Source organism: Magallana gigas, chromosome 8 (genome assembly GCF_963853765.1).
Source record: "Magallana gigas chromosome 8, xbMagGiga1.1, whole genome shotgun sequence".
Lineage (NCBI taxonomy): Eukaryota > Metazoa > Mollusca > Bivalvia > Ostreida > Ostreidae > Magallana > Magallana gigas.
This window is the reverse complement of record NC_088860.1, coordinates 45,149,159-45,271,054: the sequence shown is the minus strand read 5'-3', so window position 1 is coordinate 45,271,054 and position 121,896 is coordinate 45,149,159. Positions and strand designations below refer to the sequence as shown.

The window sequence follows — 121,896 nt, the reverse complement described above, 5'->3', positions numbered from 1 at the left end:
TATGCAATTTAACCACAACTATTAGATTGGTTGTACATATAAATACAAATTATTTTCATACATCTGCAAATACATGTATCTACTTTGAAGACACGATATTTAGAATATCACACATAACTGATTGAACATTGTATCTAATTTATACTATACATTGTTCACATGGGTTTGTGGTTCAGAAGAGAGTACGGAATTTGCGCTTTAGCCTCGTTGTTCGTCACTCGGTAGCGGCGCGATTTTGTGCAGTTCACTGATAGATTTGATCAAATATTTTTGACCATTTTCGGACAGTTTAGTGAAAATTCTCCCGTCGTTGGTCCAGAAAGAGTGAACTTTACGCAAGCGTTTAGCAGCTGACAGTTCGTGTATGATTCCTTGTCGGTATCTGGTGAGGTCCTCGGTCACAAAGATATCGGAATTTTTTAGTTTACTCTTAGCTTTGTATACTGCGTTCTTTGTTTTCCAATTTTGGAAACGACAAATAATTTGGATGCCCCCATGGTTGTTTCTGTTTCCAATGGGATGGGAACGAAAAATATCGTTTTCGGTTATTTGGATCCCCAGTTTTTCTCTGCAAATATCTTTAATAATACTGTCCGTGCTGTTGTTGGAGTTTGGTTGGGGACAGTTGTGAAATCGTAATGAGGTTCTTCTACTATATTGTTCCAATTCATCCATTGATTCTTCGAGACCCCATATTTGTTGTTGAAGATCTTGATTTGATTTTTCAGCATTTTTAAGTTTGCCGTGTAGTGTGTCTATTTCATGATTTTGTTTATCAATTGTTTCGGACTGACTTTTAATTGTATCGTTTAGTGACTGGAATGCATTCTCTACTGCACTTTTTAATGTTGGCATTATAGCTTCAGCCAATACAGGGACGAGTTGGTTCACTAGGTTTTGGTTTTTGAATGCCCCAAATATTATGTCCGGTAGACTAAAGGTAAAGCTTTCATTGCTTAGTTTATTTTCCGCTGTAAAGAAAATGGTATTTATTTCATCTGTTTTTAACAGAACAAAATTAGAGATTTAGAATGCAATGTGGTGATAAAAATCATTATTCAAGGTCAATCGTCACCAGAAAAAAATACGAAACAGAAGCATTGCAAACACAGACCTTTACAAAAATTAGAGTTAGGATCAGGTGCCATGAACGAATGAGCATTGTCACACGACGTGTGCTTTTGTCGTAATAGGGAAAGTGAGGAAAATTTGTAGGCAATTCAGAAATTAATAATTGCCTAACAAACCGTATGAAAAATGTCAGTCAGCATTCGACCTAGTGGAAGATTGTATTTGCTGACAAGGTCGTTGTATCGACCATAATACGAAATGATGACTTCAATCGAGACTGTTTATAATCTTGTTTTATCAAGTTGAACTTGTTTGAACTTTAATTTCGTAGCTTTCATCTTTTAGAACATGTTGATATGTAAAGCTTGTTCTTGCGTATTGAATCAATTGAGAAACTAAAACTCAAAATACAGGTGATGAAGGCATGTTGCTACAGAAGTACGAAAAGTCCACTATAGTGTAGTCTGACTAAACACGCTAATATTTATTACGGGTCCCCTCAGATACCTTGCTGAGGTGTTTGGTTTTTATGATAATTGTTTAAGATATATACTAATTTTTCTTGTCGCTTCCCTAGCGTTTATTGATTCAAAACTCAATTAAATATAAATATTTGAATGTATGGGCCCTCGCCGCAATCTATGCGTCGCTCCGACACACCCCGTGGCTTCTATCAGTCACTTCAAGCGTCCCGTCGCTTATATCGGTCACTTCAAACAACCCGTCGCTTATATCGGTCACTTCAAACAACCCGTCGCTTATATCGGTCACTTCAAACAACCCGTCGCTTATATCGGTCACTTCAAACAACCCGTCGCTTATATCGGTCGCTTCAAACAACCCGTCGCTTCTATCGGTCACTTCAAAGCAACCCCACGAAGCACCCTCGTAACTGATTACTAATGTCTACCCGCTGAATCTAACAAGCAACGCTCACGAAGACAAGTTGCTTCTATACGCCAGTATTATTGTTCTGCAAATCGCTGAGCCATATTGACTTACCAACAATAAGCTTACCTGGGAGTATTCACTTCAGCGTCTACACTGCGACTGACTACATACTCACGGCATCTCGTATTTATACCCTTTGATCACGTGATCTGAGATACCCGGAACAATCAAAGAATCGGGCGTTTGGGACTTCAGAGTGTCTCTCGGAACTCATCATCCATTTTCATTTACCATTTAAGTTAATATAGAATAATAAAAATTATCACGTTTATAAGAACTTCGTTGTTAGGTTACCATTAATGTGGGGGTTTTTTTTAGAAAAAGATCTCAAAACGAAACACCCCGAATCTATTCTATCTTTTAGTTCAAGTTTACTTGGATATATTAACATAAGTATGGAAGTAACAATTGTTAATTGATAATACGTAGTCCATATATCTAAATGTCTAGATATATCACGAAATTGAGGTTAATGTTAAAAGTCACTAAGTCAGATTAACATTCAGATGGGTAATTTCAACATGTTTCATATATATTTCTATTGCTTCTATTTGTTGGGACTATAAAATGCCTTTGAATCCTTCACATTTTAAAATATTTTGCATAACAGACCCCACCTGTTCCATCAATTGATCGCTGTTGTCTGCGATAAAATACCTGTTCAAAAAAGCGGGCGCTCACGAGTGGTCTCCAACATTTCCCGTGACACGTATTTTGGCAAACGTAGCACCTGCTTTTTTTAATAGGATTCTTGTGTAACAAATACAAACGCTAATATTGAAGACAACTTTAAAAAACTAGAATAGTATTTAAGTTAAGATAATTGTAACGGTCAATGCACTTCTGAAAGAAGTTTTAACTATTATGTCTGACTAAATAAAACCTATTTAAATGCAAAACAATGGAACTCTAGACCACTTTAAACCTAAAATATACCAAACTTCAAAACAGAACACGCAAACATTTTATTTTGCGATTGAAATCTTATTAAATCCCATTGACATCTAGCTTGACATAACTGAATTTACTTAGATAGGACAGACTGGAGAAATACACTTGGTAAGTACAAGAACTCGTTTTCTTGCAAAAAGCAAAACATGTTGTAACGATATAACTTAAATGATACATCTACTGGGAAATGATCAACATACAGGCGTCTGTTCTTTCAAACTTCTGTCAACAGATTTAAATTAAAATCCAATATCTTATTTGTCAATTACTTCTATATCAAAGAAATATGATCAGATATCGTTTATATTTTTAATAATAAACCTTCGTTTTGATCATGCGACACTGCAATCAAATTCCCGAGTTCTGTGACGCAAACTCTGTCAATGGCATTAGGTTTCATGCAATATATTAGTCAATAAAACCATATTTGAATGTTAATTAAACCACCGTGTTCTTAGACAATCGACATGCAATCTGTAAACTTTTTATTCAAAGTTTATGAATGATATTTTAAATTTGCTAAGAGTGGTGTGTAAATAACTTTCTTTATTGTATTTACAACTACACTTTTTGGATCTAGAACAGGTATCTGTTGGGATGAAAAATGTTTGATTAAGAAAATTATTTTGATATTCTTTTCTATTAAGAACTAGACGAATACTTTTCAATCATGAACTTTTTTTTCAGGTTGAAAACATTTTATCAGCACCTCGAATGACAACAACCTTTCGAAGTGTATGCAAATTTCTAAAGGGGTCAAAATGTGTCTTGACACAAAATTGTGTCTTGTAATATTAGGATTTTTCTGTTCCTCTATCATTGTTCTGAACAATTGCGTAAGTAAACTTTTTACTTCTTCTATGCTTGTTTAATACACAATCTTAGTAGCGTTATTGTTGATACAAAATTAAATAAATAAATTGTTGCTTCAAATGTTTTCTGTGTCTTTAAAGTATGAAGAAGTTAATCGGTATATGTAGAAAACTTACTACAGTCGAACATAAATACTTAGCTTTTGTCTAAAACCGTTCTTACTTTCCACATGTGGAGAAATAATTATTATTATTGCGCGTCAAAGGCATAATGATTCAATAGTTGAAATAAGATATATTGAGGAAATGTGGATATATTTATGAGAGAGAGAGAGAGAGAGAGAGAGAGAGAGAGAGAGAGAGAGAGAGAGAGAGATATTTCATTTTTAATTGGTGAATGTGTAAAGCTGTGTGGTGCATTTTTTTGGCTATCAGTATTACAGTATTAAATAATTGTCTACACACACCAATTATCTGCGAAGGCTATAACCTTTTGACTATTAACACAAGAGAATTGGTATCCTTTCAATGTTAAAAATATTCGAAGTTATTAAGAATAATTTCTTTATGGGAACATATCCAAATGCATCTTGGACATGGTCAGAAAAGAGAACCGTTTGAATTTGTTGCCTCAATGATTAAGTTTCTTCAATCTGTATATTATGCATATGTATCGATTATTTACAACACTAACTTCAGAGATAATACTGAACAAAATGCATACCTGTTTAATTTTGATTTGCAAAAACATAATGATTTTATTTATATCATTATCAAAGTCATAATACAGCCATACCCACCTCAACGTTTGGGGGAGGGGTTAGTTTGAAGTGAAATAACGCGGACCCTTTTATGTCAATTTTTTAACAACAAACCCTGCATTTTATTTTCGTATTGCAATACAATTGTAAATGAACTAATTGAGCGGAAAAACTGTCGCAATGTCTATTATGATAAACATTCATAGCGTAGCCATCGTTTAAAAGCGTACAAAAATTTGATATAAATTGGAACCAACCAGTTTTAAAGTTGACACTCGACATGTATCTTGTTAATTCATTTAAAGATACCGATATTCAAAAGTAAATGGAAGCATGGCTAATGTCGAGAAAAATCTTAATACGATGTTTGTAAAATATAATATATATCTTCATTGTCTATGAGGACGATTGCAAGTTTGTTGTCCCTGGAAACAGCAATTATTAGGCAAGACGGGAATAGTTACTGTCGAGGGAGACAATAACCTCGCTATCGTTTAATAAATCAGTAAATGTGTATTATATGATTTGTCGGCAATGCTGTGTCTAAGTTATAGTAATGTAATATATTTTGAAAATACATGTACTTGTTAAAACTCCAAAGAGAACGTGACCTACTTTCATCCCCAATTTTTACCCCAATACTAAGCACCCCTCCCCCTTTCCTTATATCATGTGTCGTATACAATGTCTTTGAAAAATCTAAACCAATAAGACATTCAATTACAAGTAAGTCAAACTTTAGATCAACAAACTACTCATTAATACATATGTTATTTTGTTGAATTTTAGGTATCGAACCAATATAATTTATCAATATATGCTTTGAATGCATATTGAACCGACCTTTAATTATTACATGGTACACGTAGACATTTTTAAAGGTAGAACAAGCGATTAACATCATGTTTTTCACAGTTTACCTTTTAAAATATTTTACGTCATGCTACTTAATTAAATCTAGATAGGAAGATAGCATACACTGTTCGCCGACTGGAAACGTCTTTTCATATTACGAAACTATTTGTACTGGTCTCAAACAAGCATGCCAGGAATGCCTTTGTTAGCAAATACAACCAAACTGCTTATTCTTTTTAAAGTGCGTTGCCGCAATGTTCATCTGAAACTACGGAATATATCCAACTTGTTTATTATGCTGGTTCGACACATGTATTATGTTGAATCTTTTTTGAAGTTTTAAATATTGACATTTTGAGACTTAAAGTTCAATAAAAGAAATGCAGTCATCCCTTAATATATTTTGTAGATATGAATTTGTTATAAAAGAAAATGACGATTTTAATACAAAAACAATATAATGTTTAAATCAGTTTTATATAGATGTAAACTTATTTGTTGAAAAATAATTGCTATTGGATTTGCTAAATATTTATCTCAGATGGTTATCTAATGTATTTTACCTGTGTATATGTATTGTAAACAAAGATAAACGCTGTTCTGCATGTACTGTAATTGATTTGAGTGTTTATTCATTACATGTTTACAAGTAATGGTAAGAGTGCAACACCATCTCAAATTAGTTAATAGTTAATAGAAGATATTAATCATAGATATGACAAACGAAAAATTAACATTAACTCATAATTTTTTTTGGCAATATAGGCCTCGGTTGCTTACAAAAAAATGAGCCAAGCTTCAAGTTATACCTAGTTGGGCACCCTCTAAAAATTGCATGAATGGTGATCCAAGGGAACAGATGCTTACCCTCTTTATTACCTAGTTCAAACTGAAACACAATAACAACATCAATAAGAGGTTGCGCACACTATGTTATCCGAACAGACGCATAAAATACCCTATGTTTTGTAAAATTTGTTTTCAGTCGTAACAATCTGGTTAGTTAGGTATAGGATTGACCAATTATTGCTTTTTTGAAATAAAACATCAAAGGGAAAAATAAACACGAGACAGTAGACGGAAGGCAGTAGCGAACATGTAAAAAAAACACGAGTCAACACAGGCAAACCCAATTTAGCATGGACTTTGGAAGTGAAAACTGACGCTTGCGTTTGTCGTCACGGATTTGACATATTCTACATGACAAGTAGTTTTGAAACATAGATAACGCCAAGTATAGTGCTAGACCTATTTGATACTGAAAACGCTTGATCATCGACTCACTTATTGACCTTTTGGTTTAATAATTTAAATTGATTAGACTGGTTTTAAATATCAAAATTATACTTCATTTAAAACCAGAAGGTTTCAGTAAAAATGTACAAACTCGATGAAATTCTCATCAGTTGTGCAATATTAATAAATGCATAATTAATTTTCTTCTCTATAAAAGTTTTCATCTTTAATCACTTTGAGACACTTCTTGATTGCTCATATCTGTTTTGATGTTAATATCTAATAATGCGTTTCAATATTTTAGAGAAAGCTCGACGGATACAAGTTTCCAGTGTATACAACAACATTTTGTCCAAGAATTAAAACAGAATGGAATGAGAGGTCGTCGGCTCTCAACTGTAACAAAAGTAACGGCTACATGTGTTTACCGAACGATCGCTTCGATGAGCTTTTAGAGTTCTGTTACAGAGAACCTGTTGAAAGAATTCAGAAAGGTAAAAATGTCTTTCTCGTATTCAAAGTAAATGCAAATTTTTCATTTGTTCAGGTATCAATCGTGAACAAAACATATTATATATATACACTGCGATATTTTTTGGATTTAACTATATATATATATATATATATATATATATATATATATATATATATATATATATATATATATATATATATAATATATATATATATATATATATATATATATATATATTCCTGATGGTCAATAGGCGTCAATTACCCTTGCAACATTGCATTACAACTTGTTATCGAATTACTTGGCTATTCCTTTTGGTTATACCACTATTCTCTTTGGTTACACCACTTGGTTTAGCAACTTGATCAAACACCTTGACACTACATCACTTACATGTAACTTGTAATTGTCAAAATAACGTAACGATGTGTACCTAAATGCAGAATTTCCACCGATTCTTATAGTAGTCAAATGTTAAAGAGCACACCACGATGGTATTTTATTTCAATGCATTGCTTCTGCATACATTATACACTCTAAACAATACTGTAAACCAACTCCTATTCACGACGACTTTATTTTGCAATTTACCAGAGATGAAGTGGTTCGCAGTGTATCATAGTCGTATAAGTAGATATATTTAGTTAATCGCAGAACAAATCTGGAGTTCTTCTCCATTTATATCAGAACGAGGCTCAAGGTTATAATTAAACCGACAGGAAATAACTCATTTCATAAGCATATATTGTTACATCCTCCTTCCTTAGCTGAAAATGATAAAAAAATCATCAAAGAATTAATTTAAAAATTTGATTAAGGAGGTTGGCACCGGAAATAATAGTTATGTCAATCATCAAAAAATCACTTGGATATGAAGATGGGGTACTAAATTGTCATTTATTTTAAATCAAATGTTCCTTGCCTTTTTTTTTTTTAATATAGGACCCCTTACAGAAAATATAATTTTTCTGAAATTGACATGGCAATTGATAATCTGAGGAAATCAAACAAATATTTAAAATTGGAACTATAATCAAGTATGATTTAAATACAGTATGGAATTGAACACATGCAGTGACTATAAAAGTAAAATTTAAGGCAAAGATTAAAAAATTCTTGCTTTACCGCTGGCTTCAAAGGCCAGTACATAATGAACACAACGACAGATGTTACAAAAGTTTTGAGTAATCAAATTATAACGCAAATAAACTATAGTTATGTAATCTTTCCAATACTTTGCATAAAAATATATATACATTTAATGTCTCATTTAAAAATAATTTAATTTCATACAAATTGAAGCTTTTGATTGGATTAGCCAGTCACATGACAGTGTTTTATATTGTATAAAGAATGTTGCCCATGGGGCCACGCCCCCTTGACAACAATGAGCCGGAACTACTTTTATCATTACTTCCTGTTTACATTAGAGATCATATTATACACATTATATACAATCTTAAACCTTGAAAAATAAATATCATTAAAAAAAATTGTTTGTATTGTTCATTTAAACAATTAAGACAAGGTTTATACCAAATATATTATTGAGACAAAATTCAGATGGAACTATAGTTGTTTGGATTGTTGTCGTCTGCTTATAAACAACATGGCAGATTTTGAGATGCTGGGTGTAGGGGAGACTATAGAGATTATAAATATTGATTGGGACACACTGCACCAATTACTGGACGGTGAATTTGATGTCTCAACATCAACAAATGAAGCAGAGGAGGAGCTTGAGAGGGTTTTAAGCCCTATAAAAACATAAGAAACAATGTTGCAAGAGCCATCCTATAGCAAGAGATTTAAATCTGTCAGTGATGCAGAAATTCAGGATCTTAAAGAAAGAAGACAGTCAAAAGCCACAAAATCTAACACTAAGTGGGGATTAAATTTGTTTCAAGGTAAATTTATGATTTAAATATTTAATGAAATGCTAAAATTGAAAATATCAAGTCATCATCACTTACATTTTGTACATCCAGATTGGGACTTGAACCCAAATTCCCCACACAAAATGCATGGTTGCTTTAACATTAAGCTATCTGGATTTCTGTACATGTAAATAAGCATGATAAATAATTTGATATGTTCAAAACAAAAATTTCAAATTTATTAACAGAATGGAGTGTTGAGGCTCTTGGGCAGCCAACCAACTTTCATTCAATTTCTGCACCTGAGCTCAATAGCCATCTTGAAAAGTTCTATGCAGAGGATGCACCAAGGCCAAATGAAAAAAGATCTCAATCTATGACCAAACAACAAGCGTCTGAATATCATAACAATACATTCAAAAGCATAAGATCAGCATTAAACCGTCACATTTATGATATTGGACGACAATTTGATATCGTACGTGACCGAGAATTTAGAGAAAGTAACAATGTTTTAGATGGAAAACTAAAGAAAAACCTACAAGATGGCCTCTCACGACCAATCAAACACAAAGAAATCATTCCTAAACAGGACCTTGATGCAAATGAAAACCCAAAAGAGAAAAGAATGTATGAGGTACCTTCTGCTGGGGCAAAATGTCCAGTCGCCTCTTTGAAACTCTACCTCTCGAAGTTGGACCCTAAGGCAACATTTTTATTTAACAGATGTTCAAAGGAAGCGCTTAAATCTCCAACAACTGAGGAAATTTGGTACACAGATGTTCCGATAAAAAAATACCAATTCACTCGGTTCATGGCCGACATTTGTAAAAATGCAAAATGCAGTAAAACTTACACTGCACATAACCTACGTGCAACCTCAATCCAAGGAATGAACGACGCAGGTTTTGAGGTTCGACACATTATGCATATGAGTGGCCATAAAAATGAATCTTCTGTGAGAAGTTATAGCAGAAATTGTTCTACTTACTAAAAGGCTTCCATGAGTAAAGCTTTATCAAATTTGGTAGTTCCTCAAAACGAAACAAGCGACCCAATTTCAGCCAACCACGCCGTTAGTAAACCTCCCAATGGCAATGAATGTGAATTCTCAGTTACAGCTCCAACGACATCTGCAGAGATCCCAATTGCTTTTCAATTATCTACCTTCTCCTCGGGTTTTATAGCGAATTCTGCCTTTCACCAGTGTGTGTTTAATTTCACTTCTAAGTAGATTAATACAACTTATCTCGTTCTGTGATCGTTTACCATGTTTACATTCTAAACAAACGTGGCCGTCTTTCTCCGCTTCGAAATTTAGGTCAATCCGTTACTATAGAATGACGTATTCTTGCGCGGTTAATTTTAAATTTAATGTTGTAATGTACGAAATAAACATAAAACTTTGAATCTTTTGTTGTTGAAAATTAAATTATAAGGAATGAATTTAAAATTTATTAGTTTTATACGATAATAATTTAATTCTGGTTGTAACGCGCTTTCTGATTGGCTAAAACATTATTTTATATCGTATAAAGAATGTTGCCTACGTCATAGTAAGACTAACGTCAAAAACGTATCAATACGCCTGACGTTACGTTTGAATTTTGTACAATTTTACGTCATTTTAAAGGTCATATGACCGTTTTTATCTACAATGAAGAGTGAAAAAATTAAATTATAAGCAATGAATTCAATATTTATTAGTTTTATACGATATTAAATGGTTTGAAACAGTTTACGCTTTTTTATAAACCGCTTCGCGGTTTATAAAGCGTTAACTGCCCCAAACCATTTTATATCGTATAAAACAAATAAATATTGAATTCATTCCTTAATAAAATGGTTTGGGGCAGTTTACGCTTTTTTTATAAACCGCTTCGCGGTTTATAAAGCGTAAACTGCCCCAAACCATTTTATATCGTATAAAACTAATAAATTTTAAATTCATTCCTTAAGTAAAACAAGTAAGGGTCACATCTCAAATATTTGAGATATAGCATGAAATAAAGTAATTTTACGCCAAAATTGGAGTTCATTTTTTCTTCACTTCTATGAAATATTGGCTAAATATGCAAAAATATATTGTAAAAAATATCAAAATATTGTATAAATGTGTTTTTTAGAACGTCATTAAAAATCGTTATACACAAACTATCTAGAAGTTTGTTATGCGCTGAAAATTAGGAACCTAAATTAATAGTACTCTAGTGAGTTATGAAAATTATTTATTTCCTTCTTGAAAACCTTCCGCCACAAAACATAGTCCGTAAGTAAACTCTGTAAGCATTTTTTAAAAACAATTTTATTCAATAAAGTTTATTTGGCATTGTAAAGTATAAATATACTACTAGAATTAATATGTGATGCAAAATGTTTAGACTATAGGTGACCCAAATTGGCGACCAGAAACCTAAGGAGCGGGCCTCTTTAACTCTATTTGGTTCAATACAGTCGAAAGTATGATGTAGATAATATGATTAAGCGGTATGGCATTAAGTGACAAGAAGTATATATGAGAATTGACAGGAAATCTAACATGGAACATAACATTAAAACTAAGTAAGCATATATTGAACCAAGCTTCACCTGGTAACACAGATAAGGGGTTATTATGCCCTTATACACTATCTGTGTGACCTAATACAAATCATACATTTCACTCTATCAGGCACGTTGTTGGTTTGACTACCCGACCACTTCTGCTTACAACAACGGCTGGATCCGCTCGAATCAGCATTGGTTTGTAGAGTGTAGTATCTGATTTATCAACAAGTCGGTTAGGCTTTACAGGAGACTTCGGTGCAGGATCATGGTTAGTTATTCTTGGCTTTTCGGGTACTGATTCTGTAACTTTTGGTAAGCAATTGTTCGGATAAGGTTCCGAGATACCTTTTAGCTTTGGCGACAGAGACAGCTCTCTTGCAAAATGTTCTTTGCTTCTCCTCAAATGTCGCCTGTTTTTGTGGTATTATCACCCATCTCCCGTCCTGATGTTATAAGAGCGAATGTCTCAGGGTTCAAAATAGTTTTCTTCCAGATTTTTGTTTCCTTTAGGTCGTTCACGAACAACATTTCCTTGTAATTATGGCAATTTATTGGCCCCTTTGTTCTAAAAGTGTGTTTCTCTTTCCTTTTTATAATGGAGCCGTTCTTCGGCTTTGTCGGCGTACCGTGACTTGAGCATGTCTTTTGAGACAAGTAATAAAGTCTTAGTTCTCCCCCACTCCTTTTAGCATTTTCTTTGTTTTATATCTTTCTGTTCCCTTCTGAAATGTGGCAAAGCATTGCTCAGACACTGGTAAATGCTCTCTATAGTCAACATTTTTAACTTTCATAGGATCCTGCCATGTTCTCTGGCTGAGCTTTTAGATACGCTCTGGATAAGGTGTCAGCAAAATACATTTATGTTCACCGTTTGTATTGTACTTCCTATTCAAATGTTTGAAGTCTCAACAACATTCTTTATAGTCTTTTTCGTGCGGTGTGTACATTCTTCTTGTGTATAATCTCAAGTGTCATATGATCAGATTCCACAACAACACGTCTTCCATAAGTATAAGTTTCAAATCTTTCCATTAAAAAGGCAACTGCGAGAAACTACGTCTTGATTTGAACACAATTGAATTAAGTCTCTGTTAGTGATCTTGATACATACATCATTGGTTGTCCCTCCTGAAATAGGCAAGCTCCGAGGACCCATCCAAATGCATTACACCGCAAAGCTAACTCCTTATGTTCATCAAACAAGCTCAACACTGGAGTATTTGACAGTACAGTTTTCACATCCTTGAACACTTTACAGTGCACCTCTGCATCCCATCTGAAATGTGTGTCAGCGTTATGACTTCTTAAAACTGCCGTTATTTCTGAGAGTTGTGTCAAAATAGTTGAACACAGTTTGCCATCCCTAGAATTCGCTGCACTCCCTGTCTGTCCTTAGTTGTTGCATTGCTTGAATTGCTCTCATCTTCTGAGGATCAATACACAGTCCATTTTTGGAAATAACGAATTTCAAGTACATGAGCGAGTCTACTTTCAGTTTAATTTTTTCCTTATTCAGTTTAATGTTTCTCTCAAAACATCTCTGAAGCAAGGCTTCCAACATGCAGTCATGATCATCATGAGCTTCCTTGTCATTGTCTCTACATCCATAAACCAGTATGTCAAAATGAAAAGGTTTGATGCCATCAAGTCTTTCCAACAAATCTTAAATGCGTCTCTGGAGCAGTTTTCAGGAGCAGTTGATATCTCCAATGGCATCTCAACCGTCTGTACCTCTCCAAAGGCGTTTAAATATGGTAGGAAGATGCTTTTCTCATCCATGATTACATGTCAACAACGGAAAATATACGAGCCTTGCTTAAATCTGGAAGTATGTCCTCAATTAGTGTAGTAATAATTTCTTTTCAGAGCTTTCAGTGGTCTTTGATTTATACATAATCGAAACTGTCGATTTGATTTGGGTGCCAAAACAAGGCTCGAGATCCAATCAGTAGGTTTTTACAAATTTGATGATTTCTAACTGTTCCAGTCTATCCAGTTCTTGTCTCAGTTTATCTTTGATAGCAGATGACACTCTCGATTCCTTGCTGGCATCTTCAAAGGTTTTACACCTTCTAGTGTCATTTGGCTCACAGCTAATATGTATATGAGCAACAAAGTATGTGTTAGGTAGTCATATCGTACTTTTTCGGAGAGTGGCAGTATATCAAGCAATTTACTTACTCCTGACACCATGTATCATAATTAGGTAGGTAGATAAGTGCAGTATATCGCAGAAGTGGAGCACTGCTTACGTTATTCCAGATCGAGACTCAACAGTTACCAATAAGTCGTACAAGAAATGATTATTTCATTAACATCTATCGTTACACGCAGAAACTTATTTTCGGGACCAAATATTTTTAAAACACTTTTTGCTATAAAAACAATACGAAAATATTGCGTTTGCAGCGATATATATTAGGTATGCAAGGCCCTAGCGAACCTTACGAAAATTTCTCGCAGTCAAATAAAAGTTGGTCTACACAAACGAGAATGCTACAACTTACAGTATATACCCCTGGAATAATATCGCACTGTATTTTCGTCATGAAAATACTGTACGACAAAAATTTTCAGAAAGCCTGGCCTTTATTCAATAATCTAACCGTACATCACTATTTTAAGCTAGCCACGTATAGCCAATTATAAACTGTAAACAAGTCAATCTGACCTTTAAGAAACTACAAACACGATTATAGTAGTTTTAGTTTTATATATTAAAAAATACTTGTAAAACTATTCTAACATAGGACCTCTTATTAATTCATTATTTCAGTGATTACTTATTAAATATACATAAGCAAGGAGAGATAACTCCATTAACCGTTTCATATCTATAGATATAATATGCCGTGTCATATTTATAGATTTCTTGAAAGGTTATATAATGTTTTGATCTATTTTCAGGTTTTTGTTTATATTTAGTAAAAAAGGTTTCACTAGTTCATTCATACAGCTGCAGTCGTTTTACACAAGGATGTCATGATCACCCTTTTTTTAGCAATGAAATCTATAAGTGTAAGTACAAACTTTTTTAATCATCGAGTTTGTATAATTAATCTTCCTTACTGTATAGTTTGATATTTATAAGTGAATTTATTATCTGGTGAGACAGCAGCAATTAAATGTCGCAGGTTACCGTATTCATAACTTGTTGACAGATTTTAATGGTATATGATTGAATATATTTGTAGCCATAAACTTTAAAATCATAATTTCCACATTTACATTATGCATGTGTTTTACAGACCCAGCTTGTATTTCAATTGGAAATGGATGTTTCCTAGCTGAACCATCTTGTAAAAGGTAACTTTTTATAAAATTGGTCAAATATTTTTGAAAAATCTATAAAATAACAAAGACAGATGGCAAGGTTTTCAATTTAAATTCATTTTTTTAGACGGGGGTTGAGACATCAGATTTTAAATAAATATATATTATGGGTATTTACTTATCATTAGTTCATACCGCAATCCATATGTTATTGTAAATAATGTAAGGCATCTTTTTTACTGTTGCTTTGAAACTTTTTCGTTTAACAGTAAAACATCATTTCGTATTCAAAACGGATCACGCCATTTTGAAAACGTCTCAACCAACGAATGGAATGGCAGTACAACAACTCACTCTCAGCTGTCGTCAGAACGTCCTCAGTTAGACATTACACCAATCAACGACGATGACGACACTCTATTAGTTCCAATAGTTTTAGGAATATCCATCCCGTTATGTATTCTTTCGTTGCTGTTCGGCTACTACATAAAACGAAGTAAGATTTTTACTTTTTGACTCCAATTGTAAAAATATAGACTATCGTAAGTTAAGAAAAATACGCCCAGTTATATAGTTACAATTACCATAGCCGTTGTATTTGAATGTTTTGGGGGGAATTGTCGCTTTCTGCCCTATGATAAAATGAAGAAATATTTACACAATTGATTTAAAAATTTTCATTATTGTCTTTTTTTAGTTATTGACTTTTAATAAGGTTAGCACTTTATAGATTAAGAAATTTTCAAATATAACTCGTATATTACTTTTTTGTTTAGGGCAGCCGTGTTGTCAAAAAATACCTATTGTATTACTGTACTTTTACATTTTTAAGATGATGATTTAGCGTTGAGCGTAACGTGTTAGGATAAAATCAAAATATTTTAGCTTTGAGATTTGAATATTTTCTACATCTTTACACAGCGCTCTAGTTTTTAACAATGTTAATGTAGTTTATAGATAGCTTGACCAGCCAGCTTTTTTAGGCTAGCTTTCTAGTACCAACGCAAGAGTCTTGTATTCGATACATTTAGATGAATTCGTTTCAGATAATGCCTATGGGTTATTTCAGTTATTTATTGAGCCTTTTCATTTTTAAAATATTTTTTTGTATTTGAGGAATTTTGGATGTTATCATATTTAAATATAAAATGAAGATCAAAACGTTGAATATAAAGAATATTATAAAGGTTATTTGATCCTCAGCCTTAAAGTGTTTTTTAAAATCAAAATCATAGGATTTATCTTTTAAATTTATCAATGATTTAAGGAATGAATTCAAAATTTATTTGTTTTATACGATATAAAATGGTTTGGGGCAGTTTACACTGTATAAACCGGGAAGCGGCTTAAAAAAGCGTAAACTGTTTCAAACCATTTTATATCGTATAAAACTAATAAATATTGAATTCATTGCTTATAATTTAATTTTGTTTTACTGTTCATTGTAGATAAAACCGGTCATTTGATTTTAAAATGACGTAAAATTGTACAAAATTCAACCGTAACGTCAGGCGTATTGATCATTTTTTGACGTTAGTCCTACTATAACGTAGACAACATTCTGAATAAGATATAAAATAATTGTTTAGCCAATCAGAAAGCACGTTACAACCAGAATTAAATTATATACAATAAAAAGAAATTTTAATATTATCTATGCATTTTAAGAAGTTATTGCAAATTTTACCACAATGGATATAATGAAATAAACCTACAAATAACGATCAAATTAGAAAAAAAACTAGAGCTTAATTTGTTGCAAGCAACGAAGAGGTCTTTCGTTACAGCTTTAAGTCAAAAAAGGATTGTCAATCAATCTTAATAAAACCATCCCCTTTCTCCTTACATTTTTCAGGGCCTGGCATACATTGATAGGAGGTCATTTTAACACCACCTTACTTTCTGACCAATCAGGGCTTTAGAAAATCAATTTGATCTCTTGAAAATTAGTTTTCTATGTATTAAATAAATGTAACCCCAAGACTACAGAGTATTTAAGAGTTAGATCTCTCGTAAAACAGATAAAGGCATGTCCGTGATAAGTTGGGGATATATTTAGACAAGAAAAGTATAGACTGCGACTTTAAAACACTATTACGCACAAGAAGATTTTCCCTATGAGAAAAATTAAAGCGGGTATGCATGTATTCATGTGAAGCTTTTAACTCTCATATTACGGAATATCCAAACAATACTATATTACAATTCGATTGATAGCATTATGAAGAACAACTTTTTTGACGACATCAATATCGTAGCATGTATCGTTTTTTAGTAATACAGCAAAGACTTTCCAGGCGATTAGATTCCTTATTTAAGGAACAAGCCCATTTTTTCTGGTCTCAATTGAAAGCCCTTTCATTTATGCGCAACTTTTGTTCTATATGCATTTAAGGAGGCCGACTTTAGTTTGCATTGCGCATGTTTTTGCGCATTCTAATATAATACAGTTGATTTATACTTCTTATGAATTTTTTTCGATATCATTCATAAAATTGAACACAATAAACAAAATACAGATACAAATATTTAGATTGTTAAAGGATATTTTTATTTTTAACACGATTTTTACGTTGTGCGGTAGGGGAGCATTGCCATTGCGCTTTTATGACGTTATGATAAAATGAAGCTTTGTAGGAGTACGTTATAAGAAATATTATAAACGAAAAAGTAAAAATTGTACGCTGTTGAAATTTTATATACAGAATGATGCTATCCTCGACGACATTTTTCTCATTTTTGGAATGAATCCATTATACCAATCATCATTCGTGATGATCCAAATATATAGCAAAATTTGGTGCATTTTAATATTTTGAGATGGCCCTGGACTAAAAACCAGACGGTAGAATTTTGTGTTTTTTTACATATAAGGTAGAAAATGATATTACAAATCATATATAACAATTTGAGAAGAAAAGCTATTGTAGTATTTTTTTAAAACTGCTTTGATGTGCGGAAAATCACAGTTTCCTATATATTCCTATAGTAAATGTACCTCTTTTTTGAGATGGTCCCTGAAAAGAACCAGACGGTCAATTTTCATGAACCTTCGCAAATAAACTACAGTTGGTTTAATTTTCATATGGTTAAAAAATAAAGAGTTATGCTATTGTAGTTTTTCGCAAAAAAACCCAAATCGGTCTCCTTAAAAAATATTTCAAACTAAAAAAATAAGAAGCAAAAACATGAGTACAAATTAGCAATTTTTTAAACATAGATTTCGATAATATAATTCAAGTGAAACAATTTGAAAAATCTGAAATACAAAAATCAGAGGACAACATTCAAAGTGTCAAGTTAAAAGATTTCTAAATTTGGATCATTTGCTACGGACCATTTCGGAGCCTTTGTCCGGAAACGAATGTCACTAAAAATTTTAAGAAGGGGGAACAACTCGAACCCGGAAGTTATGATTTATTATCTTTTTGTTACTTAAAAACTACATCTAATTTACAAGACATCCTGACAATTTGAATGAAATCGGATGACAAATAAAAAAGTTTCTAAGGTTAAAAAAAAGTCTTGAAGAAGAAGATCAATAATGAAGAATTATTATCAAAATCAGTACAAGGTCTTCCGTTAGAAACGGAAGACCTTAAAACGGTTTTTCCGGTGTATTGGTGGCACGAGCTTCTCTACCTTTAAATACTAGGTCTCCGTTGAGCCACTAAGCCTATCAGTTCGTTGAGTTGCTGTGCATACTATTAACACAAGAAGACCAATTAAATTTGTTTGAATAAAGGGCAGATTTATTATACAAATAAAAAAGAAATCAGGGTAACTTACTAAAATGGAACGTTCCTAAGGATCGAATATCATTAAAACATAAATTTATATCTAAACGAATGTCGCTAATAAATGCAGCCTGGTTAATACAAATGCTTTTGAAATCTTTATGGATGCTTTTTCCTCTTCGACATTTAATTTTTAAATGCTAAATTTAAACCTCCTTTCTTATACGTATTGTTCCCAAACCACAAGTATTTGATTTCTGGTTCTCATGATACCAATTCTCAATATTCCATGTAATATTGATAGATATTTACTCCTACTGTAGTGTTCTATTAATTTATGGTGACATGTGGTTTATATATTGATATGATATCACAGCTAAAAGACGTGTTAGTAATTTTCATTAATATGCATATCATGTAAGTTAAGAAGAATACATCAATACACTTATTATTGACTGACTGACCTTGTGATTTACTTGTTAATACATTTTCATCATTCTCTTTTCGTATTTGGATAATATTACTATTTTGAAGGAAATGTCATTATTGAAATATATTGATTTATTCTATTTAACAGATTTAAAAAAGAATACAAAGTGGAAATTTTAAACCTTTCTGAAAATATAGGAACACGTCATTTTTTTCCCTTTTTATAAGATTTGAATTGTTAAAGGTCATATGAAACGATTTTTAACACTATGATTTTCTCTCTTAAATATAAAGCTTGGTATAAACAAATTTTAAAATACGTGATGTAAGATATTTTCCCCTTGCATTACTGAGAAATAACCTGAAAAAATTCTTCCCCGCTTATCGTTCTTGATTTTGTGGATTTATGACATCACACAGACCCACCGATGTAAACAATGCATCAAAACTATAAAATAAATGTAAGTTTACAGTAAATGTTAGTAATTTTTGCATATATGAACGTGTCTTTCTTTTCAAATGAGATCATTTGATTTTGTAGTAGCCTACATATGACTTAGTTTTAATTGGTCGTTAATGAATAAATGTAACATCAGCTTCTCACCAGAGAAAAATCATGATGAAGTTCCCGTACTGCGGTGAAATGCTCCAACATTAACAGCTGATTAATGAATTATCCTTATCCTTTTAAAATAGAAACATCATTTTCTTCTGCGGTATGTATAAAGATTGGGCTACATTTAAAAGGAATTAAAGCATTTTAATTGATTTGATTTGCTTTGTCACATAAAAAAGTATAAGGCAGGCCAATGAAAATGTTTGAGGCATTGTGTACAGTTTGTTTTTAAGAGCCGCTATAAAATGCCGCAAAATTATTCTTAAATTTTATTTTGAAATAATATAAATTTCTGACTTATTGATATATACATGTAGCAATATCTTTTGAAAATACTTTGTGTACACGTGTATTAACGTTTTATTAAATTTGATCGCGGAAATATGGCATTTAGAAATGTATCAATAAAATAAATCGGTTGTTTGATAAAAATAGTTTTGAACGAATGTGAAAATAAATAACAGATTTTATTAAGAACAAGCATCAATAATGATAAAAAAAAAACGAAAGACAAAATTGCGGAAGAAAGTGAGATAGAAGGGATCTGTGAGTAAACACCGCACATGTATACACGTTGTAAAATCAAAACACCACACATACAAGTCCATGTTTCAAAATCAAAACATTTGAAGAAATTTCTCTTAGACTAAAAATAATTAAAAGGTAACATATTTGTGAATTTGAAAGCGAAACAAACAATAAAATCGTGAAGCGAATGAGGCACTACGAGGCCTATAAGTTGTTTAGAAAATAAAAAAATCTTAAGGAATTGCAAATGGGAAAACACGATCAGTTATTTTTGAATTTGTCATTTGCATTAAAAAGATCGAAATAAAACATATATACATGCATATATTAAAATTTTATCATAATTGCATGTGGATCTGTGAAGAAAATCATTCATTTTCTGTGCAGTCTCGAAACTGAATATGTATACACGCTATTAAGTACATATATAAACGCACACGATTTCATTTCTTCAGTTGATAGAAAAAATACCGACGCGGTTGATTATTGTATAATTATACAAGTTTTTTTTTTATATAAAATAGTATTTTTTTCTTTTAAAATGCTGGAAAATGACATGGATATTTGTATTCACAACATAAAGCTTTATTAGGCTATTGGGTCTTTCTGACGTCATAAGCAAGAGAGGTAAGACGCGTAAGTCAATGTTCCTTTTCCCGATTAAGTGATTTTGATCGACTGTGGCGCTCACATTTTGCATAAAATATTCAAAAAACAATGTCAGTCTTATAAAATAAGCACTTATGAATTCATTCCCGTATATAACTCAATATGGTCAGGATATCGTTTCATATTACCTTTAGGCAAACAGTGATTAATGCTAAAATAATATCATTGATGATATTTTTTAAAGCAGACAAGGTAGAAGGGAGATCAAGGGTTTATAATCCATTTTCTTTCTAACATAGTCTATTCATGGCAAAGTTCATTATCATATGCGTGTTAAAAACAAATGCTAGGCAGCTACATTAAAAATTTACCGAGGAAAATCTTTTTCATATTTAGTGCCAAGGCCAATACTACTAATGGTAGAAACATTCATGGATTTTCACAATAAGTAAGATAACATACTTTTTGTCCCCCTCCGCAACGCGGTGCGGGGACATAGAAATGCCGGGCGTCCGTCCGTGTGTCCGTGGGTCCGTGTGTCCGTGGGTCTGTGTGTCCGTGGGTCTGTGGGTCCGTGCGTCCGTGTGTCCGTGCGTCCGTCCGTCACACTTTTTTGTAAGCGCTCTCATGCCTACAAATTTTGACGGATTTTCATTAAATTTATACCAAATGTTTATATCACTATTATCTTGGTCAAGTTCGAAAATCAGCATTGGTCAATACGTTTTGTTGGAGTTATGGGACTTTGACCACAATAATAACTCCGTTTTATAAATAAATTGACCTTGTAAGCGCTCTCATGCCTACAAATTTCGACGGATTTTCATTAAATTTTTACCAAATGTTTATACCACTAATACCTTGGTCAAGTTCGAAAATCAGCCTTGGTCGATAGACTCAATACTAGTATACTGCTTGACCGGCGGGGGACCCAGGAATTCTATTCTTGTTTACTAAAGGGGATTAACTTGAGTAAATAAGAGTGGCAGGTATGACACACATTATGTTACACAGTTTATTGACTAAAACATATTTATATTACAAAGAAATTAGTAGCATGATCTAAAAAGGAATTTCAGTAGATGTATAATGGTTAACAAATATCATATCAAACAATGCCACAATAACAAATAGAGCTTACCACGTGTCCTGACCATTAAAAATAGTTGTGGAATTTCACTCTTTTCGAAATTACTGATTATAGAAAAATACACTATTAAAAAAAATATGTTATAGACAATTTCATACATTTTTCTATTTAAAGAAAATTTAAATACTAATTTCTCTTTATGTTATTTTGGAATTTGAAATAGACGTTTTGAATGAAATTATGTAAAAATTTGTTAACGGTGGAAATATATGTCTGACAATACATAGCGAGTTGACGATGCATCAAGTTGTGTATTTTTGTGTTACGCATACCCTAATTGAAATAACTACTCAAGCATTCTAAGATAGTGTAGATTGTAAATTGTTAAAACTGTACCATCCGAACTAATACTTGGCCTCCAAAGGGGTTCAAAGTTCAGCATTGAATTATATAGAAAAAAATTAAAAACCTCTTTAGAAGAGATATATGCATTCATGTCTAATCGATTTTACCTTGTCAACACTGCCGATAATTCTTTGCTGTTTACATCGTAGTCATTGTCGACATCGCAAAGTTGACGATGTTGAACCGGAATCGAGCTTGAATTGTCGACATATTAGTTTTTTTAACGTTAACATCATCGGCATCGCAACGTTTAAGATGTATACGACATTAAACCGATATTGAGTTTACATTGTCTACAACGCGGATATTTCTTTTATGTTGTCTTTGCACTACAATGTGGACGATGTCGACGATGTAAACAGGAAAGAAGGCAGACGATGTAGACACAATGTATACTCGATGTTGGTCAACATTTCGATATCGACGATGTAAACAGGATATAAATGGAACGATGTAGAAACGATGTTCACTCGATGTCGATCAACATTGCAATGTAGACGATGTAATACAATTAAGAAGACACACGATGTACATGTAGACACAATTTCTATCGATACAGGATAAAAGAGGTATGTATAGACACGGTGTTGACTCGATGTCGATAAACATTGCGTTGTCGACGATGTAAACAAGGAAGAAGGTACACGATGTAAACGCAATGTCCACTCGATGTTGGTCAACATTGCGGTATCGACGATTTAAACGGTGTAAACACGATGAAGACACGATGTCGACTCAATGTCGATCAACAATGCGATGCCGACGATGTAAATAAGAAGGAAGGTACATGTACACATTGTAAACACAATGTAATTGTACACATTGCAATGTCGACACCATTGATAAAGATCGTGCATTGGACATACCTCGATAAATGCTACGCTTAGTATAAATAATCATCCTCAGGTCTTGTTATCCTCATATCTAGGTCACAAAGACCATCTTAGATTTCTTTAGAGTATTTATAGATTTCCACTTTCTTTCACTTTTGACGTGTTGATGCCTTGTATGACAATATTGGTCAGATGCTACATTTTAGATCAGAGAATATCTGTCCAAAAAAACTTCTTTTTATGAATTGTTTTAAAATGTTTCTTGGTATGTAGAAGAATTGTTTACAATATTTTAAGGAGACTTTCTTTAAAAAATAAGAAAGAAGGAATTTTACAATAACAATTGTCCAGGTGAGCGATGCGGTCCTCGTGTTTTAGAGAATAAATAGTTTTGGTCTTAAAATTAAAGAAAAAAAAGTAATTAGTTGCCAGATAACATAGAAGCAAAGTTCACTTAAACAGGGGGATAACACTGCAATTCAACCTTTAAACGTTAATAAGAGTTTCAATCACTACTTGCATGCCATGGAACTTCAGGAACGTATAATAGCGAGCGCAGCTCGCCGGCGCGCAGCGCCGGAGCGAAGCGAGCTCTACCGGCAAGGCGTGTGTGAATAGAAAATTAGGACTAGTTGCACATTCATTCAACGGAGTTTTTTGGTGTCAGTAAATCGGACCAGTAATGCATTGTTTTAATCGTCCCAGTAGTTCCCTGTAATATATGGCATTTTTTATCACTTCACACTTTCACGAGAATCAGCAAGACAATACAAAACAATAACAATGTACACGACATACAGTTACCTCTAAAGTTCACCTTAGCACACTCTCAATGAAAAATAATCGAGTGACGTCACAAAGGTTTACACATTGATCCGAAAGATTTTTTCGGCGTCAGTAAATTTTGACTCACAATTCATAGTACAAATGGTGTCCAACCTCACGCTCTCGCGAGAATCAAAGTAAAACTTTTGAGAAGCATATAACATGTGTAATTTTAAGAACATCATGCTTTTAAATAAAACAGTATACTTCGCGTACTTTTATTTCTCAGGGGAGTTTTAAAGAGTCAAACGACACTTAACTAACGTCAGCTTTGACGTCACAATAAGCACTGATAAGGGGAAATTACTCTAATTGAAGTTACTGTGAATCTGCTGAAATGACTAAAATCCTCTCAAAATCTTGCAAAGGCTAAGCTAAATAACAGCTGAAGAAAAAGGACATTTCTTCAGATACAGGAAACAGTTGTAAATTGCACTCATTTGGATGAATGCTCACATTTATTTTAATCACTATAATAACGGTAATTTCCTGGAACGTAAACGTAGCATTGCCTTTTTTAAAAAGGGGGTGGGTGGGTGGCAGCCTCATCCAAAAAATCTTTGCCAGCAAAAAGAAAAAACATCATGAAACTTCTAATCCTTCAGCTCTTTAGCAGTTCAATGGTTTCTTTATTTTCACTTCCATTTATTACATGCGGGGGGAGGGGGGGGGGACACCATGTTCTTTTTTTTAAATATGATAAGCAAATATTTCAAAGCGTAAATTAAAAAAAAAATTAAACATCATTATTTTTTTTTTTAAGTGGAGGGGGCAAATCCATGATAAGTCGTTTTCTATGTGATAATTGAAAAAAAAAATGAAATATTATTTTTTTAACAGGGGGGGGGGGGGTGAGCTCTATGATGAGTCAAGTTTTATATGTAAGTTTAGAAAAAATGTCTACTGCAAAAAAATGGGGATGAACTGACGTTACAATCACTATAAAAGAGGAGATACAGTGCAATAAATATTTATATATCAAAATCTTTATTATTCAACAACATTGTATCTGAGATTTAACTACTGTTCTACTTATAAATAAATAAATTATAACAAATCTTATAAACTATAAATAATGAAAATTTACTGAAAAATAGGTACTATGTTTTATTTTTTGGCATTCAAATTCTACGTTGTTAATTTCATTTTTATTGATTTATTATAATTCATTGTTTGATCACATGCTGTGCTCGCCCCAACGGTCGCACCGTAAAACATATTATAAACTGGGGTGGATCTCTCTTACGTAGAAGTTATAAATACTAGACTGATTTTTGTCTTAAAAAATAAAAAGTATACAGAAATTTGGGAAAAACCACTTGTTAAACCCTTAGAGAAATACATGTACATGAACTTGTCGAACAATGTTAAAATTATTGCAAATTTCAGTAAGTAAAATGTTTCATTAAGACACATACCTACTGACATGTTTCATACCTTAAACTCCATTATTAATGCTCCGGAGTGACTACGTTTTTTTTGGTTTTTCATGATCTTGACAATGAGCACAAGGAAGGTGCAACTGTTCAGCATGGGGAGTTTACTCCCCCTAGATACTTACTCCCACCTCTACTGTTTTAGAAGTCCGTGTTGCTCTGCTTTGAATTTTTGTGTTTCGCTTTATTGATTTTTGAGATGGCTGACAGTTTGTTATTGTCAATTTTACTATATTTAACAAATTGTAAAGAGCTAGAGCCACGAAGCATCAAAATGTGCCTCAAAATTTTCACAAAACTCAAGTTTGAAACAATACAAATTGTAATTACTTATAATGTAGGGCACAATGTTCTGCTTCTATGCATATGAAATTTTTTTCACTTCGGCCCCACCGTTTAGCACATGCGCATCATCAAACATACTATGATTAAAAATAGCTGAAAATTGTAGATTTTACTGCAGTTTTTCTCAAATTTGAATGTGGCCACACTTGAGTACCTCTTTGAAACTTTTAAACCTGAGAGATATTGCATAAATGCTTCTGCCTGCAAAATTTCGTAGAGGTACTCAAGTGTGGCCAATATGTATTTTACAAATTTTGAAAATTTTAATAAAACAGACCACTCTATTTTAGGGAAATTATTTGCTTCCTTTTTATTGAAATAGCAGAATTTAATAAATAATGGTAAAGAATTATTTGTGATTATTTACAAAATCATCATTTTATTAAATATTTGAGGAAGAAATGCATATAAACTGAACTTTAACATGTTTTATCTATTAATTTTATACTGTGTATCCATGCTTACATCGTGTATCATCAATGACGTCATAGTTTGACATTTGCGACGTCAGTTGAATCTGTACATGGAATCTTGAGATCTTTCAGTATTTTGCCAATAGAATTTACCAGTAAAGTCTGCATTTTTATAAAGCATTATTTCTATGTACCACGGTATTATGAACTTGCAGTAAAATATGAGATACATGAACATTGTTAACAAACAGAAAAAACTAAATTATGGCAAAGTTAACATTGTACGTACGTAAGTAAATATATATTCCAATACCTCTATGTATAATAATCAATAGCATGTATAAGTAGCTAGTTGTGGGATTTTTGTCAAACGGTGAAATGCATTAAACGAAAAGAAAGATGCAAGCGATTTTTTTTTACACAAGTACAGAACGTGTTCCTGAATACCGCGGGAGAAAGACAGTCGACATCACGTGTAAACATGTACATATATGATAAACTTAACTTATTCCGTCAAAAATCTTGATTATTTAATTCCTAAGTACAGCTGTAATTGAATATTAAGCAATCGTCCCTTGCATAAAAACATTTTGCCAATGCATACGTCTTTTCTTTATTAGCCACCTGTTGATCAGTGTTGATTCGTCGCGTGGTCAATGTATTTCCGGGGAACCGTTACATGAAGTTACACATTAATCGTGTCCGTTTCGATGAAGACGGCTTTTGGTATACACAGCTTAGAATACATTATCAGCATGTGCACTATATAGAAGTCTAATCCTAATTGCGATGTCTTTGTTGATAATTTGTCCAATAAAATAAAAAATCACCCTTAATGTGTGTACATCGGTGACTTACTTTTGCCTATAAAATTCTCGATTGAAATTATCTTCGATCATTTTTATGCGTATTAAATCTAATTAAAGTTTTTCTTGTATGGCATATAGAAAAAATTCAGGTTGCCGGGCCCTTTCTTTAAAAAAAAAAACAACAATGAGTACAGAGAGATTTAAAACAGTATTTGTCTCCATTTACCCCCCCCCCTACCCTACCCTCTGAAAAAATCGATGTACGGCCGAGTTCATTACAAATCTATACATATGATAACACAAATTCTACATGCTTGCTATCAATTCGACTTTTCAAGACAATTTTACGACATTATTTAAGTGCTAGTGCTTGATGTTTTAAGTAAAAATTTTCAATTTAACCTATCTTCGCTTCAAAATAGTAAACCCCCCCTCTCTCTCTCTCTCTCTCTCTCTCTCTCTCTCTCTCTCTCTCTCTCTCTCTCTCTCTCTCTCTCTCTCTCGCTCTCTCTCTCTGAAATATGATCTTAATTCTCAAGGCATTTACGGATAGCTTATCACTTGTAACAATTCTCAAAAGACATGAATATCACTAAAAAAATGAAATGTAAATGAATAGACGGTATGGCATTTAGAAGGAATAATTAACTCATAAAAATATTTTTAAAGAAATCGGTATTATTTTTTCATTTAATTTATGAACATTAAAACACTGCTGTAATGCCATTCCCTTGTTGCAGCAGTCAAGAATTTTACATATGATAGTCCGATATATTAGAGAGCTTCCTTATATCAGACCATTACCAGTGGTTACAATACGGTTATTCTTTAAAATTGGACTGTCTCAGGAATCAACAATGATATTCAATGGAGTGATTTAAGTACTATATATGCCTCAAACACTTCTGTTTGAAAAAATATCACAGTTCTCGGCCCTATAAAGGGATTGGAAACTGCTTTCGACATTCTAGTATATCCATTATATATACACAGTCGCTAAAAGGTTTTATTTTTCACTTGAACAGTTCGTGAACGGTGAGCGCACAGTGAGTGCACTCTAAACGAACGGTGAGTGCACGCTGAGTCGAATTTGGATAGCGCTTATGAACGGTGAACTGTGAGCGTAAGCTGAGCGCAAACGCAAGCGCAAAGTGAACGCGGTGAACGATATAAATGTACTCAATGTGAACGCAAGATGAACGATTATTTTCGGAGTGCCCTGGGAGGTTTTGTTACATTGTGTTTCGATGGTTATCAGGAAATAATAACAATAAACTACATGTTTGTATTGTTATAAGCCTAAATATAATATCATGTGACTAAACAATAAGTGAACACTAAAGTAAAACAATCATATAGAATAATGTACACAGACTGTTACAGTAATGCATCAAAATTCAAGATAACATATATATCTATTAAATTCAATTACCGTATCTATGTCATATTTATATATTTATTTTTAATAATTTGTGATTACATTCGTAGAATTCAATGATTAATCCTCAGTTATACACTGCGCATCATTAGCATTACTTCATACAGTTTCAAATTGCATGAAAAAAGAATTTTTAAGACACAAACATATTTAAATGTACCGCCGTTGTATTGACCTTCAGCACTGGTCCCTGTAATATTTTTTAAACTTTATTGTAAATAAGCTTTTCATGGTATTTTCATCAATAAATTTATTTTCATAAATTAATTATAATGTCTACATGATAATTTTATTTGTTTTTTGTTTATTTTTCTAGATTCAAGTCATACGTAGCTTTATCATTTCATGACGTTACTTAACAAAAATGACGTCTGTTCTACATTTTTCATCAAAACAATGCCATATTGTAAACTCCGTTAATAAAAAAGTATGATAGATATCGAAAAAAGAAAAACAGTTATGAAAAGCTAAGATTCTACCCTATATTTTACTAAAATATGGTAATTTTTAATGATAGGGCAATTTTTGATGCTTCGTGGCTCTAGCTCTTTATAGGGATTGGGCTATTAATTCATGGTGCTGATAAATGCATTGCTGCATCAATGCGATTAAAATTGCCCAAGCACACACTATTAAAAAGCATTTTCCTTTTTTCTTTTTCTTACCAGTGGCTTCGTGTGAGAGTAAAGGGCATTCATTACATTAACTGTGTTAATTTACAAAAAAAATTGAGCCTGGCTATCCCAATCACACTAAAAACTACAAGAATTGTGTAACCTTACAGTATTTGTTTCTTAATTTAATCACTATCTTTAAAGGACTTGATGGACTTGATTTTTAAATTTATGAGAAGAAATTGCACATACCATTTTCTTCAATGTGTCATACTTTATAGCTTAATACCATTTATAAATTTAAGTTCAAATAGAAATGTTATAATGGTAACAGTTGATAACTAGTATCTATTTGTAATAAACTATTTCAGGTTAATGTTTCCATCACTTTTGACGAGCTATAAACTACACTCACCTCTATAAGTAATTTTTTGATTGATACCAGTGGAAACTCCGAGATCTTTTTTGTTGACACATGGTTTATTGTTACTCAAAGTGTTACAATTATTGTTTATTGTTTAAAATTTAATTATTCTTACTCAACACAAACAAAAAATTGCTTAAAGATTTATACTGATAAATGTTTACATATGTTCTGCATTGAGAAGTACTCGGGCCACCTTGCAAATACTGTGGAATCATTAGAATTCGTGGTGGCTCAATTTTCGTGGTATTCGTGGGTAACCCTCCCCCACGAATTTAAATCCTCAACGAAAACAATTTTAGAAAGAGTTATCTTTGTTACTGAAACAGTAACACACACATCCACGAAATTAAATCCCCACGAATGAGCAAAAAAGTCACGATCCTTGAAAATTGGCCCCCACGAATTTAAATGATTCCACAGTATTCAACATTATCATCCAGGTACTCTCTTGTTGCAATGCAATTTCTCCTAAGGCATTTTATTTTTTAACCTGTGTATTAAACATATCAAACACAAAGGTGCGTTTTAGAGGGGAAATCTTATAAATTATAAACATTGGATGATAAAGCAAAGTATGATTTTACAATATCTTTGGACTGAGTAAAATTGTTAACTTTTTTTTTGGCCCAACTTCTGAAAAGATTACAATTTGACCGTAAAATTGATATAAACTATTGCATAAATGTTTCTGTTTGAAAGAGTAAATTCTCATTGTTTGCCAATGTATTGCTCATTATGAGCAAAACACAAACATTTTAATTGTTTTGTTTTCTTTGTCACAAGAATATCAACTATGCAGAACTAATGGTGATGTAGAAAGACCAGGAGGAGAGCAACTTAAAAAATCAAACAATGAAGCTATAGATTTTACTCAGAGCAAAGAAGGTACGTATACACTATCTCGGATTAATTTATCTTTGTATTATAAAATTTACTTCATATTACATTTACAACGTTTCATAAAACTAGATTCATGTACCTTTCTTTTCTATACCAGTATATCCTATTTGTTATAGAAATACATAGAGAGGAAGAATTTGAACCGTTACTTGGTGATGGAAAACCTGATAAGAAGAGTACAGATAGTCTTGAGATGGAGGAGATTAATCCCAAATCACACATCAGAAGGAATTCAAAAAGTCACGAAGTACAATTACCTACATCATCTTTCAAAGAAGACAAGGCTACCAAAGTTCAAGGTATAGATGCAAATCACAAATCTAAAGTTATAAATTGTAAGATGTACCTGTATTCACAATTGTAACATAATACACTAATATATGATTTCTTTAACTAAAATGTCGTTCTTACATAACTTCAGTAGCATGTAAAGGGTGTTAGATGATACTTTGATCTCCTTATATTCTATTTATAAAGGAAATACTAGTTAACATGTACCTCTCAATTCTCAAAAAGATGCCAATAAACAAAAATCAAAACAAAAAATACGAAAAAAAAAAGAGTTTGACGGTCAAAATCTTCCACGGTACTAACATGTCAGAAGATCGCCTCTCCTTGATTATTATTTTGTTTATGTTAATCAATAAATCTAATAAATGCATTACTTTTTTGATTGTTCAAAAAGAATTTGTCACAAAAGGTAAAAATGCCATAATAAGGGGTATATTATTGTAGTATTTTCCTTGAATGCCAAGAAGGTAGATGGCATCTTAATGTTGATGTGTTAAAGAAAGCAAAAAACAAAAATTATTGACAAATACTTCTACTCTGACTGCAACGTCCTGTTTCACCAAAGCACTATACCGGATACTTATGCCAGAGTTAAGGTTGCATTTTTGCTACCGCTTAAGTTGAAGTTTCGTACAAATCCATAAATACCTAATAATGGACAGGTAAGCTGCTTTTCTATAGAAATAAATATCCAGTAGAAAAATAATAAATCCCAGAAAAGAAATAAGAGATCTTCTTTATACTTAGTATTGGATGTGCCTATCCCCAGAATTATACAGGAACATTAAAAAAAAATATCCTGCAGATTAGAGACCTGTGATTTAATTTTCCTTTCTTATTTATTTTATTGAAAAACGAATATCTTAATGATATCCATCCAAAGACAAAAAAAAAGTCTTTTGTGGTACCATTACGATATACACACAAAACATTTATAGACTGTATTTTTAATAGTTGTGGCTGTATAAATGAATGTTTTAAATACGTCATTAATTAAAATATTTGTCTAAATTTCAATAGGAAGACCACGTTATACCAAATTCAAAAAAAAATGTAAACATGTACTAAAATGCCTGTATAAACTAATTTCAGATTTGAACTGGTGTTGCGCATAAAATTTTGAGTACAGGTCAATCACTTGTAACACAGAGGGTTTTACAGGATTTTATTTTTTAAACCCATCGCACCGTTTTAATTACAAATGTAGTTTACTAGCTATGTAAAGCACAAATTTCAGATTTAAGGAGGTTGGCAATTGAAATACTAGTAATATCAATCATCCGAAAACATATTGAAAATAAAGATGGGGACTTCGGATGTTCATTTATTATGCCCCCTTCGAAGAAGGAAGTACATATTGCTTTGCTGCTTTCTGTCTGTCGGTCGGTCGGTATGTTGGTCAGTCGATCAACCAACAGTTTTCCTTCATTTTCTATTCAGAGAATGATTATATTGAAATGAAAATTGGTAAAAATTGGTAAAAATTATTCATGATTATATCTAAGTCAAGTTCGATATTGGGTACGATCGAGCATTTTTCGAAAGAGTTGTGCCTCTTGGAGATAGAAAAATTCCAATTCCAATTATTTGCAGTTTTGATTCAATTTCTTCGCAGATTCAAAAGTAGGTGGCATTTGTGACATATGTCACATGCCATCATTTTGAAATATGGGGCCCCAAACAGAAAAGATTATAATTCTAAAAGTATTTCTAAAATTTGGCAAGGAAATTGATTATGTGAAGAAATCAAACAAATACTTATACTTTAAACTATTGTTTAGTTGTGATTTCAAATATAAAGTTGAACACATGTAGTGATTATAAAAGTATCATCCAAATCAAAGTTTCAAAATCCTAGCTTTACTGATGGTTTTAAATTCCAGTACATAATGAATCCAACGGCAAATGTAAAGGTTGTTACAATATTTTGGCGTAATCACATTATAAAGCAAAAAAAAAAATAAATAAAAGAAAAAAATAGATATACAATCTTTCCAAAATTTTGCAATTGCTTACGAATACATATGCATTAAATGTCTCATGTAAAAGTAAAAAATTTAGGAATCACATCCCAAAAGTTTTAGAAATGACATGAAATAAGCTGATATTAGGCAAAAATTGGACTTAATTTTTTTTTTCTTGACTTCAATGAAATGTAAGTTAAATATGCCAAAATGTAATGATATATATATATATATATCAAACATTTATTCAAATATGTTTTTCAGAACAACATGCATACATCGTAACACACCAGCTATATGTAAGTTTAGTCTGCGCTGAAAATTAGGAGGCTTAAGTAGCAATACTCTGAAACTATTGAGTTATGAAAAATGCCCATTTTCTTCTTGACTTGCCAAAAAATAGTCTCTTACTAAACTATGTAAATATATAATTCAATTTTAAAATTTTATTCAATATGCTTTATTTGGCATTGACATTTTTTTAAATCTACAAATAGAATTACGCAGCACAGTAAAGGCTTTCAATAAATTCCGTTTAGACAATAGGTACGGGAAATGTGCATTATAACATCACAGTAAATTACAAACCTCGAATGTACTTATTAATTTATTTATTAGCAAAATTAATTTTAACTTTTCCTTTAATTGAAAACAACAAATGTTATTACTTACAATTTTGATGTCCGTTATATCGTACACGCTGAAAATAAGCAAGATGTCGTTCTCACTGTACTACAAAATATGTCGTCATATGCTTTAGAATGACGCATTAAGTTAAATCATTGAAGGCAATCATGCAGTTTTTTTTTAGCGAAGAGAAATAAATGTCATAGATTTACGGAAAACTATAAATGAATATATTTTTAACGTTATTATTAGTAAAACGCTACACATATAGTCTTATTTTCATTTTGTTATAAGTATGCATTGTATAAGGAGGCAACCTCGTTTTGTATAAAATATCAGTTATCTTAAAGCTGAGAACCTAAATAAATCACTTAATTACAAGGGCATTCACTTACCTGATCCTGATCAACTTTTACATGTGAATTTTAAATAGGATATGTAACTTAAAAACGTCTAAAATCTTCGTAAAATCTTACAAATTAATTAGTTTTGTTTAATGAAATTAACCATGTGACCCTCAAAATTATTCAACATATGCATTATAGATTACGGTTTCAACTAACAAATAATCTCATCTTAAAAGAGTTTGCAACGCTTTTCAAAATCTACTTTATAACATCAAGTTATTTTATAAATCAGTTGATTATTTTAAGGAAGTATGGGACTCACGATTTTGAATCTACCGCGCAACTCCGAATGACGTAAACCAATTCGCAGTCGTTAAATCTGTTGGTTCAATTCTAAGGTATTTATAAATTAATTAACAATAAAATTTATTGTGGAAAGGATTTCATAGTTTCTTTTTAAAATAAAACGTGAACATAAATGATAATAAAATTAATTTAACCCAAAAATCTTATATTACGACATAAATATCGGTTCGGTTTTCGGCAATGCGGAGGAAACGTGGATATGATTTTGAACGCTGAAAAGACATAAAGCTTGCTAAAGCTCAGAAAAAGGATGGTCTAGTCACATAATGCGAACGTGGACGCTCTCTTGGGCAGACCAATCACATATTTTGATATTGCAGCTGAATTATTCTCATCACAGATGGAGGAAGATGACTCGACGCCAGCAAAAGCGATCTGTCCAGGTTTGACCTACATTCATTGATAGAGTAAAAGTATTTGGTAATCTCAGCAAGGTTAAGTTCGTCGAGACTGAAAATTGTTGACACACGTTTCTTCAGTTTTTCAGATTTGGCGAATCTTGCTGAGATTAGAGTAAAAGTAAAATTGGTATGGGCATCATCAAATTTTTCTTATGCCGGTGTAACGCATATGCCTGGTGCTTGCAGGCATTGGTCTCTGCTCATGAATGTGTAAGATACCAATACCTATATAAGTAGGCATCGTACATAATCGTGAGTAAAGCCCCAAGCACTTGAGGTGTAATTTCATAATAAAAACAAATAATTATAATCATGTATACAAGTTTTTGACAGTATGGTTCAATACACATATCAGGACCCCGTAGAATTCTTAATGTCTTTCATTATTAATAGTTAATTCTAAAATATATCAGAATTTGTATCATGTCGTCACATGTTTCAGAAAATCAGATGTTTCGAGAAGTCGATTTTCTACGCATGAGTTTATTCTAAAATGATGTTAAACCACACATAGGAAATCTCCTGTCGTCTCTATGCATAGCCATTAGTCGAATTATGTGGCATCAAGTTTATATTTTAGCTACAAGTAGAAACTGCATATGATAACTAATTTTGAATCAGTAATTTCAGATGCTATGTCAGAGTGAGATTAAAAATGATTCAGTTTAGATAAAAATTGTTAACTGACAGCCATAATGTGTGGCATTAGGTGTTAAACTATCGGAAACCCATGACGTCAGGAGATGTACAGTACCGATCAGACCCAACCTAACACCAGAGTAAACCCCAACTAAACCCCTGGTTAACTTTTTGGGTTTTCTTTTGGTTTACTTTGGGTTTACTTTTTGAAAATTTGGGTCCACTCGGGGTTTACTTTGGGTTTACTCAGGGTTTTACTTTACTTTGGGTTTACATGGATATTGCTTTTGAGCTCAACAGTACGCACTGAAGTGTGAAGCAGATCCGTCTTTTATCTTACCATCCTACTGCCTGTAATTCCTGTCCCTTGTATATTCCGAATACACAGTTAGCGTCTGTTTTAGGGGGTATACTTCTAACTTGGTTTACTCTCTGTGTCCACTCTGGGTCCACTCTAGTAAACCCGAAGTAAACCTAGAAAGTTAACCCAGGGTTTAGTTGGGGTTTACTTTCTGTTAGGTTGGGTCTGATCAGTACTGTATTTTAAAATAGGAAGCCAGATTGAACATTTTAGGTAATGATATTTGTTATGGTATACACATATTGACAGCAAAAAAAAATTTCAAATAGGTGTGAAATAGGTGTCAAGTACAATTTTTTAAATTTAAAACTCAACCTCAGATGGTGTTTTTTTCAGTTAAAACAGTGTCTGGAGCTTTTGTGTGACTTTCAGTCATTCACAATAATGCTCCCTCAAAATTTACTTTTCACAGCCCCATGCCCTTCTTCATGTGGAAAGATTTGCATGCAACTACCAGCAATTTAAAAGTGAAGATTTTAGAAGTCAGTGTCTAATAATAACTGTCCCTCTTCCAGTAAATATTAATATGTTTGTTAAATCTGAGTTAACCTCTGTTTATGCCTTTAAAATATCAAGTACATAAGCATATATGTTTTTTACTGATCAACTTGGCAACCAATTGGTGTTCCAGTTAATATTCTCTCATGGTGCAAACATTCCTGATTATGTAACTTAATATTACAGATGTTGACCATGAAGAAGTTGTCAAAATGTCTGGTTGTGGTTAGAGACAGTGGAGGAGTTTGGTAGAATTAGGGATGTAAGCAGATATGCATTTAAGAGAGCTCGATGGTCGTAGCCATTTTCAGACTGTATTGATCTCCTAAGGAAGAAGAGCTATATATAAAAATATGCTGGTTGGCAGAAGAGAGAGAGAGAGAGAGTGGGAAGTCATAACTGTTTGTCAGGTATTTGATAAATTATATACATAAACTACTTTCGATTGGTATCTCTGTGATTGGTTTAATTTTAGTGGATTTCAAGGGTATACTCTTTCATATGAACAAATTAAAACCCCCACACAAAAAAACCTCACCCCCCCCCCAAAAAAAAATCTTCATTAACTGTGCAAAATAATCCAATGAACTATTAATGAATGATAACATTCCCCTTAAATTTTACCTCACAAAATTCATTGATTTGACAGCAGGGTAAAAGTTAACTGTAATATTCCATTTATTGTTGACTGAAATCTATAGTTCCAGCGATTATCACTGTGCCATTTTTTTTATTATGTTTAATACTCTAAGCATGAGTGTGCCAATTGAAAATCTGTCATTTATTGGAAAAGTTTGTTTATTTTATAAGTAAATTCTAAATTATGTATTTTTTTTAATGATTTTTTTTGTTTGTTATCCTTAAGTAAAGGAATGTTCAAGATAAAGATAAGTATTTCATTTATAATGAGAAATATTAAGGCTGATCTCTATTTAATCAAATCGAGAAAAAAAAAGAAAGAATTGTAGCATTTTGAGTATATTTCGAATCAATTGAATAAACCCTGAATTGTCCCAGCCCTAATCTTAATGAACCATAAATTGTGCATCCTAAGAAAGCCTTGTGTTTGAATGTCACAATAGTTTTTGTTTAGATATTTCTCTATGTATGAGTATTTTAGTTGATGCTATTTCCCATCTAATGATCTTTCAGGTCATTCATCTATGATCAGGACATTTTCTGGAAAAATAGAAAACTTTTCAACAAGATTGAAATCCTGCCGCAATTGTACTTTGTCTCTTAATTCCAAATCAACACCTCCTCTACGATTGCAGTATCAACTGGAACGGAACTACAAAGGCCATGGAGAGTGACATGATAGAAGAGATGGTCAAGGATGTGAATGATGGGTCTGTTCGTATAAAGACAATAGTTGGTGATGAAGATAGCACAATGATTTCCAAACTTTGGACAAACATTGACACAAATATTATTAAAACATTTGATGCTAATCATGTTAAAGAAATCTTAAGGAACCATCTATACTTTGTGAAAAATAACACAAAACTTTAACTTTCAATGTCATACAGTATCTCAAAAGATGTTTGTACTACATCCTTGCCCAAGGACAAAACGGGCGTTGCAAGGATAAGCCAAGGACTTGTGCTCTTGTCCGCTTCAATATTTATGTTAGATATGTAATAAAAATGTTGAGAGGGTTGTTCATTTTGGAGCGATAATTGTCAGCTTCATTATGTATGCTAGATTGGTAACACATGTAATAATGTTGAGAGGGCTTTTGATTTGGGTGCATTATTTGTATAAGTCTGTTAATTAATTACATGTACATGTGAGGAGTTAAATATCCAGTATAAACTTGATTAGTATAAAAAAAATTCATACCATAATATATGATTGTAACAGTAATGGATGTTGTTCTACCGAATGGCTTAAAGTTAAACTTGCCCTTTGTACTTAGCATATTGTACATGATGTAATGCTGAATTTGATCCTTTTATATGTTTCAGAGTTGAAAAAATAATTATGAGTTACATGTAGCAAATAATAAATTAAATATTTATTTGTTTATACCCATTAGAATTATTTTGTTCCTACCTGGTATCTTGTTATAAGGTGCAAATAGTTTAAAATGTGTACTCTAACAGAGGAATTTCAAGTTTAACACAGGAAATTTGGAATTAAAATGAATATTTCTTACTTTTTTGGTGAATTTTATATTAGTACTAGCATTGTAATAAAGATATTATCAATTGACTGAGTGTTTATTGAACAAAAAGTTGGTATTGATTATTTTATCTATGTACATTAGAATATTGTTTAAGTGAAAATAGCGCGAAATTGAAAAAACAGCCCAGAGGAAATTCGGACTGCAATATCTTTTTATTTAAGTCATTGACATATGAGTTTCTCCTTTCCTAGTGAAAGCATAACGTTTGAACATTTTATTTCAGTTCAAAAATAATAATTTCAATTATATTAAATACTATTTTTTGACCATTTTACATTGAAGGTCAACACTAAAAGCAACATATTAGAACTATGCAGAGGAAATTCGGTTGCAGTTTGTAAAATACTGAGGAGGCGTTGACAAAATATTTTTGTAAAAACTCATTCTTTTGTTAATCTGTTATGAATAGCATATAAGAAAAATGAAATCAAATAATTGCAAACTCTGTAGCATTGCTTCATTTCTGTTGCAAGCGGTGTATTTTAATGAGCTGGAGCATTTCTAACAAGGGTATGTTTGGGTACCGTTACCATGGAAACAAACATATTGACCTATTAATTTTTTTTTATATTCTGTTAGAGGAAATGCAGTGCTATTCGTTGAACCAAGTTTTATAATTTTTTAATTACTTTGGTGTGAGTCCCATACTCCCTTAACATGATTATTCCCTAGCAATATTGTATTTTTAAATGACCTCAAAACTACAAATACATCTATCTGCTTGTACCATGCGACTGTCATATCACCTGACCACTGTGAACATAAAATATTGTACTGTTATATACATATGTTAGAAATATATTGCATTTGAGTGACTGTTATTGATTTTAAAAAGGACATGCCAGTTGTACTAAAGTATACATGTACGTGTTTTCATCACAAAAAATTGCCGATATTTTTATTGGCCGCCTTAACTGTAATGCGCAATATCTGATGCAGACAGAATTTTTAGACAGGAGATGACATGAAATAGTTACCCCAAAAGAGAGGAGCAAACATCCTTCAGGGGGATGTGCGCCATCTTGTACAGCTAAGGATGAAAATGTAAACATTGCTTGAACTGGCTTGTTTCAAACAGACCAAAATTGTTGCCAGCAGATAAAAAAAAACATTAAATATGAGGCTCAACATGTTGTTTTATATGCATGTAATGCATACAAGAACAAAACAAAACATTTTTAGGTCAGTTAATTAAACATTTCAATTGCATGTGGCCTTCTTTTTGACTAAATATGTAACAAGACAGTTTTATTAAGATGTCAACGCTTGATGCGGGTATTGCTGTCTAATGAGATCTAGTTTTATAATGTTTCAGACTGTTTTAAATTTTTCATTGTAGAATCAAAGCTTGAAAGAGACTTATTCGACCAATGGAAACAGGACGACCTCTGTTTTATCTCAACAAAAGCGTGTGAAGAAGTAGAAAAAAATGTAAAAAGCAAGAGCCTTGTTATTGTAGCTGGTCACTCAGGATCCGGAAAGTCGGCCATTATTCAACACATTGCACTCAAGTACAGGGAGCAGGGCTGGACCGTAAAACGAGTGAAAAAGGTAGAGGACATCATAAACGAATATTCTGCAAGTCGATTTCAAAAAAATAAAACCATTTGTGTTTTTAATGATCCATTAGGAAAAGAATCGTTTGATGAGCAATTGAATAATTCATGGCAGACATATGAGGAAGAATTAAAGTTATACTTAAAAACAGCTAAACTTATTATGTCGTGTAGAAATCACATAATTTCTGATACTAGAGTGACACGTTATCTCCTGAATCATACACACACCGTAAACATCGATGATAACAAATATAAATTATCAGTTGATGAAAAACGGAAGATTTTGAAAAAGCACACATTCAGTATGAATATATCTAAAAGAGATTTTGATAAGATCGTTGAAGTTAAAATGTATTTCCCGCTATTGTGTAAATTGTTTTCTAGCAAAGAGGAATTCAAAGATATGGGCATATACTTTTTTAAAGAACCCGTAACAGTGCTAAAAGAGGAGATCATAGAGTTAAAAAGAAACGACAAGGGTAAATATTGTGCTTTAGCTCTCCTTGTTCTTTTTAACGATGACCTTTGCATAAGTGAGATATTTAAGAATAAGGACACGGAAAACAAATTTAAACTCGCGTTGAAACTCTCTGGCTTACCAAAGAGGACACTACCTTCAACTATTAGAGACAATCTCTACTGCATCAACGATTTTTTGGTCAAAAGAATGGGTGACACGTATCATTTTTATCATGATTTTGTGATGGAAGTTACTACCTATGTGTTTGGAACAGATTATCCCGCTGAAACAATAAAATACGCTGATATCGGCTTCCTCAGAAGAAGAGTAAAATTGGGAAATAGTGACAAATGCAACGACTCGTTCACTATTTTTCTAACGGACCGATACACTGAAGAACTTGGAGAAAGGCTTTATACTGAACTGTTTGGAGAACGCCTGTTAGATGTCGTACTTAACCCTTGTCTAAGGAATGAAAAAGTAATAAAAGTACTGAAAGAAAAGATAACTGAATGTCCTGAAAATCTACATAAGTTGCTAGAAACAAAGAAACTAGCAATTAACAAACAAGAGCTTGAAAGGACATCTAACAACTTAGGTTTTACTAAACTTTCCTTTATTGGTTTAGAAAATGAGGTATCGCCACTTTTTGCTCTGATTGCATTTTGTCACACAAATCTATCACGATATTGCTTAATTACTCTACAACAAATGCAAATTGATGTAATCGGCTGTATTTCTGCACTATATTGCAATGGTTCAAAAGATTTACTGTTTACTGTTTTAAAAAACTATCCAGAAGAATATTTAAAAATAACATGGGGAGGATTTTGTCCTATTCATATTGTATCTGCGTTTCATAATGAGGAATTACTTGGTGAATTGATTAAGGTAGGTGTGGATGTCAATAAAAACAATTGTTTTGGTTGGACGCCTCTTATGTTAGCAGCAGGTTTTGATACTCAAGAATACGGAGACTATAACTGTAGAAAATCAGCTGCAGAACAAAGAGATAAAACTGTACAACTTTTACTGAAAAATGGAGCACACATTAATCTATGTATGGAGAACGGAGCCAGTCCTCTCTTTATAGCTTGTCAAAGCGGACATGATAGCACTGTACAACTTTTACTTACTAATGGAGCAGACATTAATTTATGTATGGAGAACGGAGCCAGTCCTCTCTTTATAGCTTGTCATAACGGACAGGATCGCACTGTACAACTTTTAGTAAGTAATGGAGCAAACATTAATTTATATAAGAAGAGCGGAGCCAGTCCTCTCTTTATAGCTTGTCAAAGCGGACATGATAGCACTGTACAACTATTACTAAGTAATGGAGCAGACATTAATTCATGTATGGAGAACGGAGCCAGTCCTCTCCTTATAGCTTGTCATAACGGACATGATAGCACTGTACAACTTTTACTGACTAATGGAGCAGACATTAATTTATGTGAGAAAAACGGAGCCAGTCCTCTCTATCAAGCTTGTCATAACGGACACGATAGCACTGTACAACTTTTACTTACTAATGGAGCAGACATTAATTTATGTATGGAGGACGGAGCCAGTCCTCTCTTTAAAGCTTGTCAAAGCGGACATGATAGCACTGTACAACTATTACTAAGTAATGGAGCAGACATTAATTCATGTATGGAGAACGGAGCCAGTCCTCTCTTTACAGCTTGTCATAACGGACATGATAGCACTGTACAACTTTTACTTACTAATGGAGCAGACATTAATTTATGTATAGAGAACGGAGCCAGTCTACTCCTTTTGGCTTGTCGAAACGGACATGATTGCACTGTACAACTTTTACTGAGTAATGGAGCAGACATTAATTTATGTACGGAGGACGGAGTCAGTCCTCTCTTAATAGCTTGTCAAAACAGACATAATAGCACTCTAGAACTTTTACTGACTAATGGAGCAGACATAAATTTATGTGAGAAAAACGGAGCCAGTCCTCTCTTTATAGCTTGTCAAAACGGACATGATAGCACTGTACAAATTTTACTGACTAATGGAGCAGACATTAATTTATGTGTGAGAAACGGAGCCAGTCCTCTCTTTATAGCTTGTCAAAAAGGACATGAGAGCACTGTACAAATTTTACTGACTAATGGAGCAGACATGAATTTATGTGAGAAAAACGGTGTCAGTCCTCTCTTAATAGCTTGTCAAGACGGACATGATAGCACTGTAAAACTTTTACTGACTAATGGAGCAGACATTAATTTATGTATGGAGAACGGATCAAGTCCTCTCTATGTAGCTTGTCAAAACGGACATGAGAGCACTGTACAACTTTTACTGACTAATGGAGCAGACATTAATTTATGTGAGAAAAACGGAGTCAGTCCTCTTTATATAGCTTGTCATAACGGACATGATAGAACTGTACAAATTTTACTGACTAATGGAGCAGACATTAATTTATGTAAGATAAACGGAACCAGTCCTCTCTTTATAGCTTGTCTAAACGGACATGATAGCACTGTACAAATTTTACTGACTAATGGAGCAGACATGAATTTATGTGAGAATAACGGTGTCAGTCCTCTCTTAATAGCTTGTCATAACAGACATGATAGCACTGTACAACTTTTACTGACTAATGGAGCAGACATTAATTTATGCATGGAGAACGGATCCAGTCCTCTCTATGTAGCTTGTCATATCGGACATGATAGCACTGTACAACTTTTACTGACTAATGGAGCAGACATTAATTTATGTATAAAGAACGGAGCCAGTCCTCTCTATCAAGCTTGTCATAACGGACATGATAGCACTGCGCAAATTTTAATGACTAATGGAACAGACATTAATTTATGTATGGAGAACGGAGCCAGTCCTCTCTTAATACCTTGTCAAGACGGACATGATAGCACTGTACAACTTTTACTGACTAATGGAGCAGATATTGATTTATGTGAGAAAAACGGAGCCAGTCCTCTCTTTATAGCTTGTCAAAACGGACATGATAGCACTGTACAACTTTTACTGACTAATGGAGCAGACATTAATTTATGTACGGAGAACGGAGCCAGTCCTCTCTTCATAGCTTGTCAAAACGGACATGATAGCACTGTGCAAATTTTACTGACTAATGGAGCAGACATAAATTTATGTATGGAGAACGGAGCCAGTCCTCTCTTCATAGCTTGTCGAAACGGACTTAATAGCACTGTACAACGTTTACTGACTAATGGAGCAGACAATAATATATGTACGGTGAACGGAGCCAGTCCTCTCTTAATAGCTTGTCAAAACGGACAGGATAGCACTGCGCAAATTTTAATGACTAATCGAGCAGACATTAATTTATGTTTGGAGAACGGAGCCAGTCCTCTCTTAATAGCTTGTCAAAACGGACATAATAGCACTGCGCAAATTTTAATGACTAATGGAGCAGACATTAATTTATGTATGGAGAACGGAGCCAGTCCTCTTTTAATAGCTTGTGAAGACGGGCATGATAGCACTGTACAACTTTTACTGAGTAATGGAGCAGACATTGATTTATGTGAGAAAGAAGGAGCCAGTCCTCTCTTTATAGCTTGTCAAAACGGACATGATAGCACTGTACAACTTTTACTTACTAATGGAGCAGACATTAATTTATGTATGGAGAACGGAGCCAGTCCTCTCTTTATAGCTTGTCAGGACGGACATGATAGCACTGTACAACTTTTACTGACTAATGGAGCAGATATTGATTTATGTGAGAAAAACGGAGGCAGTCCTCTCTTTATAGCTTGTGAAAACGGACATGATAGCACTGTACAACTTTTACTGACTAATGGAGCAGACATTAATTTATGTACGGAGAACGGAGCCAGTCCTCTCTATCAAGCTTGTAAAAGCGGACATGAGAGCACTGTGCAAATTTTTCTGACTAATGGAGCAGACATAAATTTATGTATGGAGAACGGAGCCAGTCCTCTCTTCATAGCTTGTCATAACGGACATGATCGAACTGTACAACTTTTACTGAGTAATGGAGCAGACATTAATTTATGTATGGAGAACGGAGCCAGTCCTCTCTATCAAGCTTGTCAAAACGGACATAATAGCACTGCGCAAATTTTAATGACTAATGGAGCAGACATTAATTTATGTATGGAGAACGGAGCCAGTCCTCTCTTAATAGCTTGTCAGGACGGACATGATAGCACTGTACAACTTTTACTGACTAATGGAGCAGATATTGATTTATGTGAGAAAAACGGAGCCAGTCCTCTCTTTATAGCTTGTCAAAACGGACATGATAGCACTGTACAACTTTTACTGACTAATGGAGCAGACATTAATTTATGTGAGAAAAACGGAGCCAGTCCTCTCTTTATAGCTTGTCTAAACGGACATGATAGCACTGTACAACTTTTACTGACTAATGGAGCAGACATTAATTTATGTACGGAGAACGGAGCCAGTCCTCTCTATCAAGCTTGTCAAAACGGACATAATAGCACTGCGCAAATTTTAATGACTAATGGAGCAGACATTAATTTATGTATGGTGGACGGAGCCAGTCCTCTCTTAATAGCTTGTCAGGACGGACATGATAGCACTGTACAACGTTTACTGACTAATGGAGCAGATATTGATTTATGTGAGAAAAACGGAGCCAGTCCTCTCTTTATAGCTTGTCAAAAAGGACATGAGAGCACTGTGCAAATTTTACTGACTAATGGAGCAGACATAAATTTATGTATGGAGAACGGAGCCAGTCCTCTCTTCATAGCTTGTCGAAACGGACTTAATAGCATTGTACAATGTTTACTGACTAATGGAGCAAACATTAATTTATGTATGAAAAACGGAGCCAGTCCTCTCTATCAAGCTTGTCAAAACGGACATGATAGCATTGTACAAATTTTGCTGACTAATGGAGCAGACATTGATTTATGTGAGAAAAACGGAGCCAGTCCTCTCTTTATAGCTTGTCAAAACGGACATGATAGCACTGTACAACTTTTACTGACTAATGGAGCAGACATTGATTTATGTGAGAAAAACGGAGCCAGTCCTCTCTTTATAGCTTGTCAAAACGGACATGATAGCACTGTACAACTTTTACTTACTAATGGAGCAGACATTAATCTATGTATGGAGAACGGAGCCAGTCCTCTCTATCAAGCTTGTCAAAAGGGACATAATAGCACTGTGCAAATTTTAATGACTAATGGAGCAGACATTAATTTATGTATGGAGAACGGAGCCAGTCTTCTCTATGAAGCTTGTCAAAACGGACATGATAGCTCTGTCCAACTTTTACTGACTAATGGAGCAGACATTAATTTATGTATGGTGGACGGAGCCAGTCTTCTCTATCACGCTTGTCAAAACGGACATGATAGCACTGTACAACTTTTACTGACTAATGGAGCAGACATTAATTTATGTAAGATAAACGGAACCAGTCCTCTCTTTATAGCTTGTCTAAACGGACATGATAGCACTGTACAAATTTTACTGACTAATGGAGCAGACATGAATTTATGTGAGAATAACGGTGTCAGTCCTCTCTTAATAGCTTGTCATAACAGACATGATAGCACTGTACAACTTTTACTGACTAATGGAGCAGACATGAATTTATGTGAGAATAACGGTGTCAGTCCTCTCTATGTAGCTTGTCATATCGGACATGATAGCATTGTACAACTATTACTGACTAATGGAGCAGACATAAATTTATGTATGGAGAACGGAGCCAGTCCTCTCTTAATAGCTTGTCATAACGGACATGATCGAACTGTACAACTTTTACTGAGTAATGGAGCAAACATTAATTTATGTATGAAAAACGGAGCCAGTCCTCTCTATCAAGCTTGTCAAAACGGACATGATAGCATTGTACAAATTTTGCTGAATAATGGAGCAGACATTAATTTACGCATTAAAGAGGGGGTCAGCGTTTTATGTGTTGCTTTTGTTCAGAGACGTTACAAAACTGTTAATATGTTACTAAACAATGGCGTAGACACAAGTCTGGCATGTGGATGGGAAGTAAGTACCGACTTTGTAGATTGCTTTGATAAGTATGAAAGTACCGTTGAGTTCTTGATGCAGAAAGACAACATTCCAAACAATTTGTACGACCCGGATTCCTTTTTTTCTCTTTTTGTATCATGTCAGGTGGACAGAGTGACAAGGATGATATTTGAGAACTAGTGTTGATTATTTAGTAAAATATTTATATGCAACTCTGGATATTGCTGCATTCTTCACGGTGACAACAAAACTTATCAAAAAGCCCGGATTTTATGATTCTATAAGTTTTTAAATACTGTAATTTAATTGATTTTATCAAAAGGAGTTAAAAGTTTTTTTCGAAGAAATGAGGGAAACGGCTCCTATGCGTATTATATTCCTTGTCTAACAGTGTCAACAGCTACTCTTATAAGTTAATACTGTATATCATTTTTTTTCCGTGTCATGTTTTTCCTGCGAATCAGAGTCTAGAACAATATATAAAATTTATGCAAATCATATTTTCACTATTTTAAAGTCTCATTGAAAATATAATTCACGATTGTTTAAACCTGTGAAGTAACAGGGAATAGGTATCTAAATTGCCGCTCTTTGTAATGAACTATTCGGACAATGAAACCATTTACATGATTTCCTTAATGTAAAATAACTACCGATAATTATTTTCAGAGACGCAAACAGTCATAAATAAATAGATCATGTACTGTTACATATACTAGTAGCTCAGTTGTAATAAGACATCGGTTTACGCATTGAAAGCGACCGTTTTAATTAGCGTGTCAATGGATCATTAAAAAAACAAGGAGGCATACAAATCTATTATATGACGCTTGTTCTCCAATCCCGCAATTTGTACCTGTAACTAAACTAACTGAACACTGAAAGTTCAACGTACTTTTACTTACCTGTTTATTTTATCAGGATAGAGAGAACTCTATTACAAAAACAAAAAAAAATTGTATCAAATTTACTCTAATTTATTTACCGCGATTCGGAAATCGTCGCAAACAAAGCGGAAATTGTATATTCGCGGAAAAAAACCTGATATACGGTACGTATAGAACTGTCTTAAAAGAGTATAAATACATGCCTGCGTACGAATATCAACGTAAATAAAATCAATGCAAATTAAGCAGAACAAATTTTTTTTGTACTTATGTATTGTGTTTACGCTTGTGAATTTAGGGACGAACATGTTTAAAGAATAATACTTTTACAGTTGTTTTAGTTTTAGTTTTTGTTGTTTTGTATTTACTTATTATAAGAAGAAACAGCTTCAAGAATTGAACTGGAAATATCAGTAGTGTAGGCTATATTAATTTTACTTTTACTTTACTTTGCTTTTGGTAAGCAAATTATGTTTCGAAGTAATATTCTTACGCATGTAAAAGAAAAAGTAATTTGTTTTATCATGCAGTTAACGGTTAACATGTTTTACTCTCAAGGACAACGCATTAAAAAACGTTTTTATTAATATTCATGTAGTTAAAGGTTAACATGAAGCTGCCATTGGATTGTAAATATAGTAGTGCAAGGCGTAATGCATGCGCAAATATTACAGTTTGCCGGCTGCCTAATAATATGGACATACCAGTGATCGTACGAAGCCGATCATAAAAAGATAAAACCGACTCGTGTGTCAATGGGAAAGGTGGGAATTACGCGTGTTGAAACTGGCTTTAATTCAGATTGCATAATTCATCTGGGTCGGTTTGTTTTTTTATTTATTATAATGAATGATATAGAGCTTCTTAGTTTTTTGTGTTATTCTTTTTTTAAAAACCAATTAATGTTCATTCGTATTTCTTTATTGTTTTTGGGAGTTGGTTTTAATCAACTCTACTATGCAGTTACCCTGGCAAACCGAAAGGGAAACAGTGTTTGGACCTATACACAAACCATCACCGCTGACAAGATTTAGTTCTTGAAAATAATCGATAAATTCGATGTAATGTATCTTGAAGCATTATTTTTTAAGCATCTTATTAATGAATACCTTGAAAATAGTCAGATGTGAAATAGTATAAACAATTTAGATATGTTTTGCAGTCGTATTTCTTCATACGCCAGAATTAAATAAAGTCTAGTTCAACCATCTTCTGTCTCTGTAAATCCCCGACAAGCAGAGAGTCATTCTATTTTAAAAAGTAGCGTCATCAAGCTATCACATGACCTGTTGTACACATTCTCTTGCTTGTTAGAGATTAACGAAGACAGCCGAGCATCTGGTTGAACGAGACTAGAGTTCATTATTTCTTGGATCCATACAATTTTTTTAATATTTCGATTACTTATACATAGATTGAATCAAGTCTATCTTTAATCATCACACAACACGATTCATACAGGATTTTTCTCAAAATTCTTGTCGGAAAAGTCTGAGAATTTATACTATAAAAATGTACGTAATTCAAAGATTATAAACTACTTGCCAAGCAAAGAAACATATCTTTGATTTTAAAATGAATAAAAATTGATAAAATCAACTCCCGTCAGTACTTCAGTATTTTGATTTATTCGTGTATTTTATATATTCTACACCGAGTTCAAGAGTAGTCGGATTTATATTAAACGTCAATGATACAAGCGGTGTAATTGTTTAGATAAATTAAAAAAACTATTCATTTTTCTTGTACAAATGTCTTATCTATTGTGTTTTCAATTTTAAATGCACACAAAAAATTAATACTTTTCTTTCATTTCAGATAAATGCTTTAAAAACTGGAATATTTTTACAAAGTTTCAATATGAATATTTGTTTGTATTAGCGACTTTTAAATAGAAATTCGACAAACATGACATTCTATGGATGTATGTGATTGAATATTTCTTTAAAATAAATTAACTTTGTAACTATGTGTTATCAGTTATTACTATTCTGCATCTTCAGGCGATTAATTGATAGAAAGACAATAAACGGGACGCTTGTTTAACCTTGCTTAACCTCATGATCGAAGTGAACAGTTTCTACTTTACAACCATAATTTTATTATAACAGCTTATATGTCTAAATCGGTAATTTGCTGAACACTATAAGATACTTCATTTTGGTCTCTTAACTAAAAGAAAATTAAATACGAATTATGCCAACTGTAAAATAATATACACGCAATATTGATATACATAGATCATTTTAACAATAATATATCAAAGCATATTCAAATCGTAATTTTGACTATAAATTAATAAATATAGAATTAAAATCTGATACATTATAAATCTATATCATATCTATAGATAAATGTTTAAAACAAAGTTATATTTACATCTACAGAGTATGATTCCCGATTCCCTCTGTTTCTTACAGAAACGTATACATAATTCATAGCTCTATAGAAACAGCCAGACTGAAATATGCACGCTCCGTTTTAGCGAACGTACGAAACCAAAAGCAACTGAAACTGACAGAAAACTAGCAAAACTAAAATCTCTACGCCCCGTTTATCGATTAGTCAAAACCTATAGCAACCTAAGGAAAGTCACGGACTGCAAGAAAGAATCGTGATGATGTCAGACACAAATTTCCATAGGAGACGATTTTGCTGTTTCTTCTAAATAAAGTACTGCATGATAAACATGAACAGTAATTTGGTCAAATTTACTACTTGTTACAACCAATTTATGAATTTGTTAAAAGAAAGATGAAAATTTAAACAATTAAATCATAAAGCAGGAAATGTATTTTTCTGCAATGTCGCTACCTTCATATCCCGCATGAATCACAAAAGAGGACATTTTATTGTCTAAATATATCCTTGACAATATCTAGTTTTTATTAAACCCGTTTGACTAGCAATCCCTGAAAACCAGCTATTTGGTCCGGTGTGGCACCTGTCGGTTTAAAGAAATTTAATTGTGCTTCGCACCTTGCCGAGCGTTAAAGTGGATATTCGACAATTTTGTAATACCTGTGACATCTATCAGCAAACAACTCCAAAAGGTAGAATCTCGCCTGTTCCACTATGTCGTATGCTAGTGTGGCTGTGAAAGTAGAAGTGCAAATATATTTCAGTTTTTAATTTTTAATTAATTTATAAAATTTAAATTGTCTTCGTTGTCAAAACAAGTAAAAGGAAGGTAGCATTTAATGACATGTAAAATGAAGGAAGTGTTAAATCAGGAAAAATAGCACATAAACTACATGTATGTTTTGTTATCAACCTAAAATGAAAGTAGTAATTAATGACAGGTATCAATCAATGATTTGTAAAATGAAGGTAGTAATTAATGACATGATTAAAATTAAGATTCCAATCAGTGACTTGTAAAATAAAGGTAGTGATTAATGATAAAAATAAAATTAAGGTACCACTTGTTAACTTGTAAAATGGTTTTAGTAATAAATGACAAGATTTAAATTAAGGTACAGTGTACCAATCGATAACTTGTAAAGCAAAAGAAGTAATTAATGACAAGATTACCACTGCTACCTGAGTTCGATCCCCGTCATCGACAGTGGTTGTAAGTGATAGGGTATGGCGGTCGCCCGCTTGGACACGTGGGCTTTCTCCGGGTAATCCGGCTTCTTCCCACACCAATGACCCCCTTGCACTTACATCCGTGCAAACGAGAGATATTAAAATAAGTTGTAGAACTTGCTTATCAATCGTTGTAAAATAAATAAAGTTCAGTTTTAGTTAATGACAAGATTTAAGTCGCAACCAATGACTTGATGTAAAACGAAGATAGCAATCAATTGCATGGTGTAGGAATCCATGGCGTGTAATTATTACAAACACAGAACATTAATCATTATCAAAACATATCTGAGTGGAAGTATTTATTATGATTTAATAAGTTTCATTCCAATTTGCTTGTATTGGGATATCCCAATGGAATCAATAGTTTTCAAACTGATCTTAACACTGATATGCATATGGTGGAACAGTAGAATTCAAACAACAAGCATAGTTCATGGGGCTGAAAAGTCAGAACATCTTAATAAGTATACATCTTATAAACATGCGATGTATCAAAATACAACAAAGCTACTTGCAAAAAAAAGTAAAGTCTACTGAATAACAGTTTTTTCACTTCACAGTATAATTTATACATTTAACTTGCATTGCATTAGACCTTGAACTTTGATCCTGAACTAGCAATTTTCATTACAGCATCCGTCGCCTCTACAGTCAGCATTGTAGCACCCTCTAATGATAAAGTATCCACTAATGATTAAAGTTGCATTAGTGGTCAGACTTCTGACCGTTAATGATATAATTATGATATAATTATATCATTAACGAACTAATTTGCAGTCCACAAATGATACAGTTTTAAAATTATTCATTAAAGGTAAAAATTCATGTCCACTAATGATACAAGAAATACGCAAAATAAGTACATCGTTGACCTTTAATGTTTTTTTTCCTGCATTAGAGGATTAAATATCAACCATTAATGATACAATTCATTTTTCATGTACCAATTCATACTTTATTAATTCCTCGGTAATGAATCGGCCATTAATATAAACACATTTTATTGGTTTTCTTGTGTTGATTTTATGATTAGTTATTCAACGAAATGCTTAGCTTATTAGTTGATTGTATATCTATTACATAAGCTTTAGGTAATGGAGTTTAAATTAATCCATTTAGCAACACCATCAACGAGGGCTAATGCAATTCATAAATAAAGATATATCATTATTGGTCAATGATGTACTCTCTTAGATTGTTTATTTTCGAAGCAATCTAGCTCATGCTTCTCTTAAGGTCTCACACAAGGAATTAATTTCACTATAAGTTACTATATAGATTTAATTCAGTTAATTAATTCACTATACTCTTAGCATATAAATCATGAAAGAAAAATTATAGTTAAATGCTTCAAGAAAAGTTTTAGATCAGAAAAATAACGCCTTATGCGGCTTCTAAGAGGGATAATTGAGAGTAAACATACCTACCCCCAAGTACACGTGGGTCCACATGTTGACAAACCGGCTCAGCACCATCCAGGAAGTTGCATCATGCGCATCTATAAAAGTAGTTCCATTGAAATTATTGTGACAACTCCACTAAAGTAATAATTCCAAGCCACTGAGTCCAAAACCAATACTATAGGCCTAAAATATGGTGCCAAAAAAGGAAGAAAGAAAAGAAATTGTCTCTGTATATATGAAACTACAATTAGCTCAATTTATTTTGATTGGTTGTTTCCTTGCGTAAGACCTTTAACTAACAGAGCGAGAAATACATATAGCTAGACAGTGTGCCATCCATTAGTGCATGACTTGACAAGACTATCCGCTTTGAATAATGTAATTCAAAGTTTACCACTATCGGGTAACAATGTACTTTGTCTAAATTGTTCATTATCAATCTAAGAATAGTAGTTATCTCAGCCAACAAAGAAATAGAAAGAGAGAGAGAAGGTTTCAATGAATGGTTTTTAATGAATAGCAAAAGGTCTTCGGGCCACAACGCCCACCAAATAAACAATTCCTTCTATAATTCTATTTTGATTTTTTGATTTTTTAATATGAAAATCTTAAAAATTACTAATACTCACGCAAGCGCACTTTACACATTGATATGATTCAATGCTTTATTTATTGAACCATATTTTTTGTTCTTCTTTCGTTTTTTGGCTTCTGTGTCTTAAAATTTCTTAGTTGCTTTTTAACATACTGTCTAAAACTGAAATAAAAAAACAATATACATGAATTCCAGATAAAAAAAGACTGCTTTGAAAAAAATAATCCCTCAGCTATTCAACTTCCACGTGTCAGTTATAATTATAGAGGTAAACCATAGAACAAAATCTGTTTATTGTTTATAAATTATATTATTAGGTTAACTCCCAATCTGTCGTGGTATAAACATGTATAAATTAAAAAAAAACCGCTATAAATAACAAGTTTAATAAATAAATAAATAAATAAAATCACCCCAAATAAATCAAATTTTTAATTTACTGATATTCTGCGATTAACCACAGATTGCCGATCCAGGGTATCTGCCCATGATGCACAATGAACCCGTCCTAAACTTTTCGCCAAAACGTTAAGTAGCCAACCCGCATTTTTGGTTACCCCGTTCTGGAAAAATCTATCCAATTCTCTCACCAGAAATCGTGCTTCGCAAGCATTTATCCATCAAAACTAAAATCGTGCATTCAAGAAACAAACTGCCATATTTTTATATATTTAACATTTGTTAAAGGGGCATGGTCACGATTTTGGTCGAATTTTATTTTTCTGTTTTTATTATCTACAATGCTTCAAAAATGCATTTCTTATTATCAGCTTAAATTTTGGTGCCAGTCGATGAGTTTTAAGCAAGTTACAGGGCATAAAATTCTTCGTCATGTAAACAAGGCTCGTGCCCTGTTTTTGTTTACATAGGTTCAATTAGCAGTAAAAAATCTTTTTCAAGCTGATTTGTCTATCTTCTTATTCATTTTAAGCATAAATAAACAGTTCCTAACGGTTAACACATTCAGTTGAGGTGTAAAACTGGAATTTTCACTTCAACATTCAAATTTTTGTTTTTTTTTGTTTTTGTTCTTTGTTTACATAGCGAAGAACTATAAACTCTGTAACTCGCTTATAACTTAACAAATGGCACTCAAATTTTGGTTGCCTATTAAAAATGCCTTACTGAAGCATTGTAAACGTTAAAATCGAAAAAATAATTTTTGACCAAAATCGTGACCATGCTCCTTTTAGACGTAACTTCCATGTTTATTCTAAGTAAGTATCCAATTAATATGTCCACTTTTTACATTGAATATCATTTTTTTGCAAGAATACATTTTGATGATAACTAACTCCCACTGACTTGGATCTGCCAAAGTGTGTCCACCACCTTAATCTCTTTTGTGCTATTTCGGACTGCTTTTGATCGAACATGAAAGTAGGTTTTCAAATAAATTCACAAAAATTACTTATCATGTACAATTCAATTATAGATTACGGACATCATCTGACACGTGTTGAAATACCAAGGGTATAAGCAGTCACTCTGGTGCAGGCATTACAACTGCGGGTATGATCTCAGTATTGGATATTCCCCCTCTTTGTACTATGTTGAGATATACCTCCGTCGTAAGACCCTAGTATTGTTTTGGGAGTTTAGATTTTACATATTATATTCTACCCAATTCAAGGTATCACACCGGTAATTGTTTTCGCTATATAGTTCTATGTAAGAAAAACAATCGTAAAAAATCGAAATATTTTTTTCGTGAGAAAAAAAATACATAGCGGTGTTCTATGATACCTTACTCATTATCTAACATCAAAAAATGGGCATACGATACTGCATTTTCTCAAGTTTTCTAGCTGCGAACATGCCTACCCCCAAAACCACGTGTTTTCAAGCTGTTTGTAAACAGACTGCGCGCACCCCAGGAAGTCGGCCTATATGCCCTTTAAGAAATAGTTCCCGTTAAAAGTCAAATCAAATTTACAAAGTACAGAAATTTCCCTAATCATAAATATGCATTTTATTAAAATCGAATATGGGAAAATGCAAAATGCGGGCAAAAGAAAAAATATTCCTTATAAATGTATGGAACTACAAGTTCATTTTCATTGGGCGATTACCGGTGTGATACATGTACCTTGAAGACAACTAATAAGTCTTTAATCAATGCCAAATTAGCACAGCAGGTCTGCTAATTAATAATGAACATCATATCACTAGCAATTACGAATAGGAGCAGATAAGCCGGAGAATATGAGGATTGATCTCCCTTCGGGAATAGCTTGCATTGCTCTCCATTTCTTAGTAAAATATGACCAATTAGTGGTACAAGTTAAACTGTCATAATTTTGTAACGGTAGGAGATATTTACTTGAAATTACCTTCATTAGTTAAACCGATATTTGTTCCGATAATTTCATTAAAAAACTGATTCTGAATTGAATCAGAAAAAATAATATATTGCTAATTGCTTCGAAAAAACGTATTGTGAAACATGAATTTTAAACAAAAAAATGAAATTTGAAAGTGTTAATAGAATCTGCATCTGGTAAATTTGGTGCCAAAATAAAACCCATTAACTACATTTTACAGTTTGACCACGGACGGGATCCACTTGATATTAGTGATTAAGATAATGGCTTCTTTATCGGCTAGGGGTGTTGTTCCTTTAACTGTCTTCAAAGCCAGGTCTGGTCGTTTGAAAAGGTCAAATGCTGAATAAACAAATAAATAAGATCTGAGTCTAGGTGAGTAGTATTCAGGGTTAAATGTTCATAGAACCATACTGCAATTATCGATATAACTGTTCACAGTACATGTAAAATAGGTAAAGAAAAACTTAAATGGCTGTCCAATTTTCAATTCAGAAAAGGGAATGTGCCACACAACAAGGGAAAGAAATCTCAAGGGAGCAATTATCCTGAATCGAAGAAACCACAGACAGTTAGGCTAAGTAGTGAGCTATATGATGAATTGGTTATAATTACTAACAATGGCCAGTTAATGACTGTTAATGACGCAGAGGGCAGGGACAGCAACATGATGATTCTAAGACCCGGGGGAGAGAGCCCAGGACCATTGATTTATATGGTTACAGTGAAGCTGCAGGAAGTCCAGAAAGTGAAACTTATAGACTTTTACACAATAAAAAGACTTCCGAGTTATGGAACGATTCATTTAAGAAATGAAGATAATAATTTTTCTATTGATCGACGTATCAAAGAAAAAATTGACCGGAAAACTTCATCAATAGGAAAATTATTTTCTTCATTTCTTATCATTTAATTAAACATTTATGTATGGAACTACAATTGACTAAGTTCATTTTCATTGGGCGATTACCGGTGTGATACCTATATAACTGCATTGTAATCTCACACATTGTAGCATTTTAGTTTTTTAAGTAGAAGATTGTTTTAAAAAATCCTAAACATGAATGTGTGACTATTGATCTTTGAACCTCTCAGTGGGCAACAGATTGATCCGTGGTCACATTTCTAACAATTTAGCATTTACACCATAATAGTGCTATTGAGTAGTATTATCACAAATTATTCCATCATGATTGTAGTTTGAACAGATTTCTAATATGTTATACTTCGAAACCCCCTTGGCCCCAGTTGTGACCCGCATAGTAATCTCACAATTTGTAGCTTTGTAGTTCTTGAGAAGAAGATTTTTAATTATTTTCTCATATTTTTGGTTAATCTTTCAGCCTAATCCTTGTCCCAAGTATTAGTCCGGAGGTCACAATTTAAAACGAATTAAAATATTCACTATCTATATCGACTTTTTATCAAATAAATAGAACTGAAAAAAGTTAACCTGAATTGTCTGCCTGAGTTTAGATATGGAAATAGATAGATGTACATGCAAAACGTAAAATTAATAAAAAAAAGGGGATGTATTCTGTAAAATCGTATCAGCGATGACTTTTTTCTTGACCCCTAGCTTTCAACTTTCTTTATTGCGTAAGACATACATCTTATTGCATATGACATTTTTTTATAAATAATATGTGCAGCACATTGCATGGATTTACTAATAAATGGTAATAGCAATGAATATGTAATACAGTGATGATAGCATTGGAGAATGTCAATTCAACACATCAATTTAATTACATCAGTCGTTTTAAAAATAGTATATTAGTCAACATGTAGTTTGAAGGCATGATGCAAGAATTTACCTAAGTTACAGAGTTCTCTAACATTGTTTACACATAATAGCTGTATAAATTTATAAATTGATGGTTTTTTCCAATAGTAATTTTTTATGTATTTGGCTCTTAATTGCTGGTATCGTGGACATATTAAGACAAAGTGATATTCATTTTCAATTTCGGATCTACAAAATTCACATATTCTGTTATTTTGCAAAATATTTCTGTGGCGCCCACTTTCTATGGATAAATTATGTGATGACATTCTGATTTTACTGAGTTGTTTTTTGTAAATACAAGGAATGGGTTTCACCAAATAATATTGAAGTGAAAAATGGTCAATAATATTTTTATATAACATACATCTAGATGGACTATTCATATCTGCAAAAAGAGTTCAAAAGTATCAATTATTCTTTGCTTAATAAGTAAAAAATGGCTTTTATAGCATATTTTGTGTTGGTCAGCCCAGATGTAGCCTAAACCAATTTCAAACAATTTGTCTTTGATATTTGACACCCAGTTTGATACATTTTTCAATTTGTGTTCACACTCTTCTAACATTTTATCATAACATGACCTCAAAATGCAATTTTTACTTTGTAATAATTTAAACCAAAACTTAAAAATCCGAAGATAGCGTACAATCCTCAAAGGCAACCTGCCAGTTTCAAAATACACCATTGACGTATTTGTATTTTTTCTAACACACAGAACATTTGTTTATGAATTCTAAATGTATTTTCTCAATGTCACACGCACTGTGGTTTCCCCAGACTTCACATCCGTAATTCAATATACTACTTACATAAGTGTCAAAAAGAGAGAACTTAGTTTCCACATTTAAATTCAATTGACTAACCTTAGATCTTAGACAGAACATTGCTTTTCTACCTTGACTGGCTTATTGTTTTTGTGTAACATTATAATTCCCATTATAGTTAAAAAAAACACCAAGGTACATAAATTTATCTACAACTTCTATTTGGTCAGTATGTATATGCCATTTTTAGTTTTCATGGATTTTACCTCCATTTCTAAATACTACAACTTTTGTTGTATCTGTATTAATGGCCAAGTCCCATTTTAAAGTGTAATCATACAACGTATTCAACATTAATTGAAGTTCATGTACAGATTCTGCAAAACACACCATGTCAACAGCATACATTAACGTAAAAAGATTTAACTCTTGTACATGCAAAGGGACATTACCATTCTTAATGAACTCCATTTCTAAATCATTAACTTACCTTGAAGAAGACCAAGTGAGTTTTCAAAAAACACCTGAGTCTTGTGTGTAGGTGTCTTTGTGGCTGACATTAAAGTTTCGTAACATGTAGCTAGTGCAATTCGCGCTTCATCCAGACACTCTGGTTTCCGTTTACATGATTTTGTTGGTTTAAAGTTATTATCTGCAGCGTTGTTTTCGCCTTTTGGTTCGGTAACAACAGGACAGGTCAAGATCTGTAAGTGTAGCGGAGCGTGATCAGAATACGTTGTAAAATTAGCAACCTGAAATTTTTCAATCAAGCCGAAAATATCTGGAGTTGAGACACAGTAGTCCACTACACTAAGTCCCCTGGACCCCATAAATGTAAAGTCCCTGTCCATTTTGTCTTTTTGCCAACCATTCAGTATCCTGATCCCCGATGATTTACACATTGTTAATAATTTTGTACCATTATCGTTTATATTATTGTCTGGGTAAACAAGGGACGGTAAATCAGAGTCCATTTCATAACCAATGGTTTCCATAAAATTTAAGTTGCTTTCATGCATCACATCATTCACTATTAAGTCTTCTCTATTTGAAGTCCGTGCATTCAGATCACCTAATAACATAACCTTTCCTTCGTTTTGGAATGTGGATATTTGGATTTCCAGATCACTGAACAAGTCACAATCATACAGACGGTAAAACGTGAAATTGCTTGGTGGGATATAAGCACAACCTACGTATCAGTCTTTGTCAATATTTTTCAGAAGATTCTGAATTTTTAGCCAGATAACAGTATCATGCTGATTTTTTACAACCGATATAAAATTATGAAATCTTTTACGAATCAAAACAACAATCCCACCCCCTTGCGTGCTTCTGCTCTTGAGTCTTGGGAAAATGTAAGTGTCAAACTTATCCAAATTGACATCTAAGTCCTTTTGCACCCAACATTCAGTTAATAGGACAATGTCATAGGTTAATTAGAAATTTTGAAAACATTGGCCATTAATTTTTGTCGAGAACCCACCATTGATGTTCCAACAAATGATTTTCAGTCTTTCACAGTGATGTTGGGTTGAGTTTATAACACTCTCCACGTCATCCTATCCCTCCATATGTGTGACACCCTCGTCTCCATCCTTTGTTCCCCGAATACCAGTATCTAGCGTCTCCAGTCCTCAATATTCAACATCATCAATGTAGAGCTTATTTACGACAAGTTTAGCCCTTTTCCCCCGTTTTCTGGCATCTCTTAATATAGGATACAATTGCTTTCTCTGTTCCTGTATTTGTCTAGGGAATTGTTCTTGGATTCCGGATCTTGTTCCTCCTAATCTGGAAGCGTTCAAGCGAACTTTCTCTCTGATCCTGAATGATGAAAATTTTACTACCACTGGTCTGAATTCACCCGATCTCCTCCTTCCAACCCTATGTGCTCTTTTGATATCTTGGCTGATGTTCCTAATTCCGAGATAATTCTCACAGAATTCATCCACAATACTCACACAGTTTTCTTTTCTGTTACCATCAGGTTCAGCTAAACCAAAAAACAACAGGTTATCACGCATACTGCGACACTGAAGATCAATCATTGTTTTTTCAATATCCTTTTGTGTCTCTTCCAGTCTGTTGATATGTGACGATACCTCATCACTGACACCTGTCGTACGAGTTCGTTCTATATGTTGAACCCTCTCTTTGTTTTCCAAACTTTCCAAGCGTGTAAGAACGGACTTTATAGATTCTGAGAGAGAGTCTATTTCTTTCTTATGTACACCAAGTTCAAGGTCTATATCTGACTTCATAGCTTTGAATTTGTTGTCGATATTGGCAAGAAATTCATTCTGAAACTTATCCAACTTACTTTCAACCATTGACTACAAGGATTGTTGGCCTTTCTGTAATTCTTAAACTGCTTCAGCGATCACTGTCATTTTGTCCACCAGACCGCTACCCGCACCCGCACCACTACTCGAACCGGTCTCGTTGTCCGCCATTTTTAAAGTCTTTGTTGACGGTCTTGGAGTTTTTCCGTCTGAGGAACGTCGCCGTTTCCCGTCTTTTTGTCTGGTTTTGACATCAATGGTATCCAGGAACTTAAAAAAGTAACTCCCAATCCCACGCATGCGCCAAAAAAAACACCTTAAGTTCACCCTGTAATGCAATTAGGAGGAATTATTTCATTAAAGGTCAACGATGTACCTATTTTGCTTTTTTTTATGCCACCTTCGAAGAAATGAGGGCATATTGCTTTGCTGCTGTCTGTCGGTCGGTCTGTCGGTTTGTCGGTCATTCCACCAACAGTTTCCACTCATTTTCTTTGCAGAGGATGAACATATAGAAATGAAATTTGGTAAACATGTTTATCATGATAATATCTGGGTCAAGTTCAATATTGTGTACGATCGAGCAATTTTCGAGAGAGTTATGATCCTTGGAAAATCCAGTTATTTGCAGTTTCCGCTCATTTTCTTCGCAGGATTGAACATATTGAAATAAAATTTGGTAGACAGGTTTATCATAATTATATCTAGATGTAGGTCAAGTTCGATATTGGGTACGATCGAGCAATTTTCGACAGAGTTATGGCTCTTGGGCGTAGAAAAATTCCAGTTATTTGCAGTTTCCGCTCATTTTCTTGGCAGGGGATGAACTGAACATATTGAAGTGAAATTTGGTATACAGGTACATCATGATAATATCTAGGTCAAGTTCGATACTGGGTACGATCAAGCAATTTTTGACAGAGTTATGGCTCTTGGACGTAGAAAAATCCAGTTATTTGCAGTTTCGGTTCATTTTCTTCGAGGGGATTAAAAATATGGAAATGATATTTTGTATACAGGTTTATCATGATGATATCTAAATCAACTTAAATGTTGGTTACAATCGAGCAATTTTTGACAGAGTTATGGCTCTTGAACGTAGAAGAATCCTAGTTATTAGCAGTTTCCGCTCATTTGCTTCGCCGAAGGTGCACATATTGATTTGACATTTGGTATACAGGTTTATCTAAATAATATCTAGGTCAAGTTTGATTGTGGTATGATAGAGCAATTTCCGACAGAGCTATGCCCCTTGGACTTAGAAAAATTCAAAGTATTTGCAGTTTACGTTCATTTTCTTTGTGGATATTTCCAAGGGGGGGGGGGCATAAGTGATTCACAAACGTCTCTTGTTTCTAATTTCATTATTGGACGTGAATTGTGACCTTAAATGATTAAATTTTGAAATTGCATCAATAGTGGACGGCAAAAAAATTAACTAATCGTATAATTAAATCTTTAACGGTCAGAAGTTTGACCACTAGTGCAATTTTATATCCTTAGTGGACGTAAATTTTTGTGTAATTAATAATTTCGAAACTGTATCATTTGTGGACTGCTAGGAAGTTCGTTAATGATATGATTATATCATTAACGTCAGAAGTCTGACCACTAATGCAACTTTATATCATCAGTGGATACCGTATCATTAGAGGTTGCTACACAGCATCGCATTCTTGTCCAGGCGGCCATTATCACATAAACCTGAGTCTGGTGCCACCTAATATAATTCTTTGAAAAATTGATGAAAAGCATTAAGGGTAATTTTAACGAGAGTTTGCTGGGATGTAGCTATCTAGTTTACTATCAAACAACATAGCAAATATTTCAACAGAACAATACAGCCTTGAAAACAGTCAGACAAATTGTATTTATCACAATTAGTAAATGGTTGGCATTTAGCACTTGGCAAACCCAGCTTTAATTATCAAAATCGAGTTTGACAAGTACTCCCGACTCCAATGTTTTGATTAAACAGCTTAAGTCCTTTACAAAGAAATGCGCATTTTTTGTCCTTAAAATTAGAGTTTTATAGCGAGTGAAGCGAGCTCTAAGAATCAGTGTGCGCGGGAAAAAGAACGAGCTAAACCTACAGTTCATCAAACATTTTTTTTTGTCGACGTCCCATAATGCTATCTAATGTTTTGCTCCCGTGTTGCTATGCCAAAAATGGTTGACTTTTAACTTCTAATTTACGGTGTCTTAAGGTTTGAAAACACGTTTTGAGTACATCATATGCTTTGGCGAGACTCAAGAGATTTGTTACATTCTTCCATACCTTTGTATATTGAGTCGAGATACGTAAACAAAGACGAACAAATCATGGTTGACGTCACAGTGCTCTTGCGCTATATTTCCCGCGATAAATTTAGAGGTGGATCAAACATCTGTAATGCGTGTACTAGCTATTTCAGTATAGACTTCGATACCTGCCTCATTGACATATGATTTTTTTAAATTTTTTTTTAATATAGTGATTAAATAAATAAATACTAGCAAGAGTCATACTTTACTCCATTTTTAAGCTAATTGTGCATGCATGTACAGTAGGCAGGTAATTATATGAGTAGGGAGGAAATAAACAATAGGACATTTTGAACTAAATAAAACGGAATAAAGAGAAAAAAAACAGTTAAAAAAATTATGTAGATATTGCATATACTCAAACCATTAAATTTAAAGGTCGGAAATTACATACCTACAAACAGGGACCAGTCTCTCTCTCTCTCTCTCTCTCTCTCTCTCTCTCTCTCTCTCTCTAACAGCATTCTTACCAGTTATTCTAACAGGTAAACAGCAAAGTGACGTCATAATGTAGAAATGACATCATGAAGATTGTCTTATTTTGTTTTCCAATGGTTTTTTGACTAAGAAACATCGAGCACAGGCTTGCTCAAGTACGATTTTTTAGTATTATGTATAAAATTATGCTAAGAAAAACATATGTTAAAATAGTATTTCTGCAGACACGAGCTCTATACTAACGAAAACAAAATATAAAGAAAAAATGAGAATATTTCCATTTGCTTGCAAAATTGCGGGAATTAGGTAATTTAGGTGACGTCATAGATAACAGCGAATGAGCAATAATAACTTAAATCAAGATTAAAGTGAAAGGCATCCTTTGTACAATCATTTATGAATATTCTATTTTTATACGATACTAAAAAAATTGGTTATATCTGGGGACAGATATTTGACCATACCACATATAATCCTTTTAACACACACGTTTGTATTTTTTTTCTCATTCAACACATTTAATTGAAACTACTATTAGAGTGAAATATGTAACATTGTCTCAAGCCACGGTCCAGCCAGGGTCTACATAAAACTCTTTCTTACCCACCAAATATCTACTAGATCGCATAAGGTAAAGTAAGCAACCTTTTAATTTCACCTAGAATATACAATCATATAAAGACTGGAATCTCAAATTTTAGTGTATAGTGTAAAGACCATTGAAACATTGCAAACCAATATGCCAAAAGTTAAAAGTTGTTATACCATTATTACTAAAATGTAAGAATTTTTAACATAAATGAAAATTATCTTGATAGACATTATATCGTGTGCGCTTATCTAAGTATATTCAGTTATGATCCAAATCAACAAAAAAAATGTTATCATTAACATGTACATGTACCCTGACTTTGATGCTTTCTTCTCATGTCTTCTTTCTAAATACCCAACGATTGTTGAGCTTTAATCAACATTTAGTGTTTGAACGTAAATGCTGAAAATGCATTCGTGTGACAAACGACAAAGAACATGTATGATGTTTCTATGATAGAAATCGTATTAATTAGTTTGATTTTAATATGTTCCACCAAGTTTTTTTTCTCTCTCTCTCTCTCTCTCTCTCTCTCTCTCTCTCTCTCTCTCTCTCTCTCTCTCTCTCTCTCTCTCTCTCTCTCTCTCTCTCTGTCTCTCTCGTTGTACAAAAATTTCATGTGATATGTTTGTACATAAAATGTGAATTTATAGGACAAAAAAAAAAATAAAAAAAAAAACCAAACAAACATGTATTCTCTTACGTTATATCCAACCATGCATTACATGCAAAAACATGCATTACATGCAAAAACAATTTATTTCCAGCAAAGAACTATTGATTAGAATGGAAACAAATCAGTAATCAATTTCATAAGTAATATTCTACATATTCTACATACTTAAGAAAATGATATATGAAGTTAAGATTAGTCTGCCTTTCAAAAAGATTTCCAAGTACATTTTAAAAATTGAATTTCATTTATACTTATATTCATATCCATCTGAGTATTTCATCATCCTTTTTATTTCATTGTTTTATTTTATTTCTGCATTAAGCGTAATATGCATTTTTTTCCCTCTTTTAAATGAATTATTTCTAATTAAAAGATTAATTAATTAACTATGTTAACCAAAAAAATAGAAGTCTGATTGATTACCAGTGGTACTAGGAAAAGATAAACCATCTATTTTTTTAATATACGAGGGTCAATCAAAAAATACGAAGACTTTTGTCATAGCTATGTTACTTAACGTCATATCATTACTAAATTTGGTAGACATTTTTTAGCAACAGTTTCACACAATTTCCAAGAAAAAAAGTTAATAGATTCCTTTATTTCTAAAAATTATTTAGAATCTAATCCTGCAAAAATGAGGTCACGGCGCACGGTCAAAATTTGTGTTCTGTTAACAATAAACTATATAATGTTGAAAGTAATATCTCTATAAATTGGGCTTAAAACCAAATTATATTGAAACCTCAAATTAAGTTTTGTCTTGGTATTCTAAGTTCCAAACAATGACAGGATATATTGTTTTGTCGAACAGATATTAGTAACTGAAGACAGATAGTCCTCTTTAAAATTGACTAAAAACATCGACGTCGCCAGACGTCACGGCGCAACGAAAGTTACAAAAAAAAATGGATTTAACCCAGGAAAAAGCCGACACAAGCTGTGAAAATGCTCAATTGTGCAAAAAATAAGTCAACAGTTATTTGCAAGTTTGTGTTTAACTGTAATAAATTTTGTGGGGGTGGTGATAATTGTATTTTGAATATAAAACAGTCCGAATGAGAGTAGAATATCTGTAAATATTTGGTCAAATAAAAAATAAGTAACGTCAACCGACTTCTAGGGTTATCCTTGCTATAAATTAAGAGATACACGGTTAGAAAATGAAAACTTTGAAGAACTAACTTATGATTCTCGAACAGATGTGTGCAAGTAAGATGTTAAGTGGTTCAGTGTCATTTTAAATTGTATAAAGGAGAAAGGCAACAGACTAAGCGTGATAAAAAGATGGGGTATATCTATAAACTGTGCGTGTTTAATCTTGACGTCGTGTTTTGAACGGTACCGTGCGCCGTAGTGACAAAACATGTTGTTTTTAAAAAGGGGTAACAAAAATACCGTTTCATCAAATGGACTAAAACTTCGTATATCAATAACATAAGTGTAGGTGCCCAGATTAATCTGTTAAGTATGACTCTCATTAAAAATATATGAAAGACAGCCACATTGTGTTCGTATTTTTTGATTGACCCTCGTATCTAAGAAGATTTAAATATATCTCGCCGTTTGTGTTTTCCGCAATGTTTGTTGAAAATAGTAGTTTGCAGATACCACCCAATTCACTGTGTTGTTTTTGTAAAGCATAAGGAATTTTTAAGGATGTGTTAAATTTTAAATATTTTGTATTTTAATACATGAAAATGTATACGGATACTCTGATATCAAAACAGTAACATTTAAACTAAATATAGTGAATATTTGTGAGTGCTTCAAATATGGAACGAAATGAAAAATTCTTGATCTCTGGACGGGATTTAAGTGATCAATTATTAGAGAAAAAATCAACTTATTTCTGAACAATTTTAAAATCCTATAAATGGCGTTAAAGGAGATAAAAAGCGAAGAAGGATAACATACTTGAAGATCTAATACACAAAAATGATAATGTTGTAAAGAGATTTTAATTTTAAAACCAAGTGATTAAAAAACAATGTAATGCATTATAGTTTTTATTTTCTGTATTTTATTCTATTTTATAAAAAAAATTAATAAGTCATTTACCGAACAATAATACCAAAACCTAGAGCTATATTAACGTTGTCAATGAAAAGATTGTAAAGTACATCGTTTCAATACAACGTAGGGATTTTTAAAAGGTAATGTTAATGATATTAAGTGGTGAAATTCACAATGTTCATCCCGAAAAGGACTTCTTAGATTAACTGAGCGCGCCCAATTATGTCCGGCCCGTGTCGCTTAAAGAACGGTGTTATCTACCTCAGTGATGATAGTAGCGTGCCTTAATGTATTAGTATGTTTCGACATTAACACTTCAATTTAATACAGCAGTACAATTTCTATAAGATAAGGGTGATAAGAGTCTGCCTAGAAACATAGTTGATAAAAAAGGACATTTGTATTTAATTAGGACACTCTCAATTATGTTCCATGTCACTCATGGAACGGCATCATCTACCAAATTGATGATAGTTTTTCTTAATGTCTAAATTCCCAATTTTGAAATTTATGTATTCATTAAAGCAAACATTGAGTATTTGAACTGGTGTAAAGTTCAATTTTCCTTGACCCTGCCGTGGCCTTTTTCGAGGTGGGCATATAATACCCTCAAATCTATTGCCAAACGAGCACTGCATATCTTTAATAGGAAGATGCAGGTCCAAACAGTCTTGTTGCTCGGGGTGGTACTTATGGAAGGGCTCTCTCTGCCTGTGGAGAACAAAGCTGATAAAGGTAACGTTGAACATTATCTTTATTAAAAGTATCTATATGCTTTTGATATGTGCTAAAATGAAATCTTTTTCTCCCGATTTGAAGCAAAGTCTTCCAAAATTAACAAGAGGCCCAGAGCTATATCGCTCACCTGAGCAACAAAAGCAACAAAAGCTGATGAAATAAGCTATACAGTATCCTTTAGGAAGTAATTTACAAAGAAACCTTTGTAACCCCACTTTTCTCTACGGAATCATTGTCTGTACAGCCTGTGCTTTAAAATTATTGAATTTAAAGTTTTTTTTTCAATATCTTCCTATGAATATATTTGACATTCCTCATTGTGGCCTGACCCTACCAACGGGGACCATGATTTCAACAAACTTGTATCTACACTATCATAGGATGCTTTTATACAAATTAAGGCTATTCTTTTTCTTGAGAGGAATATTTTTAAAGATTCTCTCTAATTCTCTCTGTTCTAATGTGAAACTTCATCCTTCGGTGTGGCGCCACCTATATCCTAAGGACCATGATCTGAATAGGCGTGATTCGGTAAATCGCAAAATAAAGTCGTCGCGAATAATAGTTAATTTACATTAAATGTTATAAAAATCTAATCCTATGACTTTGATGACATTTAAAATGCTATCAAGAATATAAGTTTTTTTTTATCATATATTATGTATTTTAATTAAAAACAACCCATCAACATATTAAGTGCCCACCATTAACAATAAATATTTAAAGCTACAATAATATTTTAGACAAATACAATCTTCGAAATTGGGATCACCTTCTTGACCCTTTTTCAATATATACATGTATATCTAAAATATACTGATCAGCAAAAGACATACCATACTCTACTCTTTCTATTTATGATTTAAAAATTGTCATAGGTTACATTGTAAAAAAATACACGTTATAGTTGAATATTATTTGTAGTGTTTAAAACTTACTTTAAAGGTATGTATTACAAAAAGTAGTATAACCCTTTATGTGGGTTGTGCATTTTTGTAGAAAAATTGTTACAATAACGCTAGAAATAAACTCCAAAATGTGCATTTTATTGAATTAAGATATAGTTAAGTAAAAAACAATCTTACAATGCAGAAAAAAACCCTTTGTATTCGGAGATCTGCTTAATTTGATACTATCCTTTTTTATGGTAGCAGATGCTGTAAAGGAGCGAGTACTAAAGGTGCTGGACTATCTGAAAGATGACCAGGCTAATAATGAAATAGTGGTATTTATCTTACTTCAGTCACAGTGAAAAAATATACCATAAATAAGGTAACATTTTTAACATACTTTTATGGTTAGATTGCAGAGATAACTTACCAAAGAGTTGATAGAATAAACGAAGAAAGAACTTAATCTATTAAATTGCTGCTCTCGCTTTCTATATCATTTACATATAAAATGGTTGATTAAATATATCTAAAAATACTTTTTAAAGTAACTTTCATTTTTCCATTTTGGTATTGCATTATTAATTTTCATACATATTATATAAAAAAAATCAAAAGTATTCCAACTTGACAAAATTTGATGCCTTTGAATCCTTCTCACTCTCTGTACGAATACATGGTCAAAAATGATTATCTGTATTACTTCATGTAATGAGTAAAATTATCTATAGTGGAAGTACACAAAAGTAAAGTAATAATAAAGAAAATATATAAGCGAGGTAAAACCGGATGCTGTCGGGAAAATTCAGCATGTGCATGAGCTAGCCTGGTTCCCGTGCGTAATGGGTAGTTCCGGGAACCAGGCAAGCACAGGTTTATCTGAATCGGTAATGTTATGCCGAAACTACAGCATGCATCAAATAGCTTAATTTATAATTGTTTGTTGTTTCCGAATACACATGTAGCGTAACTTATATAGAAGGCGAGGCTGGAGTACTTCCCGATTAAAATTATTTAAGCATTTAAGTATGAATTAATAATTATGTGACGATATATAATATATGATTAAATAATTATGTCACTGTATAAAGTTTTAAATCTCAAGAAAAATGCATCAAAATATAAAATTGATTAACACATTTATAGTATAGCTGTCACTGCATAACGTAGTTAACAAAGTAGTGCGAAGTGTAATGTGTGCGCAAATAGTAGAATTCGCCAAATGCCTGATACTATACATGCAATCTTCATTAATATAAATCGTAATTTTTTAGAAGTTTGAACCATTTAAATTCTGAGATTAAAAGTCAACTATACATAACTATACATTACGTAATGCAACGTACAAACTTAGTGGTTAAAAGCAGGGGGCTAGAGTCCCTGGAATCTGTGATAATTTTAAGGCTTTCACGTTTTCGTTGGAAACACATGCAAATTGTCCACGTATTGCAGTCCCTTTTTAAAGGACATCAATTTGATTGCACACATTTTCTAATATAAAAATATGTCGAACAACGTTCATTATAAACAACTGACTGATCGCGATGCACTTGTAGATGTGACGCTATACTGTATACTATAACGCAAATTATGTTTTCAGAAAAGCTGATCAGTCAGTCATTTAACATAGAAAAATGCATCATAAAAAAACGGGGCACTTTAGCCATTCTAATACCATTATATTGTTATTACCATATTTGCTTTGATCCAGTGGGTAATAATTTTTTTTGAACGTTGATTTTTTTAATGGCGTTTCATAAACAAGTATGAAGTGTTTGACATCGGAAAGCCTAACTTAATTCGGTTTTTACAACGGTATACACTTAAGGTACTTCACTACACCGAGACTTATACTTTTTAAGACACTACGTCACAAGATGGCGATTTAAATGTTTCTTTTTAAACTATTTGTATCAATCGATTTAGATGTATTTAGTCATAGCTCAGTGGTTAAAGTATCAAACTTGTGAACCGCAGATCATGAGCTCGAATCCGCCTGGGGCTTTTGTTTATGTTTACTGAATGACATTTTTTAAAATATCAATTTTTATCTAAAATTGCACATTAGGTTATCTGGTTATCTGGGTGTCCAGCTGGTTCTTCAGGGCCATGTTCTCCTCCCTCAGTCAAGCGTCAAACAAAAGGGCATTTACTATGCTGTTTCATTTAATATCAATTTTTTCACAATAAAATAACTACAAAATTGTTTTGTAAAAACAGATGCATTGTTTTATAACGTTTAAATACGTTTATATTTCATATCAAGCCAAAAGAGAGCTTCGTACATATGTAGCTCATACATTTACAATGGGTAGAGTAAATGTTGAATATTGAGATAGTACGGTGGCTATTATACTAAATTTATCTGAATAAATTTTAATACCTTATCAACGATTTTAGATAATTTTATGCATCTAAAGTACTAACTTTTTTATGCAAAAGATATAAAAGAACAAAAATATTGAGAAAATTTCGTTCAAGCAATGTATGCCTTTTTATTCCTGTTGTTGCTATGTTGGTAACCCCCCCACTAAAATTGTGTCATAATGATGATCTGTATAAAAACACTGTGACGAAAGTGCAAAATTATTCTTAGGTATTATTTATATATTATGGTTATTTCATGTATGGAGAAGACAAAAATAGTCACACATATTCACTAACGATTCAAATAAATGTATATCTTATTGACAGCCGGAAAAAATCCCAAGAGGATTAGCATTGGTTAAGAGGAATAACACGGTTTGTTTACAAGAAAATATAATAAAATATTCTTTTCACCTTGCAGAAAGCCTGCATAACTTCTTTACAAAAGAATCATTTTTATGAATAAATCTTAGACCACCGTTTAAATTTGTATCTGATCAGATGGTAAAAAAACCCAGAATAAAACAGAACGTCAGAAAAAACTACTTTAGAGGTACCTCGACTATAAACATTAGTGTCCTTGTCTTTTTCTTTCTTTTGTGTACAAATACGGTAGTCTAAAACCAACACCAATCAGCGCTCCAATTTACCTGATCATGTAATAATGAATAATTAAACTCTGCCATTTACAGAAACCGGTCGGTCAGTAAAAAATATGTTGAATAAATCTTAATGTGTTTGAATCACATTGCTGAGTTTTTAGAAAATTTCCAACTTATCTACGTCATCACGCTGTCAAAACTTTGTTTTGGTTTTCCACATATATCTGTGACTAAACAAAACATCATCAGCCTAAAGACTGATGAACGATTCTCTAGAAAACAAATCTCAGCGGGATCCTAATGATCGAAAGGGAAACAAAAAAGGAAAAAGAAGTCAGTTATATGCTGGATTATGAATGACCCTTTCTCCTTTTTTTTCTCTGTCTTCGTTTTTTGTTATTGAATAACCCTTAGTAAATAAAACCTTGTAAATCAGGCCTTAAAGTCTAAAATTTAAGATCATAATTCAAAACAGAGCATTGAAGGCCTGGAGAGGAGAAAACGATTGTTGAAAAAGCACTTCATGGAAGAAAACAGCCAGCATAGCAAAAGGGATCACGATAATCTGGATGAAGACAATGTAAAAGAAAAATCACGAAGTCACAGTGATATGATTGAGGAGGAGGTACCTAGATTTGTTCTCTTCTTGTCTTTTTTCTTTCCTTTATATAGATACACATTTTCTAAAACCGCGTAAGTACGGGAGCTCATTGAGGCCAGCTTAACAGAAAAAAATAATTTGCGTTTAAACGCAATAGCTATTGCGTTTAAACGCAAAGAACATTGCGGTTTAATGCAAAGGGTTGCGTATAAATGCAATGTTTTGCATTCAAACGCAAAAGTATTGCGTTCAAACGCAAAAAATTATTGCGTTTAAACGCAAGCTATTATTTCGTTTAAACGCAATGGTTTTGCGATTAAACGCAAAATTTTTTGCGATTTAAAGCAAATATTTTTGCGAATAAACGCAAAAATTTGCGCTTAATTTCCAAAGGTTTTGGGTTTAAACGCAATAGTTATTTTGTATTATTGCAAAACTGTTTTAATTTGAACATAATTTCCTTTTTATTCCGACCAAATGAAGAGGGAGTTAATGTTATACCACAACCATCCGTCAATCTGTCCATCAAAGTAATGTTAGACATTTCTCGCTTTTTTCTTCGTGCTCTCTTCTCTCTTTCTAATGATTTTTATATTGTTTCTCATAAATTGAATCTTAATTATCAAACAAAATTAAATAGTCCGCACATACACTCTACAACTGGCGTTCTTAATACTTTACTATACCTATAATATTATAATAAAACTTTATTTTTTCAAAGCCTAACAATTTGGCATCATTGTCTGGCGATCACATTTAGTACTTTGTAACAATTTTCAATTATAAATGCCAAAACGTTCATTCACTATTTTCCTAATTTATTAGGTTAATAACAACTCGAAATATTTACGCACATTGTCAGTATTAACCTTAAATTAAACAAAGGCGACAAAAAATATTTTTATAGCGTGCGATATTCTATACGGTCGAATCTTGGAAAATGAAATCTACGTGTGTAAGTGACGTACATCGTCAAATTCAATAATGAGAGTGCATAAATGTAATTCTCATACAAGTATTGGGGTTTTTGATTTTACTTAAAAGATGCAATACCAAAATTAAGAGTTAGCATGGTAATATTTTTAACAAATTGCATTGAAAATTGTCATTATATGGTTCAATTATGTATGCGTATACAATAGCATTTCGTGGTTTGATACATGTACATGACGCAGAGTAACACAAAATCATAGGCGTCTTCTACAGACTCAGCAAAACGATGTTTCCATATATTGCGTTTAAACACAATAGTAGCTTTGCCTTTAAACGCAATATTGCGTTTTAATGCAATGTTTTGCATTTATTCGCAATGTTTTTTGCGTTTTAATTCAAAACTGTGCGTTTCACGCAATACATTTTGCGTTTAATCGCAATATTTTTTGAGTTTTATCGCAATCTTTTATGTTTAAACGCAAAATACGTTGCAAATAAATGCAAAATATTGCAATAAAACGCAATATTTATTGCGATTTAACGCAATATAAATTAATTTATTTACTGAACTGGCCTCAATAAGCTTCCATTCGTTAGTCTGTTATGGGCGTGATTATCGAAATACTAAATTTATTATTTTCGCACATTTTTAATGTTGTTTTTAAACTCATAAGACCTTGAGTGGAGTATATTTGATGCATATTTCGTAATTGATATGTTGTGCTCAGTAATCAAAATTCCAGGTTGATTGAAACAACAATAACATGATTTTATTGAAATAATCATTAAGGTTTAGGAAGAGTTGTTGTCAATAAATTCATTTTTTTTTTCTTTACGAAAGCACTATCTTTTGAAATATAAACCATTCCAATGATGACACTGTACTGATTTTCACAATTTGCTCCAGGATGTTGACCCAAATAATATGAAATTAATGGTGCTTTTGGAAGGAATGGCAGTAGAAAAGAACGCCACCGTTTACAAGGTAACATAAACATGTACATCAATATCTAGGATAATCAAAATCACATTTTGTCAAAAGAATGAATTCTAAATTCTTAAAACAGTAAAACATTGACAATAACAATTGAGCTTATTAAATTCCAAAAAAGCGGCTAATGTGAGGAAACATGATTTCTTAAAATATCATTGCGCTTCACGTCACCGAATACCGCATTTTGTACCAGGCTTTTAAGAAAAAGTTTCAGATCATCTAATGAACAAATGGTTTAAACTTAAACTTAAATTTAGATCAAATGTAATGTGGGAATCGTGAAAACGCCTTTTAGAATGACGTTTACTAATGAATAACAAGAATGATATTTCGCCTGTGAAGCAACTCAAGCTCTCTCTTAAATTTAACAGAAATCTTAAAGGGCAAATTTGTGTCAAAAACATTTGCTTAATTTTTTGACTTTACGGCAATTTATTGAAAAAAATCAACGAACATGAAGTAATAAAAATAAGGATTTTTCCCCCTGATGATTCTTTAGAGACTGGACAACCTCTAACGTAACAAGACATATCAGTATAGATGTACAACATAATTTAGAACGGTATATTGATAACAGCAGTGTGGTGCTGCTTTTTTGTTGTTAAAATAATAGTTAGGGATTGAAACCTGGTGCACGGGCAGTATCATATAAATTTGATCTGTCATGCATGGTTATGACATTCGAATTTTATTCTACAAGTTTTATGTTTTATTTCCCCTACCTTGACTAGGAGAAACAAGGCATACCAGTTCAATAAAAATGTTATGCTATCACAAATCATTATTGATTCTATTTCATCCCTATTAACACGTCTTTTGTAAATGAAATCATAATATTGGTCTGCACAACAATTTACAGCGAAATGTCAACATATTCAAGCATAAAACAGGATTTCAAGGTCAACAATTTAACTTATAAAATAAACCAAAAATATATTACTATCAATATTTGTATTAACATTTATAAGACGTTCAATAATGTAGATATTAAAAATATATCAATTTAAGTCAAGTATACGATGATAAAGCTAACATGTTTAATATGATAAACAAATTTAATTCATAATTTGTATAATACCAAATTAAAGTGTGACATAATAATGTATTTAACAAGTGTTACATCCGTATAATGAGCTATTACATCATATAAGAACAACATTTGGTGTCTTGTAGCAAAACAACAAAATACATGCTCTTGTATTTTTATTAATCGGTTTGCAAAAAAAAAATCAAAAAATATTTAATTATCCCCTCTATAATGAGTATGAAAACGAACTGCTCTGCTGGACTTATAAACTGAAATATTATCTTTCATAATATATTATCCAGCTATTGGTTGTGAAAGCAAATTTCGAAGTGATATTTGTTGTCTTATCATAAAATCAATCGTTGCAGTTACTTTTTGAATACTCATAAGATGTCTCATACGATATAACATTGCCCATTGAAGATAAACTTAAAACCTGGTGAAAAAAAATGTTGAATTATTTACAAAAGTATGGTCAATATCGATGAATCGTACAAACATATGTACAATAAAAGTTGTGATAATTCTGTAGAGGTTAAAAGACGGTTAAAGAATGGAAAGATGTAAACAACGAGTTTGCTTGAAAAAACTACCAAGGTTTTTCAGTAATTTTTAAGAAATCGGACAACCAAATCGACATATCCATCTTTTAAAAGATTAAAATTTAGTAAACAGAATAAAACGAGGAAATCATTTGTAGATGAATGTTGTTTAAGGAGGCCGATTCGGGGGAGGGGGGGGGGTGCGGAAAAACTACAATAGTGAAACTTTTTTTTATTTTTTGATTATAGGTAATTTAAGCCAACCAGAGTTTATCTGCAAAGGTTAAAGAAAATAGACCGTCTGGTTCTCTTGAGGGCCATCTCAGAATACAGATTATATATTTACTATAGGAATGTACAGGAAATTGTCATTTCCGCAATTTGAGGCAGATTTTAGAATGCTACAATAACTCTTTTTTAAATTGTGATATGTGATAATAAATATTATGTCTACCTTATATGTAAAAAAGAAAACTCTACTGTCTGGTTTTTAATGGGGGACATCTTAAACTATTAAAATGCACCAAATTTTGCTCTATATTTGGAGTCATACAAATTTCGATTTGTATAATGGATTCATTCAAAAATTAAGAAAAAATGTCACTTAGGATAGCATTATTCTGTATATAGATTTTTAATAGCGTACACTTGTTATTTATAACGCACTCTAACAAAGCTTCATTTTACCATAACGTCATAAACACACAATGGCAAAGCTCACCTACCATGCAACTAAAAATCGATTAAAAATAAAATGTTCCTGAAAAAATACTTAATTTGCTTATCTGTATTTTGTTTATTGTATTCAATTTCATTAATGAAATCGAAAAAAAAAATCATAAACAATACACATACACCGTACTTTACCAGAATGCATAAAACAAGTGCAATGAAAACTTAAGTCGGCCTCCATAAACTGACAACCATACAGTAATCATATGCATATCAATTAAAATGTTTTTCAATAAATCTTGATTAAATCAGTGTTGAATATAATCAAGTTTTCATTGGAATCAGGTTTTCGTATAATATACTGGTTCACACTTTAACATCATATTAAAACAACACTTCAAGTAATTCAGTATACATATACAGTATGGTGTTATCTGTTTAATGACAGGTTAAAGGTTTACATCCTGAATTAACAGCCATGGCCAATGCAAGCAAGCTGGAAACAATTCCTGAAAAGGTAAATTATTTTTTATACAGATGAAGTATCAAAGTATAGCCGATATGTAAGAGCGATTTCATATCTTACATTCAAATTCTTTTTTTTCACGATGTACTTTGGTTTCGTGCTTGTTTGTTGAATAGTAATTTTCATAGATTTTGTGTTTTTTTTATCTACACAATTAAATGCTCACTAGATTGTAAACTCTTTTTATTGTTAAAAGAATTGGCACTTAAGTGTAATTTGTAAATTACATAATACAAAACAATATGATGTATGATACAATTGAAAACTAAAACAAATGATTGTTAAAATTGTATCCTATACGTAAACAATCAATAATGGTGTCCACAAATATAAATAAAAATATTGTTTATGACTATAGAAAATTATTCATAATATCTAAAAATTAGCCCCTATACTAGGCCGCAACACACATTTAAATGTTTTTTTAATTCACATGTGGCGATTTTGACCGAGTCTGTTGTCCGCAATCCAATCTTATCTATCTATGACCGGTCTGCCTCTGTCTGTCTTTCTCTCAGTGAACATTTCGCTATTTTTCATATTTCTCAAAAATTGTTTGGTCAAGTTATACCAACCTTAGTACAAATCATCCTTATGGAAATTGAATTATAAACTCTTAAGATAAAAGCAAAAGCCTGTCAAAGAATTAAAAAGCATATAGCAGGGATGAAGATAAAATATCCTAGGTGTGCGCCTTTAAAACTATATTTTTCTCAAGAGCCACTTCACCAAGAATGTCAATATCTTCACTAAAGCTTCTGTTTGCTTTAAGTTTTTTTGTTAAAATTTTTAAAAAATTGTAAAGCCGGACCAATTAGAAGCTCCGCTAGGGGTTTAAAGTTCAGCATCATGTAAAGGTGAGATTGATCCTCTTTCATACTTTTATATTATCATATCGTGACATCGTGAAAAGTATGACGATAGGCGAGTTCTACAATTCTTACAATTAGGAGTGATTCTTCATAAAAAAAAAATATCGAAAAAGTTGCATAAATTGTTATTTACAGAAAAAATGTTGCCCCTGTGCTATTTCTCCTTTGTTTAGTGTTGTTTGTTTTGTGTTCTTTGGACGACGATGTTAGTTCTAAAGTCGTATACATGCACTTCGTTGTTTGGGCTGTTAATCAAGTTTGACGCGTTGACGCGTTGTATTTGCAGCTTGTTGGTTCAATAAGGTATTATTTTTTTGGTAATTTCCTTAGATGGACGACAAGAAGAGAAATTTTGGGAAACTGTCGAAAAAATGGCCTAAATCCATCATTCCTTACGTAATTGATAAACAAAGCATAGGTAAGATATAATTTCAGCGAGCACACGACATTTTATCATTGAATTTCAGTTTAAAGTTATTTGTAAAATACATTTGAATGGTGCTGTTGTCATATGAGTAATTGTTGCTATTTCTTTTTGGATGTTCTGCAGTAAGAGAAAAAAGTTACAATATCATTAAGAAAGCAGCCGATTTATTAAATGCTCGCACCTGTTTAAAATGGCTGCCACACACACCGGAACTTGCTAAGCAAGTAGGTCATAACCATTATGTGGAGTTCAAAACTGGAAGGTTAGTATGAGGCAATGGCAATACAGTGGAGCCTCAGTTATCCGGACGCTTTGGTTCCCAAGTCCAATCGTCCGGATAGGTGAAGCGTCCGGATATCTGAAATGTGTCTATTGTTGTCATGAATGATATTGTATTTGTATACAATGGCTCCCAGTGTTGATACTAGGTTTTATTTGCCTTTCATTCCATATAGCAACACATGCTAGAGTTGTCTGACGATATGAACGTTTTTAGATATAAAGAACTCTGCTTAATTTTATTTTTTAGTCATGAAATATTAACCGGACAATAATTATAACCGAATCTAGCTAAATTCTTTGTGTCCAATTGTGATATGTGTGTGATACACTGTTGTTTGCAATTTTCCATGAAAGTGATTTGGGAAGTCAGTGTGTTTATACAAGCTACTCATGAGGATCTAGCACGTAGAAAAGGTGTGAAACTTAATTGACAGGGGTAATCTTTTGTACGTACTGAGTAGGATATAATCATATTTTACCGTCCGGTTAAATGAAGCAGAATTAGTAGTAAATCAGTATTTTGTGGTAAAAACAGACCGTCCGGATCCGGAACGCGGAATTCCGGATAAATGAGACAAAATAACGTATAAAAAATCTGTTCCCAAATAAAATCGTCCGTAAACTGAAGCGTCCGGTTATCTGGCGTCCAGATATCTGAGGCCCCACTGTATATACCGTAAGTTTGTGACATTCATTTTTACAACCCGCAACGCCATTTTGTACATTTCTATTCTGTGATGAATCAATCTTGTCGTAAGGTGTTGGTTTGCTGATCTATCGTGCGTTAATCTTGTCGTGCGTTAATTTTATCAGGTTTATCGGTAAAGTATTTTTTGTTTACGTTTATCCTATTGTGTAAATCACATTGTGCTTTAAGCATAGCATTTGTTTTCTTTTTAATGAGTAGCAGATACAAATTCTTTGTTCATTGAATGGAAAAAAATATATCCTCATCTGTTGCCAACGATGATAATTTAATAGCTTTATCATGTGATATCACAATAAATAAAATAAGTTTGTTCTGTACGATGACTCCGGAGACGTTTATTTCAAAAACTGAACAATAAGCCATTTTTGATTTGTTTTGACTACATTGAAGAAAAATGTGAAAATGTGAAAGTTTTTATTATTTTTAGAACAGGATAGAAGTGTATAACTTGGTACCTTATACACACACACACACAATGTAGGACATGCATTAACATATCAAATGTAAAATATATATTTCTAATTCATTTTTCAATAGAGATTTAATATGCAATAGAATTGTTTATTTCAATTTTGGGTGTTAATTATTTGATGTTCCCAAAATTTACGCAGGTATGTGAAGGCTTCCCACAGCGATGTGTATATAGTCATTTGTCTGTACGTCATACAATATGATTTCATAATCAACTTTGACGTCACGATCTGCATTCCATTCGATAGTTCTCAGGGAATGTATCGTGACGTTTAACGTAAATCATATTGAAACAGTACTAAAACTGCTCATTTCCTTTATTTAGATGCTTACGCTAATGCTGGATATAGAATTCATTTACATCGTATACTTATAGAAAATATACCCTTTTCCGCCCCGTGCGATATAAACCGAAAATTCGCCTAGGGGTGTGATATAAACCCTTTGGGTGTGATATAAGATTTTTATCTCATACGTGTGGTGTATATTACCTGTGTGATAAACATTTGCTATATTAAACGGGTGATGCTTTATCAAATACTTCCGGTCCGATCTATTTTTGACACAACCCCTCTCTTCAACGCTTGAACCTTCAGTGACCTATTTTCGAAGATTTGCTAATACTTTCAACATATCTATATCTACTACAAAAATTGATTAAAAAATGGATTCTGTCAAAGATTTAAATTACAAATATTATGGAAAACTCATAACTGCATAGCATAGGCGTCGAAACCGGGTTTTTTTTTGGTGAGATGTAGCCACCTTCCAACTTTCAATTTGCTTTGTGAATATTATAAAACTGCAAATTACGTTAACTATCAAGGAGTTCATCCTGACGACACGATGAAAACAGAACGCTCTGGTTGTGTTTATATACAAGAACTTACCGAAATAATGTTTCATTAGACTTTTATTCCACCTCCAGTAAGCATCCTTATTCACTATTTTTATTTTCGAATCATAAGGTTAGTGTTTTCCATAAAACATCAACAACTGTTCCTCGTTCGAGTCAATTCAAACTAACGAGCTCTCGCAACTTTGTGTATGTCAACAAACTTAATTATTCAAGTCTTCTGATCAGTATTTCCATTTAATCAAGTGAATAAGCTCTAAGAAAAATTATTTAAAGCTAAAAAAATATTTCAAGGTTTATTTCAGTGAAACCTTACATTAAAACAGTTAGATTTATCTCAGAAATGACGTACTAAATTGTATTGCGCAAGGTCACAATAACCGCATAACAAAACGTTGCATCATCGTTTTTTAATCTTTGAAAAAAATTCAGTTTGGGTCTGTAAGGGACTGTCTCAAAAGCTTCATAATATAAATCAAATTGCATGAGATAAATAGAGCATCTATAAGTGTGTGATTTTATATTTGCTTTATCCAACTCGTTGAAATGGTTATATTCGCTCCGCAAGCCTCGCAAATATATACACCACTTCAACTCGTTGGATAAAGCAAATATAAAAACACACAATATAGATATCCTCTATATATCACACCCATCTCCGGCAATCTTCGGATGTTATATCACACACCTTTCCGTTAATAATCGGCATTTGTGACGTAGAGTTCGGTATGCACCGTTCAACTCCGATTTCCGAGTATGACGTCAAATAGTAACGTCGACGTCAACTTGGTATAGAAACAGCTGGCGCAAAATTCCAGGAAAGTTTATCAGAGATGGAATTTATATACACGGAGAGATTTGTAAACAATAATCATTTATCACTTAATTTTTTTTTTTTTTGTTTCTTTGATATTTTCTTTAAGAATAGAATATAAAAATCATAACATGGCAATTTTTATATCGCATACTACTGCCTGACGGCTCTCGGGCTGATATACAGCGACCTCGGGCTAATATAGGATGCGATATAAAAATTGCCATGTAATAATCTATATATATATCAATATTCAGAATTAAATATTTATAGATTTAAAGCTTTGCCTAAATTAAAAGACTATTTATAAATTATTGGTTTTGAAACTTTTTTTGATGTATGTAAACAACTGGTTGAAAAAAATTTAAAACATGTAAAAACAGTTTGGCGCAGGTGAAAGATCAATACAATTTATAAATGTTGTACTTACAATTGGTAGAAAATATAAGTGCCAATGTAAATCATGCTTTAGAATCCGACGGATATTGTATGTAAATCGCTTTTAATTAGTTATAATGTGCCGTTTTTTGATTGTTTGATGAAATGTTTTTACAATATCTTTTTATAAATGAAAATTCCATGTCAAGCTCAAGCAAGAACCTCAAAGAATATAACATAACAAAGGGTATTTCTTTAAAATGTTTAATGATTTGTTGTCATTAATCTCCTGCGCCAATGCTATTACAATAGAAAAGTTAGAATACGCTCGCCATGTGACAAAGTACATATGCCGTAAAAAAAAATCCAACATATATAATGCCTAATGTTCTTGTCAATATATGTTATTCATACAGTCATGTATATTCATATATAATGTCGCTTTTCAGCTGTATTTTAACTCCAGAACACCTTAACATTGCTGCATGTCGATTAAAATATGAGTTCATATGCTATACTAAAAATCAGTTAGTTTGTTAATATTATGACTCAGTGTGTTTTAACTGAGTGTTATTATTCTATGCAATTTCATGCAAACAGTTTCAGTATATATAACATTAATCCAATATCAGTTCGTTGTATAATTTATAATGATGTCATATTTTCACACATACATATAAAAACTATCACAGTCTGTGGTAACAAACTATTTTGCTTATATTTATATTTCATAGTGCAAAATATACATGATGATTTGTTTAAGGTTCATTTGATGGTACTATTGGATTGTTATGCTTTGTTTTCTATTCTGTTTTAGGGGATGTTTCTCCAAGTTTGGTTATGCATACTGGAAAAGTCCTCAGATTATTACGATGGAGGAACCAAATTGCATGAGTGTAAGTAATGCATGCATTATATATATATATATATATATATATATATATATATATATATATATATATATATATATATATATATATATATATATATATATATATCGGCTCTTCAGTGGATTTCCACTGAAGTGCCGATCAGGCAAAAGCGCCCTGGGCTGCGTTTTACAAAAGAACTTACGACAAAGTCGTAACTATTTATAGTCTCATGGAGTGCCCTTTGGGTAACAAAATTTATATTGTACCATTAATTTACCCTTATTTCAATTTCTATACAAATAAGTTTCTTACGTGAACGTAGAGATAAAAAACTGTCAATTTTCTGTTGATGTTTTTTTTACAACTGCTATTAAATGATTTCTTTTAAAAAAAAGGTTGATATCGCAGTCCACGAAATGTTGCATGCTGCAGGCCTTGTCCACGAACAAAGTCGAAGCGATCGTGACAAGTATATACGTTTAATCAAAGAAAACCTTGGAGGGAATATTTATAACAGCAACTTTGACAAAGATGATACATTAGATCAAAACCCTTACGACTATGAAAGCATTATGCAATACGGTTTAAGGGTAAGAATCAATAATCATGCTACAAATTTGGGTATAAAAACAAGCTATGTCTACATAATGTGATGTTCTCTTTAGAAGGAATCAAACTCATCAAATGATTAATAAAACTGGAAAAAAATGTATTATCTAATTTAACTTTAATTGTGCCTTTAAACATATATAACACTTGTGGAAAAAAAATGAAGTAGCTTTGCAAAATTGAAATGACCATAAAAGCAGAATTGCAAAAAGTATGATAAGATAAATCTTAAAAAGACAAACACATCAAATTTATGCCCGTGATAAAGTAACAAGAAACTGCTAAATAGAAATACAAAATATTTCGTTAGTTTATTTAAATGTGTTCTCGGTCTTATTTTATTTATTTTTTTTTCGTTCAGACCTTCTCTATAAATGGAAAGAACACAATAGAATTCTTGGACAAAGATCTGGAATTTTTAGCAGGAACTGCTGCCGGAGAGGGGATTAGTTTTTATGACATCAAAGATGTTATAGTAAACTATCTATGTGCAGGTTAGGTAGTCCTTAGTTTACTAAAAAAATAACCTTAGGACAAATCTGAAAATCAGAGAAATTGTATTTTCTAAAAATTAAAATTTGATAATTATCGTTTATAGTCAAAATAATCTTGATGAATACTGCATTATCCGGGTATGCAAGAAAATGAGGCTTTTGTTCATAAAAAAAATCGTACTCGTACAATGAATTTCAATGTTTCAATATATTTTCTGGATTTCATAATCACCAAAAATGCTAGTTTGTGAGAATAAAGTTACTTTTATAACACCATTAACACTATATGCCGTTACAAATCAATAATTCAAAGCCATCAGAAGGATTTCCTTTTTAAAAGGGCATGGTCACGATTTTGGTCAAATTTTATTTTTCTGTTTCTATCATTTGCAATGCTTTAGGAATGACTCTTTAATGATCAAATGAAATTTTGGAGAGTCAATCGTAGAATTTTAAGCAAGATACAGGGCTCACAGTTGTATGTTATGTAAATAAGGCTCGTGCATTGTTTTGTTTACATCGGTTCAATTTACTAGAAAAAAAATTCAAGCTGATTTGTCTTTTTTTTTTCATTTTAAGCATGAACACAATTAAACAGCTCCTAACGATAATCACATTCATTTAGATAAAAAAGACTGGAATTTTCTCTTTAACATTCAAAATGTAAACAAAAGCTTTGTTTACATCACAGAGAGTTGTAAGCTATATAGCTCGTTTAAAATTCAACAAATGACACTCAAATTTTGACTGCCTATTTAAAGATGCTGACTGAAGCATTGTAAACATTAAAATCGGGAAAATAGAATTTGACCAAAATCGTGACAATGCCCCTTTAAAATAGTCGTATTTGTTATGGCTGATTGCGATTTTCAAACATATCGAGCACACGGTGGGGTGAACGGTCGGTAGAGGATGCTTACTCCTCCTAGGCATCTGATCCCACCACTATCCGTTTATCGTTTTATGGAATTTTAATTTGGAAGTTGTGGCGTCATCAAATTTTTTTTTTCGTAGAGCTTTCTAGAAAAGTGAAATAAAATATCAAAGCGATATGTCAAAGTGATTTTATTTTTTACGCAATAAAAGTTTATAAAATAATAAGCCATAACCTAAAATTTCATGAGTATTTGATTGTTAATTCGTTGACCTTTCATCCTTCTTTAATTAAGAACGTGTATCATCCGTCCAAATGCCCTTATTTAATCATTTATATTTTGACTTTATTTTACACGAAAAACATATTTTTTTTCTATCTGTTGAAAGAATTTTTCAGAGATAACATAATTTTTATGCGAAGTAAATAACTTATGGATCATAAGATCAATTGAAGCAAACAATAAAATAATAAAAAAGGAATATGTGCAATTGTAACTAAAAACTGGAATCTGTGTACTTAAAAGTGTATATTTCTAACAGCACATTGCAAAGACCCCCCTGCGTGTATCAATGGGGGCTTCATCAACCATGACTGTGTGTGTTACTGTCCCAGGGGATACACCGGGAAAACATGTGAAACAGTGATCACTGACAATGGTAGGTCAAGATAATATTATTAAGCATTGGCCTTTATTTTGAATTGTTCTCTTTCAAACAATCCGTAATACATCCAAATTGAATAAAGTGCATTAATTCATTACGTAGATTGCAATATTTGGTGCATTGTGCATAAGTGTTTGCACGTAATAAGTACTTGATAATTGTCAGGATACTTTTTAATAAAAAACATTTGCTTGCCTATCCATTTATATCTTTTTTTAATGAAACAAGCTACATCTAAACAAGCAGAACAACTGATTAGCATTTATTTCTACGATTATGTTTTGCAAGTGCATTGATTTAATATTATTCTGTTCGCAAGAATCAGTACCTCGTAAATAAATTAATCAGTTTTATAAGAAGAGAGCAATATGTCAGTTCTGTTATGACTGATTATCTCAATGATAGTTCTTTCCCCTTCCCTTTTACAGATTGTGGAGGAATGGTAGACGTCCCTCCAGGTGACGATGTATTTGTGATTTCACCGGGATATCCAGCTCCCTATGCCCTTGGGAAAATCTGTCGTTGGGGCGTGACGGTTTGATTTGTTTAAAGGATTTAAATGTTTTCTTTTGTAAAGGAATCTACACAAATAAATATTTATATGTTTAACAAATCCAAATAGTTTAGTTTACCATAACTTATTCTTATTAACCAAGGTTGTTTTTATGAAAAAAAAACTCAGGATGTTTGTTATATTTTAACATTCAATTAATTGTATTGACTCTAATCAAAAGCAAGATATTTGTATATTGGATTAATGTATTTTTTAATATTGTTTCATTGCATTTATTTTTAAAATTGCATTTATCTTTGCACGGTCGTTAATTAAGAGATCTGGTAAACATAACAAACGCTGTAATTATAATCTAAAACATAGACCCAGACCGGGCTAGCACAGGTTAGCAACCCATACATGTGTTGTCTTGAAGGGACTTGAGTTGGTGACGGGGTATACAATACTATGCAAAAAAAAATACAATGTATTATCTAGATGAGTAAACGAACGAATTATCTTATAAATTCATCGAGATACCTTAAAATAAATATACACCCTTTGACTTCATGTACAAACTATGCTATGCATTTTAAAGAAAAGGAGAACAATGAATACCTTAGATATTACCTAGAATATGACAGAATGAGGGAGAAGAAAGGGATTGCCTTCTGAACATAATATTAAATACCGTTAACAGTACATAAATTTCAAAGCAATAAATGTTTTCAATGCTTGTTTTCAATTATGAGACATAAGCAGTACAATTTCAACCCACAGGCTCCCGAGGGATGGCGCTTACAGATTACTGTCGAAGAGCTCCGCCTTCCTGCCAACATGGCATATAGAAGATGTTACCATTGGTTGGAGATACAATACAATCTTCCTGGGCAAACAGGGATTAAGTAAGGAATAACCTAAAATTTGCAGATATGCTAAGTCTACCACGTAGTCGCTCTGACAAATAAGTACGGAAAATGTATGAAAAAAAAAACAAGAGGTCAACAACAAAAAATGCTAAACTATAAATTAATATAGGATGTTGTTTTGCAGAAGGCATTAAACTACTTAAATTGTTCTCTCTCCTCTTACTATGATCTAGTACATAGTGCTTATATAGCTATTAGTCATTGTTCTGTTCCCAATCAACAATTAAAGTTTGATGTTGATAAAAAACACACACAATTAGATCTTTATTGATATATTTTCTCTACGTTTTCCCCGTATATATATACAAAGGGTTGTTCGATATTTATTTAGACAAAACAAATATCTTTCTTTTTATGTAGAGAAATTTATAAGAATTTAGAATAAACATCGCAGAAACCCCAGCAAATAATAAAGCATTGCATTATTTTTTTTGTTAACTGTGAAATACGATGATAACGCAGAGTGTTCAAAACAAAAGTCCAAAAGAAAACACAAAAAGGAGCATGGCGAACACGGACCTATATAAAATTTCTAACACGAGAAAAGCTACTGACAAACAATTTAATGCAACAATATTATCAACAATCTCAGTCATCAGTGCGTAAGTTGTATGGTACCTGATCCTTCCTCTAATGTAGAGGCCCTCGTTTGCTGTGCTCCTGTTTTGTATTCTATTTTTAAATTTATATCATAACACTGTTATAGCACCATTCCATTTTTATCTATCATAAAACAAAATTTGACGTTTGTGGAGACCGAATTTAGTTTTCATTGAGCATGTTTTTGTACATTTATTTAAGTACAGTGTATTTATACCTCTTATGTATTTTCTTTTTGATATTTTTTATAACGTTGAAAAAAAATACAAAAGATATCTAGATATTAAAAGAATGTTTTAAAGGCTTTATGTGAGCATAGCATTACCATTGTGCTTTTATGACGTTATGATTAAATACAGATTTGTAGAAATACATCACAAGATATAATATGCAAGAAAACGTAGAAATTTTATACTAAGATAGAGGCTATCGACAGGATTTTTTTTTCAATTTTTGATTGAACCTATTGTACCATTTTAGATTTATAATACTTCAAATATATAGCAAATTATGTGCAATTTCCCCCACTCAAAACAGGACAGAAGAATTTAGCATTTCATAATTTGTAGAAAATGATAATAGTAATTTTGTGTTATTATTCAGAAAAAATAGATCTCCAATATATATTAATAGTAAATGAGCTGTATTTTTAAATGGCCTCTAAAATTCCAAAATTGTCTAATTTTTACAACTTGATAGTATTAATTGATAAGCTATTTTTGCTATTGTGATTTTTTCGAAAATAAACCAGATCAACCTCCATGAAAAATTTGTAAATTATGTTTTGAATAAAACTTATCCAAAATAGAATTATTTGTGTGTTTGATTTTGTATCATTTTTCAATATTTTGAGGAATTGAATTTTGATTTTCTAAAACAAAAATGAATTTGAAATAAAATAAATGTTCTATGTCTGATTGATTAAGACGGTGCGGGGATATGAATGGTGACCAGTGGACCGGGTCCAAAATCAGTCCAAACGTCATGACCATCACGTTTGACAGCAAATTTGTACAGAACAGGCCAGCCAGGAAAGGATTCCGACTGAGGTTTAACACCATTCCACTAAATGGTAATTGATATAGTGTGCCATTGTAAGCGATAAGACAACAAAACAAGATAAGATAAACCATAGTTGACATCATTTTTGGCAATACAAACATCTGGTTTTCGAGCAAATGTAAATGTAAACTCAATATAGTTACCCTCACAAACAGTCACTATTTATATAGTGTTACGCGAAGTGTGTTGGTAAGCTGAGGGTAATAGAAGGGATTACCACCTGCGTCTAAAACAATCAGATTTCAGTATTTAACATAAAGGTATTACATTATATTTTAAATTCTTATGTTACCATAACATGTCCAACACTATATGTACTGCTTTTTTACGACTTTACATGTACCTCTAGATCACGTGATATGGATATCCTTTGGCAAATGATTTGAATAAATCGCCTCGGCGCAAGTGATGAATTGGCATTACAATTAGATATTGAACTTGAAAAAAAAATTAAAGGAAAACCAACAACAGAACTTCATGATAAATGTGACGACTTAAATTTCTCTATCGTCAACCATCCTCACTCATTATGAAGCAATATACCATTACCATCTCCATAATGGTGTGTTTGTGTCTCAATTGATTAGATATGCAAGGGCAAGCTTTACGCATGATCAATTTTTAAAACGAGGCAAACTTCTGACAAGCAAGTTGAAAAAAACATTTTCGTAGCTTCTATGGTCATACAACAACCTTATCAGCAATCTTATCTTATCAGCAAGTGCAATCCCCGTTTGGTCGAATGCTGGCTGACGTTTATCAGTTTTATTGTTAGGCTATTATTACAGACTTAATAGTCTACGGATTGTTAGGTTTTCCCGTTTGCTACCTACAATCGGACTCGGTATACGGACCAATAAAAACGACACTGATGCTGTATTATCATTGCTTCTTTATACTATGTATTAACTACAATTGTGGCGCAGTCTTTATTCATATATGAGTTAAATTTAACCTCACGTCCACTCTAAATCTTTTGAGTGTTGTTTTTAGTATTGCTTATTTTTTGATAAACAAAGAGTTGTTGGAGTGAAAAATCACGCATCTTGTTTTTTGACGAATCGAAGGTTTTGAATGTTCTGTTATATTAGCGTTTAGGGGACATTTTTTCCGAAACATTTACCAATTACTTACAGAAACTCTTTATATAAAAAGCTTTTATTTGTTTAAGACTTCAGCATATTATCAGAAAGATAAATATTCGGTTGCTAAATAAAATTTATTCATTTATTGCTGATGTTTCTTTTATGCAAAAAAGCTTTGCTTACAAATTAAATGTAATAGTATAAATGTGTTCAAGGACATTTTACATAGAATTGTACGCTCAACTCATAAATAATGTTGATATCTTATGCTGAGACTTTTTGACAGTTAAGCCAATAAACATAACTGTAACATCAGCCAGACTCTATTTGAAACTTACAAATTGCAATCCATCTATTTATTCATTCATTACTTTAAAGATCATGTGTCTAGTCTAAACAGGGTCTTTGATAAACGCTACATTAAGGTGTTTATCGTTACAGCGCTTGGCAATTTTTTAAATTCAAAACAATATGAATATTGCAATTGCTAAAAACATAGAAAGAAGTAGATCAAAATGGAAAAATTCGTTTTGTATTAAAAAAAAAACATCTTAATTAATTGCTTGGTTTAACAAAAGACACGAATAACATCTCTGAGGCGATATTTCGGGAGGAGAGTTGATAGTGCAAAGAAAATGAATCACCAAACTGAACCATAACTTTCACGAAAATTAGGTTTAGTTTGATATTTCTAAAGTATTCTTTTTTCGCCAATATGCATGTGCTGTCTAAAATACTCAAAAAACGTCACGGGCCTAATATTACTGATAAAAAAGTATATACTTTTTTTCTCTTGAACCAGCCTCTTATGGGCATATACATGTACATGTATTCGTTCTGCAAAATTAATTTGGCAGGAGCTACATTAAATTGTGTCAAAAAAAATTGTTTAACAATGGAAAAAAAATTGTTTACAGACACATTACCTTGTCAATCAAACCCCTGCTTAAATGGAGGGACTTGCAACAAAAATGGAAAGTCGTTCACCTGTACCTGCTTGGCGACATACACTGGAACACTGTGTGAAACAGAAGGTAACCGATTGATTTACTTGAATTATAACTATATACCCGCCATTGAACTTTTATTTTAGTTTGTATTTATATTAATTCACCTAAGCCAGAGATTCTAGTGAACTACTTGCTCATCAAAGCTAAAAGATAATGTAAGCTATTATGATTACTTTTTGTCTGGCACCCTTTCATCTGTTTGTCTGCATTTAATTTGTTTTTCCATTTGTCTGTTTAGATCCTTATTTTTTTTACATTTGCAACCTCTTCTACAAAACCCAAGCAAAACGTAATTTAAATCAAAATTAGCACAAAGCATCCTGATGTGTATGGAAGTTTTGTTCGTAAAAATGAAGAATTGTTGAAAATATTTTGATATCTCTCTTAAAATTGTTTATTTAAATTGGTATAGTCCACAAATGCATTTTCCATAGGCAGTATTGTAAAGTTAGGGTTCAAAGCCCTGGCCCTAATTTTTGTTCTGCAACGAGGGACCTCTTGAATTAAGCTCATAAAAATGTCTCTTTCCAGTTAACATTTTGTGGTGTAAAGTCAGAGTTGTTTTACGGCAAAAGCGTTTGTATTGAAAAACTCTGAAAATGAAAGTAAAAGTAGGGCATTTCACAAATTTGGAAAGGTTGTACTACAAACAATTTCAATTCTTTTCTTCAAATGTTAATTCAATTTTGACACTTGCTTACCTCTTTTCTGACATGTGTCAAGCATTTTGATTTTAAATGTCCCAACATATGTATATACCCAAATACTATTTGGCCATAAAAGCTAAAATTAGAGTAAATACATCTCCAACCAGTGAACATGCAATATTAGGGGTAGGTTGAGGGCACATTGGAAAGGGGGGGGGGGGGGCTCTGGGAGTTTAGCATAAGAATGAATAGAGCAAAATGATGTTCTTTATAAGTGGTTTGCTAAATAATAGTTACATCTATGAAAACATCATTATGTAGTTTACATACGAGTTTGTTTGTATAATAATATCATGGATGAGTCTGGAGCCACAAGTCGGAACGATGTTTTGCAAAAGAATATATCAAGAACAATCTTTTAATTTTTTTCTTCTCAAATTCATAAGCTCAAAAAGCTTTCACTTGTGTACTTTTGATTCACGCTTCTTCCAACCGTTATCCCATGGGGATATTTACATTAAAAAAAAGAAAAAAAAAGTTTTAATTACTTTGAAAGTTGAGAGCTTTAAGCAAGAAGAGCTGCTTATGTGATTTGTGTCAAATAAGTTTAAAGCTTTGCAGATTTTTTTTATTTCAAAATATAAAGGGTATGCTACAGCAACACTTGGGGGTTGGGACGGGGGTGAGCTGATTACAAGCCGTCAAAATTTTAACATAGTAATGCTAGCTTACTCATTTCAGTTTAAAGTATTTCACTTCTTAATGGAGTTGTATCAAAGATTCCTCGTTAAGGAAATCATTGAAATTTGAAAACAAGGATATTGTTTATATATGAAAGTTTAAAAGTCACATTCATTCCTTAAATATAGTGAATTGCAAGAGGTCGACTATTGGTTGGGAATACGACTCTACTACATCTATCACGGTAAGCAACCGAACCTGTCAGCACTGGAAAGATTCGAGTCCCCATAGTCATGGATTCAAAGCTTTATTGGGTGACCAGGAAAACTTTTGCAGGAACCCAGACCAGGAACCGAACGGACCATGGTGCTACACCACAGATCCGGCAAAGAGATGGGAGTACTGTAATATTCCAAAGTGTGGTAAGAGAGAAAGATCCTTCACATTTTTAAATTGATATTACTTAGCTGTTGTTCACTGTACACAATTGACATCCACAATTTCCAATGTTTTATTTTCTTTGTGGTGATCAGTCAATGAGTTTATAGGGGAAAAAAGCATCAGGACCTTATCCTTACAAAAGACGAACGTTTGAATATGGTTTCATCGATGTTAGCCAACTCCTTAAAATTACATCTTTTTTTTATAACAAAGATAAATTAAAATTGCCCATTTTACCAGACTAACTAAGCATGTTTAAGAAACATTATTTGTATGGTGCCAATATCTGGCCGGCTTGTGTTGAAATTGCTTTTAAATTGAATTAATTCTGCAACATTTGAGTAATACAAATATAAGATAGAAACAGAATTTTAGTAAAAAATCAATGTGAGTAGTTGATTTTTTTTAAAATGGCGACAGCAAGTTATGTTGCTGTATTTATTAAACTGCCACCTAAGTAGCTTCGACAAATAGACACTTATTTGTAAACGTGGTTTTTGACTGAAACTTTTTGTCGCTGATCAATGGAAAAATAGACAAAGTAACGTATCGTGGAAAAGAGTTATATGTAAGAACATTTTCAAAATGATTGTATTTTTTGATAATGTCATTCTATGTTATTTTATACCATTTAAGTGACGGATCCTAATGAATGTTTATCGACTGCTAGAGGAGCTGACTATTTCGGCCATGTTAACACAACCATCAGTGGTCGCACTTGTATGCGCTGGGACTCACAATCCCCTCATAGTCATGACTACGGGTATGCAAAGGATCAAGAAAACTACTGCCGAAATCATTATGGAATATCAGCGGGAGGACCATGGTGTTACACCACAGATCCCAACAAGAGATGGGAAAATTGTAATATTCCATGTTTGGTAAGTACTCAAAAGCATCAATAGGTTAAAAACATAGGTTGAACTTACCTGCATAAAAATTGTAAAAACAAAGCCTCTTAAAATTTACTTAAAATATTTTTTTTTCTAGATGTACAGAATAAATTGAAGTGTATCATTAACCTGGCAAGACAAACCTATATACCAACAGTCTGGACAGAAAGATGCAGATTTATCGTATTCCACAATATCTGATTTGACTGTTGATATTAGAATGAAGGTCTTGAAATAAAGTACGTATGTATAAGTAGATGACAAAATATTAGAATAAAATTAGTCTAACTTGAAAACAAGTGTGAATTTTAAATATTTGATCACAATCGGAGTCGTTCAATTATCTATTACGACCTTTCAAAAGCAAAACGTGCATTTGCATACGTAAATAATTTTGATTTAAGGCCAAGTTGAATATGAATTTACAGCTTAAACTCAGACTTAAATGGAACGTGAAGCACAGAACGCAATGTTTACACACAATTAAAAAAAATTAAACTACGGAATGATCGAACGATATTTTCATGAAATTTTTATTTAAGATATCTTGTATTTTAGCTTTTTTTTTGGGGGGGGGGGGGTTTGTTTGTTTGTTTGTTTGTTTTTTACTACGACAGTTATACTGTCGTCGTTTTAAATTATTCATTCACTGTACATGCATTTTATATATATTAAACGAGCATCCTTTTAAATCTTTTTAAAAACCGTAAAGATTTCATAAACTATAACCTAGCAATTGCCTATGAATGCTGTATATTTTTTTATTTTCCTTTTCTCTATATTAGTATAATATATTAGTTATCAATTTCTATTTTTCTGTTCTTTGCTGCACATTCTCTACAACACGCCGAGAGCACTATTCATAACTCACCGTATCCAGATATCTTAGTCACCTTAAAACGTTATACGGGACGGAAAGATTTAAAGAAACGCGTCTTGAACAGAATAGTATATAACCACCACTGCATTAGTAAGGAATGTCAAATGAAAGACGAAACAAAACAAGCTGAAATTCAGATGCACATATTTCACAAATTCTCGATCATTGTTAAAAGTTATTTAGTGTCGTATTGCTACATTATCGCACATGCGCAAGCTACCCCACTATACAGCGTGTACAGTGGCAGCGTGGACTAAAAATAACGAAGTGTTTTTGTAGAAACTAATAAAAGCAATATTACGTTGTTTGTACACTCTTGGAATTACTGTCAATTATCTAAGTTGTTTGTACATGCTTGGATTTATTATCAGTTATCTAAGTTGTTTGTACATGCTTGGATTTACTGTCAATTATCTAGGTTTTTTGTACACTCTTGGATTTACTATTATATTCGTGTACGGGCGGGGTCTACATTAAGATGCGTATATGTATTCAGATATGTTATTTGAGACTTTTTTCAGAGAAAACTATGAGCATATCTTCTATAGTAATCTTATGATACTTTTTTAAAACGTGCAGTCAAAAGCATAACATACACTTGTTTATATGGTTCTTAGCTTAAAAACCAGTTTTCATGTAGGCTTACTATTAATATTTAATTATGCCGGTGGAAAGTCTGTCTCCGAGGATACTTGTCGTTCGGTACTTCCTCTTTGTCATTTTTTTTTTATTTGAGACTCGATACATTTCATTAAAGAAGGCAAAAAGAAACAACCAACCAAACAAACGATACCCACAATGTTTGGTGTATACATGTAATTTGTGTTTGCAAAATTCAGTTAAAACACAACTTACCAAAAAAATATCAATTAAATCGGCAACATTCTATTTTTTTTTTTTAATAATTTTTGCATATTTTTTAATATATTTGAAAAAAATGTCAACTAAATGTCTACCTGTCGTTCCTGTGTATACATTTCAAGATGTCCCTGTCAGCATCCCGTGGTGTCACCGTAAAACATTTCAACAGTTTGCCGTTTATGTAGACAAGACGTATTTGCGGAACCTATATTTAAATTTAGATTTAACGATTTATGTGTAATATTTGAATATTTCATGAATATTGAATGCATTTTGAACAATATCTATTTGAGAGTGTGCTATAAATACAAAAAAAATATAGTGCATTTAATTTAAGAGTGAACTGACTTGGTCTCAAACTCGCGCACTAAACGAAAACCAACTGGTGAGCAAAACGTGTAAATAATGATTTTACAAAAAATGATTTATGTATCAGCTCATACAAAAGCTGTTGCAGATGGTCTTGTTGCAGTCTTATGTTAGTGATACCTTGCACAAACATCGAAGAAAGAATAAAAGTCAGTAATATATCAGCGTGCATAAGTTTTTATCAGAGTGCGTTGTTACAACTTAAAATAAATAAATGCGCATACAGAATAAAAGTATCGTTTCGGTTTAAGAACCCTGTAGAATACCCTGTTGGAAATATGTAATCCCAGTAATCAATCAGTCTAAATATTTAAATTATTAATCAATCTAAACATACGTTGCCGCCTATAAATTTCTGCTTGTGCCACAAAACAATGAAATTAAGTACGAAAAACATTTACATGTTTACATGGCAATTTAAAAAGGTTTTCAGCCACCCATGAATATAAATATGAAGATGACTTTCTCGAAAAAAAGGATAAAAATTCATCAGAAATTGGAATGTATGAGTAAAGATAAGTACACATATATCCATAGAAACCAGTTCGTTTAATTTCGACAATTTTTTTTTTAATAAATCTTAAATAATATTCAGGAATATCTCGAAGTAAATGTTAGTCAAATTTCGAATACACTAGTAAATCTTCGTGAAAAATATCTAAAACAGACAAACTGAATCATATTTACCTGTTTATTCATAAACCATACTAGAAAGAAATGTTGAATTAGAAAAAGTGGATTGATTTTTATATTGCCTAAATATTAAAATATAGGATTCCGATTCTAGACAATGACTTTTTCTTTTGCGCTCACCTGATCGAGATCCAGACCACCTACAATATTGTTTTTAACATGTACTCAAAGACAGTCACTTATGAATTGATATCGCAGTTACATCAGCTTTTAAACATATTGTACCTAAACGGTGTTCTTGTTACCTAATATTTGATACTATTCAAGGTCAGTCTCCCCATGTTTGATATATAATTCCTTTTAAGTCAGGCGACAATAATGCACACATGTTTTTTTCTTTATAATCTGTTGGTATATTTAGTAATGATTTACCATTTCACTTGTCTTTGGATCTTAAACAAATAAGTAAAACAAGTCATTTTTAAAAAAAATATTTTCTTACATCACGTATGATAAAAATATACCAAATATCAAAGGGTTTCCTTTGACGTCAATGGAAAAGGGCTGACCTCCTAGATGTGGAACCTTGAACCCTTGAACATCTTTGCTTTATAAATATATGGTTGATGCCAAAAAGTTGTTCCTATTGGTCTAATCAATGTCATTCAAATATTTTTTGTACTGGTATTGCGTATTATGAATGTTTAAAACTTTGTCTTGTCAACATGTACCTGATTTCTGATATGTAATACATTTGAAATGCTGGGTTCTGAGCTGTGTGTACTATTACGTACTATTACGTAGCCCATACAAACCCTCATCCGCGGCCGAGAAGATCAGTTGTCTAATACACAGGTAAGAGCTTCCCAAACACCTTGCCTGACTAAGCAAAAATACTCAATGGAAGAATGCAGTATCAATTAGAATATCTAATTACATGTAGAAATGAATTTTAAATTTTACGGTTGTACATGTATATCACTTGAAATTGAACTATTTCATTTATTCATTTTTTAGGAATGTACATATATCAAATGATAGCATGTAAGCTTGAAAGCGAAAAATAGAACAGTCAAATTAAATTGTAATTGTTATATTTAGTTACAAAATTACCTGAAATTCTTTTTGCCAAGCATAGTAAATAGGAAAGACCATTCATAACTATATAATTATATAACTATGTAAAGTTAAGGGCTGAAAATAATAAGAGGAGGCACCCCCTCCCCCTATACTACGTGCTTGTGATGAGTAGAGGTACACAAGGTGTGGTCTGGAGGATTCTCAAAATCGGCGCGTAATTCCTATAAATGAGACGACCACTACGGTGTGAATCACCTGCTTTACCATTCACGCAACGGCTGAGATCTAAATTCGATGGTTCGAATGTGCCCATCGATCGGCATTTATCCATAAAAGGGGGTCAAATACATTTTTTGGCATTTGTTTTTCATCAACTACATATATTATTCTTTTGGGAGAAATCTATCAAACAAGATACCTGTGAACCAATGTGTTCCAGTAATAACTAATTTAAACTCGCAGAATCTTGATAATATCAAGTCTAGGGTAGCACTGTTGTGTTTCGTATTTTGATATAGCCAAAAGAAAAGAATGTTTTCAATTATTGTCCACGTCGCTAACCTTCCCATGTTTACTTTCTCAATACTATTTGGCTTGTTTAATAATTAAGATAGAGTCTTAAATTTTGTTATAAAAATCTATAGCTAGTGTTTGTAACTTATCGCATAATGTTAAAAAAATAATCATTTGTGTAACCGAGCAGTAAGGAATTCTCAAAGACAGCCGTTTTGTTTAACAGATTTATTAAACGTTTTAAAGCATTGACCTATAAACAAAGAAAAATACATTAGACAAAATACAATTTTAAATGTACATTCAATATGTTTTAGTTTCGATAATATGTTGATAAAAATGCAACCGTTACTTCAGCATTCATTTATATGGTAAAACATGTTTTGTAGCAATTTAATATTAGAACTTACAAACAAGTTTCAGAAATTACTATGGCAAGATTAACTGCAAAAATACGATAAAGTATAACCTTGCAATTAAAATAATATGCCCTAATCACTATCATGGTAGTAAAGAAATATATAACTAAATATAATATTAACCTACCACAAGATGCAGCTGATATACACTGGATTGTCGACCGACGTCGTTTAAAATGAAATACTGCCCAATTGGACTTAGGTTGAACGGTTACTTATACTATTAGAAAATCAAATTTATTTGATAATAATATGAACCAATGAAATTAAAGAACTATACGCGCGCAATAAAACTTTAGATGAGTAATATTTATGATTGTTATACTTTCATGTTAAATACTGAAATCTGATTGGTTAAGACGCAGTTAATATTATTTACTATTACCCTCAGCGTTAGCAACGCACTTGGCAACGGGTAATATTAAAAAATGTTACATGCGCGAAAATTATGCGCGTACGGTTCGCTGTAGAATTCACGTTATTCCTATATAAAAGCAGTAAAATTTTCTTAAAATTTTTTAAAAAGACATTCAGTATAACAAAATAAATAGTGCCTGTTTGGGAGGATAACAGTTGAAGTTGACACCCCTCGAAAACCATTGTCAACCTCCGCTTCGCGTCGGTTGACAATGGTTTTCTCGGGGTGTCAATTTCAACTGTTACCCTCCCAAACAGGCACTATTTATATAATATACTGCACAAAACGAGAATAGAAAATCCAAAAACGAATAAATACATATGAAATAGATAATAATAAATCTGTTCTACCACATACCCCCCAGCAAAATGTTAATTCGTCCTCGAATTAATATAATAAAATAAATAGATATACAATAAATCTGTTCTACCACATCTGTTTTAATTGTATTGATGTTTCATAAATCCGTATTTACTCATACAAAATCAACGCCGATGAATGAACTAAAAGTAAAAGGTCATTACAAGCCCTGGCCAACAAACTATGAAAAAGAAATGTCAGCCCTGAAGGCAATAAAGTCGTGTGTCGTATTAAATGTATGATAACAAAGAATAATCAATGTTACAAGCAAAAATTTAGTACACATGTATGTGAAATTGCAAAACCAACATGTTATAAAGTAATGTTTTACAACCGATTACAGGAAAAAAATAGTGAAATCAAATAATCGATCACACGAATTCTTTTTAGAGTAATCGTGTCCATGCCATTTCCTATTACTATATATATTTGTTTATAAGACACAAAAAGGTTGGAATAATTTCTATTAGAGATACAAATCTGATATATCACATCTATATTAAATGGAAAAAAAGACAGAAAGGAAAATATCGAAAAAAAAAATGGAAAATATATTGGGGCTTTCTTTAAAACAACACCTGGACCTAAGCTACATTGGCTTCCGTTCCAAATAATATATAGAAAACTATCTTGTAGCCACTTTGTCCACACAACTAAAAACATTGACTCTCTATAACGCACATTTTGCAAGAAGGATATTGAGAATATCATTCATTTTTAATCAAATGTCTTGTATTTGAAATGAAACCAAAAACGCTTAAATCAGAAACTGGGCAGGGATGTTGGTTTTGATAGATACTCATGCATTTTTTTTTTTAGAAAATTGGAAAATAAGAATAGACATAAAAAAGAGAACTTATATATTCTTGTACTAGAGCTGTACATTTATACCAGTACAGTTTTAAGTGCGAAAAAATAATTATAACCAGAGAACACGGAGGAAAACCTTCACGGCAGGATTTCAATTGAGAAATATCTACACATCCACGGTTGAAAAAGTGCAGATATAAAAGTTTGAAGGACACTGACAAAACATTCATAACAAATTAAATATGTATATAGTGTATAATGTTTCAGTGATGGAAGTCGTTTTTATGTTTGATTATAGTATACTTCACCAAGCTTTTCTTCATTTAGTACTCTCTCTCTCTCTCTCTCTCTCTCTCTCTCTCTCTCTCTATCCCGCTCTCTCTTTGAAAATCTATTGAGTTCCAATTGTGCCCCAATGTTATCAGACCTATTTTTGTATTCTTATGAAGCAAAATTTATTCAAAAACTTGTACGTGAAAAAAATAAATCACTGGCTTTGGCCTTCAACTCAACTTTCAGGTATATAGACGACGTATTATCAATTAACAATTGTTATTTCAATACCTGCGTCAACTCGATATATCCCAGTGAACTTGAAATAAAAGATACCACAGACTCTGCGTCATTTGTTTCATATTTGGATATTTTACTGCAGATGGACATTGATGGTAACCTAACAACAACACTTTATGATAAATGCGATGACCTTAATTCTTTATAGTCAACTGTCCTTTATAACTTATGAAGCAAAACCTGCATACGGTGTTTTTGTCTTTCAGTTGATTCGATACGCGAGGGCATGCTCTTCGTATAAACAGTATAAACTACCAACAGTCTCGTATGAAGTCATCTTTTCGTAAGTTTTATGGTTGCATGCTGACTGACGTTTTTCATATTAATTGTTTGACCATAATTAATCACCCAATTGTATACGGACTTTTCTGGTTTTTCCCCGATTACGACAAGGAGCACTTGGCGGGTGTGACCGGTAAGCAGAGGATGCTCACTCCTCCTAGGCAGTTCCTACTTTTATGTATTTTAAGGTCCGCGTTGCTTTGCTATGAATTTGTATTTCGTTTTATGGATTTTTTAGATGGTTGACGGTTTGTTATTGTCATTTTTTCATCGTATAAAAATACCCTTTCACATTTTGAATATATTGGTATAATTCTGTAAACATTTAATGTGATATGTCTGTACATACAGGTACGATGTGAATGTGAAGGATTAAATTCTGTCCCAAGATATTTATGCCACACATTTGAATGATTTTTAATAAAATTTCATATAAACTGTAAGATAAATGCAACTGAAATCGATGAAAGGGAAAATTTGCAACACATCTTCACTGACAGTATATCGTTACACTCGAAAAAAATCACAGAGAAAAAACCAATCTCAATAGGGGATTTGTAATGGGGACGGTTCATATCTTTATTACATTTGGAAGTCACTCGGAATACCTCGCACACTAATTCAACGTTATCATCCGGGTAATGTTTTTTCTATTGCAATGGAAAATCCCCGTAGATAATTTATTTTTGTATTGAAACCTGACAACCTAGAGTGGGCGTTTCAAAGAGGAAACATTGTTTGAACCTAGAAGTAAGAATTATATATAAATATAGAATATTTTTAAGAAAGTATGCGGCAAAAAAAAAAAGCAAAAAAACAACAAGAAATAAACACATATTCATTAACGTAAAACCTAACAATGCATTATATGAAAGCACTTCTATTCGACAGGAAACTATAGTTTATAATGGAAACAAAACATTTTTTCAATTTTCTTTGTACATATGTAGTTAATATTACATACTAACACAATTATATACATTTTTTTAATCATTCTGCCGCCTAAATTTTTTTTAAAAGTACATATTAAACATTTCGGTATTTTTAAACTGAATTACATTATAATATAATATTCATCTATCTGCGTAACCTATCCCCCTCCTTATCTCATGGTTTTGTTTAATTTCTGCATAAAAATTATAGGTAATATTGATAGGCAACTATTTCTCTTTTTGAAAAGAGAAGTATGTTGATTTTAAGGATTATTTAAATCTCTTGGTAAAAGAATAAAAGAAGTATGATTGATCAACAGTAGGAATTGGAAGAGATAAACACTAATATTGGTCAATGCATCCGAGAATATTTAAACATTATCTGGTTGGATGTATTTTCTGCAACATTGAGGAAAATATCACGGTGTTATCTACCTCAGTGATAATAGTTTGCCTTGATGGACATGTATTAGTTTCACACTTTAATGTTTTTAGATATTAAAACTTCAATTCAATACAGCACTGCAGTTTCCAAAAGATTAAGCTGATACGAGTCTGATGAAAAACACAGTCCAATAATAAAAGGGACATTTGCACTTAATTAGGACACATCCAATTAAGTCCCATGTCTCTTATGGCACGGTACTATCAATCGAATTGATGATAATTTGCCTTAATGTATAAATTCACAATTTTTAAATTTATGCTCTAATCAAAGCAAACATTAAGAATTTTACCTGATGTAAAGTTAATTTTCTTTGACCCTGCTGTGACCTTTTTTGAGATGGACATATATTAACCGCCAATCTATTGCTAAGTGAGCATTGCATTTTTCCTAAGGAAGATGAAGGTCCGAACCTTCTTGTTGCTTGGGGTGGTACTTGCGGAGACGCTCTCTGTGCCTGTGAGAAACACGGATAAAGGTAATGCTAAGAGTCATTGTTAACGAAACTTTCTTTATGCTTTAAACAATTGATGGGAACTAAATTTTTCTGAATTTGCTAAAATGGAATTTTTTTCCCCGATTTAAAACATTGTCTGCTAAAATAAAAAAAAATCTGATCAAATATAAAAAGCACAAAATTAGAATAAGCTTAACAACTAATATCTTTGAAAGTTTTTACTTTAAATGTAAATTTGTCTCAGTGAAAAATTGAAGATTAATTTTTTTGATATACAAATATTATGCTTTCTAAACCTTTGATATTGATGTTAATTTAAAAGCTATATAAAACATTTTTTTTATTATTAATCATTAAAATAAAAACCAACTAACTAATATATATAGTGTCTACCTTTTACAATAAATATTTGAAATAAAATAATGTTTTAGGCAAATGCTATCTTTGAAATTGTTTAGAACGGGATAGCTTGGATAAAGCCATTGACTTTTCTTTTTGTCTGAAAAGTTTTAAACTTTGGAAAGTTGAATTTAGTTTTTTGTTAAGTGTTTTAAACTTATTTTAAAGGTAAATATTACAGACAAAGCAGTATAATCTGTTATGACCGGTTGTGTATTTTAGTGCGATGCTTGTTACCTTAAAACTAGAAATAAACCCGAAAATGAGCATTTCATTGCTTAATAGATATAGTCAAGCAAAAAACAACTTTACCATAAAAAACACTTTGTATTAAAAGCTCTGACAAATTTGACCTTTTAATTTTTTATTGTCATAGATGCTTTAACGGAGCGAGTACGAGAGTTGATGGACTACCTCAAAGATGACCAAGCTAAAGATGAATCAGTGGTATTTATCTTTATTCAATCATCGTAAAATCCAAAAAAAAGAAAAGAAATATAAATCAGATATTTTTCAATATTTTTCTTTGGATAGATTGTGGATTTATATTGTCAAAGACTTCATAGAACCCCCCCCCCCCCAAAAAAAAAAATAAAAAAATTTGCCCTTGCCGATTGCTGTCTGTGTACCATTTGCATAAACAATGGTTGATTAAAAATATCAAATAATGCTCTTCAAAGCAACTATCATTATTTTTTTGGTATTGTATTACATTATATATATATATATATATATATATATATATATATATATATATATATATATATATATATATATATATATATATATATATATATATATATATATATATATATATATATATATATTTACACACTGGGACAGTACCATAAATTTAACGTTTTCTTTTCTAACCTTTTTGTGATATTTTTTTTTAAAAGTAGATTATATCGTTATTTTGAACTAAACACATCTCGTTTTGTGCTTTTTAACACGCCCTGATTTTGTCGAATTTTTACAATTCTCTGTACCAGTTATAGGCTTCATGATATTGGCATGGTAAAATACCAGTACACGTTGATTCAAATCTCTACTTTGAATTACCCCTTTTGTGATCAGACTAGAGATCGTAAGGGTTATGATCCATGAACAAAACTCACAAACTCTCTGACTATTCAATATATAATTGTGCAATTCAACTGCGCCACTGATATCTCAGATTTTAGTGAAATACTTGTGATATACATTAATATTATATGGCAAATCTAAAAAAAGGATATATAATAGAGTAAACAAGGAGGCTATAATTCATTATCAACTTATTCCACATGTCACTTCTCCACTGATGAACGTGCTAAGATGAAAATCGATAGGTACAGTATGATTGCCTCAGGTTTAAGACATATTCAAAAAAGTGATAAAGTAAACGTTCTCTTCTTTTTTCGAAAAAGACGACCGAATCAAAAACAATTTTTGGAAGTCACCTTCTGGTAAACTTGAACTCTCAGTTAAGCCGATAGCTGGTACAGTACCAATATACGCAGCACTGTTAAGGTCTACTTTGTGGTCATGCCGACCAGAAATTACGGAGAGTGTTAACTAGAGCATCATACTAAACAGCAAGTCGTCAAAGATGCTGAAAAATAAAGTATTTAGCATTTTTATTTATGTACAAACACATTGAACTGCATTAAAAATAACCTTTGGGTGCAAGTTTGTAATCAAATAAGTCCAATTGAGTTAAATGTGTACAAATGACTGATCACAATGATCTGAGAATGTGATGTCATTTTGTGTAGCTATCAAATTTTTAACTAAAATAAGGTTATGTCCCCGCTTTTTCGAAATTTGTTAATGACCTCCATTCGGGAGATTTATCAACACACATTACGTAACTCTAAATCCAAGGGACCACAATAAGTGCCATACAAAGTGGCATTTACTATAATGTTGTAGGGAAACAAAAAGAGATCCGGAAAATCGGCACACTTCTATGCTTGATTAGGAAATGCCATTTTCTCTCCCTCAATTTTTCTCTGTCTTTGTATCTCTTCTTATTTAATTTTATTTTATTCAGGTAAATATATCACAGAATGCCTTTTAAAAAACACATTATCTCAACACTATACAACATCATATTGAATAATTTGTTCAATTATTATCAAATAAAATACATGACATACAAATGATAATTATTACCCAAGGATAGCCCATAGAAGCTTTTTTAAAAACCTTATTTCCAATGGGTTCCTGATATATCAATTAAATTGAAAAAAAGATACAATGGCAGGGTACTGAAAAGAAATATAGCATAATTCTTTAAAAATGACCTTTTCTCAGTTTCCTTAGTTTTTTTCTTTTATAACTGTAATAAAAGTAATAACAATGATTAAGAAACAATGGAATTGGATAAGACGTCATGTGGTATCACTTGCATTTGTAGACAAACATTTTTTAAGCTTTCTTAAACTTTTGTTTAAAATTAATTTCCATGACCTCTAAAAACAATGCATTCCAGTTTATAAAAGCATTGTGAAAATGGCATGAAAAGTCGAACTTTTATCTTGTGTTTAATTCTTAGCTATTAAGACTTTGTAAATCTGTTTTGGACGTGAACGTCTAAATGTAAGATCATAATTTAAAGCAGAACATTGAAGGCCTGGAGAAAGGAAAACAATTGTTAAAAAATCACTTCATCGAAGAAACCAGTAACCATAACAAAAGGGATCAAGATGATCCAGATAAGGATAATACAAAGGAACACTCCAAAAGTCACAGTGATATGATCGATGAAGAGGTACTTACTTGTGTTACATTTTCTCTGTCCTGTTTCTTTTCTTGATATGGAATACACATTTTATAATGTTCGTTTTGGATGTAAACGTGTATTTATTATTATTATTTTATTTTATTTTTTTATAGATTGTTTGTCGTATTTTATTTATGTTGGTTTTATATTCATTGTGTCTTGTTTGTGTCATATTGATAATTTCTTTTTGAAAAACAAAATGAAAACAGGTCATTTGTGTTTCCAAACCAAGCATATCTAACACTTAAAACAATGTATGGGGATTATTGTTAGGTTATTGATCATTTTTGATTCATTTTAATCAGTTGATACTTATTGCTCATAAACAAAAAATTCCAGGTTGAAGAAACATATATCACATATTTCTGTTTAGTAAATGGATTATGTAATGTTCCCTGGAGGTCAAAAGATAATTTCTGTTTATAATTGTTATGATCTGTCTTTAGAAGCGCACAATCTTTTGAAATATATACCATTTTCCTCATTACACTTTAATTTTGGTTTTCACAATTTCTTCTAGGAGGTGGACCCAAATAATGTGGATTTAATGCTTATATTGGAAGGAATGGCTGTGGAAAAAACGGCACAATGCACGAGGTAAAATCTTTATCTGAGACAAAAAATTCCTTTTAAATAAATGACTACGTTGTAAATTAAAAAAAAACCCTGACTTTTGCCAACATCACACAAAACCTTTTCCTTTTAGGGGAAAGTAAAATCAAATAGTCATTTAAAATATGATTTGTTATGACAATGGGTTACTTTTCAAGATATTACAAACTTATGTGCTGACTTTTATACAGAATACTTTTTGTGTTACTTAAAGACACTGAAATATTTTTTTACTGGTGACTTAAGATAATTTCTGATCCACATGTAATATAATGTAAAACTAGCACTCGTAATTATTCTTTTTAAAGACGAAGTGTCAGAATTTTAGGTTTTTACTATGAAAGAAACACAATTTACACATTTTTTAACAATTGAAGGCTAAATTGCACAAAAAGCATGTGGACAAAAATCAAAATTTAGGTTTTGAAATTATCAAAATATACTATACCTCATTTGGTTTTTTTTTAATTAACGGACTGAAATAAACGTTTACATAATATTAGGACATTATTGTGTGCTGTTGAGAAAATATTTTAAATGATTGATTTCACTGGTGTTTTGTACTACATATTTAAGAGAGTGTTAAAATCAACAATCATTTCTATGCAACTTCGTGATTTGAGCTCATGTACTGGTGAGCAGAGTCTTTTTTCCTTGCTTGCGTTTTTCTGTTCATAGATAAACAAGCATTTTGAGAGTATTGCATTAGCAATACGCGTCCCCTACGTTAATATTCGAAAATCAACAATCATTTCTATTCAACTTCGTGATTTGAGCTCATGAACTGGTGATCAGAGTCTTTTTTCCTTGCTTGCGTTTTTCTATTACTAGATAAACAAGCATTATGAGAGTATTGCATTAGCAATACACGTCCCCTACCGGTTTGTAGAAATTTGTGAAAACATTGCACTGTTATGCAGAATATCATTTCTTACCGTCTCAACAGACTAACCCGATTACGAACCCGATTGCAATAATACATAAAACCCTGTCAATGAGATTTACAACACAATGCTTTACATTATTTTACTTATTTGTTTGAGAAAAGAAAGAAATGCACAATATTATAACTGACAACAAAGTTTCCTCGTTTATTTGATACACACCGAGCCCGATAACGAACCCAAACATTTAAAAATTGGAATATAAAAAATAAATTTTCTCAAAAAAATTGTCAACCAGACGCTACAAAAGTGTAGACTTGATCTGTAGTTTGACATTTTGAAGCTCTTCAGCAAATTTCATATAATTCCTCAAACGCATAAAGAAAAAAAGTGTGGAAAACTGAAGTGGGACAGACAGACGGACCAACGAACGGAAAGACGGACTGACGGACGAAGAGGAAAGCTTTAGTCCCCTCCGGTGAAAACCGGTAGGGGACTAATAATTCTTAATCTTTTATCACTTAAACATTGTTGTTTACGTGGTATTTTTTTCCATGCCCTGTTAACAACAATTATGTGAGTAAAAAGGTAAATGAAATATGTTACAAGGTTTGTCGATATGCAAAACTTGTGCTAAATCACAAACATACAGTAAAGAGAGCAGACGCTTGTCTATTAAAATGATAAATGTTGCAATTAAAAGCTTTTTACTTACTGAGTGTATTCAGCTGTGTAGATATCGTAAGAAATATGATACATTATGGTTTAACGGAATAACAAGAACTAATCGTCATATTTTGACTATACACACATTGTTATTGGCAGGAGAAGCGATGACGGGTTATGTGTGACCTGTGTATATGAACAAGTGCAGGAGAAAAGAAAATCAATTGAAGCCTTGAATATTTATTTTGGATATCGTTGGTCCTGTATCACAAATGCGTAGTATGATAATTTGTTTGCATCGCTTGATGTGTTACAGGATCTACGACATCCCAAAACTACCATTCAATGCTTATATTTATATTCATACTGATGTCTATTTGTATGACACATATGTGTTTTGTCGCTGTAAAACTATTATATATGCTCCCAGTCAGGGATAAGAAGCATACATGGAACAGTCTTATTTACATGCTAATTAGTTTGCGTTTGCGACTAAAATATAGTGCCACAAATTTTATTGAAAATGTTTTTTTCTCTTGTTAAGGAGTAGACATAATTTGATAATGAGTTCTCAAAAGTACATATGTTAAATTGAAGTTTCATTTAATCTTAAAAAATGAAAATACTCAATACATGTGAAGACGTTTACATTGAATTTTGAGTTCATGGTGCATGAACTAGCAAAGTGTAGTCATAGAATATTGAACCTCGCAGATTTCCAATGCAAACATAAGAGAAATATACACTGAATGTAAATATATTTGAAGACATGAAAATCTGCATCGAATAACTCTATTACAGTTAATATTAAGATTTCTTTACTAAAATTTGTAATTGTTTATCTAATCATAAATTGCGTGTATCTTTACATCGATTATTCACCAGGGAAATTTGATTTGCGGCTGTTGTTCATAATTATAAAGAGGTTTCAAAACAATTATGAATAACGAAATAGAAAGATGCTTGTAAAAATAACAAATCTAATATACCTGTAATAGACGGTCTTTGTGGAGCTACTAAGATAATTTATTTCTTGAAAAGTGCCATGTAATATTTACGCGGCTTTGTCAGGTCTGTCCGATTTATTTCACAGCGATATGTAGAAAGTCACTTTTCTGAACTTCATAAGATATGACGTCATAGCTAACTTTGACGTCACGATCTGCATTCCTTTCGATCGTTCTTAGGGAATGTATCGTAACGTAATAAATGATATTCATTGTGCATAATAAAACTGCTTCGTTCCTTTACATAGACACTGTTGTAAATACCTGTGATACTAAATTCAATATCACCGATATAGAGAATAAAATCAAAGTACTGAGAGTACTGAAAGGCGGGGTCTTGAAAGTTTGAATTTTAAATTGTTCACGTTTTCCTCCATTATGTCCAAAAATAAGAGTTTGAATTAGTTGTTTCAATCTACATGTACATGTAGTATGCTTAAGTTCGGCTTTTTGCAATTGCCTGATACTTTGTCATAGTTTTACTAAATCCCGACCGGGACTGTTCTTCATAATTGTAGAAAATTGACACAACGGTATATTATGTAAAATAAGACCCCAAATTATTTTAAAAAAAACTACAACTAACTGGGAAAATCAAAACAACTATATTTAGGTATATAATTTAAATCGTTATATTTATTTATTTTGTGATCAAAGGGAAAATATATAAGTCGGACGGTATCTGTTATACAAGGTTTATGGAAACTGCGTAAACTCTCAAACTGTTGCATTACCAAACAAAGTTAACATCTGTATACCGATAACAAAAACAGGCATCTAACGTTAGAAATATTTCATTTTTACAATAAGATTATTCCAAGTACTACATGTATAACAATAAAAAAAGTTTGTCGTGGTAGCCATTTTGATTTTTTAGACCTTCTTACTTGTCATGATTTTCTTGCAGCGATTCATATAAAATCAATAGGTAAAAAATAAATTCGTTCGCCACTTACTACTTTTTTGTGTAAACTCTTGCATTATTTACACGAATCACGATACAACCGTTTCTGAAATTTCATTAAAAATCATACTCCAAATTCAGTCATCTGCTTTTCTAATTCTTATCGATAAAACTAGAAAATGGAGACCAAAAGTGAATGAATCACGTCATATTTTGGGGTAGACCTTTCCTGATTGGCTGTTATATGTGATAATTGTAAATTGTTAATTTTAGCTATTTATTCAGATTTATTTGATTTTAAAATTTCTAAATATGCAAAGTTAACGCTTTTAACAGTAAAATTAACAAATGTTGTAGGACATTGTCATTTCAGGGATCTTTGTCCTTTCAATACACTCTAGTTTATCAAAGGCACAATTGCAATTTAATGCGTGTCTTGTAAAAACGAACTTAATTTCGAAAGCGATTTAATTTCAAATTTTTCGAGGAGCTACAATAAAGGATTTGTAAATCAGATTTTAAAACTATGATAAAAACTTACTTTTTATAATCTTAAAATTGAAATGAGTCCTATTCATTTACATGTACTACCATACGATAAATTAAAAATTTAAAACATAACAACCATGCGTTATCTCTGAATTCATAGGTCTAATATTGGTGCGAGATTTATCAATAGGAAAAAGATCAGCTGAGTTTCTGATGAGAGGCATTCAGATATTAATATTTTTTTAAAATCATGAATATGACTGGTTTTGCCCGTTATAAAGTATAGAAAATGTCTTATAACATTAAAACAAATTACATGATTGTATATTCCATCTAAGCCGGACAACATGCTCATTAACATTTAACTTGGTTCTTCAATTGATAAGATTGTATATATCAATTAATCTATTGGTCACCCAAAATGTATAATCTATATAGATTTTGCTTACAATGTATTGTTCAAAATTTAAATTCAGTTTAATTAACTGATTAAAGAGTCAATGAACGAGAAGGCAAATTCAGACTTGTTTTTATTTTCCATGTACAACTTTTTTTTTTAGAGATGGACAGCAGTCATAACGTGTGTTGACTGGAAGCAAATGAAACACCTATTTAATATGTAGGACATCTGTGTATTTTAACCTCGGCTCGCGCATGAAGTTCGGTATAAAAATTCACAACTTTTCAAAAAAGGCACATTGCGTTTGGGAACTTTACGTTCGATTCAACGTTCAACCTCTTCTATTGATTTTATGAGCTCGTCCACAAACTGAATCTTTGACGGCGTTGTGCATTCAGTTACGTAACTCCATTCCACAAAACACTTCAACTATTGAACCCGAGCAAAAATATTTTGATCAATAAAGCTATTTGTTTATTTTCTTTATAGAATTCGGTTTATACATAGAGGACTTAAAACGATTTAATGTGTGTTTTTATAATATATATCTACAGAAATGCATGAAAAGTTTCTGCACTATTTTCTTTCGCGTAGACTCATTTCATGTGTTCTACGCGTGCCATCCAGTTTGAAACTTCGGCTGACAGTAAACCAATAGACGGGGTCACGTGACCCCGTCTAAAAACCAACAGTTTTAAAGCTTCGTAATAGATAAAAAAACTTTTCATAAACTAATGGTTTTGAGACTCCCCCTGCTACGTGTAATCTAATGAATGGTAATATGTATATGCATATAAAAAACGGCTTGGCGCAAGTGAAAGATGAAAACAATCGGGAGAGTAAAAAGTACCAATGAGAATCTTGCTAGGGGAAAACTACCGATTGACCCGATTTTGTGTAAATCGAGCCTAAAAGTAGAGATGTGCCTAATTTCGATGCCGTTGCGAAATGTTTTGACAATATTTCAAATTAACGAAATATGTATATGAACCCCCAGCAAGAAATGCAAAATACATTATTACTTATCGAAGGATTGTTCATAAAAATAGTTTTGATTTAATGTCATTATTCACTTACGCCGATGCGATTTTTATAGATTATTTACCGTGTTAGAATACACCCGGCACGCGCAGCAATGTTAAGGCGTCCCGATGCTAAAATACGACTGGAAAGCGATATTATTTGAATCATCGCAAAAATACTTTGACCGGGGGTATTTTTTTTTAAAATCTGTGTTACATTTATTGACACCGATGTTAAACATTATATTTGATGCATTTTTTATGACGTCATATGTTCTTTGTAATCACGTGACGGGCGAATCTTAATATTGGAAATGATCAATTTAAATCGCATCGGCGCAGGTGATGAATGACATTAAATCATACATATTTTTAGGAAATATCCTTTGTTAAGTCATATACTTAAAAGTTCATGCTTGAGAAAGAAATAGATATTTCGTTTATGGAAGATATTGTTGAAACATTCCACAAAATCATCAAAATAATGAACATTTTTACTAATAAAAAACGATTTACAAAAAAAATGGGGAAAATCCGTAGGTTTCCCAAGCACGATTCACATTGGTACTTATATTCTATACCAATTATATGTAAAATATTCTAAAATTGTGTTGATCTTTCACCTGCACCAAGCTGGTTTTATATGCATTAAAATTTCATCATTCAGTTGTTTACACGTAGCAGGGAGAGTCTCCAAACCACTAGTTTATAAATAGTCTTTCACTTAAAACGAAGTATTGAAACTGTCGATTATTTGATACTGGTTTTTGATATGAATTTATTTTGTACGTCTAGCATTAACGGCAGCATCAGTGTAAAGGAAACATGCGGTTTTTATAGTGGTTTGATATAATTCACTTTTAACGTTAATATACATTTCCTGAGAACTATCGACAGGAATGCAGATCGTGACGTTAAAGTTAATTATGACGTCATATCATATGAAATACAGACAGGTGACTTTCTAAACATCGCTGTAAAATCCATTGGGAAGCCTTACCATGCCCGCACGTGCTTAAGAAAAATATATGACGTCACATGAAATATAGTGTTGGATGCTACTGTTAATTTATGTAATAAAAAATTAAAGAAACTCGCTCGGTTAAACTATTTTTCGATAATTAAATAGTATCATTTTTCGATATATATTTAGCTTCGAGCAGCCTTAACATAGCGCGTAGACTAAACGACTAAAAGACTAATCAAATTTGTCAAAATAAAAGGCAGATTTATGTTACGAATAAAAACAAGTCCGAATAATTAAAAGTAATCGACCGTACCATTGCTGATGTATTTATTTGCACATTTTAAACATACACTTTTCGCCATGACGATAATTAGTCTAACCACGTTCTAAGTTACCCCGTTCTTGAAAGTTCTATCCCATACTCTCACCAGAGATCGTTCTTTCCATCAAAACTTAGCTTATCTTTTTTATTCAACATTTGTCAGATCTTAACTTCTGTGTATAATCTTAATAGGTGACCAGTAAATATACTTGTTATATCAGAATCATTAAATATTATTTCATTGCAAGTATGTGATTTTTTGTAAACTACCCCTGACTTAGACCCTTCAAAGCGTGTCCACCACTTTACTTTCATTTTTGCTATTTCGGGCTGGTTTATCGAAAATGAAAGTAGATTTTTGATTAATTTCACGATGATAACTAATCAGTTAAAATTTAATTATAGCCTTCCGAAGTCATCTTACAAATGTTGAAATACCAAATGTGAAAGCAGTTAATCTGATGCTGGCATTTTGTTATTTATTTGCAAAATGTCTTAATTTATAAGGTAAGATGTAAGGCTACTGTTTTATAGATTTGCGTAGATCATCGTTTATAGTGGAAGAAATGTCAAAATTGATAGTCTTTGTGGAAAACAGAACAGTTATTAGGTTTGATAATGACTGACTACAGAAATATATCAGGCTGATTAGTCTCATAGACTGCAAAGCCTCACCGCCTATGAGAGTAATTAATCAAATATATTTCTTTATATTTAATTACTTACAGGTCAAAGGGTTGCATCCCGATATGACAGCAATTGCCAATGCAAGCAGACTGGAAACAAATCCCTCAACCTTCGAAATGGTAAACCTATTTCTAAAGAGAATAAACATTTAAATATAACCGGTAATCATAACATATCATATCCTTTATTCATTTTTCTGGGGGTTTTTTTTTCAAACGTTTAACCATATTCCGTGGGTTCGTCAACGTTTGTTAAAGGGCCATGGTCACGATTTTGGTCAAAAATTAATTCTCCGATTTTAATGTTTACAATGCTTCAGTATTTGTAATATGCATCAAAATTTGAGTGTCATTTGTTGAGTAATAAGCGAGTTACAGGGCTTACAATTCTCTGCTTTGTAAACAAAACCATTGTTTTCATTTTAAATGTTGAAGTAAAAATTACTGTTTTAGACCAAAAATAATGTGTTAAACCTTAGGAACTGTTTGTTTATGCTTAAAACGATTAAGAAAATAGACAAATCAGTTTGAAAAGGATTGTTACTGGTATATTTAACACGTGTAAACAAAAACAGGGCACACGCGTTGTTTACATTACAAAGAGTTGTGAGCCCTGTATCTTGCTAATAACTCTACGATTGACTCTCGTAATTCATTTAATCCTTAGAATTGCATTCCTTAAGCATTGTAAATAATAAAATCAGAAAATAAAATTTGACCAAAATTGTGACCATGCCCCTTTGAATAACAGTTCTTATACAATTCTTTCTTATGTTAATCAAAAAATTAAATGTTCACTAAAGTGCAATTTCTATTTACATATTTCAGGTATAAGACCATTTGCATTGAATTAATTTAACATTACATTTTGCTTTTTTACTTAAACTTTCATTATTTATGTCCACGAATATGAGTAAAACTGTAGTATAAGACAATGTAATTGGTCATACTGTTAGGAAATCAATCCATTTGCTAGGTCACAAAACACATTTTGAAATGGTTGCCATTTTTCTGTTCTCTTAACAGTTTGGATAAGTTTAATCACCCTCAATTCATGCATTGTTTTGGAAAATGAGTTTTTAACTATGAAAATAAAAGGCTTACAAGTTTTTAATTAAGAAAATCGTGAATCAGGGGAATAGCATTAGAATGCTTCCTGAAAATATATTTTCTGAAGAACCAGTGCACCAAAAAAGTTGATATGTCAAGTAATACTTTTAATTTTTCTAAGATTCTTCATTGTTAAAACTGTAAAGCAGAACTAATACATAGGCCATTTGGGGTTCATAGTTCTACATAGAAATACATACAGAAAGTAATGTTTTCCCTAAATAAATGCAATACCTATTTTAAAAGAAAGCATTAATAATGGAAGCATCATCGTATCTTCATACTCTCATATAAAGGTAAATAAATTCACATAATTTTTTCCGCCTTTTATTTTCATTGGTAAGTTGGTTCATCTCACAACCTTATAATTAATCAATTATAGAATTCCAAAAACCTTCGTTTCACATTTCAAAATTTATTTTTAGTTACTACACAACATTGTATTGTTGAATGTCTTGTCAAATCTTTGAATATTAGAAAATTGTCTAACGTTTTACAATATCTTAAAAGATTTTTTTTTGTTTATTCATATAATAAAGCACCCAAAAAGTATTTAGATTTGATATATTTCACTAGATGGACGACAAAAAGAGAAATTTTGCGAAATGGGGAACAGACTGGCCAAAGGCCATCGTTCCCTACAAAATCCAAAGAAGCATAGGTAAGGTATTCCAAATTAGGTTGGATATAGTATATCAAAATTTCGTTTTAAGTAACAGAAAGATACACGTGCATAGTGCAATGAATAATTGTTGCTTATTTTTTTCTGATGTTCTGCAGTAAGGCAAAAAAGTCGCGATGTCATCAAGAAAGCTATCAATATATCAATACTCGCACCTGTTTAAAATGGCTACCATACACTCGGGCACTTTCTAAGCAAGTAGGACACAACCATTATGTGGAATTCCAAGACAGATAGTAAGTTTGTGGCAAAAAATACCCATACGAATGTTAAAAAAACCCCAATATTTTAATGTAACCCTTTTTCACATATTTTTCATTACAGTCATATCAAAGAGATTAATGTACGAAATAACACTTATTGTACTAAAAAGTGGAGTTTCATTCCATTTAATGAAAAGGTACTTTTGTTACTTGATTTTCAAGACAAGCATGTTCTGTAACTATGGAGCACGGTAACATCCAAAATGTTACGCCAAGATGATTCACGCATTTACTTAGTGTATCTTGCGATTCCTCATACGAGTGTTCATTTTGAAACGTATTTATCTTAGTTTATAGTACGGAAAACCCTGAAAGTCAAGGACGTTACTTATTCTTTTGAATAAAAACATACATATATTTTATTTTCTCTAGGACTGTTTGATGTCCGAAATACAGTTATTACAACGCTCACAAATTGTATTGCAGTTATACACAAATAATTGTTGAAATGTTTTCACCCTTGAGCATTTTTACAGATTGTATAAACTTTCCAGAGTTTAATCCATATTGTTTGTACTTTTCGTCCGGAGACGTCATCGTTTTTAGTTAATTTTAAAGAGGACTATCTGTCTTTAGTTCCTGATTTCTATTCAACAAAACAATTTACCCCGTCATTATTTGGTACATATAATATAAGGAAAGTACTTAAGTTGATGTTATAATATTATTTGGTTTAAAGCCGACCTCATAGAAATTGTATATGTGTGTTAATGAACGGTATTCAAAATCAAGTTCAGAGGAAAAAATACAAAACAGGAGCAGAGAAAATACGGACCTCTGAAAAAAAAATTAGAAGTAGGATCAGGTTCCACGGAGGAGTAGGAATCCTCTGCTGACCGGTCACACCCACCGTGGACTCTTTGTCGTAATCGGGAAAACAGAAACATTCGTATACACTTAGGTGATTTATAATGGTTTAACAATAAGTTTGAAAACCGTCAGTCAACGTGCGAACTAGTGGGAGATTGTATTTGAATTTAGAATATTATTTTTGACATTCTACAGTTTATTGTTGACAATAACCTTGTTAACCTTAATTTTGATCATGCATCATGACCTCATTTTTGCAGGATTTCATTTTTAAAAAGTCTTACAGTAAGGACTTTTTTTATTTTTTAAATTAAAATCTGAAACTATTGCTAAATTCTGTCTACTAAATTATCGATAATATGCACTTTATTTTTCATTAATTGCCGGGAATAATGGCCATGGCTTAACGAAAGCTAATGTTTATAGACCGACATCATAATAGAGGGTTTTGAAAATTAAAATCGTAATTCGTCAAAATAGTTAATAATCATAGTTTATTTCTGTCTCATATAACACGTCTCGATCAAAATCGCAAGCGCAATATCACTTGTTTATTTCATTTACGGTCGAATGTTACTCCTTCTGCTTGTTTGCCCCTTTAGTTTCGTTAAGTTAATTAGCAAAGCTCTAAATAATATCAGTAAGCTCTTTAATTTGATTCTACGATGAATTTTCACTGGAAGAAGACATTATTTTAGCTTTTAATCGCTTTCTTTCTAATTTTTAACCACTCTGTGACTTCAATGGAAGAAGTACTATTCCCCCAACTTTCAGTCGTGCTTGTGATTTTTCTTCATTGTTTTACTTCATTATCATAAAAAGTGGTGTCTTGTCCAAAGCCGTGTCATGTCTATTTATTATGATAATCAAATACTTGCAACATTGTTGTTCTATTTTTCGTAACGACATACTAATCAAAGCGGCGTTTTAGGTTAATACAAAGAAGTATTGAACAACGTTATTGTCATAATTCATACTTTATAGGACTTGATTACGTGACCAGCCCGTATTTATATCCCAATGTACACCAACAATGACACATTATTTTTAAGATAATATGACTAACTAGACTCTTGTTGCTATAGCAACAAAAAGGTCTTCCGTTCCTCATGTATTAATCTGCACAAAAATCCAGTTATCTTGTAAACAGAAAATGGATACATGTACATTTTGTCTTTCCTCAAAGTTTGGATGTTCAAGTTTTCGCTAGTTATAATATCTCGTTGAAAAAAGTTTTTTATCTAGGGACCGGAAACGAACAAACGGAAGTGATTTAAAAAACGGAAAGTAGATATGTTAGTTCATTTACCTACGTACGTTACTGTTCATCACATTGACTAAAATGTTTCTAAAAAAGTTAAAAGTTTTAAAAAAAGTTCTATTGCTTTTGAACATTTCAAGTATTAACCGGAAGTGACGTAGGACCCAATGAAACCCTTTAAACACATGTTCAATCAATGTCCATTATCTATAAAAGTCTTGATCTATCACAGTTTCTTGTCGGTACTTTGTTTTTAAACAAGAAGGCTACCTGAGATATTTGAGATGTCTCACCGGAAGTAGATCTTTTTTTTACCATGTGTAGATGACTTTTTGTATTTCTATAGCTAAAATGTTACTTCAATGCTAAATAACCAAAATATTTTTAAAAATATCAAAATTGGGTGTACTTCCTGTGACGACCGGAAGTTACGCCGGATAAAACAAAATAGTGTTAACACATGTACATACATAGGTCTATCATCCCACAAAGTTTGGTTGTCCAAGTCGTTACTGTTTTTGAGATCTCGTCGAAATCAGGTTTTTGGTCTCTGGACAGGAAACGGGCAAACGGAAGTGTTAAATGTAAACTGTATTCAATATTTCTTGTATACTTGCCTTTGTACATTATTTTTCATTTATCTAACTAAAATATATCAAAGGAAAACAGTTAAACTGATAAACAGCTCGATTTTTTTAACTCTTCCGGTATGGACCGGAAGTGACGGAAGACATAATGAAACCGGTCAAACACATCTTCAATCAAATGTCTATCATCCATGAAAGTTTCGTGTCTTGATCGCTTATAGTTTCTGAGATCTCGCAGGTACAAAATGTGTTTTAAAAAAGCTACCTGAGATAATTGAGATATCTCACCGGAAGTAGAAATTTTTTGTTGATATTACATCGCAGAGATTTCCTATGTATAGATTTATTCTTATATATTTATTCTATTGACAAAAAATTTGATACGTAAAAAAATTTATTTTTTAAGTGCTTCCGGTGACGACCGGAAGTTATGACGAACAAAACAAAAGTGTTTAAACACATCTACAGCTATAGGTCTATCATCCCACAAAGTTAGAATGTTTAAGTCTTTACCGTTTTTTAATTCTCGAGGTGACAAGCTTTTTGTCGCGGGACAGGAAACGGACGACCGGAAGTGAATTTAGAACATTTTTAATTCAAATCCTCTAGATCTTTTTATTTTCTGTCATTCCTGAAAATTTTATAAAAATCCATCAAGACATCTCTGAGAAATTCACGAGAGAAAAAGGGGAAAAAAATAATAATAATAATAATAAGAAAGAAAGAAAAAACCTAACAATCACTACAAGGTCTTCCGTTGGAAACGGAAGACCTTAAATATGTCTAATTTGCCTGTTGCAATGATGTACTTTGATTATTGTGACATACTGTGAGACATTTCCAGTCGTAAGAAACTATTATGTTTATATTTAACAGTGTGTGTACAAAAAAAGACTTTTCTTTTAGGTTGATGTGTTTGTTATGTGATTATGGCTAATGTTTTCTTCTGTTTTAGTGGATGTTATTCGTATGTTGGTTACGAAGCTGAGCGTCCTCAAATAATTGGAATGTCGGAACCCGAGTGCATGAATGTAAGTAGTACATCTAATTGTGTTGCCTTGTGAAAAGCAAAAAAACGGAATCATTATAATTAATGTCAATTACGTCCGTCGATTTGCATTGTTAAGCTGACAAACTTGCCTTCGTCTAGTGACTTTGAGCAACCGCACACGTATCGCAAGGTTTTTTTAACGTGTCTCGTTACACTTTTATGTTAAGTACATGTATCTTAATATTCGATAGAAAACATGAGATAATTTTCATTTCTTGTTTGTTTTCTTCATTTTATAAAACACACTTTTGCGAAAAAAAACTCATTAAGGTCTTGCTATTAGAAAGTTAAATTACTAACTGTAACAAGTTGGTTTCATCGTTATGAATATATTTTACACATAAAATCGTTGACATCAGTTGATGTGCTATAAGCATTTGTGATTGAGTTCCTGGTTATTGATTCTAAATAAACTATCTGTCAAAAAGCCTGATGATTAAACTGAAACTCGTCACCTCTTTTAAGTCTTGGCAAGTTTTGATGAAGAAGTTTTTTGACTGAAACTGTCTTGCGAAATTTTACAATTTAACTGTGGTAAATATTTGCTTTGCCGAAATTTGATACGCCGTGGAAATGAACTATTTATGGCTTGGTAAATATCGTGTTCAATTTTCGTATCTTCGAAGACTAATGAAATTAACATATATAATTTGATTAACATTATTATAAACTTTAGGTCTACAAACACTTTGTAGTTTGTGGTTGAAATTTCAATCGCCGGGTACATGCTTGAGACCATTGACTGGTGTATGTGTCGTCACAAACAAAATATCTAATACTTTCAAACATTACTTAGTCAAATTATTTGTTAGGGAATGTTCAAAATCTATGCCAAGTTTCTCCTATGTGTCTCATTTTATAAATAGAAAATATTTGCTATCTCAATTATTTCCGAACAGGCCTCGTATATTTTATATCTTTTGATAGCAATAAAAAAAAATGAGGTACACAATGGTTTAAATGAAAATATGCCACTTTAGAATGTAACAGTTATTGTCTAGTCTGTACTTTCAGCAATGCGCCACCACCTGAACTATTAAATAAAATAATGTAATTTAAAGTTATGCACGAAATTCTTCTAAAATTTTGTTACAGAATTCAAAGATTAATACAACACTTTGATCATTTGTGAAAAACCAAGATAAACACCTCTTGCCCATTCTAGATAAATTAAAATCAAAATACTTTGATGAAAAAAATATATACAGACAGGCTGAAATGCGTGTATTTATTAGTGTCATTGGGTATTACAAATGCACCTGGTTATACAATGTTAGAATATGCTTTATAACTTTTCTTTGTTTATGAAACCACCAAGTTATTTCTAATGTTTCGATCTTTCGACACCTATGATTTGACACATGCAAGAAAGTATAATTACAAGCGGATTATCAGTCAATTCTCTAAAAAGTTAAAATAAAAAGAACAACAGAATTCATCAATCCTCAACATGTGTATATGAATATTCCTTCTTTAGCAAAATAAATATTCTTTTCATAAAACAATCAATTTTATAATGAAATCAATATATTCGAAGCTTTTGTTAAGTGTGGGAGTTTAGAACACAGCGAGAAAAACATGAAGTACTTGATGAAAAATGCATTAAAGATTTGCATATTTTGAAAAATCATAATAGATATAGCTGTACATTAAACAGGGAATTTTGAAAAATCATACCAAATATAGCTGTACATCAAACAGGGAATCATATTCTATTTTCATATTGATCATTTGGAAATCAGCACTTACATATAGGCAGGAAAAACAATGACTTTGAACTCGTGACTAACAAGCTTTATTTTCTTTATACCACTAACATTTATTTCCTTAATGAATCTATTTTGGTAGGTTGGTACCGCGGCCCACGAAATGCTCCATGCTGCGGGCCTTGTACACGAACACACTCGTAGCGATCGTGACGAGTATGTACGTTTAATCAAAGAAAACCTGGGTGGAAATATTAACAATATAAATATGCGCAAGGCTGATACTTATGATCTTAACCCTTACGACTATGAAAGCATTATGCAATACTCTCTGAAGGTAAGAATCAGTAATCTTACTTTTATTAATTACATGTCTGGGACAAAATCAAATTGATTTGTTAGGTTTAAGAGTGATATTCGTATGAATCATCTCAAAACCATTTATTGTATACTCTTGCACTATGATATTCTCGATTCAGATTTTAATTACTCGATAATTATAAATACCTAAGGGTTGAACCCTGTTCATTCAAAAGTATGAACATTTCCAAGATGTCACCTTTAAAACGCTTCATCTAGCTTAGCAGATTTTTAAGAAACGGGAAAATTGCGATGTTTGCGGGGATTTTGTATTCAAACAGCCCAGATGATGCTTATGTTCCTTTTCCCCTGAGTGAAAAGTTATGACGTGTCAAAATAGATTTCTTGGATACTTTCCCTTTCATTAATTTCAGCTACATTTTTTTAAGGGTATGTGCATTCTTATTAACATTCCTCCAAATGTGCTGCATAACTTACTGGAACAAACTATATTTGTCTCGAAATACATTGAATAAAAAGGATAAAACTTATTAAATTATCAAAAAAGGGTGATACTGAAAATAATGTTTTATCTGATATGATTCTAATCGTTGCCTTTAAGCGTAACCCCTGTAAAAAAAAATGAAATGTAGTGTAAACATTTGCCATGAGGAGTCTTAATATTGGTAATTAAAATATATAATATTGGTAATGTATTTAAATATTTTTGTTTTGTTTTGCAGGAGGGTTCTATAAACAGAAAGCAAACAATAGAGTTCTTGGACAAAGATCTTGAATTTTTGGCAGGATCTAGTGCAGGGGAGGGGCTGGATTTTTATGACATCAAGGATGTTATAGTAAACTATCAATGTGCAGGTTAGGTAGTCCTTAGTTTTTTAAAAATGATATGAAAAATAGATTTTAAATTTAGAGAAATTGGTATTTTTTTTTCATTTTTTTAAAATTATTGTTGTAAATTGTTAAATTTATCATTTTGAATTAAACATATTTTGTAATGCACGAAAATAACAAGCGTTTGTTAAAGGAACAACTTTTTTAAATTCTAAAATCACAACTGATGAATGTTTGAGAGTGAATTATTTTATAACACCGTTAACATAAAACGACATGTAGAAACCAACACAGACAACTTGGAAGTTTTTTACTTAAAGGTGATTTTCAAATATGTCAAACTAAGATTAGTATGTATAAAAGGAATGCAAACCATTAATAAAGAATGAAAAATATTCGTTTTATCATTTCATTAAAAACTCAAAAAGGAGTATGTGGCGTCATCGTGGTTTTTTTTTCGTGATTTTCTAAAGACTTAGCTAAAGGTTTCAACGTTCTGGTATTTAAAAAAAACATATCTCCTCTCTCGCCCCTAAATCAAATTATATATTTACTTTATATTATATATATATATATATATATATATATATATATATATATATATATATATATATATATACATATATATATATATATATATATATATATATATATATATATATATTATTACATTAAACAAAGCAACAAGTCGGCAAAAAGCTAAAATATTAACCATTTTTCGATATCAATCTGTTTTAAAAATGAAAGTACACTTCCTTTTTTCTTTTTAGCTCACCTGAGCTGATAGCTCATGTGAGCTATTCTGATCACATTTTGTCCGTCGTCCGTATGTTCGTCCGTCCGTCTGTCTGTCCGTCTGTCTGTAAACTTTTCACATTTTGAACTTCTTCTCTAAAACCACTTAACAAAATTCAACCAAATTGGCTCAAAGCATTCTTATAGAAAGATGCATATAAATTGCAATTAAAGACTGAGGAACTGACGGGAGTTGATTTTGTCGATGTTATTTTGATATGTTATCTTGCATGACAAGTACATGTAGTTTCTAATTTAAATTACGCACATTTTGTAATATGAATTTTTTGACTTTTTCGACCAGAATGTCGAGAAACCCCCATATGAATCATGTTAAATAATATTTAAAGATAAAATTAATTCAATCAGACTATGTATCAGTAATAGAAATATTTCTCGAAAATTGTATGGATCCAAGCAATATTGAACTCTAATCTCGATCTACCAAACGCTCGGCTGACACCGTAAATATCCGACAAGGATTTACGGAGACAGACGTGCGTCGAGTTGAACGAGACTATATTGAACTCTGGCGTAGGAATACATACGACCACAAAAAATATTTAAATTGTTCGTATCATTTAAAATCTGACTATTTTCAAGGTATTTATAAAAAGGTTTCCTTG

General features: G+C 32.1%; 4 protein-coding genes across 4 annotated transcripts; all 4 read left to right on the top strand.

The window, feature by feature from the left end:
* The first annotated feature begins 2,984 nt into the window (after positions 1–2,984).
* Positions 2,985–42,584, top strand: LOC105335224 (uncharacterized). Its single transcript, XM_066070088.1, has 11 exons — positions 2,985–3,081; positions 3,661–3,809; positions 6,942–7,131; positions 14,444–14,554; positions 14,785–14,842; positions 15,079–15,305; positions 30,147–30,248; positions 30,380–30,562; positions 39,285–40,600; positions 40,856–42,370; positions 42,543–42,584. Exons 2-11 carry the CDS (start codon positions 3,711–3,713, stop codon positions 42,582–42,584), a joined length of 3,843 nt encoding a protein of 1,280 aa, XP_065926160.1. The 5' UTR covers positions 2,985–3,081; positions 3,661–3,710.
* On the top strand, positions 8,717–10,672 carry LOC136270550 (uncharacterized). The gene is made up of 2 exons (XM_066068449.1): positions 8,717–9,019; positions 9,238–10,672. The coding sequence occupies exons 1-2, from the start codon at positions 8,890–8,892 to the stop codon at positions 9,981–9,983; spliced, it is 876 nt and encodes a 291-aa protein (XP_065924521.1). The 5' UTR covers positions 8,717–8,889; the 3' UTR covers positions 9,984–10,672.
* Positions 42,585–66,287: 23,703 nt separating the features above from the next.
* Positions 66,288–91,947, top strand: LOC136270549 (blastula protease 10-like). Its single transcript, XM_066068445.1, has 18 exons — positions 66,288–66,375; positions 67,533–67,603; positions 70,713–70,862; positions 72,679–72,756; positions 75,455–75,523; positions 76,735–76,822; positions 76,955–77,093; positions 81,159–81,237; positions 81,609–81,803; positions 82,184–82,316; positions 83,733–83,849; positions 84,284–84,390; positions 85,129–85,253; positions 86,804–86,949; positions 88,942–89,058; positions 90,551–90,784; positions 91,440–91,684; positions 91,794–91,947. The coding sequence occupies exons 1-18, from the start codon at positions 66,294–66,296 to the stop codon at positions 91,809–91,811; spliced, it is 2,193 nt and encodes a 730-aa protein (XP_065924517.1). The 5' UTR covers positions 66,288–66,293; the 3' UTR covers positions 91,812–91,947.
* A 21,621-nt stretch (positions 91,948–113,568) lies between these two features.
* Positions 113,569–120,504, top strand: LOC136271021 (zinc metalloproteinase nas-1-like). Its single transcript, XM_066070087.1, has 4 exons — positions 113,569–113,624; positions 117,522–117,597; positions 119,466–119,660; positions 120,367–120,504. The coding sequence occupies exons 1-4, from the start codon at positions 113,569–113,571 to the stop codon at positions 120,502–120,504; spliced, it is 465 nt and encodes a 154-aa protein (XP_065926159.1).
* Positions 120,505–121,896: the final 1,392 nt, after the last annotated feature.

Excerpts from the sequence above, each read along its gene's own strand:
- LOC105335224 (XM_066070088.1), top strand. The coding sequence starts at position 3,711 with ATGCAAATTTCTAAAGGGGTCAAAATGTGTCTTGACACAAAATTGTGT. Across the intron at positions 30,249-30,379 it reads TTTTACTCAGAGCAAAGAAG|AAATACATAGAGAGGAAGAA; the intron begins GTACGTATACAC and ends TATTTGTTATAG. Across the intron at positions 40,601-40,855 it reads TTATTGGTTTAGAAAATGAG|GTAGGTGTGGATGTCAATAA; the intron begins GTATCGCCACTT and ends GAATTGATTAAG.
- LOC136270550 (XM_066068449.1), top strand. The coding sequence starts at position 8,890 with ATGTTGCAAGAGCCATCCTATAGCAAGAGATTTAAATCTGTCAGTGAT. Across the intron at positions 9,020-9,237 it reads GGGATTAAATTTGTTTCAAG|AATGGAGTGTTGAGGCTCTT; the intron begins GTAAATTTATGA and ends ATTTATTAACAG.
- LOC136270549 (XM_066068445.1), top strand. The coding sequence starts at position 66,294 with ATGCAGGTCCAAACAGTCTTGTTGCTCGGGGTGGTACTTATGGAAGGG. Across the intron at positions 66,376-67,532 it reads GGAGAACAAAGCTGATAAAG|ATGCTGTAAAGGAGCGAGTA; the intron begins GTAACGTTGAAC and ends TTATGGTAGCAG. Across the intron at positions 70,863-72,678 it reads GTGATATGATTGAGGAGGAG|GATGTTGACCCAAATAATAT; the intron begins GTACCTAGATTT and ends AATTTGCTCCAG.
- LOC136271021 (XM_066070087.1), top strand. The coding sequence starts at position 113,569 with ATGGGGAACAGACTGGCCAAAGGCCATCGTTCCCTACAAAATCCAAAG. Across the intron at positions 113,625-117,521 it reads CAAAATCCAAAGAAGCATAG|TGGATGTTATTCGTATGTTG; the intron begins GTAAGGTATTCC and ends CTTCTGTTTTAG. Across the intron at positions 117,598-119,465 it reads CGGAACCCGAGTGCATGAAT|GTTGGTACCGCGGCCCACGA; the intron begins GTAAGTAGTACA and ends CTATTTTGGTAG.